At 41.2% G+C, this 136,574-nt stretch overlaps 7 protein-coding genes and 1 pseudogene across 10 annotated transcripts; 7 read left to right on the top strand and 1 right to left on the bottom strand.

Moving 5' to 3' along the window:
* The first annotated feature begins 1,291 nt into the window (after positions 1-1,291).
* On the top strand, positions 1,292-14,853 carry pwp1 (PWP1 homolog, endonuclein). Its single transcript, XM_083691717.1, has 15 exons — positions 1,292-1,474; positions 1,784-1,842; positions 2,242-2,429; positions 5,948-6,033; positions 7,399-7,495; positions 7,617-7,727; positions 8,086-8,216; positions 8,393-8,460; positions 9,499-9,595; positions 10,150-10,211; positions 11,102-11,213; positions 11,415-11,505; positions 11,737-11,858; positions 12,388-12,493; positions 14,320-14,853. Exons 1-15 carry the CDS (start codon positions 1,409-1,411, stop codon positions 14,412-14,414), a joined length of 1,491 nt encoding a protein of 496 aa, XP_083547843.1. The 5' UTR covers positions 1,292-1,408; the 3' UTR covers positions 14,415-14,853.
* Positions 14,854-16,817: 1,964 nt separating this feature from the next.
* On the top strand, positions 16,818-22,240 carry mrpl42 (mitochondrial ribosomal protein L42). The gene is made up of 5 exons (XM_083692023.1): positions 16,818-16,945; positions 17,344-17,407; positions 17,530-17,614; positions 19,636-19,799; positions 21,460-22,240. The coding sequence occupies exons 1-5, from the start codon at positions 16,867-16,869 to the stop codon at positions 21,503-21,505; spliced, it is 438 nt and encodes a 145-aa protein (XP_083548149.1). The 5' UTR covers positions 16,818-16,866; the 3' UTR covers positions 21,506-22,240.
* Positions 22,241-22,554: 314 nt separating this feature from the next.
* ube2nb (ubiquitin-conjugating enzyme E2Nb) lies at positions 22,555-32,541 on the top strand. Its single transcript, XM_083692513.1, has 4 exons — positions 22,555-22,665; positions 26,877-27,123; positions 30,407-30,547; positions 30,999-32,541. The coding sequence occupies exons 1-4, from the start codon at positions 22,636-22,638 to the stop codon at positions 31,043-31,045; spliced, it is 465 nt and encodes a 154-aa protein (XP_083548639.1). The 5' UTR covers positions 22,555-22,635; the 3' UTR covers positions 31,046-32,541.
* A 4,294-nt stretch (positions 32,542-36,835) lies between these two features.
* On the top strand, positions 36,836-38,206 carry LOC310820252 (putative nuclease HARBI1; annotated as a pseudogene). The gene is made up of 2 exons: positions 36,836-36,846; positions 37,297-38,206. The product of its transcript is annotated as a putative nuclease HARBI1 (transcript).
* Positions 38,207-49,833: 11,627 nt separating this feature from the next.
* On the top strand, positions 49,834-74,737 carry nudt4b (nudix (nucleoside diphosphate linked moiety X)-type motif 4b). Of its 2 annotated transcripts, none has more exons than XM_083691803.1 (5): positions 49,834-50,248; positions 64,837-64,947; positions 68,808-68,852; positions 69,324-69,408; positions 71,860-74,737. In XM_083691803.1, the coding sequence occupies exons 1-5, from the start codon at positions 50,150-50,152 to the stop codon at positions 72,066-72,068; spliced, it is 549 nt and encodes a 182-aa protein (XP_083547929.1). In that variant the 5' UTR covers positions 49,834-50,149; the 3' UTR covers positions 72,069-74,737. The 2 variants fall into 2 exon arrangements, with proteins under 2 accessions (XP_083547929.1, XP_083547928.1); XM_083691802.1 differs by having other exon boundaries at positions 69,321-69,408.
* A 563-nt stretch (positions 74,738-75,300) lies between these two features.
* Positions 75,301-91,025, top strand: pkp2 (plakophilin 2). Of its 2 annotated transcripts, none has more exons than XM_083691989.1 (13): positions 75,301-75,562; positions 76,127-76,200; positions 76,903-77,519; positions 79,775-79,913; positions 80,221-80,428; positions 80,595-80,772; positions 82,394-82,511; positions 82,794-82,955; positions 84,776-84,952; positions 86,903-87,056; positions 87,400-87,592; positions 88,364-88,451; positions 89,192-91,025. In XM_083691989.1, exons 1-13 carry the CDS (start codon positions 75,361-75,363, stop codon positions 89,246-89,248), a joined length of 2,367 nt encoding a protein of 788 aa, XP_083548115.1. In that variant the 5' UTR covers positions 75,301-75,360; the 3' UTR covers positions 89,249-91,025. The 2 variants fall into 2 exon arrangements, with proteins under 2 accessions (XP_083548115.1, XP_083548116.1); XM_083691990.1 differs by lacking the exon at positions 75,301-75,562 and adding an exon at positions 75,607-75,837.
* A 4,628-nt stretch (positions 91,026-95,653) lies between these two features.
* LOC310820250 (tripartite motif-containing protein 16-like protein) lies at positions 95,654-102,292 on the top strand. Its single transcript, XM_083691832.1, has 7 exons — positions 95,654-96,098; positions 96,553-96,648; positions 96,938-97,171; positions 98,541-98,739; positions 99,130-99,192; positions 99,314-99,376; positions 101,481-102,292. Exons 1-7 carry the CDS (start codon positions 95,769-95,771, stop codon positions 102,017-102,019), a joined length of 1,524 nt encoding a protein of 507 aa, XP_083547958.1. The 5' UTR covers positions 95,654-95,768; the 3' UTR covers positions 102,020-102,292.
* Positions 102,293-102,853: 561 nt separating this feature from the next.
* LOC310820426 (uncharacterized protein) lies at positions 102,854-121,871 on the bottom strand. Its single transcript, XM_083692038.1, has 7 exons — positions 121,813-121,871; positions 118,721-118,773; positions 117,892-117,956; positions 117,363-117,537; positions 106,906-107,042; positions 106,640-106,716; positions 102,854-105,657 (listed from the first exon to the last, which is right to left on the bottom strand). Exons 1-7 carry the CDS (start codon positions 121,849-121,851, stop codon positions 105,544-105,546), a joined length of 660 nt encoding a protein of 219 aa, XP_083548164.1. The 5' UTR covers positions 121,852-121,871; the 3' UTR covers positions 102,854-105,543.
* Between the last annotated feature and the right edge of the window lie 14,703 nt (positions 121,872-136,574).

Here is a 136,574-nt window from a genome sequence, read left to right as displayed (position 1 = left end):
TATTACTTGATTTCAGTGAATCGACCCGGCTGCTAGGCGTAGCTCCGAATCAGAAACGTGTGGTGTGCAAGCACTGGGGGAAGTGCTGTCGGAGATGATTGATGCGAAGTAAAGCCAATGGCTATGCGCCGTCCGTTTTTGACACTCTTTCTATTGGTTTAATGAAGGCCAAGTTTGACGCTTTGGTCCACCAGACCTTTCACGCATTCTGGCGGAAAGTGCTTGGGAACCAGACTACCCTTACCCTAGCCTTAAAGGCCCACTAAAGTGACTCAAATGATTTCTGGGTAAATGTTAGGTTACATACTTTAATTGTTTACAATTAAAATTCTACATAAGAACCAAGAAGTAGCTTTTTTGCTTATCACAATTTTTTTAGTTGTCTATAATGTTGACCGTTATAATTTGTTAGCAGCCTGAGCCTACAGTGTCTCTTGTGTGGATTTATGCACCATTTCTGTTTGCAGTTGGATGCTGTTACATTTTTGGTGAGTTACTAGCTTTGTAAAATTGTTAGCAACTCTACTAAGATGGGTTAGCGAACATGTCGTTTTTCTAGCTTGCAAAATACAACAGTGTGCTGCTGTATTCTGAACAATCTTGCATTTTACCACAACATTAAAGTGAAAATAAATAGTCAGTTTCATCAAGTCGGGGCTGTTATCTGTACCTGTCGAGTTGACCATGTGTAATATAGGAGAGATGTCAATGGTAAACAAATGGTATAATAAATAGATCGTGCTGACGGACGCAACACCTCTTAAATCACACCCATTAAAAACAGATCATTTGAGAGAGAGCAGCAGTGCTAGATTTTTACATACAGAGTATTGGAAAGTATTTTGGGTGATGCTGAATGTATCTGTTGAACTAACCCACAAACACACTAACCCTAAACTAATTACTTTAATGGACCTTAAAATTCTTAACCCTAACCTTTAAAGACACCCTCCAGAGGCGTCATGTGGTATACCTGGCAATCAGAAATTTTCATCTAAATCCACCCTCTAATGAATATGCAAGTTAGTGGGCGGCAACGACCCCTCAACCATGGTCAGTGGAACAGGTTAACAGTCTCAAAGCAGCTCCAACAGCATTGATGTTGACTTGAATTAATAAAATAATGAAAATAGAAAAGAGATGATATATATCATTTGAAAGAGGCTTTGACCTCAACCAAGTCTTAACCAATTCGTAAATTCAACATCATTTCTGATGAGGCAAGTGATTCAATACCTAAATAACGTCCGCAGACTGTTACACTGCCATTAGTGCAACTGTAGGACCCAAACTCACATGTCGATACGTGCCAGTCGCACGTTTCAAGCCTACTGTAGCCAATATACAGTGTTTTGTATACATTGCCTAGAGTTTGATTCACTAAGTGAAACTTGCTGTTTTATTGATAATGAGTTCCCAAATTACTTGTGTTGGGTGGGTAAAGCGAGGAGTTTCTAAAGAAACACCAGACAAAGTAAGTCGCTGACCTAGCTAGCTAGCTGGCTAACGTTACATATATGATGATGTCAACAAAACATTTATTTAGCACTGCAGCCGCGAGATTATAAGATATTGTACTGCTCAATCGGTAAAGTCAGTTTAATTTTTCTATACTCGAACAAATGGGGGTTTGTTTACTTGCCTTTTTTTCAGCAAAGAGATTATTTACTGTTGAGAAGAGTATTTGAGGAGCATACATCGATTGGTGGTGTCCATCCGTTTGTTAACATCATAGTCTAAATTACTCCATAATTACAATTCAGTCATGATTATTTTATTTCAGGTGGAGTTGAGCAAAGAGGAATTGCAACGCATCATAGCTGAAGCAAAAGAACAGTTGGGGTATGTTAAGTTTTTCTCCCCCCTTAAAGCTAAAAAGCACTAAGGGAAATGCCTGACAACATGCTATTTGCTACTGAATTGCAATCAGCAATAGATACATTCTTTGTCACAAGTGTTTCAGATAACTGAAGCACTGTGAAGTGAAGACTGAATTTGCTGTCGCTCGTTTAAACACATTTATTGTAAAATAAAAGTGTTTGATACAACCTCGAGTTGTATGCACTCGTGTTAGCACTGTAATTGTATATTGCCCAAGCAAGGGTGGGGGCTTATTCTTTTCTATTCAGTCGATCTGGGAAATAAGGTAATAGTCAATATGGAAGAGTGAGAATTGTTCCATATTGTTGTGAGTGCTCAAGATTTCACTGCAAATGACAAAACATGTTTTTCATTGCTCAGTGAACGTGGAGGGGAAGAAGAGGAGGAGGATGACGATGATGAGGGCATGGCCAGTGGGCAGGAGTTGAGTGATGAGGTAGAAGCTGTCGGAGGACAGGAGCCAGAACAGGACGAGAATGAAGCAGGAAGGGAAGAAGAGGATGAACTGGCAGAGTACGGCTTGGATAGATATGATGAGGAAGACGCAGGTAAAGTCATCACTACACCAGGGCTTCAGGTATACAAAGCTTTTTGCACCAAATCATCAATGGAAATTTTGCACTTTTTCAGCGGCTAGTATTTGGCATAAATCATATATGGAGACATGGAATTGTTACTTTAGACATCATAACATTTCTATAAATCTGACCTGTTAGGCGCGTCCCAATACTACTACACTACCTCTTTTCACTAACCACTACCACTTAGAAATAGAATGAGGAGAATGGACAGCAAATAGGATGGCCACAAACCAATCACAGAGCTTTCAATCGACCAAAATGTGGGAAAACGGCAGCATTTAGAAATACATTGTTATTCAAATGAATAAAATGTTTAAATAATCAATGATTATAAGCATTCAAAAACTAAATGAAATGCGTAATTTGTGTATGCTGGAGTAAACATTATCTGCTACTGACGACGAATTAACCTTTTAGTTGTGGTTTTAACTGACTGTTCCACTGATTGTGACCCAAGACAACCGATTACCATTCGGCTACATAGCCTACATAAGGCTATTCTTTCATTGTTTTTTACGGTACACCAACCAGTCATTTTCATGCCTGGAATGGTCCAAGGAACTAATCCAAACTCCAACAAAGACGCTTTTCACAAGATGCAGTATGTTATATTAAAATAAAAAAAATATCCTGTAATATATGTAAAGCCTGGATTTGACACAATATATAGCAGCCTTGAGATGCACTTGCTACGTTTTTCTTCATTGATAATTTCGTCCTTTGGCTTTAAACATCACCGACTCCAGAGCGTGCATGGGAGCGCAGAGTGGGTTACATCACTGCTTGCAAGTGCTTTAATGTCCATCTATTCATGCTTCATAGAACATGTACACAACATAATTGATCAGAGCTGGATAGGTTTGTGCACTATTGCCATTACACAAATTACAACCTGTGAACAAAACCTGTGAACAAAATAATATTTGTGTTTAACGTGTCTTAATACATATCAAATTATAAATCTATCCACCTGTATGCTGCATTTCACATTGTCCCAATGAAAACAGAAGGGCATATACATTTTATCCACAAGGTTCATGCTAAGATGTTTTTCATTTTAATTTATATAGTTCTTGAGATTTATTTTTAATCCCACCCCTCAGCTGCTCTTGGCCCACCCCACCCCGCTCAATAGACCACCCTCTCTTGGTTTCCTTCTGCCATATATTAAATTGTGCTGTTATATCTTACATAGTTCCTGAAATGTTCTAATCGTAGAGCTTGCACATATTTTAAGCTAAAAATGAATCTTTATTATCTAATTATGTTGATTATTGATTGTCCCTCAGATAAAATCTTCCACCCAATAGTGCTTTCTGTAGGGTTATTTTTAGGTAGAAAACTTCAACCTGAGCCACACAGTGTGTAATTGATTCCTATACAAATCAGAGACCCTATAAAAACAAAGATATTAATCACAAAATTACATTAACTATTATCCTTGCATTAAGATGGACTGCATTAAGATGGTGATTTGTTTTAGCTAATTTTAAGAGTGTCATAGCAAAGGTACTGAATACTTATGTACATGAGGTATTTCTGTATTTAAATTTTAAGAAAATTACTGAAATTTCTAAAAACCTGTTTTGGGGTATTGTGTGTGGATTGATGGCAAATTATTTTAATTTAATCCATTTTAAATTGAGTCTATAACACAACAAAATGTGGAAAAAGTGAAGGGGTCTGAATACTTTCCGAAGGCACTGTATATACAGTCATGAGAAAAAGTTAGGACACCCCCCAAAATATTAAGTTATTCTCTTAAAAATATGGACATATCAATATGTTATCTTCTTTCTAACAATGTCTATAGATAAAGGGGATGTAATTGAACAAAAAACTATGAAAATGTAACTTTGTAATCATTTATTTAACGAAAAATTAACAATAATGCCAATTCCTACTGAGGAAAAAGTTAGGACACCCTATGCCCTAATAGCTAGTATTGCCCCCCTTGGCTGAAATAACCTCAATTAGACGTTTCTTATAACTGTCTACAGGTCTCTGACATCAATTGGGAGAAAGTTTTTCCCACTCCTCCTTGCAGAATTCTTTCAGCTGTGTGATGTTCGAGGGGTGTCTTGCATGCACAGCCAGTTTCAAATCAATCCACAGCATCTCAATAAGATTAAGATCCGGGCTTTGACTTGACCATTCCAGAACTCTCAATTTATTTTTCTTGAGCCATTCCTTGGTAGATTTACTGGAATGTTTTGGGTCATTGTCATGTTGCATGGTCCACATCTGCTTCAGCTTCAACTTTCGAACAGATGGTCTCACATTTTCCTCAAGCACCCTCTGATACAATACAAAATTCATAGTGGATTCTATGATGGTGAGCTGACCAGGCCCTGCTGCAGAAAAGCAGCCCCAAACCATGACATTTCCACCCCCATGCTTCACAGTTGGTATGAGGTTCTTGTTCTCAAATGCTGTCTTGGTTTTGCGCCAAACATGTCTACTCTTACTGTGCCCAAATAGTTCAACTTTGGATTCATCTGTCCAAAGCACATTGTTCCAGAAGTTCTGGTCTTTCTCTAGGTGTTCTCTGGCAAACTTTAGTCTTGCCCTGATGTTTTTTTTTGACAGCAGGGGTTTCCTCCTTGCACACCTCCCATGTAATGCAAACTTGTTCAGTCTCTTTCTTATGGTGGATGCATGTACTTTGACATCAATTGTGGCAAGAGATACCTGTAGGTCTCGTGATGACATTCTGGGATTGTTGGAGACTTCTTTAAGCATCTTTCGGTCAGCTCTTAGGCTGAACTTGCTTGGGCGGCCTGACCTGGCCATGTTGGTGGTGGTTTTAAATGTTCTCCACTTGTAAATTATTTTCCGGACAGTGGAATGGCCAATTTCGAATAGTTTGGAGATCTTTTTATATCCCTTCCCAGACTCATATGCATCTACAATTTTTCTTTTGAAGGCCTCAGAGAGCTCTTTTGATCTCGCCATGGTGATGCAACTCACTTCAACAATCAAGAGCAAACCAAACTAAATATCTGAGGCTTAAATAGGACAGGCTCCTCCAAAATCCTCTGTAACGATGTTCTAATCATTTGCACCTGATGTGGTGCTCTTTATTATAATTTTAGGCATTTTAAGTGGAACTAAATGTGGGGGTGTCCTAACTTTTTCCTCACAAGAAGATTGCATTTCTATTAATTACATTTTACCAATCATTTTTTAAATAATTTGTTTCAGTTGTATTTGTTTAGTTATATTACCTCAATTTTTCAATATTGTTCAAATGAATATCAAATGTCCATATGTTTGAATATGTTGAAGAAGACAAAGGTTTTCATAGGGTGTCCTAATTTTTTCTCATGACTGTACATATATGCCATTTATTTGACACATTTATCCAGAGCAACTTCCAGTTCAGTGCATAATTTTTTTTAAATATAGTATAGCAAATAAGATTCTGAGGTTGCTAAAGACAGATCTGATCATATTTGTTTCATATTTAATATATTCTATTGCAGTGACTTCAAACCTTGGTGACAGTCTGGCCGGCCTCACAGTGTTTAGCTCCCCAGATGAGGATCCTTACATTACCATCAAAGATATGGTGAGTCTAGGGCTTTGTGCAATCTGGTTTGGTACTAAGGGCCTGATTAACTTTGCACCTGTGCTAAACCCTAAAAAATAGAACTGAACATGAAACTGTCTTCATTTGTGTTTTATTTAAATTTATATTAAAAACATCAGAGCGCCGATGATCCGACCAACATATTTGTGAGGCAATATCTAAATATCTGCCAAATATGTTGGTCGGATTATGCCCTGAGCTTGTGATGTGGGCTGTATTGGAGCAGGCTGGCATCTCCTACCGCTAAACTCCGCTCCCTTCCTCTGCTCTGCAACACGGCTGAACACTAGACCTGTTACTGAGCAACTTCATCAGAACACAGTGAAACAAGGGGGGCTCCTATACAAATTGCGTGAATGAAAGCCAAATAAATTGGAAATGAATGGACTATTCTGTAGGATGTGTCTTATGAGAGTACAACTGTACTACCCTATCATAACAACGTAGGCAATTTCAATGTTTAATTTGTTATTTGAGTTTTTTTTTTTCTTCTCCTTTTAAGATGAGAACGTTATTGTCCATAACTTTTTTTTGTTTTGTTTGTGGGCAGTCCCACTCTTATATACATAATTGTTTTTATTGGACAGTGGAAAGAGACAGGAAGGTAAGGAGGAGACTGCATTTCAGCAGGGCATGGGCCGGATTCAAACCGACCGCCATGCTAGATCACTGGCCACACCCGTAACATTTTAATTAAATGGAAGGTTTTTTGGCACACCGACCTTAAAACATTTCAATTTTTGTATTTGTTTATTTTTCTACCACCACCCCCCTTTGTCATAGATCAACTTCATTAATCAAATAGTTAAAAGTGTAATATGTAGCTGAACCGTTACCTATGATATTAATTTAGAATAAAATCCAGCATCACTGTCATCAACCATTACCAGCATGACCAGCCAACATTTACTATAGCTGACCAGTTTGACCAGTCAAAATGTAGCAGACACGGGTTAACACAGCCCTCTCCAACAGACACAGGTTAACACTCTCCAACAGACACAGGTTAACACTCCAACAGACACAGGTTAACACACTCCAACAGACACAGGTTAACACACTCCAACAGACACAGGTTAACACAGCCCTCTCCAGTAGACTTGAACATAAAAAACATAAAAAAGGGACATTGACATTATCTCCACCTCAATATGTCCAGGTGTCAGAACAACATTAATTGAGTCTAGACTGTTTAGGAATAAGTTAAACACCATCTCAAATACATCGCTACCTATTCATCTTGATTTCACTGTAGAAATAGGGTCAATGTGCCATTCATGTCACGACTTCCTTGTTATTACACTGTAATACACATGCTGATTGTGTCTTTGTTTGTGTCTCCAGGACCAGTATGAGCGAGAAGACTTTCAAATCAAGCCCAATGATAACCTCATCATCACAGGCAGGGCTGAGAAGGACTGCTGCAATCTGGAGATTCATGGTGAATTTCAGGCTTGCACTTTGATTCTCAGCTTAGACTTTCAGTCATTCAGAGTACATGGCAGTGTCAAAAAACGAATGGGTTGTATTCACGGATGGATTTCTCTTTTTACCCTGCACAGTATACAACTCTGAAGAGGAATCTCTCTATGTTCATCATGACATTCTTCTACCAGCCTATCCACTGTGTGTGGAGTGGCTGAACTTTGATCCCAGTCCAGGAGAAGGACAAAGTAAGGGATTTTTTTACGCTTCCTACGTTCAGGCTTGGCACACTTGAATAGCATGAGGGAAATTGTCTGATTGGTGCTCGATCCACGTCTGTTGTGTAGAACTGTAATGCATTTTCAGTTTCATTTAGGGTGTTAATTGAGGACCTCTTTGGTGAAAGATGTGATGCGAGAAAGATGTTTCTTCTAATATATTGTGGTTTTATATGATGTATTGATTTCTGTATTTAACTGTGTTGTATTTTTTGTGTTGTTTTGTTATTGTGTTAATATTGTGGACAGGGTGCACCTGCAAAAGAGGCCTTGGTCTCAGTGTGTCTCCCCTGTATAAATTAAGGTGAAATAAAATCTTCCTGTCCAGGTAACTTTGCTGCTGTGGGGAACATGACACCACAGATTGATGTGTGGGACCTGGACGTGGTGGACTGCTTAGAGCCGGCCTTCTCCCTCGGGAGCAAGAAAGCCACCAAGAAGAAGAAGAAGAGCAAAAAGGTCATTGTCACTGTTTGGGTTAACTGCCCAGTGTTCATGAACCCCCCTTGGTATTAAAATACTTATTTTAAAATAGCTTATTCTATAGTCAGGGTTATCACGTGTCCTCTATGTCTTCACCAAGTCGAAACATAAAGTGTTTTTAAAAAACAAAATTGGACTTATTCTGTTCGCAGGTTGTGGCAGAGGCAGTGGAGGGCCACACTGATGCAGTGCTGGATATATCCTGGAACAGACTGGTCAGGTGAGTCCTGAAATCGCATGTGTCTAGTTCAGGGGTCGGCAACCTGGGCCTCTTTGACTACCTCTTTGCTCAGTGATCATACAGTTGGTCAGTGTTTAAAAGGTTCATGGTTGAGCGGCGGTAAGGTTTGTTTTATGCAGTCCCAACCTGGAAGTGTCTCACTAATGGGCTACTACTTAGGGGCACTTCTCCTAATTTCGGCCACGCCCCACATCAAAATTCTGTTTGTCATAAACATAGGCCCACGCAAAATATCCAAAACTGGCCTGTATTAATTCTCAGACTTCGAGCAGATTTGTTGTTGAAGTATTGAGGCCCAGGATGAGGATAAGCGTGGATGAATAAAAACTGATGCCATTGTGTAAAGGCCCATAGACTGAGGGTACAGTAGCGTCCAATATTATCAAAAAATAACTAATATGTATTAACATGTCTATTCTGTGTCTTCTATTGCTTCAAATTATTTTGTGCTTGTTTGCAGCTGTTATCAAGTGTTATTGGCGCATCTATTTGTGCTCTGGTCAGGTGAACTTGTGGGTTGAGGTAGAAAATGTTTGGACTTTATGAAAAAGAAGCAGTTACTGCGATCAATAACTGATAACGACACCTACAATGACCTGTGAAATGGATAAGGATATTTGAAAAACACGAGTTGGTCCCACTGCTTGGTCCTTGTTAAGATAACCTGATAGTTTGATATCAAATAATCCAGCACACTCTCCTCCTCCAAACGATCCCTCAAAACCTGACACATAATGCAATTATAGTTCCTCACAGACTGTATGTTCTATTAAGATTAGTGTATGCATGTCATATGCATAATGTAAGTTGAAAATGACTTTCTGGACCTTTACATTTCAGTTAATTGTATCCCTGGCATTACAATACATACAAGACACACATGACAGGGCTAAGTTGCCTTAAATAATAACCTCTCCTCTCCCTTGATGACCTAAAACCACAGCATAGGGGAAAGTAGTATGGTGGATTTGATTCACTGATCTGGGTTTGTATGTGTGATGCCTCTCTACCTCATAGGAACATCTTGGCCAGTGGTTCAGCTGACGAAACAGTGATCCTGTGGGATCTGGTACAGTGCAAGCCAGCCACAACTCTGCGGAGGCACACTGATAAGGTATCCAGTGATCGTACACACTTGACTGCATCATGCTTATTCTTATTCTTCACACACCCTTATATCAAAGGGATTTTCCACTTACTTGGGGTGTTTTCACTTTGACAATATAGGGTATTTTGTGTGGGGTAGATGTACAAAAGAAATCAATTATCTATTTTAAAGTCAACAAAATATGGTAAAAGTCCAGGGGCGTGAATACTTACTGAAGGCACTGTGCTGGTGAAACTGGTACGGAGACGTAACCACCACTCTCAGTATCCAGTGCCCTCCATAAGTATTGGAAAGAGGAAGCATTTTGTCTTTTTTTAGCTCTGTACTCCAACAGTTTATTTGAATTGAAACAATTACTATGAGGTTAAAGTAGAGATTATCAGTTTTCAGTTTCCCCATTTAGAAATTACTTCTCTCTTTATACACATCACACACACTTAAATGTCAGGATTGAGACCCGCTGACTTGGTGATGTGATATGTGCACACCACCGAGTGCAGGGAAATAAGGATGGAAAGAAACTGTTTGCAAACATTAAAACCTCTTTCAATCACTTTCAGGTCCAGACCTTACAGTTTCACCCATTTGAGGCGCAGACCCTGATCTCAGGATCTTATGACAAGTATGTCCCATCTCAATCTCATTTCCATCCAGGCTCTGAAATTATACAAATAGTTTCTTCTGCTTTTGTGGAGATGCTGATTTTAAGATAATGGTTAGATTGTGGGGGTGCTCGAAAAGGGGTCACCTTAATAGTCAGAAATAATGTCAAGGAATCGGCCAAATAGGGGCACACCACCTCAGCCTAAGCATATGGTTATTTTGCCATAGTTGTTAGCCTAAAACTAAGGAATGTGTGGTTTAATTAGGCAAGAAATGTATTGATATTGTATTATGAGTATGATAACCATACAGACAACACTTCGCTTTAGTAAAAGTAACAAAGAGACAGTCTAGCAATGAGACTACCGTCTGTTTAAAATACATTTTAGGGAAACAGCAGCATAAGGTTACCTGTGGTACACATCTCTTTCTGCTCAGATTAGTCAGAGATGATTGTAAATAAAGCAGGACAGACAGGTCCTTTGTGCTGCTGAAACCACCATAGAAGTTTACTTCTGCGGTCAGTCACGTAGCTAAATTGTCTCTCTGGTTATTTGTTCTAGAACAAAACACCATGGTTCTGTGTTGTTTACCCTGAGTGGATGGGTCAGGATTTCACAGATCCCGGATGGTGCCTTTTAAAGTTTAAATCGGGTTGTGATGATTGACTCAAAGAGATGTCAGAAATGTCAACAAATGAAGACTTAATAACAAGGATTTTGGATTAGAGTTTACGGTCTTCAGTGGAGATTCTCCATTAAAAGTGTGATTTAGTCCAGGACTTGGCTTAATCTTGGTCCTGGAAACTAGTGCATAAGGACACATTTTTTTTCACTGATCTCAGCACTCCATTGTGCATCTATAGTGATGGGCAAAGCCATGTCTTTACCTGCCTCTTCCTCTATCTAGGTCAGCAATCCTGTACGACTGTCGCAGCCCAGACAGCAGTCATCGCACCTGGAGATTTAGTGGGCAGGTGGAGAGGGTCACGTGGAACCATTTCTCACCCTCCAACTTCCTGGTAAGTTGTCCTCTCACCACCCTTTGCCTAGCGTGGTCATTGACTAACTCTCCCATCATATGGTAACTTTGTACGTTGTCCTCTTTCCGTGCTCACCAGGTACGCTCATTAATTCTCCATCTTTATGTTTCATCCTACAAAGCACCCATTCCAGATAATGACTAATTCCAATGACCTGGGTATGGTTGTGTTTTGTTGCAGGCAAGTACTGAGGATGGTTTTGTTTACTGTCTGGACGCACGCTCGGACAAGCCGGTGTTTTCACTTAGGGCGCACGATGGAGAGGTGTCAGGTGGGTGTCACCTAAAAAGAGCCTGGTTCCATGTCAGTCCTTTGCCCCTTCTTAGTTCATACCTTTTAATATTCACATACCTGAAAAGACTGGTTGAGTGCAGGCTCTCCAATTGGCAATTGCCAATAAGCCAAGCATCCTCCATTCATACTTGTACTTGAAATGACAGATTTTCGAGGTCAGGGGAATAACATTCAAGCCTCAGAATCAATCTGGTCTCTGTCCCTACAGGCTTGGACCTCAGCAGCCAGATCAAGGGATGCTTAGTCACCACTTCAGCAGACAAACATGTTAAAGTTTGGGACATCTTGGGGAACAAGCCCAACTTGGTTCACTCCCGTGACATGAAGATGGTATGTTTGTTGTTGCTGCCTTTTTAGCCATGTGATTTTAAAATAGTGTATGTGTGCTGTTAATGACACAGATTGGATGCATATTTAGATTCATTGCTCTGCTGTCTTTGTATTGGTGAATGTGTTTGAGTATACTGTGTTGCTGTTTGATGTAGAACCAGTAGATGGCCTCTGGTCTAGGGACACCAATGCCCCAGGGCAGTGAATGGGGCTCTGACTTGCAGAGGTTGCCGCTCTTCGGATGAGACTCCCGAGTCGTTAAAGATCCAATGGCACTTATCGCCAGAGTAGGCGTGTTAACGTCGGTGTCCTGGATAATTTCCCAATTTGGCCCTCGTACTATCATGGCCACCTATCATCCCTTGTTTTCAATTGGTTTATTTAATCCCCTCTCCTCTCCCCTGCAAATATTCCCCAGGTTGTTGCTACAAATGAGAATATGTTCTCAGTCAACTTGCATGGTAAAATATAATAATAAAACTAAAGAAAATATACAAATAAATAAGTAATGTTCTATTTCTGTGGATAGGGGGTGCTGTTCTGTGGATCCTGCTGCCCTGACATGCCCTTTGTATATGCCTTTGGAGGACAGAAGGATGGCTTGCGGGTTTGGGACATAAGTGATGTCGCTGCAGGTATGAATGTCTTTATTTACTGTTCTGGGAATCATAACTGACAAGCTTATGCCAGGCAAACCTATCATGTATTTTGTAGCAAGTGTATACAACTGACTCCATTGCATGGTTAGCTCATTTTCTAATGCCATGTTAAACTGGAATTTTACTCCCCAAAATATGATTGTATATTTAATCATTTTACCATTGACATGGTCCCAAAATACCGTCAGGGTTCTCCCCAGGAGCACAAGGTGGCGCTGGATTGCATTATTAGACGTCATTAGTGCACGAAAATGCACAAAAAATACAGCTGCAACTCTGAATTAACTGAGCTTTTGTTTTTGCTTTTAACAATGATGTCATTTGCAAACAAAGATAGTTACTCTATCATTACTAAATATCAGTTTCATTTGTTGACATGGTGGCACAGCGCCCCTCTTACATTCTTTGGGGAGAACCCTTTACACCCAAAGGGCCTTATAGATATCCTAATAGCAAGCTTAGATTTACTTCCTGTAATCGTCTCCGGATGATGCATTTTGTGTCAGAACACATTATCAGGAGACTATTACAGGAATCTAAATGTTCTACTAGGATATCTATAAGGTTTGTATGCTCAGACGTAATTATATTTTGGAACCACCACAAGAAATACCTCAAAAATCATAATTTTGTAATAAATTGAGTAAAATTTGCTTCAACATTTTGATAGGCAATAGCGCGTGCTGTTTGCATCAATTACATTAGAGAAAGTTTGCCTGGCAGAGATGGGGTGGTTGTGATTTGACCTAGGCTTGGTTTTAATTTCCCACCAATAACAGCATTACAATGTTGCAACGAGAAAGTCTTAAAGTGTTGCTAATGTCATGCATGCTTTTCATCAAACAAATAACACCTCCTTCTCTCCAAAAATACTTGTCCATTTAGTCAGATTTTAGTCACAAAGATCATTTTGTCTCGTCTCGTTTTTGTCTACCAAAATGAAAAAATATTTTTTTTTTCTGGGTCTATTTAGTCAGTAATCGTCTTGTCTTTTGCTACAGAAAAATATGTTTGACGAATATTTTCAATATTAAGTATTGTCTTGTTCCCAGACACTTCCGCCCAAATATGGCCGTCGTTTACAATACAAGGACCGGGATAATCTTCCGGTTGCATAGCCATTGTCTTAATCTGCTTAATCTACCAACCAATCATCTTCCACAACACCTTCCCCAGAGTTTGCACACCACACAGTTCTGATTCGCTGAAATCAAATAATCGCAAATACTTTACTCCGTAAATTCACTCACTAAGGCCAGGTTTGAGTTGTTGTTATTCCAGGCTTATATGCACTGTGTGGAAGGCTTGGGGACAAGGTTATATTTACAATATCCTTACTGTATTACTAGCTCGTTTTGTCAGCACATTTTCCGTTGCTCACCGTATCGAGCAGTGATCAACTGGTGTAACTTTAAGAAAGAAAAAAAATAGGAGATTAAAATTGGCAGACAGTAGATGGTCGTTGTCCTATGACATTGAACTGCTCCTATAGAGGTTGCAGCTTACTTAATTTGTGGAGTCCACTCCATGAAGTCATCCCAAGGAAATACACTGTAGGAATAGATTAGATATAAAGTATCTCTCCGCCTGTATTGAATGCATATTGATTGTGTTTTTAAATTTGTTTACTGGCTGTCATCGTTTATTTCAGTGGTGTTTGGTGGTAGGTTATGGTCTGTCTTTTTGTCCTGTCACAAAAATCTTGAAAAGTATGAAGAAGTTGGTGATGAAAAATATAGTGTTTTTGGTGTGTGTATTTACTACTTTGTTGACTTTGCATTATGTGTGTTTGTTGTCCCCAGTGGCTGAGGTGTTTGGCAGTCGAGAGCGGTTGGTGGCCAACACCGTATCTGAGGCAGCCAGCAGCACATCAACAGCAGACATGGAGCTTTCCTAGTGACCCACTCTGGACCAACAGCCAATGGACATGCAAAAGAGAGCCATCTTGGAAACTATTGTGGTTATATCCCAGATGACACCCTATTCCTTATATTGTGCACATATGGGAAATTGGGTTTAATTTAAGACTCACGCAGAGATCGTCATGCCAACAGGGCCAAAGGGCCAGCCTCTAAAGAACATTTGGAGAGCTGTGGAAGGACTCTTTCTCAAACTTCTCCCCATAAAGATCCTTCACAAATTAAGCGCCATATTAATATAAGATTTGTGTGCTAAAAGGTTTCCTGGTAAGTGAACTTGTACATTTAAATGAGCCTAGTTTATTGACTTGGACACACATCTAGTGTGTCAAGTGTCCAGCAATTCATGTTCCTTTCTCCTGACCTGAGATCTTTACAAGTTGTATTTCTTTTCCAGAATAAACATTCTTACGCCTATATGCTATATGTTTGTGACATCCCTGCATTGGTTCAATGACACTAGTCAAATCCAAAATATCTGTTCAAAACATCTAATGAACACTGTCAGACACAAATATTTTACCACCGTGTGAAAATAGATTTAGTACATTTGAAGAAAACAAAAGTGGCTTGTTATGTCCTACTGTCATGTGGTTATGGGAGATCTTATTGATATGTTTGCTAGTCTGATATTTGACCAGAGGAGCGTTAGCAGTCCTGTAACCAAGGGCAGCAGAGGTGCATCCTCCGCTGGGGATAGTCAGGCCAGTAGATGGAGCGGTCAACGCCATAGATGAACAAGCTCCCAGAGGTATCCCTCCAGCGGTACTGGACCCGGCTGACTGGTACCGCCTGCAGCACGTGCCTCTGCTGGACGATGTGACCATTGGGCCAGCTGGAGTGGGACGTGTTCACAGCCTGCCGCGAGGCTGCATTGACCTGCTCTGCGGGGAAGGTGGCAATGGGACGGACCCTCTCGCCTACGGCGGTGTGGAGGATCTCACCCGCGGCACGGCTTAGCCTCTCCTCTGGGACGCCATCGTGGCCGCAGAGCACATAACATTGGATGTGGCAGCGGTAGTCCACCCGCAGCTCTTTGAAGTAGCACAGCTGGCCTTTGCCAACACACATCTCGCAGCACACCTGCCCCAGGCCCATGCAGGAGGCACATGGCACCATCCTTTCACCCTTGCACTCTCTGCAGGGCCTTCTGGTGCCCCTGCCGCGCCCTCTGCACACAGGACAACGCCCCCTAGTGGAACCACAGCACTCCTTACACAGAATCCACTTTTGCCCCTGGCAGTACGGGCACCCTGTCACTCTATTGGTATGAATCAGGCGGTAATTTAACACCTGGTTGGTGAACATCTTGGCAGGGGTCACAGGCACCTTCCAGGGGTGTGGCTCATGTGGCTCCATAGCTGCTTTTGGAGAGATTGCCACTTTGTAGTGGGGTTCGAACCTCAAACACACAGCCCTATGCTCTGTAAATGTCTCCACCAAGTAACTGTATGCCACTTCATGGCTTATGCCAGTGATGACCATCCCTCGAGTTGTAGCAGAAGAAAGTAGTGGTTTTGTTCGGACCCAGTCTATTAGAACCTCACGTATCTTCTGTTCTGTCAGAGGAGATGGAGTGAAAGGTTTAAAAACTTCTGGCTGAAGTTTCCCTAATGTCCTGGTCTTCGCCTCTTTCCCCCCCTCCTGCGGTTGAACTGTGCAGTACTGAGAGGGTTCCAGCATCAAGTCGCATCGGTATCCCTCATGATGCTCTGCTGCCATTTCATGGGAGTTATTCGCGATGCGGCAACTTCAGTTCCATGTAGGTAATATGTTCACACACCGCTGGGTTGATGTGACCTATTGTGCCAATACGGTGGTAACGTGATTACGATGCAATCAAAGAATACCATGACAACGAAGCTGTCTGGGGACGAACATAGCAAGTTTGTATTGGAAGCTCCATAGGAGACTAGTTAAAGCAAGCGGGAATGGGAAAGCGAAATAATGAACACTAGTCAATTCAATTTTATTACAGTGGGATCAAGTTTGACAGCCAAATATCTGTATTATCATGCCAGTGTTACAGCGCTGTGTGGTTGTTTGGGTGAATCCAGTGACGTTCCCCTTTACCAGCGTTGACCATAGAACATTCACAACTATGACGTCAGTGCTGCATTTGCAGTGCTTCAAATGTGTTGCTGCAGTTTTCTTGGTAGTAAACTTGAAAAAACTTGGTAGTAAACAACAAATGAAATGGAGTGTTCAGGAGTGTGTTTGCTAGTGTTTACATCTTATTAAAGATCTTTATCATTATATGCCTCGTCCTTGATCATTTATTTGACAACTTCACTCATGTTATCATGGCTCAAAGATTTCGTGGATGGGGACTGTATAAAGCGGACCTAAGGTTGAGCGGAAGTATATACACGGAAAGATTTCTCTGAAACACTTATGCAGAGCAAAGCTCTTTGCAGGTAGTTAGTAAGCATGGCCACAGGTCATTTATGCAGGTTAAATAGTTTTTTTACACGGTTGTCAAATGTTGCCAAAGTGACAAGCAATAAAGGTGAGTCCTGTGTAGTTTGCAAATATATATGGAACATTGTTTTATGAAAGAAAGTAATGTCGAGTGAAGTGCTGAATGTTAGCTAATGTAAACCAACTAGCTAGCTAGTAACATTTCCTAGCTAGATAGCTGGCAAATATGTAGCTACAACGAAGCTGGAGTTGGTTTCTGAAAATCTTGGAACGGGAAACGCGAAAATGAGTAAAGCCTGTTGTAAGAAACTTCAGCTTCGTGTAGCCGCATCAACTGTCTCCGTAGTGTAACTACCAAGTGATGTGTGCAGGTTTGAAGATCTACTGACACTAATTAAGCTTGATTTAAAAAAATAAATAATAATAATAAAATAAAAAAAGACAATTGTGATGTTAGCCAATTAACATTACGAAACCTGTTCACAGCAAGCTTCGTGCCCGCTCTGCACAAGTCATCTATGAGTGGTCCCTCAATTGATGATACCAATTGGTAAGTGACCTTAGCTAGTGAAGAGGAGTGATTGGCCTGGACGCTTCGTTAGGAAGGGAAGAATCGCATATCACTCCTGTGTGCTTCGGGTTAATGTTTTGTTTTGTTACTCTCCACTTTAGTAAGGTGGAAATTGGTGTGACATCAGATGGGAAAACCGTAGTGTGTTACCATCCCTCCGCGGACGTCCCCTATGAGCTAACTCGGGTAAGAATTGTTATATGTTTTTATTTATTCTGTACGTGACATTGTTGTATTAGGGTTTAGCTGTATTTGCAATTTGTAGATTGCAGAAGAGGGCAATTCCACGGTAATAGAAAGATGCTGGGACTCGACTTTTCACTTTCAAACGTATGCCAAACAAAAACCCTTCATAGCAAAGTTAAACAAACAACTGAAATAAAACAAAACACATTTACTTTAAGACCTGTGCAGATTCAAAGTTTGGTAACTGAATGACCATCTCCCTGTTTTTTATATTTGTTAAAACGGTTAAATAAGATTAAAATCTTTCTGCAGAAAGAGTGGGGTGTGAGCTATGATATGATACCTATGATATGAATCTCTTGGTTGGTCAGCAACAGTAAGTGAAGTGGGTTAACAGAATGACTGCAGTCCCCCAGAGAAATGCCTACACTGTCTTAAAAGGCTGGTTCACTTTTTTGACACTTAAATTAGTTTTTTGATATCTGTGCTGTTATTGATTAATTCAGGTGGTTTTAAAGTGCATATCTGGGAAATTCGGAACCCAGGATCTCATCTCTGGATTGAGAAGTTAAAAGACATAATAACTGGCATGTACATTTGGGCCTGATCTACTGAGAGAAATGGCAGAGCCACGATTAGGCTATTGAATAGACCTACGGGTAGACCTTTTTTTCTTTTTTTTACCTCACAGGCTGTAGGTGCCTCTCCTCCACTCTTGCGCGCGCATTCACACACACACACACACACACACACACTGTACAATAATGCTGCATGATGAGATTCAGCACATTAAGGTTGTTATTAGCAGAGCCGTAGCCTACTGTAGGCTTTGATTATTAGTAGTTTAAAACTGAGAGAGTTTTGCTTCTGATTAGTTGGAAGTATCTCTGAACAACGCAATGTCTGTTCTGATTTGCTTTTCACATGCCATTATCAAATTAAACAAGTGTACAGCAAACATGTTGTCCCCCACGAATGATGTAGTGCGTATGTCATCAAACATATGACTGAAATGTTACTGGAACGTGTAGTGCTTATTAGATTAATTATCAGTCTTGCTTCTTACAGCTTTGCATTTATTTGAAGGCAATCCACAGATTTGAGGTAGGCTGAAAAGTAACCGGAGCTTGTAGTGCTTGTTTAATTGATTTCCAAGGATTTGACAGTATTATTTGAAAAGTCAAATGGCCAAAAGGTGCTGTCTGAAGTGTGGCAAGACTCATCATTCACCCATGTTTCGTCCAAAATTGTACCAGTGTGCTTGGAGATAAAGCGTCTGACATACGAAGGGGCAGAATTTTGTGACATACAAACAGACAGAGGCCGATCTGGAGTCCCCTCCCTGATTTCATCGTGGGGGACAAAAAGGAGAAGGTTGTCAAAAGGAGGTGGATGTAGCCGGATGGCTGTGGTCAGCATCCCGCAGTGACGTGACCCACCTGAGACCCGAAGTAGTGTTGCCCTCGTCCAACCAACCCCTAGGTTTTGGTAGGGTAGTGGTTATGATGATACTACGTTGTGATTGTATGACATGATGTCAAGTCCAGCCTCGTTCAGACTGAATCTGTCTGACGGATACTGTCCATGTTACACAAGCATTTCACACTGTGTCTATCGTGGAATGGAATATAGGATTTGTTAAACAAATACATTAACGTTTTTGGAGCTAAACTCATATTGGATATGGGTCGCATGTCAAACGCAATGAACTGTCTGCCCAAAATATTGGATATGATAAAAAGAGAGAAATTAGGTTTTTAGGCTTGCTGTTGAAACGTAGCCATATAGTCACTACACTAGCAGGTTTGGAGTTTCTAGAAGGACATTTCTGTGCAGTAGTTTGAAGCTTCTTGCCCCATTAGCTCCCACTCGCAGGGTTGAGCAAGCGGATGGCTGGACATAGCTAAATAACCAGGATATGCAGTTAAAATCAGAAATTAAGTGTCGAAATGGTGAACCATTCCTTTAAAAGCCTGTATTGTGACAGAAATGTTTGTCTGTTCTAATATTTCTAACACTAGCCCATTCCACGGCATGACACCCTGGACAATCCGGGGGAGACCCATGACCAGGTTCTGAAGGCCCACCTCAGCAAGGAGGTGCTGCACAATAAACCAGGCCCCACCATTGAGGAGCTTAGCAAGATGTTTCACACCACCAAGCATCGCTGGTACCCTGTAGGACAGTAAGTTGCACCTTATTTGGTTGACTTCCTAAATACTTGGCACTTCTTGGGCATTGTCTGAACAAGAAAAATGGATAAACATATGTTTTTTTTTATGGTTCAAAAAGCAGAGCTGTAGCCTGGAACCAGACATAATTTTGGCTAACAGAGCTGTGGCTACACCTACGTGACCATATCTGCGCGTCCGGTTTGACTAACTGTCACTCACCGAAATTCTATCGCTAAAGTTACATTAGAAACGTCACTAGTATGCTCTGATGTAGAGTCGCACACCTACAGTATTCTTTGCGTTATGATTTGTTAAAGGAATACTACACAACAAAAACAAATTCCAGTGAATTGTGTGGTTGTCTATGATCAGTGAGTGAGAAACGTGTTTTTTCATGGTAATTTATGTTCTACGTGGTCCGTCTGAAATCAGCAAATTGTAGCACAATATCTAACATGCTACATTGCGCTTCCCTGGGCCCAGCAGTTCAAAACTTTTAATCTAGATCAGAAAGATCTGATCCTGGATAGCAAAAGAGAATCCGGATCAATCTGGCAGATTTTGAGTAGTATTGGGGAAATCAGCTAGCTTGATCTGATCCTGGATAGCAATAAAGGATCCTGATCGTTCTGATCCAAATTAAAAGTTTTGAAATACTGGGCTCTGGAGATAGGAAATTATATGGATACACATTTTTAAAAGCTTTGTAAAAAAAAAAAAAAAAAAAAAAAAAAAAAATACCCGGAATCCTGATCGCTATGAGCCTAATGTACATTGGCCTGTACATACCTGCTTACACTGTTCATACTGCATCCTATTTATTCTGCTTATAATACTACTGCTAATTCATATACTGCTTACACTGCACTACTTATACTATACTGCACTACTATACTGCACTACCTGTATATACTGTTCACACTGCACTTTTCTGCTTTTTTGCACTTCTGGTTTGACGCTAACTGCATTTCGTTGTCTCTGTACTTGTATTCTGCACAATGACAATAAAGTTGAATCTAATCTAATATGATGTGGGCATTCTTGTCTAGAAGATTTTGAGCCATTTATATTGTCATGACAAAGTATATATAGTTGACATGCTTATTCAGCATGTTTATCCTTCATCTCCCGTTATGCATTGTGTAGTTGCTTCCAGTCCAGTCTTTGCCCAGAGAGAGAGCATTGAGTTTGGAATCAACTTGAGCTCCAACTGATCCAACTGTTGCTTCCTACCTTATTATAATGACGAAATGCAACATTTGTTCACAAATAAATATTGCTCTCATGTATTTGCATTCTTTAACATTGTAAATCATAGGAATTACTCTTTTGGAATGTAGTATTCCTTTATTATTCCTTTAAGTGTCTATAGGGTCCATACGGGCACTGAATTGAATAACTACAATATTACATGGTGCTGCCTTGTGGAACTAAACTTTTTTTATTATTATTAAACTCAGACCATTTTTGGATAGTTAACATTTTGGATTTATTGAAACAGTGAAAAGGGAGTTCTAGGCCTAGCAAGAATTGTAACATGAGGAGTGTCCAACTCTGACTCTAGTTCCGAGAGTACTACTGAACTGGTGTTGTTCTCTGGTTAGTAAATTTGGTGCTCACTGTTCTTTGCTGCAAGTGAATGGTAATTTGACTGTTTGACTGTTTCCACAGGTACCACAATCGGCGCAGAAAGAGAGATACACCAAAAGATAGATAGATGATGACAAGAGTTTCTTCCCTCTGGAGGCAAAGTAGCGCCATCTGTGACTAGATTTACTACTCTAGTCTGATTAAACAATGACTCATATCGCAGATTTGAAGACATTTCTGAGTAAAATCTCCTCATTTAGATTTTAGGTAGGGGTACAGAAAACTGGAAAGAATGACCCTGTCTCAAACATTTCCAGATTTCAATCAGCATTCTGAAAGATGACCACTGGAAAAAAAAACACTTGCAACACTTGTGTTCATGTGACCCATGCATAATTTACCTGCTGTGCTGTGGTTGTAACATTTCTGACCTTTATTAAATTGTATTTTTAAAAGGACAATAAAAAAGATGAGTTTGAGAAAATAGTCAGACAGCAAAGCTGGTCACGTGGGGTCACATGAATCCAAATGTTTTTTTCCGGTGGCCATCCTTCGGAATGCTGACTCAACTCTAGAAATGCCAGAGATGATAATTGGTAATTGATGGTAATTGTATCCAGTTTACTGTACCCCTATTTAAACCCCTATTTTGATGTGAGGCATTTAGCCATCTGCTACGGTTGAAGCTACATCATCACATCCCTATTTGTGACTAGATTTCTACAGCATCCAAATGTAAAAAGTAGTAAGTCTAGTCACTAATGGGGCTAGATGCAAAGCTGCTTTACATTGAATTGCTTAGCTCACCCTATTCCAAGTCTCAAATAACTTATTCTTTGTGCAGTTGTAATTGTGCTGTAAAATAAACAACTCTAAAATTACTAATTGTATTTGTTTTACCCATTGGATTGTGCAATGTATGAGCATTGATTGTGGTAGTCATTTTTATTAGAGCACTTGTTGGTAGATGTGTCTCATATTCTAGGACATTGCAATTATCTGCACCATGGATTTGAGCAAAATAGTTTCTATCCTTGGACATGTTCTATCTTGATTTAAAATATTTTTGTCTTCCAAGATGACAGTCTCTAACCTGCACTGTATTTTGCTGAGATTCGTATTTGAGGTGACAAAATACATTTCCCAGAATTCGCATTCGAAGCCAACACTGTTTGCCGGAAGGCGTGTTCATCGGCGCCGTCAATCCAAATTGAAGAAGGAGTCAACATACAACGGCTAAAAATACTGTGAGACAAAATGGCAGGACTGCCCCGCAGGATTATAAAGGTAATTCCTCAATCTTCATGCACCTAATAGTTGACCAACCTTTAAACGGTCCATTTTCAATTGGAAAGGGAAACATTACGAACGGGCACGTGCAAGGCCATCTAGCATCTTCCATTAGCTAGCTACTTCCGTTAACTCTTAGCTCAAAAGCTAATGTGAAATGTAAACCCTGCCTGCGTTAATTTAGCAGAAACGAGGTCTTCTGTCTGCCTTATTACCCACTTGTGTTAATTTCTGTTTATCAGAACCCTAAAATTGTGCGAACGACCGATGATGCTTGACTCGCGTACTTCTCGAGTGATAACGACAGTTAGCTAGCTAGCTAACTGTGTATGTATTGTTATCCAGCTAGACTTCAGTGCAACTTGGCTAAATGCATTTATTACTCAATTAACCTCATGAAATGTTCTGTGCTGGGCGAGATGGCTTGATATATATGCCGGTTGCGTTGGAGATATTTCTACAGCCACCTTGGCCAGGCCCAATGTGTTGGGCGGGATCGTTTCATGCAGTTACCAATCAGGTTCCCTCCAATGTCAATGATGAATGAGACGCCATACATTGCCATTGCATTGGGAAATAGAATAGATATTGTATATTCAGTCGCTTTGCACACTTTCTCACATCCATTGCCTATTTTCACATCACCTTTAGGAGTATCTTAAAGTCTATCAGTACCACATTGTCCATAATCTAGCTATCTTGTGTCGTTCGTGTCTAAACTAATTGATAGAATAACAAGGTATGATGCCACTCACAGTTTGTTTAGCTATCTGTGCATTGGATAGTGGTCGTCATGGATAAGCTACAGTGCCTCCCAAAATCCATGAGCCAGACCCTCATATTTTCAACGGCGAGGTACGATTGGAGGTATTTTTTGGGAAGGTCTATGCCCCTAGAGTTGGAAAATGTGTCATAGCATTGCAGCACTCACAGCTTTCTGTGTGTTATCACTTTTTCCTTTCATCCCTCCGTCGATTTCCACCTCTGTCACAGAATCTCAATACAAGTTTTACTCATAGAAATACCATAAAATGTCATTGAAAAGCTTAGAATCACAGCTATAGATACTTGGTACGGTTTCCAATTGTTTTTTAAACTATGATGCAGGTGAATGATGGTGATGACTGCTAACTATTTTGATAATGACACCCCCAAACTTATATAAAAAGATTTAAAAATAGCAACACCAACAAATGTCAAAAGCGGCCAATGTTAAGCTATTTGTAGTGAGGGTCAATGGGGAAACTCGACATCTGTACCCCAGTAGCTTCAGATTTACGGGATTTTAACACTCCTGGCATGAGTACCTGTACAGCAGGTACATGTCCGAGATGCTAAGGTCAATTAACCTTTGACCTATGATCTGATAACAGTATTAGTGTCATTGTACCTTTGTTATTCACTTAGGCAAGAGGCCCAGTTGTATTGCAAACCATATTTGATTATTGATTTATGAAAGCCATGACATTACCTTTCAAATGATATCATACGTCAAGGTTTAAAATAATATTAGAATTCAGCAATCACATCTGTTGTATGTGATCACCACTGTGCCGTGACGACGGACATGTTGGAGACAAACCATGGAATTCTACAAACTAAAATATGTAAGTGTACACATCACATAATACAGTCATGCAATCATACACAAAGCTTTTGTTACCGTGGTAAACATAACTTAAAGGGGGATTTAAACAACAACAAAGTGGTCTCCTCGCCAATTTTCTTTTTCTTAAACAGCTGAGGGATGGAGAAATGTAACCACTTTCAAATTCATAGACATAGCTATGGATGCAAGGACTGACCATCCATTAGATCACAATTACAGTGTTTGTTGTTCCCCACCTATGAAAACTGGGAGGGGAATATGAAATAAGCACAATATGTTTTGGTAAATTTTCAGTCTGGCTACAAATGCAGCTGTAGGAGTGTAGCATAACAAATTACAGAATCATATTTTGTGAAGTCTGTTTTGCAGCATAATATATCAATACGGAAACCAGTGTTGTGTAACCTAGGTTACTAGCAAACTGTCCCAAAATGACTTCCTTTCCTTTGCAAACTAATTCTCCTTTAACAGTTGATGTTAGACCCATTCATTGGGAAATATGTAAGTATTTATACAAATGTCGAAGTTCAAGGCCTTTGTAAAATGCCACAGTAGAATAGACGGATGTATTGTGACAGGAAATAGTAAAATGGTAACATACTGGGAAAGGTGGGTTGACCTGTGGACATCTGAAGGTTAGAATTAGATGTGGAATGGATATTTGATTTGCCGATTCACTTGTGAACCCAATACAGGCAGTGATGGGATATTATAATCTGTGCATGTGGATATTGTATGTACCTTGCCATGTAAATAGCTGTACAGTAAGTAGAATTGTGGTTGTTATTTCCTTTTCATGTCTTCCAATTAGGGCAGGGCTGGGACAGGGGACTATAAGTACCTGTACAGCACTCATCTCACCCAGATGAAAATACTAAAATAAGCTACTAAAATACATTTATTTCAATTAGTTTGAACATTTCCAAACTAAAGAATGACTGCATTTCAACCACACAGGTCCTTAGCTAGTTTCACGGTCATAAAAATGTGAACATTATTGACGGATTCATTGTTTTTGTTAGAAGTCATTTTCATTGAGCAAGGGGGTGGGAGAGAGGAGGACACTATTCTGAATTGGCAGTGCAATTCCCACTGCAGTGAAAAGATGGTGCAATCATGCAGGTGCCTTACTGCAGGTGTGCTATTACTGATAAGAGGGTCGACTATTGCACTGTGGTGATCTGGCTTTGTAAGTAGGAGATCTGGGTTTGAGACCTGCTGGATTGGCATGCAATACCACCTGTTTGCTACAGTAACAATCTGTTCCGGATTTCCTCATGGGGTACACAGTACTAATTTTTCAGTGATTAAACTTATGGGCTATATGAAAATGCCCTGAAAGTAGGTTAAACGTGACCTGTACTTTACCTTATTGGCTAGTGGTAATTTCATTTCAAATCAAAGTGGCTTTAGTGATCACTGTCCATATTCTTTGGTCATTTGGTGTCACTTCAAGGTGCTTCTGTTCTGACCAACACAGACTTTGCACCAATATACAGTACCAGTCAAAAGTTTGGACACACCTTCTCATTCAATGGTTTTTCTTTATTTTTATTACTTTCTACATTGTAGATTAATATTGAAGACATCAAAACTATGAAGCAACACATATGGAATTATGTAGCAAACAAAGAAGTGTTAAACCAGAATATTTTTTATATTTTAGATTCTTCAAAGTAGCCACCTTTTGCTTTGATGACAGCTTTGCACACTTTTGGCATTCTCTCAATCAAATTCATGAGGTAGTCACCTGGAATGGTTTTCAATTAACAGGTGTGCCTTGTCGAGTTAATTTGTGGAATTTCTTGCCTTCTTAATGTGTTTGAGACCATCAGTTGTGTTGTGCAGAGGTAGGGTTGGTACACAGTTCTATACAGTGAATAGCCCTATTCGACTACTGTTCTAATCCATATTATGGCAGTATTAATCTGCCATAATATGGATTAGAACAGTAGTCGAAAGAAAAACTATTGAATGAGAAGGTGTGTCCAAACTTTTGACTGGTGCTGTAGGCAGACCAGTATATATGACACTTATTTGATCATAACTGGCATAGCAGTGGTCAGGGATAAATAATACCTCATACTACCATCCTCTACAAATATGTGGAAGTAGGCCTAGTGTATTCTCACATTACTACATTCTGTAACCTATAGTCCCTAAAACATTGAATTACCAATATGTTGCATACATCGATCGCCTCTGCTGTCTGCCAATTACTAATGCAATCATGCAACCTTGCTCTGTGCTAACTAAAACAATGCTAAACTAAATTACCTATTTAGCGTCTAAAACAGCTAAACTTAGTGGTACGGCACCCAGTGCACGTTTTAGCTGAAAGAAATTGGAGCTATGAGTTCTCATATGGAATTTGACAATATGATGGTTTTAATGGCACTCCCAATCTTTTAGCCTTTTAGACCTATCACAATAACATTAGATGAACATAATCCTTTAGAATCACATACTTATTCACAGCATATTAGATATTGACTTATCTCCTTCTTCATGTGTGTTGCCTTCTTAATGTTAGTATTACCCTGTTTCCATAATCCATATGTATGTCTACACCTGCTTGTCTTTGTTTTTCCATGTTCAGGAGACACAGCGCTTGTTGGCAGAGCCAGTCCCAGGAATAAAGGCAGAGCCTGATGAAGGGAATGCGCGCTACTTCCACGTGGTGATCGCAGGGCCCCAGGACTCCCCTTTCGAAGGCGGCACCTTTAAACTTGAACTCTTTCTGCCAGAAGAGTACCCCATGGCAGCGCCCAAAGTGCGATTCATGACCAAAATCTACCATCCCAATGTGGACAAGTTGGGGAGAATATGTCTAGACATCCTGAAAGGTAAAGAGACAGTGTAGACCACCTGCATCAGAAACCTGCTGATAACCAATAGACAAAAAATTCAAACTGGTTTGTATTAATCAACGCATCTGACTCATGACTGATATTGGAGGCTATATCAGCGCTCTGAAGTGCAAGTGTTTTGCACCTAGAATTGTGAGCAGAAAATATAGTTTAGGAGCTTTATGTCAGAGGGCAACTTAATGCTTAGAAAATTAACTAAATGGATGCTTGCATAGTTGTTAGCACTGTCTTTACCGTTGACTCACTGCATGCATAATGAATGGACAGCTCTAGACCAGTGGTTACCACCCGCTTGACAGAGTGCACTCACGTGGAGATACAGGCAAAGAAATGTGGCTTTTGACTGACTGTTGCCTGCTAATGTGAGACCTTGACGGTGTTGGTTAACGTGAATAAATTTCACAGTCATTAATGGACGTGCATAAAGATGTCCCTACTCAAGGTCATTCAGCGCTATGACCGCTGTCTTCATTCCTCCGCACACTTACCACAGTGCATTGTCTGCTGAATTGAGCAGTAATGTATGTGCAGCATAGGCTGCCCTCTGTTTTTCATTTGCATTTCAGCTTAGGTAGGCTACAATACACTCACCGAGCACTTTATCAGGAACACAATACTAATACTGGGTAGGGCCTCCCTTTGCTCTCAAAACAGCCTCAATTCTTTGTGGCATTGATTCCAGAAGATGTTGGAAACTTTGAGATTCTGGTCCATGATGACATGATTGCATCACGCAATTCCTGCAGATTCTTCAGGTGCATTTTCAAGCTGTGAATCTCCCGTTCTACCGCATCCTAAAGGTGTTCTATTGGATTCAGATAGGGAAAGGCCACTGAAGAACACTGAACTCATTGTCATGTTCATGAAACCAGTTTGAGACTACTTTTGCTTTGTGACATGGTGCATTATCATGCTGGAAGTAGCCAATAGAAGATGGGTAAATTGTGGCCTTTGCACATGGTCAGCAACAATACTCATAGGCTGTGGCATTCAAGCGAGAAAACATTCCCCACACCATTACACCACCTCCACAATGAGAAGGTGTACAGGTGTTCCTAATAAAGTGTTTGGTGAGTGTATGTCTAAATTAAAAGAAAGTGATGCACTGACGAATTGTTTACATTACATTTTACATTTACATTTTTGGTATTTAGCAGATGCTTTTATACAAAGCGAATTACAACAAGTACATTTGTCTAAAGTAAGTGAATCACCTATACATCAGTCATCATAAGAAGGAAGGATTACTTAACAGTAGAGGAGCTATACAGGGGGGTAGTGGGGGGTGAAGAGGTCTTTAGGAGGGACAGTCAAGATCATGAAGAGATGGGTCTTCAGTCTACGGCGGAAGATAGGTAGTGACTCTGCCGTCCTGACAGCAGTGGGAAGCTCGTTCCACCACTGGGGCGCCAAGACAGTGAAAAGCCGTGATTGAACAGCGCGACCACTGCATCCTCGTAGAGGCCGCCAGCCGAGATGGAATAACGGAGTGATCGGGCAAGGGTTTGGGGGCTGACCATTGCTTGGAGAGGCTGTTCCCTTTTACCGCCGATGATGCGAGCTGCTACCGGGAGCCAGTGAAGGGTGTGGAGGAGGGGTTGACATGGAAAAATTTGGGGAGATTGACACCAGACTGGCAGCAGCATTCTGGATGAGCTGCAGAGGTCTGATGATGGAGGCGGGGAGCCCGGCCAAGAGTGTGTTGCAGTCGTCAAGGCGATCACAAGTGCCTGGACCAAGAGTTGTGCTGCTTCTCTTGTGAGGAATGGACGTATCCTTCAGATGTTGTAGAGGAAGAATCTACAGGAGAGCGCTGATGTTCGCCGTAAAGGATAAGTGGTTGTCAAGGATCACCCCAAGATTCTTGGCTGTCTGGGAGGAGGTCACAGTGGAGTTCTCGACTGTGATGGAGAAGTCTTGGAGAGGGCAGGCTTTCCCAGGGAAGAAGAGCAGCTCAGCTAAGATGTTTATTTGTAAGAAAAGGAAACATTTATAAACAACAGCATAGGACTAAGGCCTCAATGGGATAGGACAACTTGCTGTGTTAGCTATTCATACTGTTTTTCAACAGTAGATCAGATTAGGCTCTATCTTTATTAAACACTATAACGTTAACATTTGGGCTTTTAACATCAACGTTTGGGCTTGAACAAAAGTTGAGCACACATACACTGGCTTTCTAGGACTGGAGTTGCCTACCCGAGGGTTAGGGTATGTGCTAGGAACACAAATACTGTAAAAACAGTACAAATGCAGTGTTATGTCTTCCCCTAAATGTTCAACCTAAATGTTAGGAGCACAGATGCTCCTTGGTAAATGATGTGTGGAAGTCTTCATGTGTGGAGTTGGTAGGCTTTCATTGATAGTGCGCCACAATAACATTTCATATTATTTTTAGTGGTCAAGCAAAAATGGCAAATCTGGCTAATTATCATGATTGCCCTAAAATAGATCTCGACTTTTGAAATTATTTATCTATTATTGCACTTAGAATTTAAAGGTGTGTGTGTTGCTGTTGATGAATTTAGATTTTTTTCGCCATACAAGATCCTTTTACTGCCACACAACCTAGGTTGGTGGAATTTGTTTTCAGTACAGCATGGTGGAGAGCTCTACATTGACTGACATACAGCAGTGAAACAATACATACAAAGGGACCAGCCCCTCCCTACTTGTAAGCAATGGTCAACCCCCAAACCCCTGCACGATCACTCCGCTCTTCCACCTCGGCTGGCCGCCTGGCACCGCTGCCTCTACGTGGATGCAGCAGCCACACTACTCGGTCACGGCTTTTCACTGTCCTGACATCCCGCTGGTGGAATGAGCTTCCCACTGCTGTCATGACTGCAGAGTCACTACCAATCTTCTGCCGTAGATTGAAGACCCATGTCTTCAGGCTACATCTTAACAGTCCCTCCTAAAGACCTCTTCACCCCAACTACCCCCCTGTACAGGTTTTTCTCCATTGTGACTGCAAATGGCATCTGAGCATTTTTTACTTTATCTTTTGATGACTGATGGATAGATGATTCACTTACTTAAACAAATGTATTTGTTGTAAGTCGTGTTGGATAAAGACATCTGCTAAATGGCATCAATGTAATGTAACATGAGACCTATATCTGTATATAGGTTCTCTGCTATATCTAGGCTAGTTAGGAATTTAATAAGTGTAGTGGTGTCATTAAAATGGCTTAACCTTGAGCGTTATTGCAGTGGTGGGGTGTTAGAAGTTAGTTGTGTTTTCCTGCTCCTCTAGATAAGTGGTCTCCAGCCCTGCAGATCCGCACCGTACTGCTGTCCATCCAGGCCTTACTAAGCGCTCCTAACCCTGACGACCCACTGGCTAACGATGTTGCAGAGCAGTGGAAAACAAACGAAGCCCAAGCCATTGAGACAGGTGAAGTGTGTGTCTGTGTGAACACTGTCCTGAATTTATTCACCAGAAGGTCCTTGACAAACGTGTACTGTTTGAAGTTATCCTTCTACTACACGCAATGGACCTAAATGAGACATTCTGGTCCCTTATTGGGATCTACATTGAATGAACTGGGCCTTAACATCAACAAATATGTTTGATATGCATGCTGACTTACAACTCGACCCCTAGTCCCTACCGCCTCAACACCCCTGCAGATCTGAAACAATTGAATAGATGTAAGCAATATGGTTAGCATTTTACCTTGCTTATCAGAGGACAAGATGAAGCACTTACCATATTGCTCAAAACTATCCAATCCTTTCATATTGGGTAGGGACTAGGTGGGATAATGAGGTATCAACCTATACCTGACCTATGACCTTTACTCCCCTCTACCTAACCTATGACCTCTACTCCCCTTGTGTTGCAGCCCGGACATGGACCAGGCTCTATGCTGGAAACAACATTGAAGTATAGAAGAGACGGGTGCTTGAATGTGATCTGCCAAGATTATCTCCTCCTTTATTTGCATTTAAAGGATACAGTCTTAGACAAAAACAAGAATTTAAGCAAGCAAAAAAAGATAAGTGGCAAAGAATATATTTAAAAGAAAACAACCGACTACTACAACAGACATCTATGGTCATTTCAAGACACATTAGCCATGTGTTTGTCTTTGTCCCGGCTCACCGCTCGAATGCATGGACAGAGGCTGGTGCCCCACCACAGCTTTCTGTTTCTCCACTGGGGGATATGGGGTAATGAGGACTGGTCTTTCTGTTTCTCCTCTGGGGGGATATGGGGTAAGGAGGACTGGTCTTGGCGCACTGCAGAGGGGTTGCAAACACAGGAAAGGGCCCTGGATCTACTGCAGGTAAATGGGTCGGATCAGTCACAGGTCACTCAACTAGGAGGGAGTTGGTGACTCAGTTGTCCCTGAGGTTATGGTGACTCTGCCCCTGGTTGAACTCAGCATAGCTTTTGTCTCTGTCCAGAAACACACTTTTGCCCCTACCCCTGAGGCACTGAAAGAATTGGATAAGTATAGCAATATGGTAGTATAGTTACACCTTTCCCTCTATTGGTGGAATTGTCACCATATTGCTTATACCTATTAAATTCTTTGAAATGTATACATGGGCTGGAGGTTGTTTCCCACAGGGTCATTATGGGGAACGCCTGTGTTTGCAACCCCTGGTTGGGAGCTGTAAGTGGGGTGGGTTGGGGAATAATGATGGCTTACTTCTGGGGAGAAAGATGTTCTTTTAATTTTATTTTAATGTCTGTTTTGTCTAAATGTCTAGAATTCTTTCTACTTCTCCTGTGATACTGCATTAAAAAGCATGTACCTTAACCAAGGCCAGATCATGACTGTTCAAACAAGTTTGCTCAGCATTGAAACAAGTTTTTTTTTGTGTATTCATTTCTGACATGAATGAAATGCACGAAACACTATAATCACTCAATTGCTGAGATCCTTATAGGCTTGTTGCGCCTGTTCGGCTTATTTGGGGGGGAAATCTGTAAATGTTATGTTTTAGTAAAACTATTTTTGTTATACTATTTAGTTTGATCTCCTTCTTGCTACCCACTGTACCTATAGGATTCTGTTAGGTGTTGACTTTTGTGGGATTCACATTCTCTGCCCTGACACATTCCCACAATTCTCAAACGCATGTGTTTCCACCGTTTTACTGAAGTTGATGTCTGAAGAAGGAGCAACACTCAGAGAACGTATTTTCTTAATTTCCTTCTCTGAGGGATTTTGATGTGGGTTTTTTTTTTTTTTTTTTTTAACAAAATCAACAATGGCTCTGCATTCAAAGTAGCTGATACTTTTGAGAGGGGTTTCCAAGTCTCTAAATAGTCCACTGTTGTGAAAATGGCAGAAAGATTGATTGTCCTTCCAGTGTTTGAAAACAGTGCATTTGCACACATTGCTCCTACTGTAAATAAAACCAGTTGAGTAATAAGAGGCTCCTGTTCTGTGTCTGTGACATTGAGAATACTATGTAACCTCTATTTAACTAGGCAGGTTTGATTGAGACACATTTCATTTTACCAGACGATGTTACTGTGGTAGTGTACTGTAGATTAGAGTTCACTATGATGGACTTGCCTTATCAAGGGTTAGTATGGCACTGCAGCTTTGACTGATGCTCATGATGTGATATTTATGTAGGCATACAGGTGCATTGAGGTCAACTACATAAATGCAATCCGTTATTATAGGAAGGGAGTAGGTAAGCAGCATCTATGCTTATTCAGTTTGTAAAATTATACAAATACTGCATCTCTAGTAGGCTTATATCAGGGTTTATTGAGCAGATTGCGAGACAGGTTTAGATAATTGATTGAAATCAATGGTTTATTGAAATGATAGAGAGAACACAAACATGCGCACAGCTTTAAAGAGCCCCCTCAAGCACAATTAATCCCCAGAGGGTTTCATGTGGCAAATGTGGTGAATTATACTAGAAAACGTAATTCCACTCCAAAGCAGGTATAGGTCAAACAATGCAATTTAGATGTAATTTATTGCCCAATGAAAATATATTTCACAATGATGGCCTTCAAAATAGAGGTTTTATAGCCAGAGGACAAATCAATCTAGACTTGAACTCAGAGATGATTTTTGTTGGCCAATATAGGGGTGTGATTTTCCAAATGCCAGTTGACAGGACATCTATGTGGTGAGATGCGCGCACCTTTTCAAAATGGGAATACCAAATCTTGGAGCCAGAAGTGCGCAACGCTGAAATCAGAACATGGCCCAGAGTGAACTGATAGGGACTCATCGAGACTCATCAGACCAGGCAACGTTTTTCCAATCTTCTATTGTCCATTTTTGGTGAGCCTGTGCGAATTGTAGCCTCAGTTTCCTGTTCTTAGCTGACAGGAGTGGCACCCGGTGTGGTCTTCTGCTGCTGTAGCCCATCTGTTTCAAGGTTCAACGTGTTGTGCATTCAGAGATGGTCTTCTGCATACCTTGGTTGTAACGAGTGGTTATTTGAGTTACTGTTGCCTTTCTATCATCTCGAACCAGTCTGGCCATTCTGCTCTGACCTCTGGCATCAACAAGGCATTTTCGCCCAGAGAACTGCCGCTCACTGGATATTTTCTCTTTTTTGGACCATTCTCTGTAAACCCTAGAGATGGTTGTGCGTGAAAATCCCAGTAGATCAGCAGTTTCTGAAATACTCAGACCCGCCCGTCTGGCACCAACAAACATGCCACGTTCCAAGTCACTTAAATCACCTTTCTTCCCCATTCTGATGCTCGGTTTGTACTTGACAGGTCGTCTTGACCATGTCTACATGCCTAAATGCATTGAGTTGCAGCCATGTGATGCTGATTTCGATATTTGCGTTAACAAGCAGTTGAACAGGTGTACCTAATAAAGTGGCCGGTGAGTGTATATAATCAGTAATATTCTAGCACTGTGTAGTTCTACAGCCATCCAGTAGAGGACACCGGAGTTCTCGAATCCTCCAGTAGATGACACTGGCTGTCTTTCCCTCTGCCGTGGTCCAACAACACTGGAGATGGCTGTCTTTCCCTGCCGTGGTCCAACAACTAATGTATTTGCCTTTCAGCTGAAAGGACTGCCAAGGGATTTGCCAACCTATCACTTTCCCTGTATGAGACCTGCTCAGCGTAAGACTGTAATTGGTGTTAAAACAGGCAAGATACTCAGTTGAATGCATGAAGTTGTACACAGTATAGTTCAACTTATTATGAACTATTGCATGGAGGAACGACAGGAATAGTATTCCTTTATTTATTGACTTGCTTTGTCTGAGTGGGTAGCGCTGTGGATGGTGCACCTGTATTTGAGCTCTTTGTTTACATGTCTTTGCTAGGGGCCAGTATGGTGCAATGGTTTATGGCCCTGTCTTCGTTCATATGGCAACAGTGAGTCACTCAGTGTGGTATGTGCACATCCTTGGGATGGAAATAAAGGAAATGACTCCTTGTACTGTCTTAGACACTTGACTAAACATTAACCAGGCTCAGCAATAACGTCTGTCACTGGAATTAGTTAATCAAACATTGTTTATGTGTTCAGGGTTTTCTTTTGCAATGTAAGATGGACAAATAGAGTACCAAATGTTTAGCATTACTTTGAATGTGAATATTAACAAAAAATAACTTTCTAATATCTTTTTAAAAATAATTGTAAGTGTTAGTTGTGCATGAGTTCCTCTCTCTCTCTCATCATGTCTATACTTCTTCTAAAAGCTACATGAAAAAACCCCACAGCTAGAGCTGTATTACAATAAGTCTAGCAATTGTGAGATCTAAACACAACTTTTAAAATGATTGATCCTAACTCTGAAGTCATTTCAAAACATGAAGCACAGTAGCCTACCTCAAAATAACATTCCACAAGAAATCAGAACAAACTAGTAACAGGCATTGACTTATTGACTGGTTTTAATTGTCCTAACAGATGAGCATTCCTGATTGCTGTCTTTTTTGGGTGTCATGTGCCATCAACGTTGTTTATGATTGTCTGGTAGGGATACAGCGTTTGTGGTGCTATGTACTAGTCTTAGTGGTGCTATTCTAAATATTGTTTTTGATCTGACGTTGGAATGAGGTACTTGAGGGAAACATTATGACAGAACATTTACACTTGCATTTGCCTTTGAAGTCTGCCATTGGTGTTCATGAGGACCAAAGCGGTGTCAATGAAAGCCAAGGAAGCAATTATTAGGCTGAAAAATCTGGAGAAAAAAAACATAGCCAAAACCTTAGGCTTGCCAAAATCAGTTTGGAGCATCATAAAAAATGACTGGTGAGCTCAACATTCGCGAATGCTCACTATTATTAGGAGAAAAAACAACAACAATTGTCCTATAGTGTTACACTATCCAGTAGGTAAATGTAACCGAGTTGAGACGGTAAAACCCACTCCTCAAGTTCAATTACCCCCACCCGCGCTATCAAACTGCTAGCTTTTCGATAGCTTAGCTAATATCGGGTATTTGAGGAGACGGTCACATGTGTTGGCAAGTCAGAGGTCGCAAGTTCGAGACTCGGTCAAAGCAACTTGTATTGCGGGGCTACTGTTTCCAACAACTTGACGTCCACTTCATTTGTGCCCTGACCAGGATACGCAGTTGGTCTCAGCTCAACGGCTGGACTTGCTATGGTATCGTGAGTTTAGAGGGTTGAGTGTAACTGAATTTAGATGGTAAAACTCACTCCTCAAGTTCAAATACCCCCAATCGATAATGAACGCTAACGAACTCCAAACATACGCTCACTCATTAGGAACACCTGTACACCTTCTCATGGTGTGGGGAATGTTTTCTTGGCACACTTTGGGCCCGGTAATACCAATCAATCGTAGCTTGAATGCCACAGCCTATTTGAGTATTGTTGCTGACCATGTGCATCCCTTCATGGCCACAATTTACCCATCTTCTAATGGCTACTTCCAGCATGATAATGCACCATGTTACAAAGCAAAAGTAGTCTAAAAATGGTTTCATGAACGTGACAATGAGTTCAGTGTTCTTCAGTGGCCTTCCCAGTCACTGGATCTGAATCCAATAGAACACCTTTGGAATGTGGTAGAACTGGAGATTCACAGCTTGAAAGTGCACCTGACAAATCTGCAGGAATTGCCTGATGCAATCATGTTATCATGGACCAGAATCTCAAAGGAATGTTTCCAACATCTTGTGCAATCAATGCCACGAAGAATTGAGGCTGTTTTGAGAACAAAAGGAGGCCCTACTCAGTTTTAATATAGTGTTCCTAATAAAGTGTTCAGTGAGTGTACATTATACATACACATGTGAAACATTAAATATATTAAAATGAATACTGTTGACATTTTTACCATTACTGTCAAAATCAGCGTTTTCTGACAAGAAGCTGAAGGATTCACAGTGGGGAGTGAAGGTATAGTAAATGTGTTGGTTGTCACTCAGAAACTTCCACTGGAGCAATTCCTTCAAAAACTTTAGCCATGCTTTTAAACGAGCAGGGCGAAATTCTGTTCAAATTTCAAAACAACAACATCCTCCATAATAATATAACCTAAATTGTAAATTACCTAAATCATCAAGCTTACAAAGATCCTTCGTCAGATGTCAAAGTAGGATGTCTCAGAGGATGTGTTGCTGAACCCGGCTGTATCCTCTGTACTGAGGATTGTACTGCAACTTACTACAGAGAAATCTCCTTTGTAACACCCAGGTTTTGAAATTAGGTTGTGAAATATTGAGTGTCTTATCAGGGAAAAAATAAGCTATGGTTGAGTGGTACACTCATCACAAATGGTATTCATCAATTGTCTGTCCAACTGGATTTCATTCAAATAGAATTGATGACTTCTAATCTAGGCTTGCTGATTGCAGGGGCTGGGCATCTACTGTAAGGTCAAAGTACTGTGACGATATACAAAGATATTTCTCAGTGGGATAACTTTGTGTGAGTGATTAGATTATAGCTGTGACATTATTTTAAAAGCATAGTGTTGATCTTCTAGGGATCAGCTAGGGAACTCCCAACCCAGTCCACAAGTCAAAGACGACAACAGTGAAATAGCATTAGCGACTGTAAAAAATATGAACACTTCCCTAACAAACTGCAAACATACATTATACATACACAAGTGAATCATTAAGGGCCGGTTTCACAGACAAGGCTTAAGCCTAGTCCCAGACTAAAATGTATGTTTGAGCTGTCTTAACTTGAGTACTTGTGGATAGGAGTAATCCATTAAATTACTTTGATGAAATAACTTTTCGAGAACGCTTTAGTATGTACAAAGAAAATGCATTGGAGATAATATCTTTGTTTGAACCTAGACTTTCCTCTCTGTCTCAAAGAGGAAGGCCTTTGCCCAATTCTCTCCAAGTTCTGATCACTTTGAGGTTTTTGGCATCTGGAATCTTTCATCGTGAAACTGGTGATTTGTGTGCTGCCAGTGAAGCAACTGTGTGTAGAATAGTTCACAAAGTCTGCAGGGCCATTTGTGAACTGAGGAGTCTTTACATCAAGTTTCCTGATGCTGCTGGCCAAGCCAACTATAAAGTGTAATTCTATGAATCTGGGTACTTCCCAGGAGTGATTGGCTGTATAAATGGATGTTATGTTCCCATCAAGTGTCCATCAACTCCTGATGTTGAGGCGTGCAGGAATAGTAAGAACTGGTTTTCCATCAATGTTCAGGGTGTATGCACTTCTAATTTAGAGTTTTCAAACATTGTTGCCCGTTGGAAAGGTGCAACTCACGATTCAAGGATTTTCTCATTGTGTGCTCAGTTTCAGAGAGGACAACATAGTAACTTTTTATTCACTCCATACATAAATCCCACAACAGCTGAGCAGCAAAGATACAACAGAGCTCATATCCGCAATAGAGAGATGGTCGAGCGTATGTTGGAAGTATGGAAAAATCGATTCCAGTGTTTACGCAATACCCTTCGTTTCAAGCCAAGAAGATGCTGCAAGGTGACCATTGCTACAGCTGTGCTGCACAACTACCTGAAGCAGCATTGCTGTCCTGATCCTCCAATGGAAGATCAGGATCAAGCAGATGTGCCCATAGCTGAGGCAGGCAATGACCAATGAGGACTTGCACACAGAGTTGCTTTCACATTGCAGCACTTCAACTAGATGAGATGCATTTAAATATGGAATGTATTCATTATGGCTTATTTTTGCTTTGATAATGTTTGTTCTGCAAAATTTAAATAGTGTGCAGCAAAATTAAATGAGTGACTAAACCAAGGCTGGTTTAAAATGTAGTTTGTGGTGATTAAAATACTCACACTCATGAATATCCAAATGACAACATTTATTTTTTTTACATATCATATTGTTCACCATGGCTGGTAATCACAATTGTGTCATTACTGTATCTTTTTTGGATCATAGCTCTCTCTTCCAACTTCAAATCCAATTCAATCTGTAGAATTCTCATTTTCATTTCATGTTCTTCCTTCAGATATTTCATTTTATGCTCATGAAATTCTCTGACATAACTGTTCATTCATGGTCATCTTTTTTGTTCTCTGCTGAAAGGTGGTGGCAGCATCTTCTCAGGGATGCTATAGCAGATTTGGAGGATACACATTCACTGTGCATTGGCTCTTCCAACCAATTTACTTTCTTTGGTATTTTTACCATTTGTACTCAGTTCTTCATCGGAACTGTCCAAATGGTCATCGTCTGCTATACCATCCAGAGGTTGCTGGTGCTCTATTATTCCAGACAGCAAGTCACTCAATTCATCAGCCTTGTCTTTTTTTGGTGGTCCACCACCAGCATTAAATCACTCTCTTCTGATCTCTACATTTTAAGGTTCTTCCACAGAATCTATAAAGGCAGATATCATTCAATGTAAGTGGTGTCACAAAAATATGAATATGAGAAATGTGAAATACTGATATTAATGAAGATATCTCACCTGAAGTTGTTGTACTGTTCTTGTGGTTACATTTTCATTTGCATTGAATTCACTGCAAATTGCAGCTCAACCACTCTTTTTCTTTTCGCAGTAGTATGGTTTTTACTAATTGTTTTTGCCTCTGCCATTGTTTTGTCTCAAGATTCACACCAGTAATGGTGTTTTCTATTTCATTCCGGGTTTTTATTAGCACCATTAGACCAACAGCATGGGCTCATACTTGACCTAATGAGGCTTAACCCAGGTGTTCTCATTTAGACTTACCTTACTCCAGGACTCCATAGTTTCCAACTAACTAAGCCAAATTTAAGCCATGATCATGAAAGCTACTTAAATATCCTAGTTTAACTAGTACACACATTAAGGCCTACTCCTGGCTTAATCCAAGCCCTGTCTGTGAAACCCTAAATATATAAAAAGTTCATAAATTTCAAGATGAATACTGTTGACATTTTTACCATTACTGTTAAAATCAGCATCTGTTTTCTGACAAGAAGCTGAAAGTTTACAGTGGATACGTCACAACTCTTAAACTCTGGTGTCATCATACTGGTCCGTTCCCACTTGGAACTCTGACTTGGTACCGTCTCTCCCTACAGCTAGGGGAATGAAGGTATAGTAAATATTTTGGTTGTCACTCAGAAACCTCCATTGGAGCAATTCCCCTTTTAAAAAAGCAATTGAAGACTTTTCTTTAGCCTTGCTTTTAAATGAGCAGGGTGAAATTCTGTTCAAATTTCAAAACAACAACATCCTCCATAATAATATAACCTAAATCTAAAGTGTACAGAGATCCCTCGTCAAAGTAGGATGTCTCAGAGGATGTGTTGCTGAAACAGGCTGTATCCTCTGTACTGAGGATTGTACTGCAACTTACTACAGAGGAATCTCCATTGTAACACCCAGGTTTTTAAATTAGGTTGTGAAATATTGAGTGTCTTATCAGGGAAAAAATAAGCCATGGTTGAGTGGTACACTCATCACAAATGGTATTCATCAATTGTCTGTCCAACTGGATTTCATTCAAATAGAATTGATGACTTCTAATCTAAGCTTGCTGATTGCAGGGGTTGGGCATCTCCTGTAAGGTCAAAGTACTGTGACAAGATATTTTTCAGTGGGAGAACTTTGTGTGAGTGATTAGATTATAGCTGTGACACTGTTTTAAAGGCATAGTGTTAATCTGCTAGGGGTCAGCTAGGGAACTCCCAACCCAGTCCACAAGTCAAAGAGGACAACAGTGAAATAGTGTGAAATGTGAACATTTTTTAAGGCAGGCATTAATGGGATAGTTCATATAAGGGATATTTGTTAGATGGTTCCTGACTTTGACAGTAGATTATGGGCCACCTTTCAGTTAAATGGTTCATGACCTTGACAGTAGACTATGGGCCAGGAAAAATGATAATGCATCTGTTGTACTCAATGTTGAGCATGTTGTACATTCCATAAGAGCGGCATAACTTTTTCAAAACATGATGTCAACAAAAACATAAACAATACAGTTATAATAAGTATGTATTGCCAGGGTTGTGATGAGGTACAACACTTCCCAGTCAGCAGAGAAATGACAGCCCAGATCTGGCCCACTTCTGTTTTCTATCGGCATGTGGATGTGGCCCAGGTAGAACTTTGTTCCCCTGGCCAGAAGTGGGCAATCTCTGGTTACCATTCCTAAGCCTTGCCTTTGTGGATGTGGATGTGGCCCTTGACAAGGCATGGTTGTGGTAACCATATCCAGCTCATTTCTGGGCCATAATTCCAAGTGTTAACTGGGCCACATCCACATGATGGCTAAGATCTGGCATTTTCATGGCAAGAATTCGGCTTAGGTATGGCAACCAGAGCCAGTCCAGTTCTGGCCCATGGAACAAAGTTGTATCCGGGCCACATCAACATTCTGGCCCAAGCTTGGCCTTTGTGTGGCAAAGTACTGGCTTAGTTTTGAAAACCTGACCTGGCCCACTTCTGGATCATCATTCCAAGTGGTGACTGGCCCACATCCAAATACTGGCCAAGATGTGGCCTTTTCATGGTGATGACTGGGCTTAGGTACAACCACCAGTCGGTCCACTTCTGGCTACTCAAATTGTGGTCAAGATCTGGCAACTGTACTGCAACCAGATCTGTCCCACTTATGGTTGTATTGTGGCCAAAATTTGGTTTACTTATGGCAACCATATCAGGCCCATTTATAGATGTGCTGTTGAGTATGCTGAGATCCAGCCTTATGACACATTGTTGCATTGTCAGAGATTCACATGTGTATGTTAACTATAGTTCTGTTCCTTTATTCCAAGTAGAATGCATCAGCATTTCACTTGGGTTCACCATGTGCAAATCTAGACTTATCTCAAATTGATTGGCTCAGATCTTGTCAGTCTGCTTCTTTTCTCTTACTGGCCAAACTGACAGACTCATCCTCATGGTCTGTATGTTTCTCATCTCATCTGGTTTTGATGAGTCTGTCAGTGGTCCATAGTCAACTCTCACCCAGAACTGGTCCCCCACATTTAAACCAAAAATGGCTACAGTAACTACACGAACATATCAGGGCCAGATATCACACCCCAGAGCTGGCCCATGAGCAAAGTGCCAACTCTCACCCATGGCTGGCCCCCCACATTCTGACCAGGTCTGGTCCATACAATAGTTGTCTGCTGACTCGGTTGTTCTACTTTCATAAAGGTTTTTTAGAGTCATATTACTCATAATCAAGGAGTATATTTAATTGTTGGGATAGTTGCAACATGTTTATTTAGCTGTATGGCTACAGGTTGGAACGTCCCGCCATGTTCGTTTATGTTTATGTTTGTCTTTGTTTCATGTTATTTCATTTATTGTTTCCTGTTTATTTTTGTGTTACTCACCTTGTGTCTTGTTTCAGACACTTCACCCCCTGCCCTTGTGTGTTTCCCACCTGTGTGATTGACTACCCTGCCCTGATTGACTTCACCTGTTCCTCATCATCCTTCCCTGTGTATTTAGTCTGTGTCTTCCCCTGTCTCTGTGCCAGTTCGTCTTTGTACCTTGTGTCAAGCATTCCAGTGATTTTTCCTTGTGTTGAGTATTCCTGGTTATTTTGATCTCTGATAGTGTTTCTGACTTTGCTTTTCGCCTACCCTTTTTCAGATTATCTGCCTGACTTTTTGAACTGCCTACCTGTGAACCAAACCCTGCTTTGCCTACCCCCTTCCTGGATTATCTGCCTACCCATTGACTACCTACCTGTGTACCAAACCTTTTTCGATAGTAAAGACTATTCTATTGGATTTAAGTTTGTCTCCGAGTCATGCCTTTGAGTCCTCTGCCTAAGTACTCCAGTCATTACAGTACAAACTGGCCAAACTATGGACTCAGCTGACTCAGACTTTGTGCGCTTTGTGCTTCAAACCCAGGAGAGACGGATTCTTTGTCATGACGAACAACTCACCTCAATCTGCCTGGGGGTGAGTGGGCTATCAGAGCGACACAGGCTTCCAGGCTTCCATCGGCGGCCAGGTTTGCCAGCTGGCTGACCAGATCCAGCAGTGCCTCGAGACTCTCGTCTCTTCTCCTCCGGTCCCGGCACCAGTTCCAACCGGTGATCCCACTCCTATTCCAGTTCCTACTCCTGCTCTCCTGGTCACACCTCCGGCACCGGCTCCTCAGCTCTCCAGACCTGAGCGGTTCTCCAGGGACTCCGGTAATTGTCGGACATTCCCGGTCCAGTGCGTGCACTTCGAGCTACAGCCGTTGTCATTCCAGACGGAATGAGCCAAGGTGGCTTACGTCATCACCTACCTTACCGGCAGAGCTGAAGCTTGGACCACGGCCAAGTGGGCTAGGGATTCTCCAGTCTGCTATTCCCTGGAGGTTTTCACTGACACTCTCCGCAAGATATTTGATCACACAACCCCTGGTCGGGAGGCAGCAAGAGCGCTCATGGGCCTGCACCAGGGCAAGGGGTGTTTCCGATTACGCCATCGAGTTCTGCACCCTGGCAGCAGACTCCAGCTGGAACTCCTCCGTCATGTTTGACGCTTTTCTTCATGGTCTTTCCAACCCCATTAAGGACCAGTTGGCACTAGAGCTTCCCCCTGACCTGGATTCCGTTTTCGTTTTGGCTATAAGGATAGATAGTCGTCTCCAGGACAGAGAGAGGTCCAGGTCTGCTGTTACTCCACCCGTCCTGAGAGGGCCATCCACTGCCTATCGCTCTTCTTTGTGGTGTCATCCCCAACAGCCATTCCTGGCGGCCAACTCTTCATCGCCTCCTACTGTTTCGCAGGAGCCCATGCTGGTGGGAAGAGCCAGGCTCACACACGAGGAGCACCAACGTTGTATACGGGAGGGAAAATGCATCTACTGTGCTCAGCTGGGTCATTTCATGTCAGTGTCCTGTAAGACAAGGCTCATCAGTGAAGAAGAGGGCGCTGGTGAGCCGAACCATTTCCTCTGTCAATCCCTCTCACTGTTTCTCTCCTGCACGGCTAATTACTCCATCCCACTCTCAATCATCCTGTGTTTGTGGACTCCAGAGCAGATGAGAGTTTTATGGATTGGAGGTTAGCCAAAAAACTAGAGCCAACGCTCTAGATGGTCGCCTACTTTGCAGAGTCACTCACTGCACTCAACCGATTCAATTAATTATCGCCAATAACCACACAGTTTCTGAGCTTCCATCTTTTCAACTCTCCTTTACAGCCCCTCATCCTGGGTTATCCCTGGCTCTCCAAAAGTAACCCTCACATAGGCTGGTCCACTGGGGAGGTTACGGGTTGGAGCGAGGGATGCTCACCCTCTTGCTTTCCGTCTGTTCCTGCTTCAGTGTTACCTCGACCTCCGGTCTCTGTGTCTCCTGCACATCCGGAGCCTCCAGTGCCTCCTAGGTCTCTTGTCTCCTCACGCCTCCTGGTTTCAGCGGATTCACACTTCCTGGATCTTTCGAGTGTTCCCTCCTGTTACCTTGATCTTAAGGAGGTACTCAATAAGACCCGTGCTTCCTCTCTACCCCCTCATCGGTCCTACAACTGCGCTATAGACTTGCTCCCAGGCACTTCTCCTCCCAGAGGGCGTCTCTATTCCTTGTCGGCCCCTGAGAGGGAGGCTATGAAGGAGTACATTGACTCTTCCCTTGCTGCCGGTATCATTCGCCCATCCTCTTCTCCTGCTGGGGCTGCCTTCTTCTCCGTCAACAAGAAGGATAAGATGCTTCGTCCCTGCATCGACTACCGAGGCCTGAATGATGTTACCATTAAGAACAGGTACCCTCTCCCTCTTATCAGCATTTGAACTGTTACAAGGGGCTAAGATCTTTACTAAGCTCAATCTTAGAAATGCTTACCATTTAGTAAGGATAAGGGAGGGGGGGTACGAGTGGAAGACGGCCTTCAACACTCCTAGTGGTCACTATGAATACCTTGTGATGCCTTTTGGTCTCACAAATGCCCCAGCTGTGTTCCAGGCTCAGGTGAATGATGTTTTCTGTGACATACTTAATCAGTTTGTCTTCGTGTATCTGGATGATATCCTCATTTTCTCCCCTGAAGAAACCCATGTCCAGCACATCCACCAAGTTCTCCAGCACCTCCTCGATAACCAACTCTTTGTGAATGTGGAAGTGTGAGTTCCATGCCTCCACTGTTGCTTTCCTGGGTTTCATCAACTCGGAGGACAACATTCAAATGGACCCTACCAAGGTCAGTGCTGTTGCTGAGTGGCCCATGCCTACCAGTCGCAAACTAGTGCAGCGTTTTTTGGGGTTTGCACATTTTTACAGACGGTTCATCAGAAACTTTAGCACTGTTGCTGCTCCACTGCATGCCCTCACCTCCTCTGCTGTCAGATTCCAGTGGTCTCCCCAGGCGGACCAGGCTTTCCAGAGGCTGAGGGAGAACTTCACCTCGGCACCCATCCTCACTCTTCCGGATCCCCGTCAACACTTCATTGTAGAGGTGGATGCCTCGGACGTGGGTATCAGGGCTGTCCTCTCCCAGCGGTCTCAAGAGGAAAACAAGCTCCATCCCTGTGCTTTCCTCTCCCGGAAACTGTCTCCTGCCGAGGGAAATTATGATGTGGGAAATAGGGAGCTGTTGGCCGTCAAGGCGGCTCTGGAGGAGTGGCACCACTGGTTAGACGGGGCGGAGCAACCTTTCCTGGTTTGGACCAACCACAAGAATCTGGAGTACATCCGGACTACCAAGCGACTCAACTCCAGGCAGGCCAGGTGGGCACTGTTCTTTAACAGATTTAATTTTTCCTTGTCATACTGGCCTGGTTCCAAGAATGTTAAGCCCGATGCTCTGTCTCGCCTGTTTGACCCTGACTCGGTCCCAAGGTCTCCCAATAACATCCTGCCCCCCTCCTGTGTGGTGGGAACTGTTACATGAGGCATTGAGGAAGCGGTCAGACAGGCAAGTGTTAACGCCCAAGTACCAGACGGCTGTCCTCCGAACCGGTTGTTTGTTCCTGTCTCCCATCGCTTGCAGGTCATCCATTGGGCTGACACCTCCCTTCTCTCCTGTCACCCTGGTATACAGTGGACTCTCTTCGTGGTCAGGCAATGCTTCTGGTGGCCATCCATGGAGAGGTTGGAGAGTATGTGGCCACCTGTTCTGTGTGCACACGGGACAAGGTTTCCCGTCGCCTGCCTCCTGGTCACCTGCATCCGCTTCCTGTGCCTCATCGCCCCTGGTCTGACATCTTACTGGACTTAGTCATGGGGTTACCCCCCTCGGAAGGTAACACCACCATTCTGAAGATTGGTGCACTTCATCCTTCTGCCTAAATTGCCGTCCGCCAGGGAGACGGTGGAGGCAATGTTGTTTCATGTTTTCCGTATCCATGGACTCCCTAGGGATGTGGTGTCATATCGGGGGCAGCAATTCATCTCTCTATTCTGGAAGGTGTTCTGCTCTCTTCTCGGGGCCACCATCAGTCTCTCCTCTGGGTACCATCCCCAGTCCAACGGTCAAAGCGAACGGCTCAACCAGGAGCTGGAGACTTGCCTATGGTGTCTCGTATCCCAGAACCCAGCCACCTGGAGCAGGCACCTCATCTGGGTTGAGTATGCCGACAACACCCTGCAGGGCTCTGCTTTTGGTCTCTCCCCCTTTCAGTGTGCCTATGGTTATCAGCCCCCGTTGTTCCCTGACCTGGAGGCGGAGGTCAGCGTCCCGTCTGCTCAGGTGCTCATTCGCCGGTGTCGCCGCACCTGGAGCCAGGCCCGGCAGGTGCTCCTCAGGACCTCGGCTCGGTACAAACAGATGGCAGACTGCCGGCGAATTCCCAGCCTCACCTACCGGCCTGGGCAGAAGGTCTGGCTTTCCACCTGAGACCTCCCCCTATGTGTGGAATCTTGTTATTAACCCTGTGGGTGTGTGACTTCAACTCCCCAGATCCCTGAGGGTGCACCCCACCTTCCATGTGGCCAGGGTCAAGCCAGTGAGCCCCCTGGTTCCCACCTCCAGGCTCCCCCCACTCCCCCAGCTCATTGATGGAGGGCATTGTTAAGTGGCTCCTGGCAGTTCGTCGTCGGGGTCGTGGACGGCGAGGGTCATCCAGGTCTCATCCGGAATTTCCACCAAGCCCATCCTGACTTGCTGGGGACGTCAGGTGCCTTCCCTAGAGGAGGGGGGGGGGGGGGGGGTACTGCAACGTCCCATCCTGTTCCCATGCTATTTAATTTATTGTTTCCTGTTTATTTTTGTGTTACTCACCTTGTCTTTCGTTTCAGACACTTCACCACCTGCCCTTTTGTGTTTCCCGCCTGTGTGATTGTCTACCCTGCCCTGATTGGCTTCACCTGTTCCTCATCTTCCTTCTCTGTGTATTTAGTTTGTGTGTTCCCCTGTCTCTGTGCCAGTTCGTCTTTGTACCTTGTGTCAAGCATTCCAGCAATTTTTCCAAGTGTTTTCCATAAGTTCTTACAAACCGGTCATATTGATGCATCCCCATAACTGGCAACATCATTACAACATTCATTGGACTCAAACTTTTAACTAAGTCTTTATTTCCATGTTTGAGTCTTGGTTTAGGTTTAATTCAGGAGCCCTGAGGCGTTATCTAAAAAGATTTAACCCTATACCCAGTGAAAGAGGGTTAAACAACCTTCCTTTTCCTTGAAAAGTACCAGGCTGTTCTCCTAAATATCCTTTGTCCCTGGATGTAATTGATGCTGTGTGTTTTGATTGAAAGAACCTTCCCACAATCCGACAATTACACAGTGGCTCTCTGGCCTTGTTTACGTCCCTGTAAGCTCAGTCTTCACATGATTACAGCGCGTCTATGTTTGTGTTCTAGCTCAAGGAGACAGGGCTATCATTGTGAGGGCAATGCAACTGAGGACAGTGTTGTTTTCAACAGAGGGAGACTAAACAGGGCTGATGTGTTGTGCCACTAGTAATGGTAGTTGGTATAATTCCCCCCCCTCTCTGGAGGCCTCCACATTTACTCTCTCTCTCACACACACACACACACACACACACACACACACACACACTTTCGAAATGCTTATTATTTCAGGTCCAGGTCTAAGTGATGTTTTCCCTCTTTGGCTCTCTTGTATACTGCCTTCTAATGACAGACCTTGAGGAAGGCTCTCTGAGACAAACAGCCATTGTTTGTCCTTCTGTGTTCTAAAGTGCACGTTATTGTGATTGCTTAATAACTGTGTCTATCTTCTGTACTCTGTCCCTCCCACAAGTTAAAGATATTATAGCTAAATATCTGAGTTTGCCACCATGAGTATTGAATATAGATGTTACATGATTAAAATAGCCTGCTCCCCTTTTGTCTTCTGATCTTCCTCACAAGAACGTTAATGCTCTCCTTGCTAGTTCAAATCTAATGCAGTAGCTCTAGGCAGTAGATAGAAGGCCTAAACCCGGTGACATAATGCTAACCAATGGTGATTATTGTTTAGTTCAGAGGGCCCCGTTTCATAGTGGTTATAAACATGTTATTGTAGCGATATGCCTGTTATTTCCCATATAGTGTAATCTGAAAGGGCACAACGTGATTTCCCTATTTGTGGTTGTACTTGGAATCTATTTTTGTATCGCTGCTCATTTGCTGGTGAGTAATGATAATGGAGGACAGGGATTCAGTTGCACATACATAGAGGGGAGTTCTATATTCAACAGTGACAACAGCAACCCAAAATCCATCATGGTTGCCAAAGTAGACTGTCAAGAATTCACTTCATCATCAGATTTGCCGCATACTGGGTCAGTGTCAGCCTGTGAAAAAAAATAAAAAAGGTATTTCCACCAAAGTGTGAGAAAGATTTTTAGTATATCAGTTATGACTGTGAATATCTTGCTTTGTTGTAGTAATAATTTACATGGGGTTTTTGTTGGCAATATATCATAACCCATGCTCTGCGACTAGGTCATATTCTCAAATGAATATTAGGGAAAAGTTTATGGGTCCTGAGAGCCATACTATAGCTGCTCTCTGAATTTACTGCCAATGATCCATGCCCTCACTTGTCTATTAGAGCCAAAGCCATTCTAAAGATCCCTGTAAGTGAGTTAATCACCTTAGACTGGCAATGCTAGCAATTGAAGCACGAGCAAATGAGGTAAGTAACCTCAAAGCCTGGCTATGTGTGTATGTGTGTGGTGAGATTGCCCCCAGCGATGCCAGAGGACAGATGTGTTGTGTAACTCTCTATTCAAATCTAGTGCCTTCATACTGTCTTTCAGTTATTCTTAAACCATGTGAAATCCACTTCTCCCTCTCACTTGGCCTGCAGTGAGATGATGTGCTTTTGATACTGTTTCTACTTTGGGCAAGATGATGATGCTGGAGATCGAGTTTTCTTTGGGCTAGATGATTGCAGAGATGTTTATACTTTTAATAAGATGATTCTAGAAAGAGATTTTCACAAAAGTAGATAAGTGCCCTGCGTGATGAGGTCTCGATTAAAATCAATTAGGTTGATTATAATCATACTTTGACCAAATCAATCTTGTTTCTGACAACATTTGGTCACATTGCTATGCAGTCATCAGGGTTAGGCCACAACTCCATTTAAATTCAGGCCTTGGATCGAGATGCCATTGTGTGTCCACTGAGTACCATTTTAATACATCACCTGATCACTGATGAATAAACTGAAAACATATGCAACACTGTAAACACAATGATAAAGGTTTCCTGCCTTGATGAAGGCTCAGAAATATATACACAATATGTTGGAGTAGGCTTGAAAATGGATGTCCAGTATAAAGATGTATTGTTGTGTATTGGTCAGTTGTCTTTTTTTGTGTGTAATGTTTTACAATAGTTAATGTTCACTGAGTAATCAAAAACAACTGGCAGTTACAGTTGTTAAATGTTTGCTCAGTAATAACCCTAAAGTGGCTATGAGATGACAAGCTCAAATAAAAATGTCATATGTGTTTAACTTATAGGTGGAACTCGCCTTACGTAACAGAAGATATGCCTTGTACTCAAAACAAACCATAATTGTAGGTTCCTTTACATAACCAGAAACCTACATACCTTATTTTTACGTGTTTTCAGTGAATCAGTAGTTTAATGCATTATCAGCACCTGAATTGCTAACATTATGGGAAATATGTGAAATATAGCATGTTTCAGGTAAGGTTAAACATCATAACTATATGCAGTGGCATTTCAATTACGACAATCACACAAGCAGGGCCCATGATCCTTTTTATCAAGCATTCAACCGAGTCAAAGCACTAATTTAAAGTTCAGTCAAAGGAGGCTAGTTTTATTATCCTTATTAATAAGTAATGAGCTGGTGACGCCCGTAAGTATCAGCGCTTCACAACGTTTTCTTCTGTCTATTCATTATAAGGATAGTCAGCGGCTACGCAATAGAGCCAGAAGGTGGGAGGGCTGGGACGACTCCCTCGTCTATAAGGGTCTGAAAACAGCACCGGGCGGAATGGGGACTACGGACTTGATGCAATAGCAGCTACCACACAGGGTATCCCCACACAAGAACGTGCTGAACGCAATTCGAGTGAATGGGAACATACTCCGCCAAGGACAGACTGTCAGTACATATTGTTCTCAGACCTATTGGACTCCCTCAAATGCCGATTTTCTCCTCGCCACGCAGAAGATTGGTTCAGTGACTCACACTTGCTCGGCCATTTGCTGGTCTTCGTTGACCGCTTGTTGTGGAGTACATGATGAAGTTCAAGCCGAACCAGACCAGGACTTATGATGGCGAGGGCTTTAAGAAGCGGGCGGCGTGCTTGTGCTTCAAGAACGAACGTGAAGAAGAGGTATGGATGTGACAGTTCAGGGGGGCGATGCCAATAGGTGCCCTGTCCGCCAGCCGAATGATTGGCCTACCTCAGCACTCGGCTGTTAAACTAGCAATATTTTATCTGTTTCCCCATCTTGATTTAGGCAACCTAGTGTTTCCCTATTCATTTATAGCAGAGTGTCGGAGAGCGCGGTGGCCGTCGTTGCTTTATCTGAAATGATTCTATATAGGACAGTGTTTCTCCAGAATGTATTAGGTAGGCCTATTGAATAGCTATTGTCAAACTGAATGCTGATACAATCTTATTTGAGCCTTTTGTAGGCTATAACCTCAATTATATTTTCGATTGCTTTGGTGTTGGGTGCTTGGGTTGTGGCTGCCCGCGGCTATCCAGTTTGGGCTAGTTTGATGATCAGGGGGCGAGGCGCTCTGTTGCATGTTTGGTTTAACGGGCGGGACATCCACTAGCATTCGCTACATTTCTTTTCTTCGCCAAGGAGTAGCCTTAACTACGTTGTTGCTTTGTACAGAGCCTACAGTATGCTATTTCCCCCCCCCGCTGAAGGTGTATGTTGCCTCGTAAGAAATGTTAATAATGTGGCCATTTTGTTAGACAGGTTTACAGAGTAGGCTATAGAAGACAGCCGCGTGGAACAGGCTGAAGTGAAAACGAAGCTAAATTCAGCCTGGTTCCAGCCTAAGATTTAAGATTTCAACTAGAAATCAGACGCGCTATATCAGACGCCTTGCATCTGGTCAATAATAGGCCAAATACTAATAGTGGGGTGCAGCCATAGGGCTTCATTTGTATAGGAACACCGTTATAGTCTGAAAAGTGACAGCTTCATCTCAGTAGACCATTTACATCCCTGTCCATTAGCCTAGGGATTATTAGAAAACTGAAGTATATAAACTTACCTAAGTTATTATGCAATAACTAGAAAAAGTGGATTATTAGTTGGCCTACACTCCCTCTGCACCGCTGTTATGCAATATAAACTGCAGACTCTGCCTGTCGGTCGTCTGTCTATCACAGCTCTCTAGTACAGTGCTAGTATTAGAAAGCTGAAGCATTTTGTCTTATTTTAGCTCTATACTCCAACAGTTTGAATTTGAAATCAAACAATTACTACGAGGTAAGAGTAGAGATTCCCAGCTTTAATTCAATGAAGTTTTTTTTTTTTAAGATTAAGATTTCACCATTAGAAAGTACATTTCTTAAACATACTCTGCCTATTTCAGAGCTCCAAAAGGTTTGGAAAAAATCATATAATGTCTGAATAAAGTACTCTAATTTAGTATTTGGTCGACAATCCTTTGCATGCAATAACTGCCTTAAGTCTGTGACCCATTGACCTCACCAGACACTGGGTATATTCTCTGGTGATGCTCTGCCAGGCCTGTACTGTAGCCATTTCTGTTCGGTCTTTTTGCCAAAAATCTTCTCATCAGGAAATGAAATGCATGTTCAATTGGATTTAAATCTGAAGATGGATTTGGCCAGTCAAGAACTTTCCACTTTTTGGCCCTGAGAAACTCCCTAGTTGTTATGGCAGTAAGTTTGGGGTCATTGTCTTACTGTATGATGAATGAATTTGGAGGCATTTGCTTGTACTCTGGCGGACAAAATGTTTCTGTACACTTCAGAATACATTCTGCTGCTGCTGTCAGCAGTAACATCAATTAAGACGTGAGCCAGTTCTAGTGGCAGCTATACATCCATGCCCAAACCATAGCACCCCTTCCACATGTTTCACAGATATGGTATGCTGTAAATCTTGAGCAGATCGTTTTTTCTCCAAACTTTCCTTTTGCAATCACCCTGGTAAATAATATTGATAATATTCGTCTTATCTATCCACAAGACTGTTTTCCAGACCTCTGTAGGGTTTTTAGGTACTTTTTAGCAAACTGTAACCTGACCCTTTTTGAAGATAACTAGTGGTTTGCACTTTGTAGTGAAGCCTCTGTAGTTCGGCTGGTGATTCTGCGGATGATAGTCGGACACATTCACGCCAAGGGTTCTCCCCGGGATTTTTGAACAGTGTGGCACTGGACTGCATTATCAAAACCCTGAATCCCAACCGCTGAATTCACTGAGGGACATCATAACGCTTTAGTTTTTAACAACAATGTCGTTGGCGATCAAAAATAGTTACTCTATCATCACTAAATATATAGTTTAATTTACCTTGAAATGTTTACATAGTTCTCAGCGTGGCACAGCGCCATTCTTACATTTTTTGGGGAAAGCCCTGACACCTACCTCCTGGAGAGTGTTCCTGATCTGTGAGACAGTTCTTTAGGTTTTTTTTTCTTAATTATGGTGAGCATTCTTCGGTCATCCACTGTAGGGGAAGTCTTCCTTGACCTGTGATTGCTGAGCTCACCAGTGCTTTCTTTCTTTTTTAATGATGTTACAAACTGTCAGGTTTTGGCTATGTTTCTGATAGATTTTTCTGATATTTCAGCCTGGTAATGGCTTCCTTGACATTCATTGATGTCTCTTTGGTCCTCATGTTGACACACACCAATAGCAGACTCCAAAGGCAAATGCAAAACCTAGAATCAAAACTAGACATTGACAGCTCTCATATGCCTGCACAAATTATGTGATGGAACACACCTGACAAACCAGAAACACCCATCAAGCCAATTTTCCAATCGTTTTGGTGCCCTGAAATAGGAGGACTATGTTTAAAAAGAGTTGTAATTTCTAAATGGTGAAACCAATCTGAAAAAAAACCCAATTGAATGAATGTTTCTCTACTTTAACCTTATAGTAATTGTTTGATTTCAAATCCAAACTGTTGAAGTATACAGCTAAAAGAAGACAAAATGCTTCCTCGTTCCAATACTTATGGAGGGCACTGTATATGGTGTTCATACAACACACACACAGGGAAGGAACTTAGGGATTGTAGGCACTCACAAGCTGAGCTAGTAGGCAGGAATTGCTACTAGCCTAGCTTTGGTGTTACTAGCACAGTTTATCTAGTTATATAAGCGAGGTGAGCGTATATAGGTCTATATCTCCTAGGTGAATGCACATCAGAGTGCATATCAGATACATCAGGTATATATGGTCCCTGCAGGAAATGAACCCACAACCTAAGCGTTGTTAGCGCCATGCTCCACCAACTGAGCCACAGAGAACCACTATATTTGCTTTCAAATGGGAAAGAGATTGAGAATAAGTCAAGAGTCAGAGAAAAATAAAATCTTGGTAAAGCTCTCTTTGTTTGATAAATTATCTAGATACATACTCATTTATTTCACTAGTACAGAGTGCAATGTTCCAGGAATATTTTACAATGTTTAAATTAGGTTGTAACAAAAACAGTGTAGCAAGTTTAGCAAATAACAAGGTGATAAAGAAACAAACGTATTATTGCTTTAAAGAACAAAAGCAAAAGCTGACCTTTTTCCCAGTGTTTGGGGCAGCTCCTTCAAGAAGAGTACCACATCATTTCACCATCAGTACAGAGCCAGTCCTCCCTTCCTTTTGTCCTGTTTTGTTTTCTTGGGTGGTGGGGGTGCTATGTTGGCCAAAAAACCGATACATTATTGAAGTATTAGGCCTCTTTGCTGCTAGCTAATGTTCGCTTACAACGACAACAACAGCTGTCAAACTTGTCTTTTTCATCTCACTTCCATAATCAATGCAATAACATGTTTTTTTTATAATCCATGTTATACCTTTCTCATTCGGATGTTATTAATTTCAAATGAATCAGAAATGTCCTCCTCGCTAGCAATCATTTTGAACATATTGAACAAGTTGAACATATCTCCAGCACAACTTTGTGAAATGGGTTGGGCCTGAATGACCCAAGTTGGCTCACTAACTCCCTTCTTGCTTTGTGACATATCCCTCAGAGCCACATTCAGCCAGGCATAACATTGTGCAATGTTTAATTGAATGGAAATGGTACTGTTTTGAACAACCTGTTGAGGAACGGTAGTACCGATATGACGTGTGCTGCACCATGAATTTCAGCCTGTCACACCTACCTAGGTGGTTAATCCAGCCATGCTTGATGTGATTAAACAGGAGTTGTCCAATTGAAATGCATTCATATTTTAACAATTTCCACATTTCAAGACATGCCCTTCCCTTACTGTAAAAGCTCCTGACACAGCAAAAGAAACCAGTACAGTTCAGGATTATTTTATTTTTTTAAAGAGTGTCTTATTTTACACAGCAGGACACTCCCTGGCAGGCAAGGCCAATCTTCGAATGGAACCAATCGACTGTACTTCTGTACTTCTTGATCTGTGGGGGTCAAGCATAAGACAAAATATTATCACACTAAAAATGGCCACCCAAGGCTTGAGCAAATGGGTTCTCACACCCATTAAAACATCTAGACATCACTGGATCCTGGAGCCCTTGCTGTTGGTGCTATCCCTTTGGTCAGAACTGTATCCAATGACAGATTCCGCAGAGACAGTGCCCTGACGGTATAGTCTGTGGGTACAAGGAGGCAATTAAAAATGAGGCAAAAGTAAAGGTAAATTGATTCAAAGCTTTGATCCATCATACCCTTTTGTGCCTGATCCAAAGACTGGCTGGTAGCCAGGTAGTCGGTGCTGGTAGTCAGTATGGGGCTGGTTGTCAGAATTACCATTGAAGCTGCGTGGGCCAAAACCACCTTTTGGCTGGAAGCTGCTCTGGGGCTGGTAGCTGCTCTGGGTCTTGTCACCAGATTGTGCGTTGCTATTAAAGCTGAGTGGGCCAAGACCACCTTTGCTTTGGATGTTGGGCTTGGGCTGGAAGGTGCCCTGGGTTTGGGGCCCTGGCTGGAAGCTGCTCTGGGGCTTGTAACCAGATTGTGCGTTATAAAAACTGCATGGGCCAAAACCATCCTTGCTCTGGTAGCTGGTTTGGGGCTGGGGCTGGAACCGGTTTTCCGGCTGGGGCTGGAAGCTGCTCTGGGGCACAGTCTGGTAGTCGGTTTGGGGCTCAGGCATCGGCTGGAAGCCTGTTTCTATCTGGGGCTGGTAGCCGGGCTGGATGCCAGTCTGGGGAACAGGCTGGTAGCTGGTCTGGGGCCTGGGCTGGAAGCTGTTCTGGGGCACGGGCTGGTAGCCGGTTTCTGGCTGGGGCTGGTAGCCAGGCTGGGGCTGGAAACTAGTCTGGGGCACTAGCTAGTGCTTGAATCATCTGTGATAAATGGAGTCTCATAGCCATTTGAGGGAACCCCTCTGTGATCATAGCTTTGGCTGCTAAAGGGGAGATTGCCTGAAACTGGCTTGTAGCCATCATTTCCGCTTAGGGCACATCCAGATCTGTGAGCTAAAGACAAAATACATGAACACCATTATTCCCACCACCAGTTTCCCACCACCAGTTTTGTACAGTGCAATAAGGTGATCTGTTCAGCCTAAATGGAGCCAGTCTTACGATTCTCCGCTGTAGCATGACAGTGACCAAAAGCTAACAATGACCACAAAGTGATCCTAAAGGGAAAATGCAAACATCACAAATCAATCAATGCAAGTACACTTAACAATGGATCTAACATGTCAGTTATTGAAATAATCAAAAGAACATATCTTGTACAAAACTCAAGAGCTTTCGTCATAGTTTAGGTTTCATAGGTTTAGTTTAGGCTACAACCACGACAGAACCTGAGTCCAACTGGCGCCTTCCAAGTAACTGTAAACAGTCTTACCACATAACCTTCTACCATGTGAAGGAACTGTGCTCTTCTTATACCTTTACTTACTGCCGTTCACAACTCTGATTAGGTGGATTGTGAACAGTATGTAAGACGGAGCAATTAACAAATTAAACAGGCTCTCAATTAAGTGTTCAATGATGGCCATCTTCTACAGCAAGTGTTTGTGTTTTCTCTGTCCATTGGTTTAGTCTTGAAATGGTTTGTTTACTGTAATTTACTGCTTTGATAAACTCAATACTTCAAGATGTACTTCAAATTAAGATGACTGATGATATGATCAGGATACTAGAATTCCATACTTTATATGACATTGCATGTAGTGAAGTAATGGTGATACAGACACACACACACACACACACACACACAGTCTCAAGGAGACAACTTTGTTCTCAAAAGTTTGCGGGAGGCTGTCTTCCTCATGATTTAATTTTTTCAGGAACAGGGAATAGACAGAGAGCAGTGTGTTGCATGTGTGTTCCATAAGCTATAGAGATGTATGCATACACTTTTTCATTGGGTAATTGTAATATAAATGTTGTCTTACTCTTGATTCTCAATACTGCATCATGATTCACACTTAAAGGTGCTGTCTGTGTTCAGCCTCTCCCGTTTGTAGAATACCACTCACTGCCTGTTTACATTCTAAGCGATTACATCTCTTGAAATTGCGTGTCTTGCTCCTGTTCGCCTGCTGGTGGGTGTTATTTTGCCAGAACATTTGGTTATGCACCTACCAGTAACCTATACAGAGCAAGCTAGGGGGACCTTCCCACCTGATTGGCCAATGCCAAGGGATTTTGCTAAAAAGGATGGACTTCTGGTCGCTTGTAGCCCTCGTCACTGATAATATAAACAGGTCATAACTAGTCAATGTTAATTCTGGTAGCCAGAATCTAATCTCATTCTTGGGGGACACAACACAGATGTTTCATCAACAGTCTTCCTCATTGTATTGATCAAAATAATAATTTCTCTGTAAAAAACTATCAAACTGGAGTCTGTGAGAAGGATGGTGTCCCGTCTGTATCAGGAGGTTGGCCATGCTTTGCTTAGGTCAGTTCTCAGCAAATTGAAAGCTGTGGCGGACAGCCGGACACAGCTCCCTTTCTACAGATCCTCACAGTAGATCCTCAACACACCCACGCACCCACTCACGCACACACGCACATACGCACACACAAATACATAGGTGACCTGACCCCCCTTTGCAGTGGCTAAAGAGGGGAACAGGAGCTCTCTGTGTTGTCAGATCCTTTGTTTGGGAGTGGAAAGGAGAAAGCACAACCCCTCAGGGTCAGGTGTTCAATGACGGCCAGTTAACTCCCAACAAGGGAAACCAGGAACCTAATATCCCTCATGGATAGTGATACGGGCTGGGTCAGTGAGGAGAGACAGACTTACCTGTGAACTGTCTCTGATCAATGCCTGAGGCTGCCTCACATTATGGTGTTAAAATGTTATTCTAAAAAATGGAATTAATATGTTGTTACATATTGCTTTAGTATGAAGTATATGTACAACATATAAGTAATGCTGTTACCTAGGTAATTAGTGTTACTACACAGGTATAAGAACACATTCATGTAAAGGGGAGGGTTTGTTGGGAATAAGAACCTGTGACAGAGGTCAGGGCCCTCAGTGTAGTGATCTGGGTGATACAAAGGCAGCAACAATAGGACTGTGGAGTGGAACAACCCCCACCCCCCTCCATCCCTTCACCCTTCCTGCCCTCAAATTGGCATTTAGGGGTACTGCTTTATTTGACAGCCACAGGCGTTCCTCAGTCATGTTCCTCCTCAGGGAAGAGTAGGTGTTTATATCTGCTCAGAGATTCCTGGCCCCTGTCATGCTGGGGTTGCGAAATGGAGTGGAATCTCGCCAGGAGACGCTGTGGTATCCCCCACCCCTCCCCTGCACTCTCTCCGGGTAAGATGCCCAGAGGGTGTGGTGGTGTTGTTGTTTTTTGGTCTGATGTTGTGTTTTTCTTCGTTCTGGATGTGTCTTGACAGGACAGTAAGCAATGGACCTTAAAGGTACCTTAACTGCCCACCTCATACCATTCAAACATACCCAGTTAGCAGACAATTGTGGGCCAGATCTGGTCTCAAGGTGGCACATATGGCTGTGTATTACATGGGCCAGACTGATGCAAATGTGGCTAGCCAGCCCTGGCTGAGTGTTGGCAATTTGCTGTTGGCCAGCTCTGGTATGAGGAATGTGGCCCTGATGCATTCCTGTAGCTACACAGCCATCTTTGGAGTCTTGGCTACATGCTGGCCAAGTTTTGGCCTTTTCATGGCAAAGATATGGTTCATGAATGGCAGCCAGGGCCAGCCCACTTCTGGCTGGGGAACAAAGTTGTTCCTGGGCCACATCTGGATGCTGGTAGAAAACAGATGTGGCCCAGATCTGGGCCATCATTTCTTTGCTAACTGGGTAAGGCTGTTGACAAAGTTCAATAATGAATTTCAGTGTACTACTTTATGGGTAGCCTTTTTCATTACAAATGCCTGTCAAGTGAGGTCTGCCATTGGAAGAGTTAGATTCTAAGCAATTCATATTTAGGCCACACGTCACCTTTTCAAATGTATTTTGGGTAGATCTTCTCTAATTGATTCATCATTCAGAGATTTTCCTCATAATGAATGTGCTGCCCAGTTCATTTTTGCCAATCTGTATCATTCCCCAGGGAAGGGAACATTCCGCAAATATTGAAACATTGTATCAATCTGGCGCCTCTGAGAATATTGAAACATTGTATCAAAGAGGCAGTTCGGAGAATGTTGAAACATCAGAGAATATTGAAACATTGTATCAATGAAGCAGTTTGGAGAATATTGAAACATCAGAGAATATTGCAACATTGTATCAATGCAGCACAGCTCGGCAGCTCTGAGAAATTTTCAACATTGCGAGGTGGCTCTGAGAATATATTGCAATATTGTTTGTAGTCTGTATCAAGGAGCAGCTCACGCAAACTTTCCCACGCCAGTTTGTCTGATATTATTGTGTTGCCTACGCAGTCCTCATAGACTAACAAGGTGACTTTCAAAGAAACATGGAAGCTGACGTATATGCGCTTTTTCTTGCACATTTTTACTGCATGTATTAAGAAGCTATTTCTAAAGATCGTTCTATGCTGCACCTGTGTGTGGAGGTGAGCGCAAAAAGAGGCGGACACAGTTTATTTAAATTACTTGTGCACCTCACTCATATAGTTTTACAATGCACTGTCACTTGGAAGGGCGGAAATCCATGCCAGAAAAACGTTTATGCTCCATAATTAGCCTAATTTCAAATTGATCTCTCTTCAAAGGGAGTATGAGCGAATTTGTCTTCAACTATAGGCAACTGATGATTAGAAGAAAAGATTTCAGCTTAAAAGTATGTAAGGAAATATGGCGTCTATCTACAGGCATTGACTGACAAAACCATGGCCAATGACGACTGACGCCTTGATGGCCTGGCTATTGATGAACAGGACCAGCGGGTTGCCTGGCTATTGATAGGCAGGACCAACAACTTGATTGCCTGTTACTGATTGACAAAGCCCTATTGTTCTCCTTTCATGGACATGCACAGGCTACTATTGACCTTGCCCTCAATCATTGTTAACCACTGCCCACCTCCAGGGTAGCCACACCTTTGGGTATATATACACCTTGTATATAATGTGTGCCTCTCAAACATGTAATTGTATTTGAGCTGCCTTTCATTACCTGGTATACATTGTCTACCATACAATACCTTTTTGCTTGGACAATAAAGTTGTTGCTTGACTAAACACTTTTGGAGCTGCAATTTCACAAGGGGTGAAATTCTTTCAAGTACTTTGTCTGTTCACCAATTTCTCCCAGACCCTCTCCCAGACCCTCAATGCCACATGTTTAGCTGAAACATTGTCACTGAGTGTATATGGGGCAGGCTCTTACAGAACAAGTCATTGTAGAAATGAAATCGATCTAATTTTTCAAACGTTTTAAGAATTTACTGAAGACACTGTCCGTTATGGAACACATACAAATATTTAGCGTGCTCAATGCTGGAGGAGGGGGCGGATAAGTAATTTATTCAGACAGAACGATCTCTCTTTTCTCTTTTGTGTTTCATGGGTGTAATGGGCAGCGATCTAAAGCAGGTTGGGAGGAGGTGTGATCCTGTCTCTGAGCTAATTTGTCATCAACTATAGGCAATTGATGATGAGAAGAGAAGACTTCAGAAGACTTCAGTTTGAAAGTGCATTTCACACAGGGTTGCAGCACACTTTAAATTAAGATAAAAACATGATAAAACAATGGTGAAAAATGAAAGGATCATTATACACAACTTTACAAAACAAAGAAGGGATTCAGAGGAGAGTAAGAGTGAAGTTGGGGGCAGCGTGAGAGCAGACGATGAGATGTGCAGTATTGTTGATATAGACCTATAGGCCAGACTGATCATGGAAATATCTGTATAGACACTGGCACAAATAGCTTTACATTAAATTGCACGTATTCCTGAATGAAAAGCATGCTGCAAAAAAAGCGGCCAGCACAAAAAAATACTTTTTCTATACACCAATTTCTCCCAAATTATGGTTATGAATTTTAGTGCCAATGATTATGCCACAAGTTTAGCTGAAACGTTGCCACTGAGTGTATATGGGTGCAAGTCATTGATTTGTTTTGCTCGGATCTCTGGTTATTGTGGTTATTCATGTAAAATTACACTTCCCCCCTACTTCTCCGTGCTGTCGCGTGTTGCTTGCTGCCTGTGTGTATAGGGCCTATGAAAGAATGTGTGATGATGGTATGAGAGTAGATAAGGATATTTGAAAAACACAAGTTGGTCCTATTGCTTGGTCCTCGTGAAGATAACCTGATATTTAAACCATTTCCACTCTTCCTCTTTTGTAATTCACTATAATAAACTTGATTTTGTATCTAATAAGGCAAGGTGAAAATGCAAACCATCACAAACCATTCTCTCTCTCATTTTTATTTTTATGATTATTTGGAGGGAACACCTATTATGTCAGCACTGTTGGTAAATAATACCAACAGAGGGATAGATCTTTTCAAACATCCTTCACAGCTCTTGTCACCACCTTGTAGTGGCTTTCGGCAGCAGTTCACAAGTCTTCACAATTCGTGTCTGCTGCTACATTGAGGTAGACCCCCATTGCCATGGCAGTACGAACCTTTTAAACACTGGCCTACTAGGTGGGCTAGTCTTGTCTTGTTTTGAAAACTGAATGGTACCCCCCCCCCACGCACACACACACACACACACACACACACACAGTATGATATACCCTGCTGTTTATGTTACGATAGATCCCTCTGTGTCTCCTGACATTTAGACAGAAGCTGGCCAGGCACCTGCTTGATACGTGTCCTGTTGTTCTTTTCCATAGGTATGTGACGCTCTTAAAAATAACCGTCCCATCCCATCATTTCTCGGCCAGTAGAAGCCAGATGGTGGCCCCAGATTGGAGAGGTGACGTGGTGTCCCCTCTGTGTAGCCTCCCACATATCACTCAGTGGCCCTGCTTGGACCCTCCAGGCTCCCGTAGCAATCCCACAATCCCATTAGTACAGCAAGAAGGCCGAGCTTTTCAAAGCCGAGCTTCTGGCTGGGATTAGACTGTCAGACTGTCTGTGGGTAGGATGTATGGGGCGGCCATATTTGCACAGGTAGAGAGATAAGGATAGGGTATAAGTGGAATCCACCATCTGCCCTACAATATGGCTATGGTTTGCTGTTCTCTGTCTTATACCATATAGATTGGAGTTGGATTTATTATACAGTACCATATAGACTGGAGTTGGATGAGCTGATCTCAAATCAAGTCTTTGGAAGCAAAACAAATTGAACTGCTTGAACTGGAAAGTGTTTCTTCAGTATTGTGAGAGAGACAGCTGAGCAGCTATGAGCCCCAACTGCTTCAACTTTATAACCCCTGAGTATCTGCTTGTTTTAATCTTTGCCTTTTAATCAGCGACTAGAATATACTTGGGAAACAGGTGTGTGGCCAATCCATTAAGAAAGTTCAAAACAGTCTAGGGACAAAAGTTGAGTGTTCCTGCCATTGTCATTCCATCATGGACTCTAGACCCTGTAGAAACCTGTACAGGCCCCAAGTCCACAACCTTAGGAAGAAACCTCACCTGAGTTGTGGTATTTGTTGAACAAGCAATGCATACTTGGTCATGGATGTGTGTGACCTGTGTGCGTGTGTGTTTATGTTTGCCAGCACATTTCAGCCGGAAAGCGCAGACACAGGCTCACCCGATCTGTACGGATCATACAGCGTACTCTGCAGACGGCGGTGTAATTTAAGATCAGGCACCTACTTGGACAGTCCCTCAAGGATCAGATCTGCGTCTGTCACCCCTGGATGCCTGTATCTTGTCCCTAAACACCCAGTTGATCAACGCACAGGCAGCCTCCGGAGACTGTGAAGTTAGGGTCATGTGATCTATCAATCATTAAACTTTATTGGGGTAGGTACTGGATATTTTGCTGTAGTAGGTGTATGTTGGAGGCTATTCATAAATTCACTTTGAATATGATACCTCTGTTTTAAGACAGGTAAACAGGTAAATACGCAGGGCGTAAGTTTGTCGGAAATCTGCCACCTCTGGCCATTGTTGCGAAATTCAGTTAGAAGTTCCAATCAACAACATCCTCCCTTATAATAATATAACCCCCCCCCCCTCACCTGAAATGGATTTGCAGTGTCAGGGGTCACTGGGACATTAGCTGTTGTGTTTCTGCAAGCGAGCACAATTCAAAGACGCAGCCACCAGAGACAGAAAGGCAAAAGTGAGTCCACTCCCCTAGAACACTCCTGGCAGTAACAACATGTTTATAGGCAAACCAAGTGTTGGCTAGGACACTCCATTTTAGAAAGTGCCTTTTTCGGACCAAAACAGTGTTTGTAAATGAAATATTTCTTTCAAGGGATCGCTACTAATTCCACATGCAACCATTAAAATGTTACATACTGAACTTTTAACAAGATTCTGCATAAATACAGTGCTCTGCGTAAGTAATGGGACAGTGAAGCATTTTTTCTTCTTTTAGCTCTATACTCCAAAAGTTTGGATTTAACATCAAACAATTACTATGAGGTTAAAGTAGAGATTATCAGCTTATCAGGTATTTGTGTACATAATAGTTTCACCATTTAAAAATAACAATGCTTTTTATACATAGTCCCCTTATTTCAGCGGCCCATAAGTAATGGAACAGATTCATATAATGTCCAAATTAAGTACTCATGTTTAGTATTTAGTTGACAATCGGATGCATGCAATAACTGCCTGAAGTCTGCGACCCATTGACCCCACCAGACACTGGATATCTTCTCTGGTGATGATCTGCCAGGCCTGTACTGCAGCCATCTTCAGTTGTTCTTCGTTTTGTTTTGCGGATTTAAATCTGAAGATTGACTTGGCCAGTCAAGCCCTTTCCACTTTTTGGCCGCTAAAAACTCCCTAGTTGATATGACAGTATGTTTACGTCATTGTCTTACTGTATGATGAATTTGGAGGCATTTGCTTGTACTCGAGCAGACAAGATGTTTCTGTACACTTCAGAATACATTTTGCAGCAGTTACATCATCAAAGACAAGTTAGACAGTTCTAGTGGCAGCCATACATGCCCAAACCATTACCCCCCCCCCACCATGTTTCCAGATGAGGTGGTATGCTGTAAATCTTGGCCAGATTTTTTCTCCAAACTTTGTACTTGCAATCACGCTTAGATTAATCTTATCTGTCCACAATAACTTTTTCCAGACCTCTGCAGGCTTTTTAGGTACTTTCTAGCAAACTGTAACCTGACCACCCTTTTTGAGGATAACTAGTGGTTACATCTTGCAGTGAAGCCTCTGTAGTTCGGCTGGGGACATACTCTGTGGATGGTAGTCATAACACATTCACATTTACCTCCCGGAGAGCGTTCTTGATCTTTGGGACAGTTTTGGAGGGTTTTTCTTAATTATGGTGAGCATTCTTTGGTTCACTGTAGAAGTCTTCCTTGGCCTACCAGCCCTTTTGTGATTGCTGAGCTCACCTGTACTTTTTTTCTTTTTAATAATGCTCCAAACCATTGATTTTGGCAAGCATAATGTTTTAGCTATGATTTGTCAGCCTAATAATGGCTTCCTTGACTTTCATTGACACCTCTTGGTCCTCATGTTGTCAGACACCAATAGCAGACTCCAAAGGTAAATGCAAAGCATAGAATCAATACTAGACATTGACATCTCTCTTATGCCTGCATAAATTATGTGACAGAACATACCTGATTTACCAGAAGCACCTGTCAAGCCAGTTGTCCCATTACTTTTGGAGTCCTGAAATAGGGGGACAATGTATAAAAAGTAGGGGTGTAACAATTCACAGATACATTGATGCGAATCGGTCCAAGCGTCTACGATACAGCTGCACTGATTCGAAGACCCCAAACAGCCATAAACTCACAGATCGCCGTAATAATGTGATTGGTTTCATTTTTGGAAGTGTCATCCCAACTCTCTTACTTCTTGCCAAAATATAGCTGGCCCTATCAACCGCAAAATTGCCAATAACAGCCCAGGTGTTTTTGCTATAAGGCACAAGGCACATATTAGAATCAGGTTATTGAAGACTGCATTTTTGTGAGTTTATTTTTAAATGGTAAAACCAATATTTACCAAAATACCCTCAAATAAAAGCTGAGAATCGTTACTTTAACCTCCATAGTAATTCAATCCTTGTTAATCTTGACTGATGCATAACTCACTCAGCATCCGGAGCTGATATTGAGATCTGTGGTGGAGCAGATAGTGGGTCTGTGGTGGAGCAGATAGTGGGACCTGTGGTGGAGCAGATAGTGGGTCCTGTGTTGGATCTACATTAACAAAGCTATTGTTTTTCCTACCAGGTGTTGCTTGTTAGCAGCAGTCGGCACCCGGACCAGTGGATTGTCCCTGGAGGGGGAATGGAGCCAGAGGAGGAACCATGTGGTGCAGCTGTACGAGAAGTGTTTGAAGAGGTGAGTCCACCTGTCATCATATTTATCATTGTGATGATAATAATAATACTCATCATCATCATTACAATGATCAAATCACCATCAAAACATCATCAGAATCATCATCAAAGAACCAGTTAATGGAAATATAGAAAGCTGAACTGTAAATTGTGTCAGCTATTTAGCTGGACTATAGATATACAGTATATAAAGCTCACATTTATCGTTCACCCTTCCATCTATAAAGAATTAGGTTGTACTGATGGGTTTCACTAGGATTGAAAAGGGAGAAAATATTCCCGGTAAATTTAAACATTTCATGGAAATATTCGGTGCATTAGAATTTTAATGGAATTTGGGGAATTATCAATTAATTGTCTGAAAATCCTGATTCAATGTATTTGGTTTTCTCCCACTGATCTACACAACCTACTGGACACTTTCAACGCAAAAGAAAAATGGTTGCAAAATTCTAGAATTATTTAGAAATAAAAATAGAGACAATGTGATTGAATAAGTAAATAGCACGCTTGCGGAAGCAATTAATTGTTGTAAATATAATTATGGATTTGAATTATACTTTTTTTTCATGAAGGGATTCCCTCTAGCCACTTGTGTTGACCAGTTTAGTAGAGTGACAGTTTTGTTCGAGTTTTTTTCCCACCTAAGCCGTTGAACTTTGTGGCTCTTTCTTAACACTAGAAGTGGTGTGTGACATTTCTAATTAAAATAACTTTGCTGCTGTGAAAGCCATGTCCTCCTCTTTCCCTGTCTTTTCCCCCAGGGTACCACAGGCTGTCATCTATGAAATTATGGGAGCTGCCTTTCACAATGAAAACAGCCCATTTAGCTGTATACAGACTACAGCGTTCATTTGCAGATAGTGTATTTATTATTATATTTATTAATTTATGTATGAGCCTATTTATATTTCACTATAATGGCTGCAGCCATCATTTTCACTCAGTTATAAAGCATACAATACCTAAATCATGGAAGGTAAAATGACTTCCACAAAAACATACTGTATAACTCTCTCCTTTAACATTTGAGTGGAAAATACGTAGGTAAATTCTGCCATCGCACCTATCTTCCCATATTTAAGACATCTCAAGGTGTTCAAAACAAAAGTGAGTAACACAGATAAGCAATAGGAATAGTCAACCTTCCAATTTACATTGTTGTTGCAAGCCTCAGAAATAGCTAAATAGCTCAAATGTCACACTATTGCGGCTGTCACTACACCAAGACAACTACAGTGCCCTCCATAAGTATTGGGAAAAGGAAGCTTTTTTTCTTCTTTTGGCTCTATATTCCAACAGAAAGCAAGCAATGACTATAAGGTCTTCGTTTTGGCTGACCTTGCTAATGCTCCACTTCTGGGATATCTCAACGACACTTCACACTCTTGTCACTTGTATATGCTTTTAGGGACTCAATGTATGCAATGCTGTCATCTGTGATTATTCCTTTGTGATGGACATTACACTTACCATGAGTGTGTGTATTTGAGTGTTAGTTTTAAGCTAAAAGTGTGAGATTTTGAAATGGTGACTGACTGCAAACGCCCTCTCTCCACTCCCAAACTGATTTGTAATGGAATGAAAACCCCTGTTTTAATTACCTCTGTCATTTATATCATCATCTTTTACCTTTATCTTTAAAATATCTTTTCTCAGTGAACACACTCTTATATGTGACATTTTATGTGACATTTGACAAGAAAGCCTATACAACATCAGCCATTAAAGGGGTAATATTTAGTCCAGGAAGTTTTCCCAAATTAGAATACTTTTGCTCAGTTGAAGTGACAAACAATATTGTACAATTTTTGTTCTAACCCCAGTTTTGGCTTTTGTCTCCAGTGTGAGAGCTACTAACTAACTTCCTTTTTTTGGTGGTACATTTTTGACAGCCACTTCTTTTGTGGGGTGGTATTTTTGCTAAATAAACAGATACAAAGAGGACATGGTTGTGTAAAGGTGCTTTCGAGGTGATCATTGTGTTGACAGCTGGAAGATTGAGGGCTGTGTTGCTGGTCGAGAAACTACCTAAAGCTACTGTACTCCAACAGAAAATATCTTAATATCTTTAATATTTCTCTGAACTTATTGAACTGAATTTATCTTAGATGTTCATGTGCCTTTGATTTGTTATGTAAATTACTGTAACTTAATTTGAAGTAAGTGTATTTGTTTTCATTCAGTTACGTTAGGTGTGCTTTTTTTTAACTCGTCCAACACAATGGAACCAATGTGATAGCCCAAACCCTTTCCAACCAAGCGAAATCAAGCACACTTAAAGTTATTGAAATAAAATAAGTACATCCTGAAGTATTGAAGTAAATAGATCTTTGAAATCAAGGTCAAGAGGGACATTTTTGGTGGGGTCCAAATTTGATCTGAAGAGGAAGAGGACGGGGATTTGGTCTCAGGCAGTGAGGTGACCGAGGAGCTTGGTATTCGTGAGGTCCAGCTGGTGAGAGACCTCATGTCCTCGGCTACGTCAGCAAGCTAAACTTGGCCCTCCGCTAGATTCCAGCACATTCACAGTCCCCAAAGCCTTTCCAGTGGACACAGTCTTTTTGAAATGTTGAAGGGGGTAGGGTGGGGGTTCATCTGTCTTTTTGAGAAGAGTAATTTGACCAGCAGTAGAGGGTTTGAGAGCTGAAACATTGGAAGTCCATTGTTTTCAATGGGATGTGGTGCGTACAATTGCAACCTGGGTGCCGCACAAAGATGTGTTGCGTGCCGGATATTGCAAGACATACAGTAGATATAATCATAATAATCATAATAAGAATTTATTACATTTATAAAGCACTTTTCAACATAGAAGAATAATCTCAAAGTGCATAAAATGAAATCGAAAATAAAAAAAATAGTTAAAAAAACAAACAAAACAAATATACAGTGCCCTGCGTGATTAATGGGACAGTGAAGCATTTTTCTTCTTTTGGCTCTACACTCCAAAAGTTTGGATTTGAAATCAGACGATTACTATGATGAAATTTGTATACACATTGGTCTCACCATTCTTTTTATGCATAGTCCCCCTATTTAAAAAGTACCCAAAAGTAATGGGACAGATTCATCAAATGTCCAAATTAAGCAGTCATGTTTAGTATTTGACATTCAATCCATTGCATGCAATAACTGCCTGAAGTCTGCGACCCATTGACCCCACCTGGGTATCTTCTCTGATGATGCTCTGCCAGGCCTGTACTGCAGCCATCTTCAGTTGTTGTTCGTTTTGAGGTCTTTTTGCCTAAAATCTTATTATCAGGAAATTAAATGCATGTTTTACATGTTACATGTTTTAAATCTGAAGATTGACCTTTCCACTTTTTGGCCCTGAAAACTGCCTAGTTGCAATGGCAGTATGTTTTGGGTCATTGTGTTACTGTATGATAAAGCATCCAATGAATTTAGAGGCATTTGCTTGCACTCAAGCAGACAAGATGTTTCTGTACACACACACACACACACACACACACACACACACACAGACAAACACACACACACACACACACAAACACAAACACACACACTGTACTGTCAACATTAAGATTTTGCCATACCCAGACAGCCCTCCACAAAATGAAGCCCTGAGAAGAGTTTTCCAGTGGCGATGAATGAAAATGACAACAAACGCATTGCATTTTTGGCATGTGGTCTCTTGGTGTGATCCACAGTTTCTCTATCAATGTCCACTTTCAACGTTCTACGAAAACGAGGAGTACCTACACACTCTATTTTCTATAATTCGATTAAATCACATGGGAAAATGAATAACCTATGATATTTTCTTGGATATGCATGCACTACTTATGAACCGAACTACCCTAATCTCTCTCCCCCCACTCTCAATTCTCTCCCTAGGCTGGAGTGAAAGGCAAGCTGGGACGTCTCCTAGGTGTATTTGAGGTAAGGCTCAACTCTGGTCTTGGTGATAAACACACATTTATTATCACACGTATGACATTTATAAATGGGAATGTTTTGACTAAGATCAGTGTCATAGCTGTTGGATTTGGAGTTTCTCAACACACATGACATTACTGCACAATTTCTTCTCCAGCCATACACTCACACCCCGATCAACCAATCAACTGACCATGAAGTCTTTGATTTGTAGAATCAGGTGTGTCAGTGCATGGGTTCCCTGGGCTGGAGTTGAGAAATCATACCCAAGAACATGTGCTCTCTGAGAAGTGAGAATTTAGTTGATTTGGCTTTCTGTTTGTTCACCATTGGGATAGTCTCCCAAGAGTGAAAGAACTTACAAACAAAGGAAACAACATTCAAAACATGAACTTTCAAATCGTTTTTTAATGCAGTGCAGTTCTTCAGACTTCCATTTTGAAATGTTTTGTTCTTTTTAACCCCTTAAAGCAGAACCAGGACAGAAAGCACCGCACATATGTGTATGTGTTGACCGTGACTGAAACACTGGAGGCCTGGGAGGACTCGGTCAACATAGGTGAGTTTGTAATCCCCTTGATCATATTGTCAATAATCAGCATGTTTTTGAGTTAAAAGGATAGTTCAGGTTTTTGGATGTTACACCTAATTTCACTTTCTTGGAGTGTTGAAGGCTCATCCACATACTTTGTTTCTGTCATATTTCCATTGAGCTTTCTTTGGCTAGTTTAACCACTAGCATTAGCCATGCTAGTGGAAGTGGTTTGGTACAGCAACCTCCATTCTCAGTATTTTTTTAAATGTTTTATTAGAATTGGTTTTTCCACACTTTGACTACTTAAAAACATCTCCACAGGAAATTCTACAACCATATCATGTCTTTCTGGACTATACATCCATGTCAATATGAAAACACTTTGTTTTGCCAGTATTACAAGCATAAATCTATATTATTTGAACTGAGAATACTTTGTCCAAACTCTTCCATGCGCATTTAAATATGTTTTTAGGGCATTTCTGCTTTATTGGGATAGAGATAGTAGAGATTGACAGAAAGGATGGGTGAGAGAGAGGAGGGATGACATGCAGGATGTGTCGATGGCCGGAATCGAACCAGGGACCTTACGATGATAGGAAAAGAAAAAAACTGGATTAACAGGAAAAGAAAACAGGAAGTATTCTCAGTTCGAATAACTTAAGTTTATGCTTGTAATAGTGGAAATTAGGGATGCAACTATATGCAAATTCTAGGCCGATACCGATCCCTGATTATAATATAACATAATCGGTCGATACCAATATTTTTTTTCTTTATTTAGCTATTTGTATCCTGATTCAATCATACAAATACAAAGTGCTGGAACAGCTGTTATTATGCATTTATTTTAAAAAGGAATGATCAAAACAATGATGTAGCATGTATGTGTGTACACTTTTAAGGACCCAGGGAATTATGGGGCATACATGGTGACGGGGGGGGGGGGGGGGTTGGAAGAATAATAGTAAGGAGACACATGTTGAATAAAGAACCTTATTTTTAAAGTTCAATACTGAGTCCAGTTTGTCTTCTAACCAGATACAACAATACAATTACCATTACACTTTATTAATATTATTATTATTTTTACAAATTAGGAAATTATTCAACATGCCAGGTTAGAGCAATAAAAGCAGCACTATTGTTCAGAACAATCTGATATTTTTCAAACAATGGGCTGACTACCGATTGTGCACATTTTTGTCAGTTGCGACCGATACTACGTTTTTGCATATCGACATGCGTGTATAGCCTACAGACACATAACATGGCTGTAGAATTTATTGTGGACATGTTTTTAAGTGGTACGGTAGGCAATAAGCAAATCCTTTGGATTGCAAAGGGGGCCCAAGTCAATCTGACAGCTGTTGGCCTCGACCCAACTGTGTGTGTGTGTGTGTGCGCGTGTGTGTCTGTGTGTCTCTCTGTGTGTGCCTCTGTGTTTTTGTGTGTCTGTGGGTGCATATCTGTGTGTCTGTTTGCTCTGGGGCATGCAGTGCCCATAAATCTATGCCTGTCTTCTTAGCGGCTAGAGCTTTTAGTTAAAATACAGTAGGCAGTTTCCTGGGAAATGTTAAACGGACCCAACATGAAATGCATGTTCAATTGGATTTAAATCTGAAGATTGACTTGGCCGTGGCTTTTTGCCCTGAAAAACTGTTTGGGGCCAATATGTTTGGGGTCATTATCTTACTGTATGAGCGCCATCCAATGAATTTGGAGACATTTGCTTGCACTTGAGCAGACAAGATGTTTCTATACACTTCAGAATACATTCTGCTGCTGCTGTCAGCAGTTACATCATCAATTAAGACAAGTTAGACAGACATTTAATGGTAAACTTTGCAAGTTTAGTTGCTAATTGTTTACCTCAAATATTTTCATAAGTATTGAATGTATGGTTATTATACTCATTGATATAACATTAATAAATGTCTTGTCTCATTAAACAACACAATCCTTAGTTTCAGAATAACAAACTAAAGTAAAATAAACTTATGCTCATGGGCGGTGGGAGGTGTGCCCCTTTTTGTCCAATGAGGTGCTTTCTGGACATTATTTCTGACTATTAAGAGACCCCTTTTGGCTCAAGAGCACCCGCCAGAGGCAAATCTTCCATGATGTAACTCCAAGTTTGGAAATGACTGAGGACAAAACCGCTGGCCCTGTTGAAAACTTCCTTCCTTCCTTGATGACCTAACATGATTGGATTCATCAAAGCAAGCTTCCCACTGCATTGCTTTAACCAATCATATCATATAAGATCAGTGTTTTATACAAGGAAGGAGGAAGGAAAGTTGTATTTTGAGTATTCAAACCGGGCCTCTGTCTGCCTGCTGCTTGCTGGTTTATTGCTCCACTGCTTTGTCTTCCCCTTGTGGTTAATAGATGAAACACTGTCTCTATGTCTCTCCGTTTATGGTCAATGATAGCTGTGATTCTCGATCTTTGGTCCTCTGTCTACCTCTGCAGGTCGTAAGCGGGAATGGTTCACCGTAGAGGAAGCCATCAGAGTGTTGCAGAGCCACAAGCCTGTCCATGCAGAGTACCTCAGGAGGCTTCAGCTCAGCTGCTCCCCCACCAATGGGAACTCCCTGCTCCCCAGCCCACTCCCAAATGACAACTCCCCCCGTTACGGCACCCCTGCCACAGGGTCTGTACTGGGCCCTTCACACAGATAGGACTGTTCCATGGCCCACCCATCGATGCCCTGAACTTTCCCCTGAAACTCACCTGTACATACACACTGAAAAGGGACATTTTGCATGAATCTATAAATCCTCAGAGTCACGGCTGATGCCACATGTAAATGTATGTAAATTACCATAACCTTGGACAAACCAAAGCCATAGCTGGAACTGTGTCAATGATTCAGTTAAGGAATGCCTTACAGTAACTTTTGTATGTATGTTCTATTAGGGTCAATTTTAATATTATTATTATTACTACAGTTACTGTTATTCTTTCTTCCCGATTGACTGCAAGGTTTACTTTGTCTCATTCGCGGTCTCTGGAAACATACTCCTTTTAGGTTCATTAACTGGAATTTTGCTGCATGGTTCAGGGGATTGAAAGGCTCTATCTTGGATTCACTGGAATTAAATTACACAACATGGCCGCCACAGAAAGTGGTTCTTGTCCGACGAGGCCGAAAAATTGCAGGCTCACTGGACCTCACGGATGGGCTGTTGCAGTTGTGATAAGATATAAGATGCTACCTCAGTACTGGAACTGGTCTTGGGGAGTGTCAGATTCCCTTTTGGTGGACATTTTGCCTCATACAAGGGAACTAGAGCTCAAACTGTCAAAGCTGAAGAGGGACACATTCAAAAGATGTCTTTATCCATTTCTAACAGTGTAAATGTAATGTTGAAATGGCTGACTGTCCAGTCCTTTGGGGCATCCTTTTTTGTGGCATTTCTTCTAAATTGCTTAAATTATTCAGTGGTGTCTTTTTTTATTGCATTTATATCTTTTGGAGCTAATTACTTTTTTTGCCTTTAATTGTGTTATGATGCCTTGATTGCACAATTGTTATATTTTGCATCCACTATCATTATTCTAAAAAAACATTAATTTAATAAACTAATAATAATTTTAGTTAATCTGTTTGTTCTTTAGCCAACTTCTGATCATTGACAACAACTATAGTGTTTGCTCAAACACATCAAGTACAGATCTTGGACATGGCTAACATCTCTCATACAACTCAACTCGACTACCATTTTCAGAAGTCCTATTACAATGTGACAGCATTCCCTTCAGAATATGCAGAATAATTAAATCCCTTTATTGCTCCGTAGCATTTGCCCAATCTGTACAAATGTCTCTTTGATCCTCAGAAATGTCTTCCCAGTGCTTAGATACACCCCTTGATTCACACACAACGTCAGACAACTGAATGAGGATTAAATTCCACACAGGGCGAATGTATTGTAAATACTTAGAATTGTAGAATTATTTGTCCTTAACAGAAATGCAACTTTTCTCTTCTCTTCTTCTTTTCTATAATTTTTCTAATAATGTAAACGTGGAAGAAAAGAGCTAATATTTGTATGTAAAAAAGAAAAATCTTGTTGTAAACGTGTTATATTGAGAAGTGATTGTGCCACGTTGTAAGAGTCATGTTTGCTTCTGTTCTGTTCCAGGCAGGTAAGCAGAAAGAGGTTGCCTGAAACAGAACTCTGCACTCCAGTGTCTATCTACAATGTATACAAAGGGAAAAAGTTGAAAGAAGAGTAGAGCAAAGGCTTGGGAGGTGGTTTTAGTGAGAACAGGTTGTTGAAGGTTTAGGAAGGAGACCATCAGTTTGTACGTGGAATTATTCTCACAATGCACATGGATGTACTGTAATCTTGTAAAGGTGGAAGAGATCGAGTGTTATATTGACCTTTTTTGCATGAAAAGATGGTGTCGCCCTGTCTGGCTGGCCCAATCTTTCTGTCTACCATTTGGTACGCTTGATGTATCTCATTGGTAGGCAGAGAAGGCAGGGTTTTTCACTATTGGAATCATTCCATTGGTCCTTAAGTGCGTGCTGTGTCCACTTGGTACACAGGGCAAGCTAAATCAAGTGTGCCTACTTGGTCAAAGATTCTTACAACATCATAACCTGGCCCCTAGGACAAAACCTGCACTCCTATGTTTGTGATGTATGCATGTGTACGTTGCGTGAGTTTGAGGGAAAAAAATAAATATTATCCTGTGCCAAATTAAACATTTCGGGGTAATATAATTTGTCAGGCAGAATGTTTCTAATATGAAGAATTTATAGTAAGAGCAGAAGTCTCAAGTGTATTTCTCAATTTCCATGTCTAATAACTGATTGGAACATTTCACACTGTTCTAGGGCTTTTTTAAAATAATACATGGGAGATTATTTTTCAGTTATTGTTCACAGATAATTTACCACCTGTTTTTTTCTATTCATGGAGATTATATTGATGCATGCACTACATTCAGATGTGTTAAATAGACTAAAGACACATGTGAGTAATGAGTAAATGTACTTTGGTCTGTTATGTTACGCTATATGTTCTGAGTTGGGTAAAAGTACCTCACCTGTTTTTGTGTCTTGGGAAAATAGGTTGTAAATGTACTACTGCAGCAATCTGTAACTTGACCACAATGGGAATAGGTTCTGCAAACACATACATCAACAAGAAGACCAACCAACTCAATTTACAAACTCTTTTTGTCAGGCAATGTCTCACTAGGGTATGCTGAAGCGCTCAGGTTTATCAATACAAACTGAGCGATTGTCACCATTTCCTACATAATCATAGATACAGTAAAATTGGATAGACTGCAATGAAAAGACTGTCTTATGTTTTGAATAAACATTAATTAAACGAAGGGAATGCCTCATGTCTGTCTCACTGTTACTACTTGTTTAGTGCTTTTGGTGGATACAGCTAGTATAGTGTGGGTTGTTGGTGTGTAGAGTATTAATACCCCCACATTTTCAGTCATGTTGTACTGACAACACATTTTCCTTGTACCAATTGAACAAACAATACAGAGAACATCTATTATCTGATAATAAAGACAATGTAAGTTTTTTTCTTTTCTAACGTTTTGTTTTTTTCAGAGGTAAGTTTCGAAGAGGATGACAGTTAACCTAAATACTTAAATGAAATATTATATTATGGACATTTCTTGATCACATAATAACAGGGTTTATATAAAGCATTATAAGCAGTATATTGACTGTTTATTATCATACAATTCAGAACTGTGATCATATCTCATGCCATTCCTCCCACTTCGTCCTCGCTTCCTTGTAAAACGATATTCGAGGTGACGCCTTATATTGAGACCACACCCGCTGTGACAATAAGGTAGCCTATTCATTGAAGTCACCTGAAGCCATCTGGATATTCGGCTCCACTGCAGGGGAGGTGACGTTTTATTTAGCACTTGTCTTAATGAATCTACACGATATATGGAATTAAAAGTTTGAAGAACAACACAATGGAGGAACCGCAGTTTATTAAGTCGGTTTTACCTGCGCAAGACTCATTCGTAGCCTTACTGGATGCAGATGACACGAGCTTGGCATTGCCGTTTGAGGAACTAACCGTGACAAAGACTCATACAAACCATCGGAGTTTGCGTGTTCAGCAACAAGTGCAGCTAACACTTGCTCGTAAGGGCAAAAAGACAGCATTCAGTGGTAAATAGGTCTCGCCGTCATCTTTTATATACGTTTACGGTTTACATCCATAATGTCAACCTCTAATATCAATTTCTCACACACTTACACAAATACCAGGATACGCAACAAAACCAAATAGGCCAACCAACTGGTCAATAGATAGACCACCATAGATTATTTGTGACATGACATGATCACATTGGCATGGGCGTATACGTGACATTTCCAAACTTTACTGGAGAGCAAAAACAAAGCATTGATTCTGAGCCTCATTTTACAAACATTGATGTCAGGTAGGCCCTCATTATTACTAAGCAAATTATATTAAAATGATATGCTCTTTGACAAATTCAGGGGGCAATGCCTCAGTTTGCCTCCCTTTTGTAACCTTGCTAAAGTGAATGCTCTACATATTAACATCATTTGTCTTATGTTTATTGGGCATGGAGGTTGTGTCAAGGTCTGGCAATGCTGACATTTCTATGATATCGCACACATCTTTATTTACAAGATTGTCAGCCCTAATGTGCATGTTCAAACAACAAACTACAAAGAGTCCTACATGTACAACGTGTGTTTCAGGCTCCAGTCACCAGCTATCCAGAAACCAAAAAAGCATCACTGATTCTAGAGATGGACCCTTATCTAACATGAAGGTAAGGAACGAACACCCACCCCCACCCCCACCTCCACCCCCACACCCACACCCGCACCCACACCCACACCCACACCCCCGCACCCGCACCCGCACCCACACCCGCACCCACACCCACAGGCACACCCCCACAGGCACACAGGCACACAGCTCATTGACTTCCAGTGCCAGCAGCAAACCCTTAATCATTTACAACATGCCACTCAAATTGTGTACTCTCATTTGTATCATGTGAAATGTGAGAATTAAGGTTAACTTACAGGATAGTTGGGCGTGGTGTGGTTCAATCCATGCTGGTTATGTAGGGTTTGAGCACAACGTGTGAGTACAGATGACGCTTTAAGATGGAGCAGAACCATAGTAAACCATAGTAAATATGGCAAACCATAAAATTAGCTACAAGGGAATCATTTGTATCATTTGTAGCTAATGTTTATGTTCATTCATTTATGACCTTATACTAGGTATCTCATTACAGGTGAATCATTTTTATCCATGACTAATGTTTACCCATGACTAATGTTTTCCAAGGAGACAAAAAAAAGTGCGAAAGATGTGCTGCATAACAGAATGGACTAAGAATATAATGTGTGACAAGAAATCCTTATTACGTGAATCACCATGAATTGAGTATTGCGATATTGCTCATTTTTGTGATCCTTTAAATGGGGCTGCCACTATGGTTTAATCTTTTTTAATTTAGATGCCTACATCTTTGAGCCAGAATGGTGGAGTGGACTTCAGCAGCCAATTGAATTTGAGGGAGAACGTGAGAAGGCCATCCAAGAGGATAGAGGTGTCCCCTTTCCCCAGCCCAGAGTTATCTCGAGCCGGCTTGGCTTACAGGACCTTCCGTTTCAGCACCTATACCCTCCCTTGCCCTAGCCAGCCGCCACCAAGAGGACCGCTGATTGAACAATCGAACGGGACAGATTCATTTCGCCACTACGCCCACTCTGAGGTGCCGCGGGGCACAAGGAAGCACGCCTCCACTCTCCCCACCAGCTACGGCTGGAGCCAATCCCAACGACGGTCGGGAGGGCCACAGCCCCTTTTTGCAGACACCTCATTTCAGCAAAGTAGCCCACACAGCGCTCCATATCTGATGGAGGTCCAAAAAGGATCTACGAGTATGAAGAGACAAGCAGGATATGGGTCTGGAGCTGGCCGGGGGTCAGAGGACCTGGCCTGGCTGGCCCAAGTGAGGAGGGAGGGCCAGGGGTCAAGGCCAGCCTCGCTGGTCAGCATGAAGTTGGACATGGTGCAAAAGAGGGAGGCGGTGGAGGTTCAGCAGACAGACGCAAAGGAAGTCACAGCACAGTAAGATTGCTTTTGCGTGTGTGTGTATAGAGTTTATTTTTCTACAAACTTAGACCTTACAAACTAACCCTAACCCAAACTTATCAGTTTATGTATTCCTGAACACATTTTTTTGGATAGTATGAAGGTGATTCTCGGCTTGCTTTCTCTTTCTCTCTACATTCTGTTTCCTATTCTGCACTAATCTGAAAACAATGGGATGTCAGAACAGTAAAGCATGAGCAGCTCGGCTAAAAGGAGTTGCTATCCATGTTGATTCAGATCAAGTTGTGATTTTGTAATCCAGTGTCCTTGGGTTTGTTGAAAAGGTTCTTGTGAATACAGTTTCCATTTTCAGTGTTTTGACATAGGAACAAAGTAGAAAAGGAGCTGATTTACCGTGAATCGCAAATCGACTCTAGCACCTACCGTCTAGACACTTGTGATCTCAAAGGATTGGATAGGTGTATACATCATACACAATATGGATGTGGCCCAGTTATCACTTGGTCCAGATATGGACCAGATCTGGTTGCTTAGATGTGGTAACCGTATTTGGCCCATTTCCACTATGCACAAAAGGTGTTAATTTCTGAACGGTGAAACCAATATGTACACAAATACCATCAAATAAAAGCTGGAAATCTCTACTTTAACCAGTTTGTAAAGGAGTTGTATAGCCAAAAAAGCCGAGTTTCCTAGTTCCAACATATCATGAATGCAGCAAAAGTTTCTCCTGCCCCAAAGACTACTTTCCAAATAAGCATCCATCTGATTATAACATTGAATATCACAAATGTATCTTTTAAAGGAAGGCAAACAGGTTGAGCACTTAGGAGGGCAGTAGTGACACAATACAAGACTCAACACACAACACACTAACAAAGTACTACTCCGGTCAAATACAAGCTGTGCTGGGTACCTAACTTAAGGACAGATTAAAAACTAACAAAATTCATTCTAGTCAGGTTAACTAGAATTTAACTGAAAAACATTTAAGACAATGATAAAAAATACCTTTAGGACTTGAAAAGTGAAGAGAAAATGACTAATTACAAGAACACTTAGCTACCCAGCTTACCAGCAATAAAGCAATCTAAACAAATGCATAAGCAGCCTAGCCTTCAGCCTCCTGCCAAAGAACTCCCACCAAATTACACTGAGCTTACATACTGCCTTAATGAGTGGAGGGGCATCAGGTATGTTGTGTCTTAATTGGCCATACAAATTAAGTCTAATTGGGTGTCTTCTGGGATGTGTCAAGTGTTTGGGGAGCTTTTTGGAAAACAGAGGAAGCTGATGTACTACCAGTTTGTATTCTTATCCAATTTCTTCAGAAATAAATATGTATACATTTTGTTTCATCAGTCCAGTAATTTGTTAATTTCTTGGTCTGGGACACAGATGGTCTGTCTGATGAAATCTAGAGTTATTATAAGTTTATTGGCTAAGATATTGTCAATCTGCTTTTACTAGGCACACTGACAGACTCATAAAACCAAATGAGATGAGTCTAGATTTCTTCAGACGGTCTGTATGTTTCTCATCTTATCTGATTTCGATGAGTGTGTCAGTGTTCCGCAGCCAAATTCTTCTAAGCCATGATGAGTAGATTTCCCCAAATGGTCTGTGTATTTGTAAACACTGTTAGCTCAGTTGGGATGTGACTTGGGATTGTGTATGAGACAATTTCACGGGTGCTTTGAAAACCTAAACCACCAGTTTATCCATTTCAAGATATATCACAGAATTTGTGATTCATCTTCTCATTGGCTAGGACTAAATGTTGCTATATTGTTCCCAACAGTGGATCAACATTTCTCATTTAAGGTGGGGAGAACATAGGGTGTGAGGGGAGATGTGGAATAGCTTACATAGAATTACCATTTTCATGGCATTTGTTGGCAAATCCAAGTGACCCAGCAAGTAACTTATTTGGGGTACAAACCTCAAGCCAGAGTTTGCCATGAAGCAAAGTTCCAACTCTCACCCACTGGTCCCCCACATTTAGACCAAAAGGCCCAGTAACTACAGGAACATATCGGGGTCAGATATCAAATCCCAGAGCCCTCAGCCACATGTGCCACCACAAGACCAGATCTGGCCCACAGCAAATTGTCTGCTGACTGGGTAACCTTATCAGATCTACACCAGTGCTAGGGGTTGATTTGGGATTCAGTGTCAAACTGTTCAGATGGATCACTCTTAGGATTGATCAAGGAAGTGTGTGTTCCATAGACAGGAAATGCCTCTTAATTGCATTCTATCATAAACAGGAAGTCGGTGAGAAAGATGCCGGAGCTGACAATGGAGAGGGCGGTAAATCTGCTGACCCAGGAGAATGAGGATACACAGATCTCTGCTGCTAGCTTCATTCAAAACCAATGTTTCAACAGTGCTGAAGCTAAAAAGATGGTAGGCTTGGCCAACCACTGTCTTCAATAGTGCTATTACTGCGCTGTTTTCACAGTTGTCAACCAATCATGTAGTGTATTTGATGATCTATTGAGCATCATGTCAACTTATTCGAGTACATGATACTGCTGATGCAGTCTTAAAGACTTGGGACGTATTTCTAGTTTGACATACACTGGTAACTCTTGCATAAAATCATTCAGAGATTCACTTTAAAATTTGAGGATATCTCGAGAATGTGGATATCTCGAGAATGTGGCCTTTATAGAATACAAGGGTGAAGTCATAGCTCTGGTTATATCCCCAGGTGTTTTACCTGCATGGGATTCCAAAACTCCTCAGACTACTGCAGAGTGACAGTGAAGAACTGCAACGGATAGCTGCGGGGGCACTGCGCAACGTTGTTTTCGAGAACAGCGAGAACAAGATGGAGGTGAAGGACAATGAAGGGGTACCTGCCATACTACACCTGCTGAAGATAAGCTGCGACATGGAGACCCGTCAGCAGCTAACTGGTGAGTTAAAGAGGCACGAAACGGAAAGAAACGGAAACATCTCACATCTCGCTGTCATGGATATTTCACAGGAAAGGCTCATGGTCAAGTGTGTGTCTTTTCTGTAAGAAGACCAATAGTACCCTGTTCCCTGACCTAACCTCTCCTATCCCGCATACATGCCCAGGGCTGCTGTGGAACCTGTCCTCCCATGACCTACTGAAGGAGCATCTGTCCAGAAAGGCTCTGCCGATACTTACCAGCAAGGTCCTGGTGCCCTGCTCAGGCCTCTCCGAGGGGGAGAACCCCAAAGACGAGCTCCTGGCCGACCCAGACATCTTCTTCAACGCCACAGGCTGTCTCCGGTAGGTCGTCTGGGTGCAGGCTAGTTTGTTAGTTTTTGTTTAACCTGATTGAGAAAACATTGTAATTTTACAGCAACTACCTGGTTGGACTAGGGAACATGATGCAGTTTACAGATATAATATGGCAGTTGAACATACAACTGACAATTCACATTGTCATTGTGTGACATTCAATTTGAAATTACAACAGAAAGGCAATCCAGGAAGGTTCAAGGTTGAGGAAGGTTCAAGCTATTTAGTCTCTGTGATTCAATATGAATACTTACCCTTTTCATGACACACTTGGGCCAGACAAGCTTACCCTAAGCAATGTGATGCAATTGAGTTAAAATGGGCAAAACAGATCACTCTGTATTATCGGGAAACGATTTGAAATCAAATGTCCAGTGACGCTCTATTCCCCATACATAGTGTTTTGTTTTTTTACTAGAGCCATGAAATTAGTTGGTGAGATACTAACATAATACTGTATTGTCTACTTGTGCAGAAATGTGCCTTGCATCACACTGCCCCTTAACCGCATGGATACAAAACTGATGTAAAAAAGGTTGAAATGATTTGAATAGTTTCCTGATTAGAGCCGTGGGTCTGTCCCCACCCATCTGATTCATTTGCCAGCAATCTCCCACCACTGTGTTACTTCTCATGATGCCTTGTCAGTGTCCTATATCCTCCATGGCATCCTCACTATGAGCATGAATACTCTTCTCTTACAGCTTCTGGAAACAAGTGTCAACCCTCAGTACTGTATGTGGACGGTGACCTCTCTTTAAGGCTTCAAGTTTATCATTCAAGTCATGTGTCAGTGATATGTTGTAAACTGAGGCAATATAAGCTCTCTGTCCAAACTATGTGCAGTGGGCTCCTGTAGAGCTTCCAGCGACTGTTATAGTGGATAATTATTAATGATTTTTTTGTTTATGAGGAATCACTTTGATAGAACAATAGCTCCTGCATACTTTGCAGTCCTATTTAACTGGCCATTGATATGGTTTCACACACACACACACACACACACACACACACACACACACACACACACACACACACACACAGATATACCACCAGTCCCCAAACAAAACAAGTTGTATTACAAGGAGTGCTTACCTACCGACCTACCCAACTGAAAACAGTCCAGAGCTAAATTATTAATTGAGCTCTTTTGTCAAGTAGTAGAATTGAAGCCTCTAAATCCATAGCCTATTAGCCTGTGCTATGAAGCACTAGCAATCATCAACACGCATTCCTGTGCCTACTCTTTTCATGTTTCTATAACTTTAGTTGTTTTTAGGTTACTTCGGTATTTGTCAGTGATTTTGGAAACCCACATTGTGATGTTCTGGAACCTCTAGTCATGTAGATTAGAAGAGTCACTTTATGACAGTGACTTGCATGATTGCCTTACCCAAGATTACCCAATCATTTTAAGTTTTTTATTTCCCTTTGTAAACAAAGCAGTAGTTTATTACAGTCTTCTACAGTATGCTGAAATTACTCTGTGCTGTTTATTGTAAGGCCTTTAATCTAAAGTTAGATTAAAGGCCTAGTTAGATTAAAGTAAAACATACATTTTGCTTGTTTTTGTGGCACCAAAGTTATGAAAACCTGTTTTTGTCCCCAGTAACATGAGCTCAGCTGGTCCAGATGGTCGTAAAGCAATGCGGGAGTGTGAGAACCTTATTGACTCACTGGTGTACTACATCCGTGGGACCATCGCCGACTACAAGTCAGATGACAAGGTACTGCACAACTTGTAAACGTTGAACTGTGTTTTAACAAAGCTTTCATTCTCACTCGGGAGACATAGGTAGTTTTAAAAGTTACGTGAGGAACCTTATTGATAACAGGAAATGTGGGGCTAACTTCCATCCAATAAGCATGCTTTAAATGTCATGCCCAAATCATCTAATCAGCTCAATGACTTGTTTAGAATGTCTAATTTGTCTGGACTGGGAAACTGCAATATTTGGTCACCGTATACATACAATAGTACCTGTACGTAACATTCATTTCCTTTCCAGTCCACAGAGAACTGTGTGTGCATCCTACACAATCTCTCCTACCAGATAGAGGCGGAGCTTCCACAGAAGTACACCAATGAGCTCTATGAGTCTCGCCAGCACCTGGCTCCCAAGGCCAAGACACCGGGCTGTTTCGGCTCACGCAGTGTCAAAATCACCCAGGTAGCAGAACTGTTTCTTGTTCAGCTAGACATAATGATGACAAACGAGATGCCAACCATAGAGTTATGCGTTTCTGTTTGAAATTAAGTAGTTACCTACACTGGATGGGTTCAGTTGGTAAAACATTTTATTACAGTTTTCGATGGTGCTGTATATACTGAACGACGTGTGTGTGTGATTATCCTTGATGTTTCTAAGATTTAAGTCCACCTGTGGTAAATTCAATTGATTCGACATGATTTGGAACGGCACACACCTGTCTATATAAGGTCCCACAGTTGACAGTGCATGTCAGAGCAATAACCAGGCCATGAGGTCGAAGGAATTGTCCGTAGACCTCCGAGACAGGATTGTGTCGAAGCACAGATCTGAGGAAGAATGGGGAAATTTCTGCAGTATTGAAGATCCCCAAGAACACAGTTGAAAAAGTTGAACCTTCGCCCCAGTCTGATAACCTGCTCCAAAGTGCTCAGGACTTCATCAAGGATCTCTCTGTACTTTGCTCCGTTCATCTTTCCCTCGATCCTTACTAGTCTCCCAGTCCCTGCCGCTGAAAAACATCCCCACAGCATGATGCTGCCACCACCACGCTTCACCATAGGGATAGTATTGGCCAGGTGATGAGCGGTGCCTGGTTTCCTCCAGACGTGACACTTGGCATTCAGGCCAACGAGTACAATCTTGGTTTCATCAGACCAGAGAATCTTGTTTCTCATGGTCCGAGAGTCCTTTAGGTGCCTTTTGGCAAACTCCAAGCGGGCTGTCGTGCTTTTTACTGAGGAGTGGCTTCCGTCTGGCCACTCTACCATAAAGGCCTGATTGATGGAGTGCTGCAGAGATGGTTGTCCTTCTGGAAGGTTCTCCCATCTCCACAGAGGAACTCTGGAGCTCTGTCAGCGTGACCATTGGGTTCTTGGTCACCTCCCTGATGGTGGCCCTTCTCCCCCTATTGCTCAATTTGGCCGGGCAGCCAGCTATAGGAAGAGTCTTGGTGGTTCCAAACTTCTTCCATTTAAGAATGATGGAGGCTACTGTGTTCTTGGGGACCTTCAATACTGCAGACATTTTTTTGTACCCTTCCCTAGATCTATGCCTCGACACAATCCTGTCTCGGTGGTCTATGGACAATTCCTTCGACCTCACGGTTTGGTTTTTGCTCTGACATGCACTGTCAACTGTGGGACCTTATATAGACAGGTGTGTGCCATTCCAAATCATGTCCAATCAATTGAATATACCACAGGTGGACTCCAATCAAGTCGTAGAAACATCTCAAGGATGATAAATGCAAACAGGATGCACCTGAGCTCAATTTTGAGTGTCATAGCAAAGGGTCTGAATACTTATGTAAAGGTGATATTTAATTTTTTAATTTTTAATAAATTAGCAAACATTTCTAAAAACCTGTTTTCACTTTGTCATTATGGGGTATTGAGTGTAGATTGATGAGGAAAAAAATAATTTAATACATTTTAGAATAAGGCTGTAACATAACAAAATGTGGAAAAAGTGAAGGGGTCTGATTACTTTCCGAATGCATGTGTGTGTGTGTGTGTGTGTGTGTGTGTGTGTGTGTGTGTGTGTGTGTGTGTGTGTGTGTGTGTGTGTGTGTGTGTGTGTGTGTGTGTGTGTGTGTGTGTGTGTGTGTGTGTGTATGTATGTATATATAAATAGATAGATAGATAGATATAATGTGTATGATTGAACACTGTGAATGATTGTTTTGTTATACCTAGTAAACAGCGAGGTAAAGTACTGCAAAAGTACAGGGATGTAGAGAAAAATAAAATGTTTCCTGTTGTTCTTTGTTTGGGTCCTAGCTCCTGGAGAAACAGTGCCCTCTTCTGCAGGAGAAAGGGAACCCTTGTGGTGTGGAATGGCTGTGGAGTGCCATCACAGTACGCATGTACCTGTCCCTCATTGCCCGGAGCATCCGCCACTTCACCCAGGAGGCAGCTGTAGGAGCCCTACAGAACATAACCGCTGGTAACGGAGTGGTAAGACTATTGCATATTGCATATTCTGCATATTCCATATTGCATATCAATCTGTCAGTTAATCAGAGATGGGTTTAATAATCTCCTTCTTCGATCCCTATTTGAAGGCTTTTTGCAGCTTTTGTAAGCCACACACGTCCTTCACAAATCATCTTAAACATGTCATGCTATATACAGGGCAAGCATGCAAGTTATGCAACATTTGCGACACCCTCCGTATTGTAAGAATTTGCTTAATAAATGTTACGAACCCCCCCCCCCCCAGATGGCACGTCTAGGAGTAGAAAGGGGGGGGGAAACGTAACATACTGTATGTGCATATAATGCTGGGAACCGCTGGTGCTGTGGTAGTGCAACACAAACTACTAGGACGACTTTATAAAATGCCAAAAACAAGGAAGGTTTATTCACAATAAAAATAACAAACAACCAAACAACACAAGGGAACACAGAGTGGGGACTAAGGGGAGGACGACCAGGCGGCGGCAAAAAGAAATAAAAATAAAAATAACACCCAAGCTATAATTCTAACCCTACCTGTTCTAACTACGAAGTCTGCTCTCTGACTAACTGTCTTGCCTACCTATCCTAAACCCAAAATACAAGAGGTGGCGCCCGCCTAGGGAAGCTAACCTAATGTATATAGACAAAACCAAACCTGTGTGATGGAGCTGTAAGCCCATGGGTGTCTTACCTGCCTACCTTGCCCTCCCCTAGGGCTAATTACAGGTATTGCGACAAACACAATGATAGGACAAACAAACACGAGAGCTAGAACAGCGTATACCCTGAACAAACACTACTTAGAAACAATGACAGAACGAACCGCTAACCAATGCCACCATCCACACTGAAGAAGGAGGTTTAAATATAGATGCACGCCCCTCTAATTGGATGAAGGATGACAGCCAGACGAAACCATTGGTCGAAGGACAACAGGGGACTGATGGACGAACCAATACCTGGGAGAGAGACAGAGGGAGAAACAAACAGACAGAACAAACGACACCACACACACACAATATTTATGTTAATTGTCCAGGCCTTTAAGGATTTATAAAGGCTTAAAAGTGGTAATTTGTCTAAAGTTGGGTTAGGGTTAGGGTTAGGGTTAGGGTTAACCCTAACCCTAACCCTAACCCAGAGCAAGAGCCGGTCTTGAAGAGCATTTTTAGCTATAGGGCCATCACAGATTTGGTATTATACCCTGGCGGCTAATATCGTTTTGTGGCCAAGACCACACTCATTTTGAACGACCATACTGGAATGATTATTGGTGCAGTAAGAACAATCATGGTTTATAATGTGTGTAGGAGTGTAGAGAATACAAACATATGACAAAAGTGTGCCAGGTATGTGTGTGTTCTTTAAATGGTTGGAGGAAATGTGACAGAAAATACCCTAAAAATGGTCAAAGTCAACATTTTCTGCTGTTATTTCATCCCTAGTTTCAATATTTCACATGTAAACAATTAGAAAATGACTCTGGTATCTACTGATTAATATAGATCTAAATGATATGCAATATGACTCCTGAAATGATGTTAGTGTTAAGAAATATGACAAGAAATCTGCCCTGTGCTTTTCACTCCATGGGAAATCCCATAGGAATTATTCTTACTGCACCAATAATCTATTCAGGTATGGTTGTTCAAAATGAGTGTGGTCTTGGCCTTAAAGCAATATTTTTAGAAAATGGCCACCAGAGGGGTATAAGACCAAATCTGTGATGGCCCAATAGCTACAAATGCTCCGTAAGACCTGCCCTTGCTCTGTGTTAAATGTGGTGCTTTTATCACAAAAGGTATGATTTCTTCAAAATGTGGCCTCTAGCCGCCCCCTATTGTATTGTCTTGGGGCTTGACTTTATAGTTGTTGTGTATTGTATGGCATTGTATATCAGTTCATTACTTATGTTGACACTGTCACAATCTGTCTCTGCTTGGGCAGGTGTCACAAGCAATTGCTAACACAATTGTACAACGGGAGAACGGGCTCCTCCAGGTCAGGAAGATTCTGCAGGAGGGAGAAAGGGATGTGAAGAGGACTGCCGTGTCTTTCCTAAGGAACGTCTCACGCTACGAGGAGCTGCATAGTGAAATTGGTAAGCTGAGCATAGTAACACAACAACTGCAACTTTTTAGTTATTTTGTACTCAGACACGCTGCCACACTGCTTGACACTTCTTATTTCAAAAACTGAAAACAGGAAGCATCTTGTGTCTTGAAGGTCTTTATAACATTAAAGATGAATTAATGACGTTGGAGTTTTGGTAAATCTCAAACATGTAACACCACAAGTCCCTGAAGGGTAACACTTTATTTGAAGTCCTGGCTTTATATATCTACAAAAGCACCGGAGCGTCTGTGAGCGCATTAAGTAAACAAAACATATCGTTTGACCAAAGTCAATCCAGTGTGTTTCAAAGTGTTCCATTCTTTGTCTAGTCAAACATGTGCTGCCTGAGCTGGTAGCCATGTTACCCAGCTCGGACATGGGCGCAGACCTGCCCAAAGAGGTGATTGTGTCCCTCTGCCACATCCTTGTCAACGTGAGCAAGGCCGAGACGCAGCACGTCCGAGCCATCGTCAATCACGGCGCCCTGCCCAAGGTCATCAACATCAGCGCCATGGACAACGGGTCAGTGGTCATACAGTATATTACACTATATCACGGTATAGGAGGTATATTGCAAATCTTGAACTTGTTAGACTGTGTTTTAGAAGAAGAAGGTGCCATTTTTATACTACAGGTTGTACACTTGTTTTCAGTATTTGGACTGAATTACATTATTTTTTTCCATTTTACAGTTACATTATGGAAGATGTTACCACTGGCGGTGCTCTTCAGTTAAAAGGTGTCCCCTAAATAGTGACCTCATTGGACAATATAGGGAAACAGTTTGTTAACCCACAACTAAGGATTTTGTGGTTTAATGGGGCAAGAAATGTATTGATATGATATCATACAGTCAACACTCAACACAAACATTTTAGATAAAAAGTAGCAAATTCAACTTCCATATTGTCCTTTTAAATGATGTACGATTTTGGCCCAAGATAAATCCGTAGCAAGAGGAGACGATTAGGAGAAATGGAACATTGAACAATGATAATTCGGTCTAATCTAAATCTAAAATATGGTGTTGAGGTCAAGCACTGGTCATAAGCACTATAATTGCCTAGGATGTTGTGCATTTTATCACACTTAAATGGATTACTAAGGGATCCAATATTATATTACATATAACTGATGCCATTTTGTAATGCTCACCAGCTGTACAGTTCTTCAGATAAATGAGAGCTGTTGGCTTACCCAGTCAGAGCTCACTCAATTCAGTGAGCTGAGTTTGAATTGATATTGACCCCAAGTTCAACTTGTCCTTGCTTTAAGTGTTTTCGTATTCCTTAGGTATGGTCCCACCAGGGCTGGCCAGGCAGCCTGCATTCTACTGCACAGCCTGTGGAGCCACTCTGAGCTTCGTGGAGCCTACAGGAAGGTGAGCACCACCTAGCACCCTATCCCCAACACTGTGGGCCTCTTGCTATGTACGAGAATGGGGGTAACTAACCGAATATCTTACTCGGCAGTGAGTTTAGAAATGTGTGAACTTGGCTGAGTGGCTGGGTTTATATGGATCCACTGCAGGGTTTCCATTCGCCGGTAAGAATGAAAAGTCAATAAATAAAATTGTTGCCAAATACAAGACCCGAACCTGAACTGCCTACATAGACCTACAGACTAACCTATAGACCTACAGACTGACTGGAGCCTACATAGACCTACTGACTGACCTATAGACCTACAGACTGACCTATAAACCTACAGACTGACCTATAGACCTACAGACTGACCTATAGACCTACAGACTGACCTATAGACCTACAAACCTATAGACCTACAGACTGACCTATAGACCTACAGACTGACCTATAGACCTACATACTGACCTATAGACCTACAGACTAACCTATAGACCTACAGACTGACTGGAGCTTACATAGACCTACAGACTGACCTATAGACCTACATACTGACTGGAGCTTACATAGACAGACAACTCCATGGCAAGTGCCATTATGTTCGCTCTCCATTGTATCTGAACTAAATGGTTTTGACGTTGAAGCAGCCACACAGCAGATATTGCCTTATTTTGGTGTATGACTTACCTTCTCAATAATGACAAAGATTTATTCATAACGATTGATCAAGTTGTTCTTTTGTCTTGTTCTTTGGTAGGCTGGATACAGGAAATCAGACTTTGTCAACAGCAGGACAACAAAGGCTGCCAATTAATTACGGGACTAAACGGATGAGAGACTTCACCTTGAAATCTAAAATTACTAACGATGCATGCACAAGGCAAGAACGTAATGTTTGTGTGCTCTATGAGGAGTAAACTGTTGATTTCACTGCAAAAAAGCCAACATATTTTTGTGTTGGTTGCTTCTTGTGTGATGAAAAAATAGTTTTCTTTGCTTGAATTTTGCAGATTTGTAACAAATTCTTTAAAGGCCCACCCCAGTCTCATTCTAATGTTCTTTGCACAGTGGTATATTGAAGAAACACAGAAAATACAGAATATAATGTTCTGCATCGTTTTTAGAAAGGTTACATTTTGAAAACCCACTCCTTTTTTCAAGCTGTTTCTATAAGGTGTGGTGTAGGCCCCTGTCTTGACGTCAGAAATGGGCTTCATTTGAATAGCCAATCATCCTTATGCCCAAACAAGAGCATACCGTCATAGTACTGTTAACACAGTTTTTAGGGTGCTGCACCAAGAGCGAGATGAGAAGCACTGCCACAAACGGTGATGACAAAATAGGCTATATTTCATAAAGGGAAGCTATCTGAAAATTATTTCAGCTACACTCCATAACGGGGGGCTATTCTTGAATTCTCGACCACTCATCTGCAATTTCAACTATTTAAAGTAGCCTATTGTTTGAAGTAGCCTACACTGTTTTTCTTTTCTTAATACAAGCCTAAAATGCGATATCTCATATATAAGATATATCTATATATTTTGCAATTTTCCTACTTAGTTTTAGGATGATTGAGATTATTTGTGAATTTATATTTGATTTGATGTGCTTATTTATCTGCGTCTACGGCGAGGAAAATAAACTTGAAGCATAAAACTAACTACAAATTGATTTGAAAGCTCTTCTAAAGACAGCCGTTCCACTCCATATCTTTCCCATTCAAGTGAATAAAACCTGCAAGTGCCTGTGGCAGTGGGAACAGAAGGTACACCTCAGTCAGGAGCAGTTCAGTTACCACTGAAGTGCAGCTAAAAAGCAAAAAATAATTCTCCAAAATGTATTCAAAAACCGTGTGCCGTGTCTGATTTTTAATTGTACTAAATTATTTTTTCATTGATATTGAAATATAGACAATGTCATACTACAGACACTTTTGATTGTAAATCTGCTAGCACTATACTAAGTGAGGCACAGCATGCAGCATAGCACAGCCCTTTTACCAATTCCTGACTAAACACTTGCAAAAAAAAGCACTTGCAAAAAAGCAATTCACCTGTGCATAATTTACCTACCTGTGCTGTGGTTGTGACATTTCTGACCTTTATTCAATTGTATTATTTGAAAGGACAATAAAAAAAGATGAGTTTGAGAAAATAATGACAGCGAAGCTGGTGTGAATGTGATTGTTTTTTCCCTGTGACAACACATCTACAACATCCAAATGTAAAAAATAGTCACAAATGGAAGGTTACAAACTAGTCACAAATGGGGCTAAATATGGTAGTTATACTATACTTACTGATTATACCAACATAAAGGTGAAAAACTGCCCATCCTGAATGCGTACATTGGTTCTGTACTGATAGTGTCTGTCTCATGTTTAAGCAGTAACACACAAGAGGGTGCGCTATAACTGGAACGTCACTGGAGACACCTAAACAAGCGCACAATTTGTCAAACTTGATTGACTAATGTTCATTTTTAAGCTTTCCCATCATCCCAGAAACAAACGGTGTGAAAAAATGTGAAACGTTATTAGCTGAAATTAACTGGTCACCTTAGCCGTGTTACTTGTACCAGTACATGTGTCAAATAAAACATATTTTATCACAATCAAAAAAGAGATAAATAGCAATATTTACTAGTGTCCTATGGAGCTTCCAATACAAACTTGCTATTCTTTGATTATGATGCAATCACTTTACCAGCATATATCTTGATATCTAGATATAGCACACCCTTGAGTGTGTTATTGCTTTACGATGGATTTACACCGACAGCAACAATTCTGACAACAAGCAATGGTAGTGGGTTTTTCATGATATATTATATTGGTTTATACCCTCCGCCTAACAGTACTTCATAAAACTAGAAGAGGTGAGTCGCATGTTCACTTCTCATAACAACAACACACTTCAGCAAAGTTGCGCCACCAGACATAAAGTTATAATACGCCAAGCATGTTGATAAGAAGTTGTTCCTCCTCCTCTTCTTCTTTTTCTTCTTCTTCTTCAATGGGGTTTTAGGGCGGTTGGCAACCTGAATGGTGCATTACCACCAGCTACTGTGCCTTGTTCGGAAACCTTCATGCTGCCAATAGCAGACTATCATGCCATACGGTGAAAAGAAAATTAAACTAAACTCCTACCTAAACTGAAACACAACACAGAACCTACAACGACGAACCGCTAAATACAGCTAAAAAAACCGCTAAAAACCCTGGCGGCTCCCTCTTGCCATCATAAGCACGACCCAAGTGAACGGTCTGACACACTCCCGAAACCCTCCTCTCAAGCATCAATCTCCAGCATGACCCCAGTAATCACCCCTCTGAGAAGCGCCCGATCCCTGAGCACTAAACATGACAAAATCCAAGCTTGACATCCTCAGCGCTTTCAATTTCTGTTCGTCTGACACACAAAATATCATTACCAGTCCACTCCTCAAGACCTTGACACTCTGGACTCACCCCAACTCACTCTTCACCCAATCACAAGACTATAACAGGTCAACTTTCTACAAAACCCTCACCCCAACCGGGAAGGAGTCCATGCCCTCAACACACGGATGTCAAATGTGATTTTAAATGTGTTGACTGTTGCTGTCATTGCAGGCTGAATGCTGTCGTTGCAGGCTAGCTAACTACATTACCGTATTTATTTATTTATTTATTTATTACATTTATGGCATTTAGCAGACGCCTTTATCCAAAGCGACTTACAACAAATTCTTTGTAGGGTTTTCAATCTACGGCAGAAGATCGGTAGCGACTCTGCAGTCCTGACAGTAGTGGGAAGCTCATTCCACCAGCCGAGCGCCAGGACAGTGAAAAGCCGTGACCGAGTGGCTGGCCGCTGCATCCACGTAGAGGCGGCAGTGCCAGGCGGGCAGCCGAGGTGGAAGAGCGGAGTGATCGTGCAGGGGTTTGGGGGCTAACCATTGCTTGCAAGTAGGGAGGGGCTGTTCCCTTTGCCTCCCAGTAGGCAAGCACCAGGGTCTTGAATCTGATGCGAGCTGCTACCGGGAGCCAGTGGAGGGTGCAGAGAAGGACCGTGACATGGGAGAATTTGGGGAGACTGAACATCAGACGAGCGGCAGTGTTCTGGATGAGCTGCAGAGGCCTGATGGCGGAGGCGGGGAGTCTGGCCAAGAGTGCGTTGCAGTAGTCAAGGCGAGAGATTAAGTGTTTGGACCAAAAGTTGTGCTGCTTCTCTGGTGAGGAATGGATGTATCCTTCTGATGTTGTAGAGGAAGAATCTACAGGAGCGTGCTGTCGCTGTGATGTTCGCCACACAGGATAAGTTGTTGTCAAGGATCACCCCAAGGTTCTTGGCTGTATGGGATGGCGAAGTCTTGGAGAGGGCAGGCTTTCCCTGGGAGGAAGAGCAGCTCAGTCTTGTCAAGGTTGAGCTTGAGGTGGTGGGCAGACATCCAAGCAGAAATGTCTGCAAGATATGCCGAGACACGTGTTGCCACCTGTGAGTCAGAAGGGGGGAAAGAGAGAAAAAGTTGAGTGTCATCTGTGTAGGTGTGGTAGGAGAAACCATGTGAAGAAATTACAGAGCCGAGAGATTTGGTATAGAGAGAGAACAGTAAAGGCCCAAGGACAGAGCCCTGGGGACCCCAGTGGTGAGGGCTCGTGGAGAGGATTGCTGAAGGAACGACCGGGCAGGTAGGATGCAAACCAGGAGAGTGCAGAGCCAGAGATGCCCAATTCTGAGAGGGTGGAGAGAAGGATCGGGTGGTTTACTGTGTCGAATGCAGTGGACAGGTCCAGAAGAATGAGAACAGAGGAGAGGGAGGAAGCTTGAGCGGAGTGGAGGGTCTCTGTGACAGCGAGGAGAGCAGTTTCAGTAGTACCCAGCTTTAAAGCCGGATTGGTGAGGGTCAAGGAAGTTGTTCTGAAGGAGGTAGTTAGACAGTTGGTTAGAGACAGCACGTTCAAGGGGTTTAGATAAGAAGGAGAGATGGGATACCGGTCTGTAGTTATGGACAGCAGACGGGTCGAGAGTTGGTTTCTTGAGAAGAGGCTTGACTCTCGCTGTCTTGAAGGCAGCTGGGACAGAACCTGTGGATAGAGAAGAATTGATTAAGGTGGTAAGGAATGGAAGGAGGTCTTTGGAGATGGATTGGAGAAAGGGGGAGGGGATAGGATCGAGGGGGCAGGTGGTTGCCTGCTTGGATGTGACCAGTTTTAGAACATCATCAGGGGAGAGGGGGGAGAAATCTGATAAACCAGAGACTGGTTGTTGGGTTTGGGAGGAAAGGTAGCATTGTTGGTGAGAGGTAGAGGGAAGGAGATGCTAATGTCATCAACCTTCTTTTCAAAAGTAGGTGACAAAGTCATCGGCAGACAGAGAGGAGGGAGGAGGGGGAGGAGGAGGGTTGAGGAGGGAGGAAAATGTGGGGAACAATTTCCTTGAGTCAGAGACAGAGGATTGAATTTTGGAATGGTAGATTAAAGCTTTAGCAGCTCATGCAGACGAGGTGTAGTTGAGGAGGAAAGCGAGATAAGGGTCTAGATCATCAGGAAGGCCAGATTTTCTCCATTTCCTCTCAGCTGCCCGGAGCCCTATTCTACAAGCTTGCAGGGGATTGCAGAAGGATTAAACAGAGGGTAGGGCGGATAAGACAGACGAAGAGAGAGCGGTGAGTGAGAGGGTGCGCAGGTTGCGACGAGAGGATACAGTGTGTGTAGAGACTGGCTGGGAGGGTGAGCATTTGAGAGGGAGGCATAAGGAAACTAAATAATGATCAGAAACCGGAAGAGGGGTAAGAGTGAGGTTTGAGGTATGGGAGGATCTTGTGAAGACAAGGTCGAGCTGATTGCCCGCCTTATGAGTGGGAGGACATTTACATTTTTTTTACATTAATGGCATTTAGCAGACGCCTTTTCCAAAGCGACTTACAACAAATACATTTGTTTAGATTAGATTAGATTAGATTAGATTCAACTTTATTGTCATTGTGCAGAGTACAAGTACAGAGACAACGAAATGCAGTTAAGTAAGTGAATCATCTATCCAACAGTCATCATAAGACAAAGTAATCAATGCTCACGCCAGGGACCATTGGCAGTCGTATATATATATATATGAGAATTTAACAACCAGACAGGTTTCACCACTCACTCAATCCCAAATGTATTAGTCCTGGTCCAGGGTGAGCAGGAGTTAAATACCTGGCAGGATAGTGTTTAGGCCCTCCCACTGGAGATTGACAGCACTTCACAGCAATTGACTTCAAACAGATGGTTTCCAATAGAAACTACCATCAGAGCTTAAGGCAGGATAGCCACAGCAAAACAAACTACCCCTAATAGCACTCTGACTAGAAACAAGATTAAACTAATTTACACAGACTGGAGAACAGGTTTAAGGCAGGATAGCCACAGCAAAACAAACATCTCCTTAATAACACACTGACTAGAAACAAGATTAAACTAATTTACTGAAGAACAGGTTTCACCACTCACAAATGTATTGGGATGAATGCCTTACCTAGTTTACCGTGGCTAGCTATAGACCTCATTTTCAACAGTGAGGAGTGATCTTGTCAACCCTGTCCATTCTGGAAATCTAAAAGGAATTGCTTGACAAGGTTAGTTTTCTTAGAAAAAACAACAACAACACAGATACAAAAGACACAATAGTTGTGAGGTCTGCTCGGTTATTACAGTTATTACAAGCTGCTCCACGCAACTGTGTTGCGGCACGTAATATCAAATACATAGTCTAAAAACACTTATGTGGCCAAATTCCGACTATTTGTAGCATAGGATAAATGGTAATGGGATCCAAGGTACGAGTTGACATCGATCTTTTTTCCGCCAACACAATCGGCGTCTCCTGTGCCATATAGTTGATCTCACAGTTCGTGTAGATTTTTAGTGGCTGGATTGACAACGTCCACGGTGTTACAGAGTAGTTTCTGTTTATGCAAAATCGAATCTATGCGAGTATTCACGTCCGCGGTGCATTCAAGCGATATACAAACACAAATGATAAAATTATGATCTCATTCAAGACGGAATCAATATTTACGGACATGAATTTAGCCTTTATTAATCACCACCAGCGTGTCAGTTTTACAATGTTTTCATCTAATTTCATCTAACATTTATAGAGTGGTGCGTATTGTAGACCTATGGCATTTATATCGCTTTTTCCTTTCCATAATTTCATTGAGAGCAAGACATTCCTAAATGAATGTAAACTGGAGCCACGTCATCATCGAGACAAAGGGTGGGTACAACACTGAAAAGGTGTGGCTGGAGTTTAAAAGCACATTCCCAAAGACTTGATATTCACCTGCCCATTCTGTGCTCCAAAATGGCCATGGACTCGATCAGCTGCTCCATCTGTCTGGATCTATTGAAAGATCCTGTGACTATTCCGTGTGGACACAGCTACTGTAAAGGCTGTATTATGAGATACTGGAATCTTGACGACCAGACGGGTGTTTACAGCTGCCCCCAGTGCAGACAGACCTTCAATCCAAAGCCTGCTCTCAACAGAAACATTCTGCTGGCTGAACTGGTGGAGAAACTGAAGAACGCAGAACTCCAAACGGTTCCTTCAGCTCCTTGTTACGCTGGACCTGGAGATGTGGTGTGTGACCAACAAGATACAGTCTCAGCTGCAGATAGGACTGAGAGAGAGGTAATGATCCAGAGCTGTACGCTGGCATCTCTCTTTCAGGACCTATCTATCATCATAATATTGTGAAAATTCAAATGGCAGATAACTTGAGAAATATTTTAATTTTGGCTGTTGCTATATCCCTCAAGATTATTACATACTGCACACTTTTTCACTCCATTGATATAAAAGGACTGATGAAATAATCAATAATTGCTTGAAAACAACTGATTGAGGAGTTGAGACAGAGCATGGTGTGGCATATCAAAGTTCACTTAGATACTGGTTACATCACCTCTTATTCTTTTCAAGGCATAGTCATTTAACTGATAGTGTTAACATGTAATATGTTCACTTTTCAGAAAAAGTTCAATATGTTTCTCCACTTAAAAATATTCTGATGTTGCATATTGTAAAAATAGAATGCTGTAGTGATTAGATTTGATAATGATATTATTTCAATCTATACATACAGAGGCAGTTGAGGAAGAAACGGCAGGAATTCCAGCTGAGAATCTGTGCGAGAGAGAGGGAGATGCAGGAGGTCAAACAGGCTGTGAAGTGTCTTTCGGTGAGTATAGACCATTAATGTACAGTATTATTCTGTCAGGTTTTTTACTTACTATTCATTAAAGGTGCATTTTGTAACTATCATTATTATTCCTATAATTCCAACAAACGTCCTATAGTACAACAAACATGGTAATGTCACAGCTACCCTTCTCACAACCTATTTGCAATGTACTGGAGTAGTGGAACTAGTGAAGAGCCCAATCCCACTGAACCCCTATTGGGAACATGCGATTTGGGGGTGAATGGGCTTGTTGAAGTAGACTCCTCCTCTTTGTGTGTCCCGACAGCTCTCTGCACAGGCAGCAGTGGAGGACAGTGAGAAGATCTTTACTGAGCTGATCCACTCCATTGAGAAAAGGCACACTGAGGTGAATGAGCTGATCAGCGCCCAGCAAAGAGCAGCAGAGAGCCAGGCTGAAGGGCTCCTGGAGCGACTGGAGCAGGAGGTTGCAGAGCTGAGGTGGAGAGACGCTGAGCTGGTGAAACTCTCACATATAGAGGATCACAGCCTTTTTCTCCAGGTGACATTACTTTGGGCCTAATTCTGATTTCCTTGGACGATGCACCTTCTGTGCACTTCTGGCTGCACACTTTCCAAGATGTTGTATTCCCATTTTGAAAATGGTCTCCCCAAATAGACCTTCCAGACTTCACACACACTCTGCCTCAAAATCACATCCCTTTGGTGGCCAACAGAAATCTCTGAGTTCATGTCTATATATACAGTGTCCTGCGTAAGTAATGGGACAGTGAAGCATTTTCTCTTCTTTTGGCTCTACACACTTTTCAGCTTTTATTTAATGGTATTGCTGTACATACTGGTTTCACCATTCTGAAATTACAGCATGTGTTATGCATAGTCCCTCTATTTCAGGGTACCCAAAAGTAATGGGACAGATTTATCAAATGTCCAAATTAAGCACTCATGTTGGTAGTATTTGGTCGAGAATCCTTTGCATGCAATAACTGCCTGAAGTCTATGACCCATTGACTCTACCAGACGCTGGGTATCTACTCTGGTGATGCTCTGCCAGGCCTGTACTGCAGCATTTCTGAATGGTGAAAACAATATGTACACAAATACCATCAAATAAAAGCTGACAATCTGTACTTTAACCTAATAGTAATGTTTGATTTAAAATCCAAACTTTTGGAGTGTAGAACCAAAAGAAGAGAAATGCTTCACTGTCCCATTAATTACGCAGGGCACTGGAAAAATAGAATTCCTGTCCTATAAAACCTATATTTATGGTAAATGAAGACAGTACCTCTGTAAAGATAATACAATATAAATGTCATCATTATCATTACAAATTACAACTAAATAGCCTAACGTTCTTTACAGGGCAGGAATTTACCTACTGATTGGCTGCAGTGCCCATGAAAAGAATCCCACAACTGAAGAATCAATCAAAACTGAATAGGTTACCTGGCGGGTAGAAGAAGGGCTGGATTATCACATAATTTTAGAGATATTAGTGATGATTAGCAGCTTCATTTAGTTTTGAAAGCTCTATCTGAGCATCATTATGTTGCACTATTACTCATAAAGAAACTGAATGGTTACTCAGGCAATACAAAAATAAATGAGGCAAATAATCTAGGTATCAGTTTGGAATTTTGGAATCAGTTTGCAATGGATATTTATTTTCCTTGCATCACACAGAATCTCAGACAACAATGCAGGCAATTCAAGCTTTAACCAATATGCCCATTGTGGTGGCCCTTTGCTAATAATGGGGGGGCGGGGCGTTCTTGGTTTGCATCTTTACTTAGAATATGATCTATTCCTTGCAATGGTTGGTGACCACTGCAATAGAATCTCTTAGTTATCTTGAGAAATCTTTGCCCTGTCTTATTTGTCCCCATTCTCCTGATCTGTCTCTGTAGAGTTTCCAGTCTGTCTGTAGCCCCTCTGAAGCGGAGCCCTTACCCCGTATCACTGTCAATCAACACGTCTTCTTTGAGGATGTAAAGAAATCAGTGACTGGACTGAAAGAGCGACTGGAGGATCTATTCAAGGAGGAAATGGTTGAGATAACTGAAAAGGGAAGGCATTGTACATATAACAGTGAGGACACAGATTTGGGTAACATCCTTTGATATTAAATGGTTTCTTTTGATTTGTAAACAATGAACCTGCTTACCCTGTATAGTTTTGGTTGGCTCTGAAGTTTACGTGTTACAATGCCCTGGACCAGAGACTAATAAGGACATGGATTGTTGTGAATAACAGACAGACAGACAGACAGACAGACAGACAGACAGACAGACAGACAGACAGACAGACAGACAGACAGACACACACACACACACACACACACATATAGGCACCTGTTGTGCCTATATGTGACTATTTTCACATTTATTTTATTTTCCACTCTCTTAGATTACTGCCAGTTCATGTTGAACCCTAATACACACAATTGTTGAATGCTTCTTCCCATTAATAATGTATTTATTTGCCTACCTTGTATAGTTACGGCAAGCTCTGAAGTTTTACAATGCCCTGAGCTCAAGACCAGGGAGGACTTCCTGAATTGTGAGTAATACAGTAATGCAAACACACACACATACATTATCAGAGAGCGCAAAACACTGTCCCAAAGATGGGGTGATGCTTCTTCCCATTAATAATGTATTTATTTGCCTACCTTGTATAGTTACGGCAAGCTCTGAAGTTTTACAATGCCCTGAGCTCAAGACCAGGGAGGACTTCCTGAATTGTGAGTAATACAGTAATGCAAACACACACACATACATTATCAGAGAGCGCAAAACACTGTCCCAAAGATGGGATGATGGCTAGCCATACGTGCATGACTAATGAAGATATAGTGCCTTCAGTAAGTTTTGATCCCCCTGGACTTTTTCTACATTTTGTTGTTAAAACCTGACTTTAAAACAGATTTAATAGATTTCTTTTGTTGCAGATCTACATACAATACTCTATAATGTTAAAGTGAAAATACATTTTTAGAAATGTTCACTAATTAATTAAAAATGAAAGGCTGAAATGTCTTGAGTCAATAAGTATTTACCCCCTTTGCTATGAAACTCCTAAAATGAGCTCAAAAGCAAAAATGTCTTCAACAAGTCACTCAGTAAGTTGAATTGAGTCCATCTAGCAAGAGTCGGAATGGGACGGGACAGGAGGGACAATGCCTGATGGCTTTTTTTGGAAACAACTTTTGTGTAGGCACATTTCCTCATGGCACTAAGCACTAGGCGGGATTCAAACAGTACAGGCTAAGTACAAAATCTCTCATTCTCCCATTTATCATGACTCCGAACATGTTCCCAATTAACCCAAATCTGTGGGCTGCTTTTAAATAATGCTATCAAATAACGCAAAGTAAATTCATGAATCCACACAAGTTAAAGAAGCACTAGGCTACAATGTAGTCTACAAACATGAGCTTATACCGGCAACTTTCAATTTGATCCACTGCGCATAATTGACTTTCAATGCATGCGATTGTGCAGGACGATTTCCTATTTTTTTTTTTTTTTTTTTTTTTTTTTTTTTGCAGGATGATATTTGTAATGCTCCAAATTTTGGAGCTCACAGGCTACTTTGGTTTACAAAAGTAGACATTGGTTTCTTTCAAATAATACTGTCCTTAGTCAGTGCTTTCAGATTATAGACAATGTACTGTAAAATAAGCACTAGGCCTCTGATGGCTAAAAACGCTCAGATAATATTTTTTTAAGCCCACACATGAGAGCTTATTGCCTATTGGAGAGGTAGGATGGACGGGACAGGAGGAAAAATGTAGGCTGTTCTTAGAATGACATGACATCTTTGGAGGGTTGTTCATTACCACTGCCACTGTCTGCATTCCCACTTTGTGACAATAGCATGGTCTTACTGTATATAATATAAGGTAGCTTGACAACATTGAGTTAAAGCAATTAGCAGATTAGCAGATCCCATGTGTAGCCTTCAATGATTGGCAATATCCCAGCGCAAGATAGAATGCACTTTGAAAACAAATAAACGCCCGCTTGGCCCGCTCTCACTGTCCCGTTAATCCCAAACTAACATTTAAATACTTGGACTGCTTTCAAATAAGTGTCAAATAAAACAATGTTTAAAAAGAATGAAAGGCTATACTGTAAAATAAGCACTACTATTTTAAGCCTACACACAACAGCCTATTGCCTATAGGAGAGACAGGAAGGATGGGATAGGAGGAAACATGCCTCAGAGCCAGGGCTTAGGAAACAGTTGTTTTCTTTACCACTGCATGTCTGCTTTCCCACTTTGTGGCAATGCCATTGTAAAAAACATGAATTCCGATAATGAAAATTATATTAAAATGAACATCAGCTCACAAATAGGGCATGTGGAGACCCCGATATGAGCTACTGTAACAACACATAAAAAGTCGAGTTGACTCGCTACTGCCGTCACGGCACCCTGGCCTTCCGATGCTCAACCATTAACCTTTGAAACACTGACCTACAGTAAGGTAACCTCTTGAGGTCTTCAGAGTAATGACAACTTTTCTGTCTAAAGATCTTGATAGCTTGCTTTTATTAATATATTTAAAAGTAGCAACATGTGCATCACTCTGTGAATTTTCGAGCACCTTTGTCTCCGTTGAGTAGAAAAGGTCAAGAGAGCTCGCTGGTGGACGCAGAGTGCATAATTGAGGGGGCAATATCGAGGGGGCAATAAAATGATTGGGAGGACGTAAAACCAAATGCCCCCCCCCATACCCAGCGCCTATACACACACACAAAAAAACACACATACACATTGAAACTATTGTGCATATATGAGGCTATCTTCACCTTTTAAATAATTGTACTTATATATTTCAGATTATGTTCAGCTCACGTTGGATCCCAACACAGCATACCACCACCTGTGTCTGTCTGAGGGGAACAGTGGAGTGACATGGAGTGATGTGACTCTGTCTTACCCCGACCACCCAGAGCGATTTACCAACCACTACCAAGTCCTATGTATAGAAAGTCTGACCGGAACATGCTACTGTGAGATAGAGAGAAGTGGGGAATGTGAGATAGCCGTTACTTATAAAAGCATAAGCAGGAGAGGTGGATTGGAGTGCTGTTTCGGTTCAAACAACCAGTCGTGGAGCTTGGTCTGTCGTGCCTCTAGCTGCTCTTTCTGGCACAAGAGGAACAGGACTGATATCCCTGTCCCCTGCTCCTCCAGATTGGGAATGTACCTGGACCACAGGGCGGGTACGCTCTCTTTCTACAGTGTCTCTGACACAATGATCCTCCTCCACAGAGTCCAGACCCTGTTCACTGAACCCCTCTATGCTGGGTTTTGGGTTGGTCCTGGTAGGGAATCATCTGTGAAGATGTCAACTCTGAGACAGTGGCACAACTAACTGTGAGTTAATGCTCTAATACATTAGTATTAAGGTAAGGTGCACTGTATTTTAGAATATTGTCATCACCAACAGCCTACCAATCAATAAAATGGGCTGATGGAGCAGTAGACAAACTTGGTATCCCCAAAGATATAAATGAACATACTACTATTCTATCAAATTCTATAAAAAGTTAACTAAAATAAACAAGATCTTGCAACCTTGGAGAGGTAAATACCTATCCATTTATCACAAAAAATATCACACTGATTAACTCTCAGTAAATCTCAGCTCACATATTTACTTATGGCACTACCAATTCCAGACAACTCGTTTATCAAATTATAAGAAGAAAAAAAAGCAGTTTATTTGGAATAGTACACCAGACAAAATTAAATGTGCCTATCCATATAATTAATATGAATATTGGGGGGTTGACATTATTAAATATCAAAGCATTGAACCTCTCACTAAAAGCTTAAATCATTTAAAAACTATACTTACTAATTTCAGTACATTGAAAAATGAATACAGTAAAGTATCATCCTTCTTAAAACAATTCATACAAAACTTCATACAAAGCTGGTTACAATTTCAATTTGATCCTCCAGAACAGTCAGATCAAATATTACAGCAAATAATCTGGTTAAACTCAAATATACTCATTGGAAAAAACCCACAAGGGAATAATTTTCATCAATGATATTATGAAGGATGGAAATATTATGTCACTTAAACAACTTTTAAAAGAATATTCAAAATTCAAAATCCAAAATGACAATCAACTGATTGAAGAGGAAATTGGAAAAGGAGAAGGTAAGGATTTAGTTTGTCTGCCTTATATTAAAAATCATTGAAAATGTGAAAAATATTACTATAAGTTAACCAGTTTCATTTAAGATATAAGACAAAAACACTGACTGCTGCGCCATACAAGATACAAGGGAAGTGACAGCCTAATACACGCAGTGTGTAATTGATTCCTATGCAAATCAGAGACCCTATAAAAACAAAGATATTCATTCTGAAATCACATTAACTATTATCCTTACACTCAGATGGATTCAATTTAACTTATTCTTGAATACATTTTTGCATTTGAGCTAATTTTAGGAGTGACATTTCAGCTTTTCATTTTTAATTTGTAAACATTTCTAAAAACTTGGCGCTTTGACATTATGGAGTATTTTGTGCAGATCAGTGACAAAAACATCTAAATTCCTCCAGAAGTATTGGAAAGAGGAAGCATTTTGTCTTCTTTAAGCAAAATATGTTTTTTTTCTTACAGATTGGTTTCACCATTTTAAAAAGTACACTTTAAAAACATTTAAAAAAATCATATAACGTCCAAATGAAACACTCATGTTTAGTATTTGGTCAACAATCCTTGCATGCAATAACTGCCTGAAGTCTGCGACCCATTGACCTGACCAGACGCTGGGTATCTTCTCTGTTGATGCTCTGCCAGGCCTGTACTGCAGCCATCTTCAGTTGTTGTTTGTTTTGAGGTCTTTTTCCCTTAAGTTCCCTCTTCAACAAATGAAATGCATGTTCAATTGGATTTAAATCTGGAGATTGACTTGGCAACTCTAGAACTTTCCACTTTTTGGCACTGAAAAAAATTCCCTAGTTGCTATGGCAGTATGTTCATTGTCTTGATGAAGCGCATGATGAAGCGCTGTCCAATGCGATTAGAAGCATTTGTTCGTACTTCAGCAAAAAATGTTTCTGTACACTTCAGAATTCATTCTGCTGCTGCTGTCAGCAGTTACATCATCAGTGAAGACAAGTGTGCCAGTTCCAGTGGCAGCAATACATGCCCAAACCATAACACCCACCCTCTCCACTATATTTCACAGAAGAGGTGGTATGCCTGGGATTTGGGGTAGTTGCTTTTTCTTCTCTACACTTAACACTTGCCATCACTCTGGTACATGTTAATCTTTGTCTCATCTGTCCACAACACCTTTTTCCAGAACCCAGGCTCGTTTAGGTACTTTTTAGCAAACTAGTGGTTTGCACCTTGCAGTGAAGTCTTCTGCAGATGGTAGTCTCTGACACATTCACGCCTACCTCGTGGAGAGTGTTCCTGATCTGTGGGACAGTCCTTTTGGGGGTTTTCCTATTATGGTGAGCATTCTCCATCATCCACTGTAGAAGTCTTCCTTTGCCTACCAGGCCGTTTGCGATGGTTGAGCTCACCAGTGTTTTTCTTCTTTCGGAAGATGTTCCAAGCTGTTGTTGTTGGCAAGCCCTAAGGTTTTGGGTATGTTTATGTTAGTTAGGTGGGCTTGCTTAAGCAAGTCCAACAATTGTTCTTCGACATACTACTACTTATTATTATTATTATTCCAATTCTTCCACCTGTTACTCCTCCTACAACTTTTAAGCTATTCACACCAATCCAACTTTAAAACTTGCAGAGAGGTCTAACTTGTGTTGGTTGCTATGACCTTTTGGTTTTGATACCTATTCAACTTTTTAAATGTTGCAAACTTGAAAGTGCACTTTTTAACATGGAGGTCTATGGAAACCAAAAGATGCAATTTTTGAACCACTTCATTTCAACTGTAAAATATGCCAAAAACTCCAAATTATCAACTCCGATAAAAGCTTTTTGATACCTGTATCGAAAAATCACTACCAAAATAAGACATTGCAAGTTTCTTCTGGAACTTCTTTTCTAGTTTCTTTCTGATTTCTCAGCCCAATAATGGCTTCCTTGATGTAACTCTTTGGTCTTCATCTTGACAGACACCAATAGCAGACTCCAAAGAAAATCGTAAAGGCTGGAATCAATACTAGACATTGACAGCTCTCTTGTGCCTGTGCAAATGATGTGAAGGAACACACCTGACTAACCAGAAACACCTGTCAAGCCAATTGAAATAGGGGGACTATGTATAAATAATAAGGGTTGTAATTTCTAAATGGTGAAACCGAAAAACTGAAAAAACAAAACATTGAATTAAAGCTGAGAATCTCTACTTAACCTCATAGTAATTTGATTTCAAATCCAAACTGTTGGAGTATAGAGTTAAAAGAAGACAAAATGCTTCCTCTTTCCAATACTTATGGAGGGCACTGTAAATCTATTTTAAAGTCCTGTTGTAACACAACAAAATGTGGAAAAAGTCCAGAGGGGTGAATACCTATTGAATGTTGTCCTTAACCATTGCCATTTGTTTCTTGGTTTGTTGATTCTGTATTGTCAATTGACTCACATTTTGTATGGAAGTGAACACGTTTTTTTTTATTGACAATAATAATCTTATCTCAAGGGAAAAAAAGGGAAATTAAAATGTTTCTTATTCCATGTTTCTTATTCCAACTACAGAACAAAATATGGTTAAATTTCCAAGCAAGTTAAGTTTCTTACCATTTTGACCATGTGAACTGTATTTTATTGTTTTTTTTTAATGGAGCTACTGTTAAATATGTCCAGTTAAACTGCATAAGGCGATGTGATGTAGAATGGGCCTCCCACGTCCAGAAGCAGCAGTCATGTCTTTATGCAGCAATGCCTCTTGACTTAAATGCGTCTAAGCAGTGATAACCTTGGTGTGTCTGTGTAGGGGGGCTGCAGTGCGGTACTGCTGAAGGGAGGAGGTGCAGGTAGGCTGGGGGCCAAGGAACATCACCCCACCTACACATGGCTGATGCAGAGAAAACAAAAAGCATTAGCATGTTCACAGAATAGAGAATACACTGGTAAACACACCTTTATTCATTTGTAGCCAACATGATATGACGGACAGGGGCGAAAAAGAACAGTAAAATACAGATGGTAGGCAACTACAAATGACTCGTTGGATACGGGCAAGTAAATTGTAACGTAATTTGTTTACAGATGAACAGTTGTTAATCAAACCAACAATCGAACAATTAATATATGGTTAAAGTAAAGATTGGCAGCTTTTATTTGAGGGTATTTGTATAAATATTCGTTTGACCATTTAGAAACATCACTTTTTATACATACCTCCTATTTCAGAACACCAACAGTTTTTGGACAATTGGCTTAACAGGTGTTTCAGATTAGCAGTGTTGGGGAAGCTACTCTGAAAATGTTTTGAGAGTTTTCTTTTGGAAGATTGTAGTAAGCAGTAAGGCATCATTATGTCCTTTGGTAACCGTTACGATGCACTTAAGTAGCTAAACTTATTCAACTACCTAGCCAACAGGGGGCTGTAAAACGGAAAACAGATGCAAGTCCAAAGGCAGGCATATTGGCAATTTGTGTCAGAGGTAACAGCTGAAATTACCACAGAGCTGGAGCTGTCTTGCCAGCACTCAGGTGGGTGGAGCCTGAGAGAGCTACGTGAACCAGAGCCCGCTGCCATTAGAAGGTTGTTGACAACCCTCACCAGGGACATTTCAGTGCTAAGAGTCACTCTGAATCCAGACGGTTGACTGATTTTGTCAAATTGAGTCTTGTTAATAAGAGTAAATGGTTGAATGGACACAAACATGCCAAATAGGGCCCTTGTATTGGAGTTTGGAAACCCTGTTGTATATAGGGCTAAACTCGTATGTATTATGTCAACAAACGATCAGTTACATCCCCTAGCTAGAACAGCAACCCTGTTCACATGCAACATACATTACATTACAGTATGTGTAGCATTGTTTACATACCCCTGCTGATCGAATAGGCCCACCCTTGACTCCAGTCCATTGGGGATGCAAGGAAATATGTCTTCTGGTCTGGACACCTGAATGATACAAACAGCATTGTTTTTACTGTATATATATGGACACTGTCATTGGCATATACAAAAATATGTTCAAATTTTGTGCTTAATTGAAAAAAAGCTCTTAAATTCATGAATGGTGATTCAATTCAATGTGTGACTTTAAGGTTAGGTTGTGATGGCACTGACTGCAACCATTGAGGTCTGTACCGGTGTGAGGCCTGGCAGGACTGCCCTGGGGCTGGGCCCTGAAGTCCAGTGGAGCACAGGAAAAGCAGGCGGGGTGGGTTATGGATGATGGATTCTGCGTCCATGGACTATAGGTTACTCTCAACATTGGCTTCTTCCTGTGGGAAAATGCACACCTCACCACTATACAGTAGGCCAGTGTTTAAAAGGTTCATACTACCATGGCAACGGTGGTCTACCTCAATGCCACTGCTGCAGCAGACACAAGTTGTGAAGACTTGTGAAGTGCTGCTGAAAGCCACCACAAGGTGGTGACGAGCTGTGAAGGATGTTTGGGCACAAAGAGAAACACCAATAACGCTTGATAACAAGTGCAAAGTACCCTATTATTCTCTGACCAAGCGGAAATGAGAGAGACATTTTAGCAATGATGGAATGATCATCGTGCAGAACAGGGGAAAGAGAACGATATGTGGCCATCCTTTCCTCGTAGCTCTCTACACGCTGCATAATAGCCAAAGGGATATGTTGATCTGGTTATTTACACAGCCATCCTAAGCATTAATTTTAGGGAGCAATAGGTGTCATTGTAGGTGTCATTATCAGTTATCATAGTAATTGTCCAAAAGTCCAAACGTTTTCTTCCTTAACCCACTAGTTCACCTGACCAGGGCACCAATAGAAGTGCCAATAACGCGCCAATAACGCTTGATGACAAGCACAAAATAATGTGAAACAATAATGACAAGGAATACATGTGTAAATACATACAAGATACTGTTAGTTTGTTGATAATAGCTATTTGTTGACACTACTGTACCCTCAGGCTATGCACATTTACGCAATGACATCAGTGTTTGTTTATCCACGCTTATCCTGGTCCTTATACTTCAACTACAAATTTGGGTCGGCTCGAATTTCGGACAATTAATATGGACCGGGTCAGTTTTGGGTATTTTGTTTGCGTTACAGTAGGCATATGTTTACGATAAACTGAATTTTGGTGTGGGGCATGGTATCTCCCTATGTCCTCTTAAATAATAGCCTATATTAGTGAGACACTTCCAGGTTGGCGCCGAATAAAACAAACCTTCCCGCCTTGCTATTCTTGCTATTTTGTTTTGTGCAATGTTTCTTTCACTGTTCCGACGTGAGTTTCGATGGCATTATCATCAGTGAGGAGAGACAGATTTGCGCTTGGGGGAATTCTAATTACTTGGCGGTACGTTGGCGGTCTATTTGTAATTTCTAAATTCTAACAATGCTAAAATGTAAAATAAATACATTATACAGGCAGGATAACAGAGGAGGGAAGGTAAAGGTATATTAATTCAAGTCTACAGTACATCAACGCTGTTGGAGCTGCTCTGTGGCTGTTCACCATTGTTCCACTGAGCACGGATGGGGGGGTCGTTGCCGCCCACTATCTTGCATATTCATTAGAGTGTAATTCATTAGATTTACCTGAAAATTTCAGATTGCAAGATTTCAATCAATCAATCAAGTTTTTTTGTATCGCGCTTTTTACATAGACAAATGTCACAAAGTGATTCACAACAAAAATAATACTAAACAGTATAATCAATAAATACAATACAAACAATATGATCTAACACCATCATAGACCCCCCAGGAGTAATCCAAGGAAAACAACTTCCCAGAGGGGAGAAAAATATAGGGCACAGTGGCAAGGAAAAACTCCCTCAGAGGAAGAAACCTTGAGAGGAACCAGACTCCATGGGGACCCATCCTCCTCTGGCTGATCAGGTGCTGAACAGTAAACTAATGTGGAATGTGGTGTGGTGCAAGAGTTCAGGGGTCCATAGTGAAGGACAGCTTTCTGGCTCTTTCAGTGGGATTGAGACTACATAGAAAAGTAGCCTATATAGGACATGAGAAGATGGCTGTGACAAATGCCTGGACACCACAAGGTGGTGACAAGCTGTAAAGGATGTTTGAAAAGAGAATGGTTTGCCTTAATCAGATAAACTTAATTTTGCCAATCTATCATAGCAGCTCATGAATTGCAGAGATGGAGAGAAATGGAAATGGTTTAAATATCAGGTTATTTTAACAAGGATCAACCAATGGGACCAACTCCTATCTACTCTCATACCGTCATCATGCATTCTCTCACAGCGTAAAGAAACTGGGAAATGGTTTAGCGCAGTCTGACATTAATAAATGCAAGTCGGCTTTAATAATGTAACATATTGATTACAGATTGAAGTTAGGAATTTTCATGTGAGACAGGAGTAAGGATTTTGGGTTTCATTGGGATTGAGACTGGATAGAAAAGTAGCCTACAGTTGTTATCATTAAAACCGTCATAATAGGGTGTGAACATCCACATTTTCAGTAAGGGCAGCCTTCTCTCGTTCACACAATGTAATAATAATAATAATGCATTTATTTTGTATCATGGTTTTGAGGGATTGTTTGAAGGGGGAGAGCGTGCTAGATAAATTGTCACGCTTTTGTTTGGTAATCGGAAACGTTTTGAGCTTTGTTGTAAGCAGAGTTCAAGCAAGCACACACAGACATTTAATTACCCCTTCACCTTTCCCCACCCATTTATTAACAGTGGCCACCATGGCCACAATGTGCTGGTTTGTGTCATTTGATTTTTATTCAACACTGATGTTCTTGATCACATTCCAGTTGATGGGAGGATAACGTAGTGGTTAGTGCGAGGGAAAAGCATGAAATGACCGGGTCTCAGGTAAAGACACAAGGCTTACAGCTGATTCACCCGAGTGCACCATTCGGACCCAATAATCAGCTCTGATCATGAGAGTGTTGCATATATTTGTCAGTATATCAATCCCAACTCATCCAAACCTGCACTACAATCAGGCAGGAGCCTATGCCAACACGCACCACTATTTTTTGGCCATTATTGGCCATGCAGTCAATTCTCATAAATTGTTGGAATGTGGTAATTTTGTGGTAAGTCTGATCTTCCCGCCTACCTCCCCTGCCCGCCCTGCCCTCCTGCCCTGTCTGCTCTGCCTGCCCTGCCCACCTGCGTACCCAGTCACCCCGTTACCCTTTCCCTGTTTTGTTCTTTATTAAATATCTATATTATTTTATACCTGTGTCCCGACTATGTGTGCTGCACTTGGGTTCACTAGTTCTGATACTTATACAAAATACAACCTTGCTGCTTCAATCAAAGTTTTGTTGCAATGTTATCCCATAGATAGTAGTATGGTGGTTATATTATAATTGCTCTGACATCACACGGTTATATCAGGAATTACCTTTTGACCAGAAGAAAGGTTGCGTTGTCAGGGCAGTTGACCTCAGTAGCAGGACTACCTGTCTCTTCTTGTGATGACATCACCTTCCTACTGCTCTCTGCTATCACATCCCTCCCGGCCCAGGCTTGGCGCGGCCTTACCGCAGTACAGCACGCAGGCGTGTACCATGCTATGGCCTAACCATCCAAAGACATTACACATAAGGCAGTTGTTGCACAAGATTGATCAGAAAGGGTTTTCGCTGTTTTTGTCTGTGCAACTGAATAGTGTGTAATCCCTCTACGTTATTCCTTAAAATGTACTCACTTGGCCATTTTTGTTGCATAGGACTGTGGTGCACTCTGGTCCCAACATTATTTGCTGTAGCCCTGCCCAAAGAAAGTCCTCCGGGTTTTGTGTCATCCTTCCAGAACCTTCAGACCAGACCTAGGACAGAGATATTAAGAACAAGATTGGGCTTTTACAGGTTGTTTAACTTCAAAGCCTCAATCCGTAAAGCCGTTTTTGGTTACATTGATTGTTGAAGAATATAACTTAGATGGCTCATGGGCATAGTACAACGTTCTAGCTTACCCCATCATAACCCAAAATATAAGGTTGTTTTACTCCAATGTTTACAAACAACAACATAAACAATCCATGTACTTCAAAATATATTTAATACTCCCATTTAAATATTACAGGCTAGATCTTTGAGAGGGGTATTGTACTTCATTCCACAACTTTATGTGACCGGGCTTAAGTTTGGATTTCGAAATAGGGATTTTGACTTTAAAGGAGCAGGGCGTAAATTTGTTGGAAATCAGCCACCTCTGGCCACCATGGTGAAATTCAGGTCAAAGTTCCAAACAACAACATCCTCCCTAACAAAAATATAAACCCCCAAAATGGAATTGCAGTGTCAGACATTAGCTGTTGTGTTTCTTTGAATTCACGCACGATTCAAAGAGGCGGCACCAGAGACAGAATGGCAGAAATTGGTGAGTCCACTCCCCTAGAACATCCCTCCAAACATCCCCATTACATGCAAACTGAGTGTTGGGTAGGACACTCCATTACAACAGTGTTTGTCAATGAAATATTTATTTCAAGGGATCTCATTCCTTGATCGCTGCCGATTAAACATAGTCATTACAACCATTAGGAAGCTTTCAGAAAGCTTGAATGTTACATACTGGACCTTTGACATAAATACATTTTAAAAAACACTCCTGTAAAAACCTTTTTAATGATGCCACTTTTCACCAACGTACTAATAATGGCTGTGACCTCATTGACCTACCGTTACAAAGCTAGATGGCTTGAATAGTGTTCTTGGAGGGAAGCGGAACTCTGCGATGGGACGTCCCGCTAAGTCCTGCTGCAGACAGAAACTCCCAATGTCTTGTTCTCTCTGGGAGAAGTTCCCTAGCCTTACAAATAGCCCCTTCAGCTGGACATCAACGATCTGCACACTCCCTGTGGAACTACAGTAAAGCATTGCAATCACCACCATCATCACCATTACTATCATCATCATCACCATTATCATCCTTATCATCTTCATCACCAACACATCCGACAACAGTAATACTAGGTGGTACTTATCACCGTAACACAATGTAACAATTACACATTTCTGCGGTCCTGGGTCTAAGAACGACTTCTATCGGTTGGCTGCCAGGTTGTTTACCCAACCACACAGAAATCAAAAGGTAACAACTCAAAACTAGAAAGATAAGTTCCAGAAGAAACTTTGTGTTTTCGATCGATAGATAGATTTGCTGGGTAGTTGAAAGAAAGTGAGATCCTCTTATGATGGTAGTGAATAAAGTTATAGATGGTCTCCAAGACTTCTCCATTACAGTAGAGAACTCTACTGTGACCTCCTCACAGACAGCCAAGAATCTTGGGGTGATCCTTGACAACCACTTATCCCGTGCAGCGAACATCACAGCGACAACATGCTCCTGTATATTCTTCTTCTAAATGTCTAAAATGTAAATGTTTGGTTGGTTGGTTGGTTGGATGGATAGAATGTTAGATGGATAAATAGTAGTTTATGAAGGTTTCGAGGTGACGCAAATTCATCATTAAAAATAGTGTGAAAAGTTGAGAGCTAGAAGTGTAGACTAATGCAGACATACAGCACCAGTCAAAAGTTTGGACACACCTTCTCATTCAATGGTTTTTCTTTATGTTTTATTATTTTCTACCTTGTAGATTAATACTGAAGACATCAAAACTATGAAAGAACACATATGGAATTATGTAGTAAACAAAAAAGTGATGACAGCTTTGCACACTTCTGGCATTCTCTCAATCAGATTCATGAGGTAGTCACCTGGAATGGTTTTCAATTAACAGGTGTGCCTTGTCAAGAGTTAATTTGTGGAATCTCTTGCCTTCTTAATGTGTTTGAGACCATCAGTTGTGTTGTGCAGAGGTAGGGTTGGTTTATAGATTGTTCTATACAGTGAATAGCCCTATTCGACTACTGTTCTAATCCATATTATGGCAAGAACCACTCAACTAAGTAAAGAGAAATGACAGTCCATCATTAAAGACATGAAGGTCAGTCAATCTGGAAAATGTCAACAACTTTGAATGTCAAGTGCAGTTGCGAAAACCATCAAATGCTATGATGAAACTGGCTCTCATGAGGACCGCCCCAGGAAAGGAAGACCAAGAGTTACCTCTGCGGTAGAGGATAAGTTCATTAGAGTTACCAGCCTCAGAAACCGCAAATTAACATCACCTCAGATTAGAGCCCACATAAATGCTTCACAGAGTTCAAGTAGCAGACACATCTCAACATCAACTGTTCAGAGGAGACTGAGTGAATCAGGCCTTCATGGTCGAATTGCTGCAGGTCGAGAAGCCACTACTGAGGAAGAACAACAAGAAGAAGAGAATTGCTTGGGCCAAGAAACACAAGGAATGGACATTAGACCAGTGGAAATCTGTACTTTGGTCTGATGAGTCCAAATTTGTTTTTGGTTCCACCCTTGTCTTTGTGAGACGCAGAAAAGGTGAGCGGATGGTTTCTACATGTGTGGTTCCCACCGTGAAGCATGGAGGAGGAGGTGTGATGGTGTGGGGGTGCTTTGCTGGTGACACTGTTGGTGATTCATTCAAAATTCAAGGTACACTTAACAAGCATGGCTACCACAAGATTCTGCAGCGACATGCCATCCCAACTGGTTTGCGCTTAGTGGGACCATAATTAGTTTTTCAACAGGACAATGACCCCAAATACACCTCCAGGCTATGTAAGGGCTATTTGACCAAGAAGGAGAGTGATGGAGTGCTGTGTCAGATGACCTGGCCTCCACAATCACCCAACCTAAACCCAATTGAGATGGTTTGGGATGAGTTGGACCGCAGAGTGAAGGCAAAGCAGCCAACAAGTGCTCAGCACCCCTGGAAACTCCTTCAAGACTGTTGGAAAACCATTCCAGGTGACTACCTCTGAAGCTGATTGAGAGAATGCCAAGAGCGTGCAAAGCTGTCATCAAAGCAAAAGGTGGCTACTTTGAAGAATCTAAAATATAAAACATATTCTGGTTTGTTTAACACCTTTTTGGGAATTCCATATTCCATATTCCTTCATAGTTTTGATGTCTTCAATATTAATCTACAATGTAGAAAATAATTTTTAAAAAAGAAAGAAAAACCATTGAATGAGAAGGTGTGTTCAAACTTTTGACTGGTACTGTATAGCCTTATGAATTTATTTGGGAGTAACATTTTAAGAAATCAATGCAAAGCTGTAAGAAGCTGACCCCTAAGGGATAGACTGATAAACGGATCAAATAAGCACCATGCGCAAAAGCGTGTTTGGTGGGGACAGCCCCTTAGGCTATAGGCCTACTGCATTAGTGGCCATGTCTTATCAAACGAAAAAAAGCCAGGCACACTGCTTCTGTACCTATTATGACATTTTTAATGATGAATTGGCGTCACCTAAACAATCTTTATGGCAAGACACATCTTTCATAATAGTTCTGTAAAAATTCGGCCAATCAGTGTAATTTCATAAATGCTGCATCTGTATGGCAAGAACCATCATTCAGTCACTTTGATGCTAACATCAGATGTACAGTATGTGCTCAACTTTCAAAACTCACAACTGATTGAACACTTGCTGAAGCAAGCCCACTAATAAAAGACGGACAGTGCTATTAAGACAATACATAATAATAATGCCTCCTCAATAATCTAAATATTTAAAACATGACCTTTCAATAAAGCTGAAAATACTGTAAATCAGGGGTGTCAAAAATACAGCCTGTCGGGTGGTCCAATCAGAATAGATTAGCTTTGAAATAGGAATATTACTTGCATAATGTCTATTTTTTATTTGTTTTTTTTAATTCCTACCACCTCCTCCCCTGATTGGAGGACATGAAAAAAAGGTTTGACTCCTGCTGTACTTACAGCTAAATATTGTACTTGGTAATGTAATATTAAAAAATGCTTGTAATGGACTTATACACTCACCGGCCACTTTATTAGGTACACCTTGTTAGTACCGGGTTGGACCCCCTTTTGCCTTCAGAACTGCCTTAATTCTTTGTGGCATAGATTCAACAAGGTGCTAGAAACATTCCTCAGAGATTTTGGTCCATATTGACATGATAGCATCACGCAGTTGCTGCAGATTTGTTGGCTGCACATCCATGATGCGAATCTCCCGTTCCACCACATCCCAAAGGTGCTCTATTGGATTGAGATCTGGTGACTGTGGAGGCCATTGGAGTACAATGAACTCATTGTCATGCTCAAGAAACCAGTTTGAGATGATGTGAGCTTTGTGACATGGCGCGTTATCCTGCTTGGAAGTAGCCATCAGAAGATGGGTACACTGTGGTCATAAAGGGATGGACATGGTCAGCAACAATACTCAGGTAGGCTGTGGCGTTTAAACAATGCTCAATTGGTACTAAGGGGCCCAAAGTGTGCCAAGAAAATATCCCCCACACCATTACACCACCACCACCAGCCTGAACCGTTGATACAAGGCAGGATGGATCCATGCTTTCATGTTGTTTACAGCAAATTCTGACCCTACTATCTGAATGTTGCAGCAGAAATCGAGACTCATCAGACCAGGCAACGTTTTTCCAATCTTCTATTGTCCAATTTTGGTGAGCCCGTGCGAATTGTAGCCTCAGTTTCCTTTTCTTAGCTGACAGGAGTGGCACCCGGTGTGGTCTTCTGCTGCTGTAGCCCATCTGCTTCAAGGTTCGACGTGTTGTGCATTCAGAGATGGTCTTCTGCATACCTTGGTTGTAACGAGTGGTTATTTGAGTTACTATTGCCTTTCTATCATCTCGAACCAGTCTGGCCATTCTCCCCTGACCTCTGGCATCAACAAGGCATTTTCGCCCAGAGAACTGCCGCTCACTGGATATTTTCTCTTTTTCGGACCATTCTCTGTAAACCCTAGAGATGGTTTGCGTGAAAATCCCAGTAGATCAGCAGTTTCTGAAATATTCAGACCAGCCCGTCTGGCACCACCAACCATGCCACATTCAAAGTCACGTAAATCATCTTTCTTCCCCATTCTGATGCTCGGTTTGAACTTCAGCAGGTCGTCTTGACCATGTCTACATGCCTGAATGCATTGAGTTGCTACCATGTGATTGGCTGATTAGATATTTGCGTTGAAGAGCAGTTGAACAGATGTACCTAATAAAGTGGCCGATGAGTGTAAGTATATTGGTTAATTTTTATTTTTTTAATATGTTTTTAGGGCATTTCTGTTTAATTGGGATAGAGATAGTAGAGATTGACAGGAAGGATGGGTGAGAGAGAGGAGGGATGACATGCAGGATATGTCGATGGCCGGAATCGAACCAGGGACCTTGCGATGATATGGTATGCGCTTTAGTGTGCTACGCCACTTGAGTGCCCGGTTAATTAATTTTTATTGGTTGATTATTGGTTAATAAATCTATTTTTATCTCAAATGTATTGTTTTTTTCCGGCCTGTGTGTGGTTGCATTTGGTCCAATGTGGCCCACAACCAAAATTAGTTTGACACTCCTGCTGTAAATGAAGGAGGGCAAAACTTTCCCCTCAGCTACACTCAATTGTTTTTATTCTTTCTATCTTTTCAACTATTGACTTTACTTGTGTTTGTTTAGATAAAGATACAAATTCCAGTCACCTTGGTTTCTTTCTGTTTGTAACCAACTTAGATTATTTATTCCTGTTTGACATATAAAGGAGAATAAATTAAATAGGGAGAAAATGGGGAACGACTGGATCTTTTGGATGGACTTGGCCCACATCACACACACATACACAACACACACAATATTCAGCACACAAAAACAAAAAGTAGCTTGCACTGAGTACTGCAATGGCGCTCGGAGGGTGGCCAGTGTTTGCCTAGACAAACACAGACAGAAAAAGATCACGTGAGCTGTTCTCACTCCTGCTATTTTATAGGGGAGGGGAGCATTTCCATTGGTAGGTGGCCACAACCACATCTGCTGCAACTCTGCCTTAGTGATGAGGGGAGGAGACGCACACAGATTGGTGGAAACGTGGAAACACTAACACCTGTAGGTAAGGCAGACTGCCACAACATCATGGCAATTACAATCATTGTTACACAGTAGTAAAACAGCATGACCACACCAATAAACTCTTTAATGTTGTCAAGGTGATGACAAACATCAGGGATAAGGGATACGGTAGATAGTAGATAAGGCATGCTAGGATAACTAATACATAGGATTTGTCTTGCGCAGTGGGAAACATTCTTACATTCTTTATTGATTCTGTTTCACACTGTAAACATTATTTTGTTTAAGCACATGAATCAACACATGAAGAATTGTTTTTGCTTCATCCTGGAAACCTGTTATATGCATTCTATTGAACTGTTTTTTTCCCACTCTCAAAGTAGTTCAAGGTAAGGTATGGAGTTGTTCGCTTTGCTGGCCTCTTTGGCCACACTGAACATGTGAAAACGTACATATGCTGCATTTTCCAAAAGCAGCAAATGTAAATATCCTCATAACAAAACAAACTGAAAAATAGATATGTAAAGGCCAGTGCTCATCACTGACAACTGATTTTAGAAAGCGCTTTGTTTGGACCTAAACAGCACTCCACTGAACATTCTTTATTTTGTGATCCCATTCCTTGATCACTAAATAAATTTAGCACAATTTTAAAGCAAAAGTCTACATATTGGACCTTTAAAGGAACATACAGTACCTAGAGTATTCCTCCCTGTGTTGCCTGGCTGTAAGTGGCCTGTTTTTCCTCTCCTGTGTACTGCAAGGGATGGTCTCCTCCACCAGGTCCTTAATCAGTGAGTGCCATATATCTGTGGTGTGAACAGCCTCCGCAGACAAAGGACGCCAGGCATCAACAGGCGTTTTGGCTCTACCTGCAAGGACATTCAACATTTATCATGTTATTCTGAATTTGGTATCTGTGTAAGTAGGGCTGGTATTCAATGGTTGTAAATAGCAGCTTTTCCGCACTACGCTTCCAGAGATGTCTTTATTTAGCACTATGTTAGCACGTCTTATTTACAGATCAGACACAACCAAACCAGCGTGGAGAAGCCTATAATTACACCTAAAATGATTGAATACCTACTGTAGAAGCTGAATAGAATTTGTTTGTTTGAATGTCATGGCACTGTTGGAATCATTCATAGGGGACAACATGTTTACTGAACACATGTTTACTGAATACTGTACATGTTCACTATAAATGCAACCAGAAATATGCACACCCATTTCTTCGTGTTGGTTTCTGTACCGGGCTGCTGCTGTGGCAGGCCTCTTCACCTCGGTCTGCCTGTGCGGAGAGATGTGAAGACATAAAAACACTTAACTTAAAAAAAAACTTAACTTTCAAGTCTTGAGACCAAAATACATTATTTTTGCAGGGAGGAATGATCATTTGGATTCATTAAATAAACATGAAAACAAATCAACATTAAACAAATTCAGAATACATTATTTTTTTATTTCTGTTAAAACATGCTTCCTCACAGTACAAGAGTACCCCGGATGGAGAGAGTTGACATTGATTTAAACATTGGCATGCCTATGCCATCACTACATCATACTTTCAGTACAGATGGCAAAAGATTTCTGAGAAGTAGTCCAGCACACGCTACAGGTCAGCCAATTTCTAACTCAAGTGTCCAACCCTTCTATACAGGACATGCTGCTCTACAAATCACAGACCCCTCAGAGAGTATACAATAGCATAGAACAAATTCTAACGCTTCTTGTTCTGTGCAAGGCTTTGTCATTGAGACTGATTCTTAGAGGGATTGTATAGTAGAGTTCCCAATGGTAGGTATTATACAGTATTAAACAACATTCAGAAAGATATGGATTGTCACAATTCTAAAAATTAAAATGTTGGCTCAAAAATTCTGCATATCCAAGAATAATTTGGAGCAGCTGTTCATTCAGGACATTTGAATTTCATTCTGGACATTTGAATCTGTTTCTAGCATACTGAAATATGCTTCATTATCATCCAGTTTACGGACCAACACAGAGAAATTCACATAATTTGGCCAGAAATTACCAAAGTCTCTCTCCTACCTCTGGTCCAATGCTGAGGTCCCATGACTATCCCAGGTCTCCCTCCACATGGCCTGTGTATAAGAGAATATACAAATATTAAATATTCTTTCACTGTTTTGGAATCTGGACATTCATTTACTGTGTAAGGCAGGCACGACATAGGGCACCACATCAACCAGAAACAAGTCTACAGTAAACATGTTGGCCCCCATGTCGCATCCCTGTTGGGCCAATCAGTGCAATTTCAGAATTTCAGTTGTTTACTATAGCACCCCCTTGGGCCAATCAATGTAATTTTGTGGGCAAGATTTTTGTGGGCATTCACCCAAGTTTCATCAAAATTGTCCCAGTGGTCTGAGATATGACATGTGACATGCGATCATACGAACGGACGGAGACCAATCCACAGTCCCCTCCCTAATTTCATTGTGGGGGACAATTACAGCTGTAGTTGTGTTGTATATCCTGTACAGTGGGTTGTGACCTTCGGGTAAAAGCACTATAAATTCCCTAGGGTTAGGATTAACCCTAACCCTAACCCTAACCCAGCATTGCTATGATTTGTTTTACCAAATAAACACCACAAGACTTAGATAGTCTAAATAGTGAGACAACACACTCATTTTGTTACTATTTTGACTTACAACAATACATTATTGTGGGCAATAACGTGCCCTCCACTTTGCCTATCTTAAATTATTCCATAGAGTTTGGAGTGGATTAATAAAGCTGTAGTGTGTGATGTAATCCAATTTAACTAATGTTACATCATTAACCATACCTTGTGAAAACTTCACTCTTGCAGGCACTTTCTTTTGACAATGTAAATTAGTTTTGCCCGAATTTGTCCTGAGTATTAGATTATGATTTAAATAATTATGATTATTTGAATATGTGTTAAAATAGCTCATAATAAACAAACAAACAAACAAACAAACAAACTAACAAACTAACTAACTAACTAACTAACTAACTTACTAACTAACTATGAGACCAATCCCATGTACCATCTAGACTACATTATATTACTCTAACAGGTCTGCTACACCACGGTCGTGAGTTAGTTGATAGACTCCAATTGTAATCAATTTAGCCTGCTAAAGTGCAGCGTCGACGTAAACGATTGGAGTCCATTTTTAGTGCCTAAAATTATAGGTTTCAATGCTGTTTGGACGCTAAAAAGATATTCACTCAGCTTCATAGTGTGATAATGTAATAGACACATTGATACAATACAATAGCGGTACCTGTTTGAGAAACAAGATGATAAACCAAAATACAGTCCTTTTTATATATTTGGAGGTTAAGGGCAAAGGCCCAACTCCGAAGATATTGAAATTCGACAGGACTCTCAACATAAAACAACTGTTGTTCAAATCAGGAATTGATACATTTGAAGTTCAATGCAGAAACAGACTGGGATGGATATTTATTCTGCATCCAGGTGTGCAACTGTTCACATTTCTGGTGTTGCAGGTTAAATTGTTGTGCTGGGTGCAGGGATCTCATCCAGCAATTATGGGCGTAATTTTGGGCTCAAAAGAACCGCAATTCCAGTGGCCTTGGTATAATATTTTAATTATTCCCCAACGTTGCAGGGGTTTTTTCTTCACTTTTTGGTATGCAGTTCAGAAGATGTTAATCTAGGGTTAATACAGTCTATTGGCAGTTCAGACCATGGTAATCTACGGTCAATTGGCGGCTCGTCACTACAGGCATGTTAGGCACAACCATAATCATTTGCTGTCAAAATAAATGTTTTCCGTTGAGCTAACATAAGAACAATATGACATTATGTATCGTGCTGACAGGCAGTGTTGAGTTGAGCAAAATTTGAGATGGGATTTTACGTACACGCAGGATTTATGAGCATATTCGAGAGCATCGGTCTTGACCAGTTGCTGATCAGTGCTTTCAATACGTAAAGTGGGTAAAGTGATTGCATCACAATCAAAGAATACCATGTAAACGAAAATCTCTGTTGACAAAGACAGCAAATTTGTATAGAAAGCTCCATAGGAGACTGTAAATATGGCTATTTAAAACAGATTGTTGAGTGTGATAAAAAATGTTTTATTTGATATTCGAGTTCCATCCCCATCCCAGCATAAACTGTACGTAGGCTATTGTAAAGCCAAAGTAATAGTCTGAAAAACATTACCCCATATTTTCAAGGCATATATTTTGCACTGTTCAGTGTAGGAATTAGAGTTATCAGAGCTCACGTTTGCAGCCGATGTTGCAGTTTAATCGATCAATTTTGCTTTCTGTGATAGCATTTTTCGAAAGCAACCTTCATCTTTAACAATTTGTATTGTTGTTTATACTGACTGTGCTTTTGTTTGACTTTTTGTTTATCTATCTATTTATCTATCTATTCTTGTTCTCTCTTATCTATCTATTCTTGTTCTCTCCATCTCTCCAGTTAGGCAGGAAGTTACAATCTGCATTTTTAGGCATGTCCCATTCAGATGGTACCCTAAAATGATGCCTGCTAAGGTGCCTTCATTAGGGCAATATTGAAGGCACCATACCATGCATCCTTTGCCAGGTAGGATATCCCATATATATTTATAATGGCAGATGAAATCCACCGAACAGTGAAAATGAGGATATCTTCCACTACAACATAATGTATGTTGCCCCCTAATACTAGCAAACTGCTCTGTTACTAGCATAGAAGTGCCTACTAAATTTGTGTTGGCATAATCATAAATTTTTGCTAGCTAGTTTACCAGCTAATGCACTGTATACGGTAGCCTAGCAACAAGAATCATGTTTCTTTCCATGTGTGAAGTGCAAACATGTATGATGTAGCTGCTACCTTCGATTCTGTCTCAAATCAGATTCAGTTACCTTCAAACAAAAACGATACCTTGGAAGGATAGTGACTTTGGAGACACAGAGGCAGCAGGCAGCTGCCTTTGGAATAACATGCGCAGTTGTTGATGGAAATGGATACGCCCAAGATTTTCTTGAGGTTGTCCAGTCTTTCATATCTGAACAACTGATTTGTGCACTAGCACCCAACCATAAAGAATGATAAACAGATATACAGAATTACATCACACAAAGGCCCAACAATTCGGTCTGCACTACGAGGGACTCACCCCTGCGTTGTGGAGAGCTGTTCCAAATATCAACTTCATCAGGTCGAGTCCATATGGCCACTAGCATAGAAAGTTTTAAACGTTTATTGCAAGACCGTCCCTCTGTTCTTTATGGAATGTAGTAACACCCTCTATGATGTCACAGTGAGGCAAAACCATGGTAGCAGGGTTCTTTGTTCCTTTGACCTGTCAAATGCTGATCCCCACCTGATCCGTTTCAGTGCTTCTGTCCTATCTATGATGATGCTTTGTGACAAGTACAGTAAAACACCTCATTCACCAGGTCAAGGATAGACAGGTCAATGATACAGCAGGGAAATGTCTCTCAGCTGATGTTTGTTGATCTGGCAAACGGTGTAACAAAATGTTATGTGTAATAAAAAAAAAAGAAAAGAAAAAAAGCCCTGACCACACTAATCCATTGTATCAGTTAATTATGGATTGAACCAATAGTTTCTCTATGGGAGTCATCTGGACATGACTAGGGTCTGTACTGTTTTTTTTGGACAGAAAAGTTCTGAGGACTTGAACTTTTCACAGTCCGTTCGTCTGTTTATCCAATTAGAAACAAGGAAGTGTTTTTGAGTTGCTTGGTTGCATTGTTGAGTTGCTAGGTTGTTTCAAACGTCACGCCCAAATTCCACGGATTTAATCAGATACTGACATCACTGCAAAGAGCAATGTGTCCCCTCTCCAGCTCTTTTCTGAGTACAGTGAATGCACTAACCAACACACAGACACACAGACGAACAGACACACACACACACACACACAGACGAACAGACACACACACACACACACACACACACACACACACACACACACACACACACACACACACAGACACACACAGACACACACACACCTTCCCCAGTCACCACTGAGCACAAATAGTTCTCTTCAAGCCGACACTTACATTACTCCTGAGTCTATCAGCAAGGCTTGAACAAAGGAGCTGAAGAGGTGGCAGTATGCAGGAAATCGATACTGGGCATTTGCTATTTGCTGTAAATTCAACCAATTAAGGAGATAAATATTAGCTTATAAATCTAAATTATTGACAATGTTACAATGGAATTTATTTCAACTCATAGTATGTCACCTCTCGCAACTCATTGTCGTTGCATTGTTTTGCACATCATTGATTGTATTCTGTGTGGAGATTGCTAGTAATATAATAATATATGACATAAAGCTGACGCTTTTACCCAAAGTGACTTAAATTACATAGAGTGCATACATTTTTCAGTATAAACCCAAGCATTGTTAGTGCCATGCTGGCCCACTGAGCCACAGAGGACCATGTGATGTTAGCCTGTAGATAAAATTAATCTCTATTGTTGGCCGCCATTCAACTAGCAAAAGTCACACTTTACTCTTTCCTATATTACTCCACCAGTGTGTGTCACACTGTTATACATTGATAGAAAGAACAAGGTCTTGATACATTTAGTATCTTTGTAGCTGATGTCAAAATGTAAATAGTCAACATTAAACACATTAAACCAAACCATCACAATGTAAACAAATTAGTCGTGAAACAAACTAAGGTTTAAGCTACGAATAAAATGGTGTCCGCACGCTTTATTCAAAACTTCTTCAACTTCATAAAAAAAATCATTAAATGTTTTATTGTCACAAGAAAATAAGATGAAACCGATCCAAACATTTTATAATAAATTGTTTAGGAATGTTGACATTTCTTTACCACCAATATCATGTGACTACCAACCCCAAAATCTACTGGATAACCAGCCCCATATATTCAAATATGGCTCTATATTGTAGCTGTTTCTCCCTCCCTTTATCCCAAAAAGTGTCTTTTGTTTGTATATACTGCAAAACTGTAAATATTTATCATATGAAAAACAAGACATGAAATGTTTTTTGTGTCAAACCGCAGCCCTGCCACTTGGTTTGCTGTAACCCTAAGGGATTGGGACTAGAGAGAAATGTAATCACTCAGAGCAATTGCGTAAGTTTAAGAAGATGTTGTGCCTACAACTTCACGTCATTCAGCTCTATGACTGCCGCCATCATTACTCTACACAATTATTACAGTGCATTGTTTGCTGATTTGAGCAGAATATGCGCAGCATATGTTTCTTCATTTTCGTTTTTTTGCTCCTGCAATGTGGGAATTTTTTCCAAATGAAAACAAAATGGTCTACATCTTAATGCATGTCCACCACTGCAACCAAACAAGCTGTATGACCTTGTATTGTGGACCACTACACTCCTCTTATCTCTCGATCGAGATTCTGGGAGGAAAGAGAGTCAGAATGGGGGACAGGAAGTTGTCAGCATGTTTCCACCCCCTAACTTTTCTCTTTTCCATTCTGCCAAGTGCACTCTGTTTACACTCTGTAACCCGACCTGCAGTGTGCAATGCACGGAATGAAAACAAGGAATTAGCTGAAGATGTTTTCGATGCCATCATTTCACAGATGGTTCGCAGGTGCATTCAATACCCAGTTTGAAGCCACTGCAAGACTTCTGTTTGAGAACATTGCTGGCAAATCACGAAATGTCAGCCTGCCTGCTTCACACATTGTTTCCATCTGTAGTATTTACATGCGTACCTTCAGAGAATATTCTTAAACTCCCAACTTCCCCGACTCATTTATGTGCGTCTCTCTTCCTTTTGCAAAACCCTAACCCTAACCCTTTTGCAAAAAAATGTGTGCAGAAGGCATAGACTTATCATTCTTAGACCAAACTATAATGCCGTATTTTTATTGATTTAAATGGAATCCATCTCAAGAGTGCATCCGCTGGAAATATTGTCTTCCTGGACGTTGCCATCTTGGATTATTTAGGCTGATTTAGCAAGCATGTTCCTGTCTCCTGTGCTTGTGGTGCTTGCACACCATACCCAGAGTGGTATATTAGAAGAGTGGCGCCACTGAAATAACTGGAGGCTTCAAATAGTTCCTAACCTTCTAACTTCCGTGTTACACTAGTCAATGAATGAAGACGAGGATGACACGTTTATTTACAAATGTGTTATATACAACAAGCATCTTTATGTCACCAAAATGTTAACATATTCGGACCACTTGCAATGCCAATATGCCAAGCTTTAATTTAGGTGTAATTGGATGCACATGTCAGCAATGTTCAAGGTTTAATCTCACTTGCAACGTACCAGTTTCAAATGTTGGTGGGGATATGTTCTCCTACCTTGGGCAACCCGTTAAACCTAGGAATTCAAGGTTTACGAATGTGCTGTTATTGTGCTACATTGTTTTGCCCAGGAAATCAAAAGCGCACATGCTTTATTATTAGACCACATTAATATGTATGTGATATTTTAATTCACAGTCACTATTATTAAATGTGTAGCTGAATATATAATGGGATTGTTTTGCATGCAATAAATATAGGTTCATAGGACTCTGACACTCCATGATCTATATTCTCTAAAAACATAATTCTTGCAATGCACTCATACACATGATCTTCGCTGTGAATAATTATAAATGCTATGATTATAAATATGATATTAGGTTTCTGATAGCTGAGCAGCATACAGGAGGCTACAGCTTGAACTGGTCATCTGGGAAAACACAAATCAGCTCTTATTAACGGAGCAATCAAATTGTATTTCCCAAACCTACTCCTATATCCCTTCAATAAATTGTTGCTTGTTTAAGGGGTTTAAAAACCTTTTTTATCGGTTTAGAAGACAACTCATCATAGGCTCAGAGAATCCCAAACGCTGACAAATCCACAGCTGTCCCTTTTGAATTCATTGATTGATAACCATTCCTGTCCTTGGTTGAATGAACTGCGTTATGTCAAGTTAAGACATTCGAATTGTCCAGGTTTATGTTGTAGGTTACACCTACAACAGTATGAAGATTTGGCCCAAGGCCAGAAAGAGACGGTATTTTGCCCTCCTTGGCTGTGGAGCAGGGCTGCAGTGCGACCAATTTAGTCCAATAATCTGTCGAGTGCGACTAAAGATTGTCTTTGGTCACACCAGTACGACTGGAATCTTTGTATCCACAAAATTTTTGATTTGATTTGATTCCTTTTTGATTTGGTCAAAAAGTAGGCTAACTTTGTGTGCGTTATTTTATCATCCTACATATACTATATCAACAGCATTTCTTTCTCTGTCTCTGCTGTGTGTGTGTGTGTGTGTGTGTGTGTGTGTGTGTGTGTGTGTGTGTGTGTGTGTTTGTGTGACTCCCTCCCCCTCCCCCTCCCCTTGGAACTATGACAACATTTTCAAGCCAAAATGATCAGTTCACTGTTTTAATAGGGAATCAGAAGTATTTGGATAATTTAGTGTTTTAATTTTTAACTTGATTTGATGATTGTGTATGTGAGTTGTGATTGTGAATATGGTTGATCTGGGTTTATAATACATATCAAGCAAACCATGGAGGAAGGCACTTTTATAGCCTTCTGTCACTTCCTTGCTGACCTGTTTGCTGGAATTAGCAAGTTCAGCCTACGCCTGCAGCGGAATGACATCATCCTACCTCAGGTAAGGGAGAGGTGAAAATAGATAGGATTTTCATCTTTTCAGTGTCTGTCTTCAGCCATGTCTGTCAGACTGCTAAACATGTGTGCTTCAAAGCTGACAGAAGATGAGGCCATCAGCGAGAGTGTCTCCAAACTGGCAATGTCTCAAGACCCGATTCTGTAGCCTCCTAAGCAAGTGAAGTGACATAATTGGTAGACCTCCATTACACATCCAAAATGTTATGTTGACCTTATGTTTCTTTGTCTCTTTCTTTTGCTGATAGGAGAGGACTCAGCCACAGCAGAGGCAGTGAGATGCTTCAACATCTTCAACCATGTCTCCTGGCCAGAGGACAAATACCAACTCCTAGACCATGGTGCTGAAGATCTTCTTTCTAAATGTGATAACAATACTATGAACAGTTGTAATTAAAATAAATTGCTTCCCTCCTCCTCAACATCCCCTTGTTAACTTCAGAAATGGTGCCAACACTGATCTGGCAAAGGAGGAGTTTGAGGCCATGAAAATGCTCATCTCCAGAATGTTCATGAACAAGAGCTACCTGTCCCTTTGGGAGGTCATGATGACTAAAGAGCCATACTGCTCTGACTATAAGGTATATCTGGTATTTATAAAATATGATATTGTCCACGTTGACTTAATGACGCCCACACCAAGTTTTATTCTGTTCTTGTATGTTTCTTTTATAACATCCTGCTGTGAAAGAGGGTTCTCTTTACAGAAGAGGATCAAGTCAGATGTCAGAGCATCTCTCCACACAGACACAGCGGAGGACCTGATTCGGATCAGTATTGCTAGCTTGGAGGACTTTGATGCCATGGAAAATGTAACAGACTGGTTCAACCAGGGACAAAGGGCAAGAAGGCCACATCATAAGTGTTGGCCATCTGAGGTGACAGCTCAGGGGGACTTCCTCTAAGGGGGCAAGGCACTTTATTTCTGTTAGGCCAATTGAAGTTGTTTTATAGTTGAAGAGTATTTTGTCATGTTAACACAAATTCTTTGTTGCACCTTATTCCTGCTTAAGCAGGTATTTGCAAACTGTTTGGAGATTTGGCCCAAGGCCAGAAAGAGACAGTATTCTGTCCTCTTTGGCTGTGGAGCCATCCTAGCTTTTCATTTTGGCAAAAATGGCACTGGTGTGATTTGAACCCATGCCTCTGGAGAGACTGGAGCCTTAATGCAGCGCCTTAGACCACTCGGCCCCACTACCCCTTGGTGCACAATTCCCACGTCAAAATCGCCAAATGTCTTTTTGGCCGGTTTCTCAAAATGCATTGGAGGAGAAGATCCAAGGTTTCTCTAATCGTACCTTCTCCTCCAATGCCTTTTGAGGAGGACTCGAGAAAACAGTTTGGAGATTTGACCCATTTGATAGCCAGAAACTGACGGTATTCTGTCGTCTTTGGCTGGCCATCCTACCTTTTCATTTTGAACCCTTGACTCCAGAGACTGGAGCCTTAATCCAGTGCCTAAGGCATTTGGGCCGCACTTCCCCTTGGCCAAGGGTAGCAGGGTAGTCGGGGATCTCAGCCTTCCATGGCACCTTGAAGCTTGAATTGTTTTCAGGCATTGGGTTTAACGATCTGATGGGAAAAGGGACTGGGCCAATAGCCGAGCAAGACAATGTAGCTGAGTGTTTAAGGTGGAATTTTCCTATGATGTCATCGGGTATATCAAAAAACGATTCTGTGATTTGTCAATGTTCTTCTTATCTTTTTAACTATAGAATGTAGAGAAACTATAGAATGTAGAGAATGCCCTCCATAAGTATTGGAAAGAAGAAGCATTTTGTCTTCTTTTAGCTCTGTTTTAGGTAAAGTAGGTTAAAGTAAAGATTCTCAGCTTTAATTCAATGTTTTCTTTTTTCAGACTGAACCATTTAGCTAATTTGTCATAATTGATGTCACTGCTGACAGCAGCAGTAGAATGTATTTTGAAATGTATAGAAACATCTTCAGATCAAGTACAAGCAAATGCCTCCAAATTCATTGGATGGTGCTTCATCATACAGTGAGACAATAACCCCAAACATACTGCCATAGTAGCTCGGGAGTTTTTCACGGCCAAAAAGTGGAAGGTTCTTGACTGGCCATGTCAATCTTCAGATTTAAATCCAATTGAACATGCATTTAATTTCTTAATGATAAGATTTTAGCCGAAAAGTCCTCAAAACAAACAACAACCAAAGATGGCTGCAGTACAGGCCTGGCAGAGCATCACTAGAGAATATACCCAGCGTCTCGTCGGGTCAATGGTTCTCAGACTTCAGGCAGTTAGGATTGCTGACGAAATAATAAACAAGTACTTTATTTGGAGCCCTGAAAAAGGGTATGTTTAAAAGAAAAATTACTTTCTAAATGGTGAACCCAATCTGAAAAAAACCCCCACTGAATTAAAGCTGAGAATCTCTACTTTGTTTAATTGTCTGATTTCAAATCCAAACTGTTGGAGTATAGAAGAAGAAGACACAAAAGAAGACACAAAGCTTCCTCTTTCCAATACTTATGGAGGGCACTGTATGTAGGCACTGGTCTACTACTGGTGCTGGAGATAATGAATATAAGGTTAAAAAGTGGTGTATTTTTTAATGCAATGCACCTTATTTAGGGGCTCATACTTTACAAAACTAGACATTGATTGCTCTTTATTTGCAGTAAATGCCAATTAGCTCATCTGATGCTATGGTGCCATCTAGCCTATCATTAATGCCTGCTGCAGACAGGTTGTCCCATACATGTAAGCCAAGGATCTTAATAATTCAAGGGGCTAAAGTAGGAGGCTATTCTGTCATAGTCTTTGTAAAAAATTGCTCAGGCCTACAAAATTGTTTGCATTGAAACAAATAAATAAAACTAACAATTAATCATCCATATGGACAGTAATATTCTTACTGTCTGTGCAAGGATATTTCAGACTTGTTAATGATTTTAATTATACAGGCATTCAAAGGCTCATCATGATAGTGCTAAACACGCAAAGGACAATTTGCCATGTCATCAAAATGTCATTGTCATGTCAGATATCAAAGTGGTGCTTATCGGTGCTTTAATTCTAACCTGATGAGAACGTCTAGCCCAGTGGTTCCAATAGGTAAGTGCATTGCAGCTTTAAACCGATCCACAATGCCTTGCGGTGTCCCAGTTCCGTTACAATGTAATTGGGTCCACTCGTTTTCTCGCCTGGGTGGGTGGTGTTTTTGCTCCGGTGGGTGGGGTTTGCCCTCGATTTCACTCCGCGGTATACGCCGGATCCTGCTCAGAACTAATGAGCCCGGCTGAGAGGGGAGGAGTCGTAAAAAAACAATAAAGAAACACACGTGGTGACGATAAACATTGAAGGAGAAACTTTTGATCATAGCCGTTTGTGCATTTGAGCAACCCTAACATCCGAAGCAAATGAGATGTCATCACACTGTTTGAATTGGTTAGAGAAACAATTGTTGTGATTTGTCTAACATCAAGCTGACATTTTTCATTGGTGACGATTCACCTTCCCCGGCTCCCGATACTCGATTTTAGCGGCGAACTACTCAACTCCTCCTCTCCCGATTACGTCAAGGCTCGCCGGACCTAATCGAGTGGACCCACTGACAGGCTTGAGTACTGAGAAGGGAATAGAAGAGAGCAGCAAATCTAGCTGTGCCCTATAACTGAACGCGCAGTAAACAAGCGCACACTGCAAACTTTGATTATGTATAGCCTAGCCTTGGTCACGATGTTGATACTACTTTTAAACCGCTTGACGGAGCCAAAAAATAACATGCAGTGAAGAAGTATTCAGGATCAGCAGTTTTCACCCAAGAGCAAATTCCAAGCAATTGGCAAGGCACTGTGGGACTGGAGAAAGACGGGAGTATTTTATACTTTTAGCCCCAGGACTGCGGCTGGAAAGAGGTATGTGATTTTGCAATCGGTACAGTAGATGTTTAGACTGTATATCCCGCTGCTCCAGTGATGGCATTTAGAGCGACAAATAACTTCACTGCGGCATGTAACGTTTATTGTATTAAATGGCATTTTCCCCATTATGTCCCAAGGTTATGTGATGGAATATGTGTTGTCAAATAGTTTGAGTGTCTGAAGGTGCGGGGGGCTGGGAGGATTTAACGATGTTGTCAGGAATATATTACGTTTTTATTTTTGTATAGTTTTTTTTAATTTTATTTTTTTATAATTGATAGTTTTTAAACATTAACTAATAAAAAATAATAATGTAATAAAGTTGGGGTGGTGGTGGGATAAAGATGAAAACGAATTGAACCATTGCCTGGTTTCTTGGACACAGAGCCTAATCCTAGACTAAAGCATTGGATTTGGCTTAATCTGTGTCCAGGAAAACAGCCCTAAATGTCACGTCATTTTGGTCAGAAAAAGCAAGGCTTTCACATGGAAAGTGGATCATCAATTGAAAAGTCCTGTTATAAGGAATCCTTGTAAAATACCTGATGAATGACATCACATAAAGTGAGGCATGAGTGTGGATTGCTGAATTTCATGATATCTGCAGTGATCAAGTATTCCGATGCTGGTGAAATACCGGTAACTGGTGAGCTAAACTGAGTCATACAGATGGTGTGGAACAACCCAAGAAAACAATATCCTTTATTCTACATAAAAGAGCAGGGCAGTGATTGCCTTTGGGTTGAATTATACACCTTATAGCAGGACTTTCAGCCAAAACCAGTTTAAAGGGCTAGGGGGCTGACAGCTTCAGGGTGTTAGGGCAGCAACAGGGTGGTTCGGACAGTTGTTCCAGGTTAGCAAATCTACATCAAATTAATGAAATCCAAACTTTATTTCAACACTACTAACATAAAAAAGACAACATAAATGAACTAACATAAAAAAGACAACATAAATGAACTAACATAAAAAAGACACCATAAATGAACTTCAGATAAAAAAAAAAAAAAAAAGATAGGAGCAGGGTTGGGCCGCGACAGTATATAATCTAATATTGTGATATTTGGAGCAACTAGAAAAATAAGTTCCAGAAGAAACTTTGTGGGCTTGCAAAGCCTTTTTTTGGTAGTGGAACAAGTTTAATGATGGTTTGGATGATAGGTAATTAGATTTGCTGGGTTGTTGAAAGAAAGTGAGATAGTAGGATGGACTCATGGATAAAAGATGGTCAGAGGGTAGTATATAGGTATATAGATGAGAGAAGGTTGGAAGATGGACAGATAGATAGATAGAAGAAAGGATGATTGCTAGGTAGCTGAAAGAAAGTGAGAGTAGGATAGTCAGACGGTACGATAGCCAGAGAGATGAGAGAAGGTTAGAGGATTGTTGAGGTATGATAGATGGAAAGCGCAGCGCCTCGCTGTTTTTAGTGGAGCACTCCAGGCCCTCTCATATTGAATTTTCTTAAACTTTTGGAAAAGAGTGCCGCGCATCAATGTCACTTGCCAAGAAACCAATCAAATTGACGGAGGGACGGGACAAACACAACAAGATGGAGGCTACTTCGGTGGAAAGACATCCTCATGTCTTCCACTATAGTTTTATGAAAAGCAATATAAACTACATTTACGACAAGGTCCAACAATGAAATATTCGACCCCTTCCCCTGTCAAGACTGAAGAGAGTGTGTTTCTCTGTAGATCCCTCCCCCTGTCAAGACTGTAGATCCCTCCCCCTGTCAAGACTGTAGAACTCTCCCCCTGCCAAGACAGTAGAGGGTCATTCCATGTCAAATCAACAAGCCATGGCAGCCACCATCTCAGATTGTTCTGAAATGGTTTATGTAGTTAAAAACAGATATGTATTCCTACTATTTTATTTTGTTGAAATGTAGTTTAATTCCTGAGAAATAACTTGTGCAAACACATGGCAGATTGCCTGTGTGTACAACTCACCCCCCAGCCCCCGTTGTCAACCTAAGCTTAGTCTTACAGGGTTAACAGCTTATAGCTCTCTCCCAAGCTGCTTAAATTCAACTTTTGAGGCTGCAAATTCTCACCAGGAGCAATGCAGTGGAAGATGATTTGGCACGCGCACCAAGGGGATTTTAGCATGTGACGAAAGGAGAAGATCTAGACATGAGATTCAAATGTGATTGACTTAAACTAGTATGTCTTAAAATAGACTTTAATCATGGCAGAAAATCTTCACATGCACACTTACACACACCCCAAAATATATTTAGGGTGAACATATTTACCATTTGCGAAACGTCTTCAAGAATAACCACTTGCACGACAGACCCAAATAAACTGTCAAATAAATTAAATAATGTAATGAATTTCTTTCAGATTTTGTATTTAATGTTATTTTGATCAACATAGCTGTTATACTCTTCTGTTCCTCTTTATCATATCCCCATGAATGGATGCCTTTCCCCCCCCCCCGTTTTACGTTTTACAGGGTTTACATTTGCCGTATTGCAGGTTTTTCTATATAATTTATTCTATCCTAGGCAACAATCCCATTACTTGCATACAGTATATCAGAGTTTAAAAGGTTCATACTTGAGCGACGGTATCGCCGCGGTACCATGGCAGTAAACTGGTCTTCTCCACCCATTTTATTTTAGGTGTTTCACCTCTGCAATACAATCACCAGGGGGCATCATTTAGCAATTCTCATGGATGGGCTTGTTGTGAAACAGTCGTGCATTTCAGCAGTAGGTATGTGTATATAGTAGTATTTGGACACCGCACGCTCACAACGCAAAGAGCGCAGTTTGTGTCATTAATTTTCCGCTCTGGCACCACAAGATTTCACGTATTTTACATGATTGATTCATGAAAGCTCTAATTTCAATAAAAAAAAGTTGATATGCCATGTGCAATGACAAGAATAAATGTGAGAAGGGCGTCATGGGAGGAAGCAGGTGGGGCTAGAATGAGGGACAGCGAGGGAGAGTACAGCAGATCAGCCCTTCTCATCGACTGTGATCAGTGAAAGTAAGCTATCATGTTGACATGCTATTATTCATATTATTCTGTCGACTAATACAGTATATAAAACTCACAACTGGTAATCTGTAAACAAATTATATTTTCACAGTTTTACTGCCCGTATCCAACAAGTCATTTGTAGTTGCCTAACTGTTGATATTTTACTGTACTTTTTTGCCCCTGTCCGGCATATCGTGTCATAGTTGGCTACAAATGAATACGTTTCATATAGGTGTCATATCATTGCTGTAGTCTTGGACAGTTCGTCATATGTGTGACATTCATGATCTGTAGGCTACACATTTTGCTGCAGCTCATGTCTGTGCTTGCTTGAGCTCTGCTTACAACAAGCTCAATTAACAAACAAAAGCATCACAATCTGTCTTGCCACTAGACCAAGGGTACTCAAAAGGTCCATCACAAAATTTCCTAGGTGGCAAAGGTCCGGATGGAAGTCATCATTATCATACCGTAGTGCGGTGTAGTAACACACCGCAGTCGTCCATATTATGACTCAGGCTGGATGTTTTTCTATCAAATGTTTTGGGAAATACTGATAAAACATTGAATGAAACAAATTAGATGCATTTGAATGATTCACAAACAACTTATTTATTTTGGAACTGAAAAGTTTCTGTGCAAACACTGTAGTAGGCTACTAACCTTCTATTTGCCATGCCGTCTTAAAATAAATGTAATGTAATGAGTCAAACAAAAAGGATGAATGAATTATATCTTTACCAAATTATGTAAATAAAGTGCACATTTGTGACAGCATTGCAGAAGAACAAAAATGGTTGCATAGCAATTATGCAAAAAGGTCTCTGTGGGCCAATGTACATTTAAATGTCATTTTGGGCCTTGCATGTCCCGAAATAAAACTGAAGTGCACATTTTCTGGAGGTCCATAAAGTAACGAACGATATGCTTCGAACTTTTCTAAGTAATCTCAGATTGTGAGAGGTACACCTGTCTCTGTGTGCCTGTCTCTGTCTGCCTGCCTGTGTCTGTCTTCCTGCTGTTTTTCGGGAATTACGATTGTAACAATGTCCTAAACACAGAGGCGGACTCGGTGGTGGTGATAAGGGACGGTATCCTGTTTATTTAGAATTTTGCACTTTTTCTCCGGTCCTCGTTGACTTTTCAGACTTTTAGCTTTTCAGCCTTCTCTTCTCCCTCTTCGTCGCTGTCGTCCAGCCCCTATACTGAAAGCAGAGGCACACACATCTTAAACCATTCGTTAACGAGGCTTCATTCGCAACAGGTGTGCGACAAAGCCTCGCTTCCGCACCTTGGCCATGGTCCTGTAACACCCTCTACAGGCCGAACGCTGCATGTCCCCCCACAACGATATTTGCATATTTTCATGCGATTGGATCAGATGCGACTCCACACTACGAGAGAGACAGAGAGAAGCTCCGGCGCTGGGAAACGCTGCTCGCCCGGTTGATCGTACGTCTGTTTCTGAAATAAATGTATTGATTGGTATCACTAAGACCGGTAGTGTTCGATCCATATTGAGCCTTTGCTTGGCCCCGGACCGGAGTCCGCCTATTAAGCACCCCTGCACTAGACAGTCTTGCCCTATGGCAAGAGATAATATTTTAATGTTGAGTATAATCCAGGCCCACTCCCCTAGAACAGTAACATTTTTCATTTAACAAATTCCGTTCATAGAAGATTGACTTGCAAACATTGATTTTACTGTAGCCAAAATGTTACATATTTTAGAGAACTGTAATCAATTCCATTTTACAAAACATAAATAATAAAATAGTTGTGTTCATTTATGCATTTCAAATTATGTTTAGGCTACCCAGCTTGGAAGTGTGAGCTTTAGGAGCTTTTTTGCTATCAGTATATTAAAGAGTGAGCTAAGATAGAGGGACTTGTAAATACTTATATTCTCTATGACAACTGCAGTGTAACATGGCAACATATATAGGCTAACATTATCACAGAACCATAATGAACATCTCTGCGATAAGTGAGGCGATCAGGATGATGAGGGTTGAGTAATTTATACAAACTCTCAACAAACTCTCTTTTCTGTGATGGGTAGCAAATTACAATATAGAGCCGGAGAGGGGGAAGCGAAATTTGTCAGCAACTGTGGCTGATGTCACGGTCATCTTCTGCTGTCCTATATACAGTGCTACTTGAAAGTTTGTGAACCCTATAGGGATGGTCATTATTTTTGTATAAAATATTAAAATGAGCTTAGAACACCTTTATCTAAACCCCAATTTGTAATAAAGACATTCCAAATAAAGGACACAAACAAAAAAATATGATATTTTCATTGTTTTTTTAACAAAAACTCAGATTTCATGTGCGCAAAAATATGTGAACCTCTTCAGTCAATAGCTTGTGGCACCTCCATTAGCAGAGATAACTTGGAGTAAACGTCTCGTATAACCACTCATCAGTCTCTGACATCTGTTTTGAGGGATTTTTGCCCACTCCTCCTTACAGAACTAAGCCAATTGAGTGAGCTTTGAGGGGTGTCTGGCATGAACTGCCAGCTTCAGGTCCTGCCACAGCATCTCGATTGGATTTAGGTCAGAACTTTGACTTGGCCAATGCAAAACACAAATCTCCTGAGCCATTCTTTGGTAGATTTGCTTGAATGCTTTGGGTCGTTGTCTTGTTGGAAGACCCATTTTCAGCCCAGCTTTAGCTCCTTGACTGATGGCTTGATGTTCAAGAATCTCCTGGTATACCTCAGAATTCATGGTTACCTTAATAATGTGGAGTCGTCCAGGTCCAGAGGAGGAAAAGCAGCCCCAGATCTTGACATTCCCACCACCATGCTTGACTGTTGAGATACGTTTTTTTTTGGTGGTAGGCAGTGTTGGGTTTTCACCAAACTTAGTTGTTTTGATTATGACCAAAAAGGTCAATTTTGGACTCATTTGTCCAGAGAACGGACTTCCAGAAACCTTCAGGCTTGTCCAGGTCGTCTCTGGCAAAGTTAAGACGGGCAGTTTGGTTATTTTTTGACAGCAGAGACTTCATCCTAGCAACCCGATTCAGTGTTCTTCTTATTGTTGAAACATGCAGTTACCTGAGATGCAGCAAGGGCGGTCTGCAAATCTCAAGATGTTATGTTTGGGTTGGCTTTTACCTGATTTATTATTTTTCTTGTGGCTCTTGGGGATATTTTGGAAGGGCGTCCACTTCAAGGCTGAGTTGCTGTCATGTTAAATGCTCTCCATTTGTACATTATTTGCCTCACAGTGGACTGATGGAGCTCAAAACCTTGTTGAGGTGATTTTATAGCCTTCCCCAGACTGATGTGCTTTCATTACCCTCTTCCTGATGTCCTCTGAGATCTCCTTTCCTCTTGGCATTGTGTGT

The sequence above is a fragment of the Argentina silus genome (genome assembly GCF_951799395.1).
Source record: "Argentina silus genome assembly, chromosome: 20".
NCBI classification, from domain to species: Eukaryota; Metazoa; Chordata; class Actinopteri; order Argentiniformes; family Argentinidae; genus Argentina; species Argentina silus.
The sequence above is the reverse complement of the archived record's forward strand: the minus strand, read 5'-3'. Positions and strand labels throughout refer to the sequence as shown.

Excerpts from the sequence above, each read along its gene's own strand:
- pwp1 (XM_083691717.1), top strand. The coding sequence starts at position 1,409 with ATGAGTTCCCAAATTACTTGTGTTGGGTGGGTAAAGCGAGGAGTTTCT. Across the intron at positions 1,475-1,783 it reads CTAAAGAAACACCAGACAAA|GTGGAGTTGAGCAAAGAGGA; the intron begins GTAAGTCGCTGA and ends ATTTTATTTCAG. Across the intron at positions 11,506-11,736 it reads GCACGATGGAGAGGTGTCAG|GCTTGGACCTCAGCAGCCAG; the intron begins GTGGGTGTCACC and ends CTGTCCCTACAG.
- mrpl42 (XM_083692023.1), top strand. The coding sequence starts at position 16,867 with ATGGCCACAGGTCATTTATGCAGGTTAAATAGTTTTTTTACACGGTTG. Across the intron at positions 16,946-17,343 it reads CAAAGTGACAAGCAATAAAG|CAAGCTTCGTGCCCGCTCTG; the intron begins GTGAGTCCTGTG and ends ACCTGTTCACAG. Across the intron at positions 19,800-21,459 it reads CGCTGGTACCCTGTAGGACA|GTACCACAATCGGCGCAGAA; the intron begins GTAAGTTGCACC and ends CTGTTTCCACAG.
- ube2nb (XM_083692513.1), top strand. The coding sequence starts at position 22,636 with ATGGCAGGACTGCCCCGCAGGATTATAAAG. Across the intron at positions 22,666-26,876 it reads TGCCCCGCAGGATTATAAAG|GAGACACAGCGCTTGTTGGC; the intron begins GTAATTCCTCAA and ends TTCCATGTTCAG. Across the intron at positions 27,124-30,406 it reads ATGTCTAGACATCCTGAAAG|ATAAGTGGTCTCCAGCCCTG; the intron begins GTAAAGAGACAG and ends CTGCTCCTCTAG.
- nudt4b (XM_083691802.1), top strand. The coding sequence starts at position 50,150 with ATGATGAAGTTCAAGCCGAACCAGACCAGGACTTATGATGGCGAGGGC. Across the intron at positions 50,249-64,836 it reads AGAACGAACGTGAAGAAGAG|GTGTTGCTTGTTAGCAGCAG; the intron begins GTATGGATGTGA and ends TTTTCCTACCAG. Across the intron at positions 69,409-71,859 it reads GGAGGACTCGGTCAACATAG|GTCGTAAGCGGGAATGGTTC; the intron begins GTGAGTTTGTAA and ends CTACCTCTGCAG.
- pkp2 (XM_083691989.1), top strand. The coding sequence starts at position 75,361 with ATGGAGGAACCGCAGTTTATTAAGTCGGTTTTACCTGCGCAAGACTCA. Across the intron at positions 79,914-80,220 it reads GTGCTGAAGCTAAAAAGATG|GTGTTTTACCTGCATGGGAT; the intron begins GTAGGCTTGGCC and ends TTATATCCCCAG. Across the intron at positions 82,512-82,793 it reads ACTACAAGTCAGATGACAAG|TCCACAGAGAACTGTGTGTG; the intron begins GTACTGCACAAC and ends TTTCCTTTCCAG.
- LOC310820250 (XM_083691832.1), top strand. The coding sequence starts at position 95,769 with ATGGCCATGGACTCGATCAGCTGCTCCATCTGTCTGGATCTATTGAAA. Across the intron at positions 96,649-96,937 it reads AGGCTGTGAAGTGTCTTTCG|CTCTCTGCACAGGCAGCAGT; the intron begins GTGAGTATAGAC and ends GTGTCCCGACAG. Across the intron at positions 98,740-99,129 it reads CAGTGAGGACACAGATTTGG|TTACGGCAAGCTCTGAAGTT; the intron begins GTAACATCCTTT and ends TACCTTGTATAG.
- LOC310820426 (XM_083692038.1), bottom strand. The coding sequence starts at position 121,851 with ATGAAGTTGATATTTGGAACAGCTCTCCACAACGCAGGG. Across the intron at positions 117,957-118,720 it reads ACCTCAGCATTGGACCAGAG|GCAGACCGAGGTGAAGAGGC; the intron begins GTAGGAGAGAGA and ends CTCTCCGCACAG. Across the intron at positions 105,658-106,639 it reads GGCCTATTCGATCAGCAGGG|CCATGTGTAGGTGGGGTGAT; the intron begins GTATGTAAACAA and ends TCTCTGCATCAG.